The sequence below is a fragment of the Loxodonta africana genome, chromosome 7 (assembly GCF_030014295.1).
Source record: "Loxodonta africana isolate mLoxAfr1 chromosome 7, mLoxAfr1.hap2, whole genome shotgun sequence".
NCBI lineage: Eukaryota > Metazoa > Chordata > Mammalia > Proboscidea > Elephantidae > Loxodonta > Loxodonta africana.
This window is the reverse complement of record NC_087348.1, coordinates 6,320,875-6,434,773: the sequence shown is the minus strand read 5'-3', so window position 1 is coordinate 6,434,773 and position 113,899 is coordinate 6,320,875. Positions and strand designations below refer to the sequence as shown.

General features: G+C 47.9%; 1 protein-coding gene across 1 annotated transcript; it reads right to left on the bottom strand.

The window, feature by feature from the left end:
• Positions 1-2,638: 2,638 nt before the first annotated feature.
• CPT1A (carnitine palmitoyltransferase 1A) lies at positions 2,639-89,463 on the bottom strand. Its single transcript, XM_064287629.1, has 19 exons — positions 89,376-89,463; positions 55,827-55,980; positions 51,662-51,801; positions 44,901-45,072; positions 42,453-42,554; positions 39,868-40,005; positions 36,680-36,757; positions 35,062-35,169; positions 32,746-32,833; positions 30,128-30,323; positions 28,617-28,805; positions 25,920-26,025; positions 21,812-21,928; positions 19,200-19,364; positions 11,050-11,184; positions 8,516-8,668; positions 7,325-7,438; positions 6,577-6,669; positions 2,639-4,872 (listed from the first exon to the last, which is right to left on the bottom strand). Exons 2-19 carry the CDS (start codon positions 55,965-55,967, stop codon positions 4,786-4,788), a joined length of 2,322 nt encoding a protein of 773 aa, XP_064143699.1. The 5' UTR covers positions 55,968-55,980; positions 89,376-89,463; the 3' UTR covers positions 2,639-4,785.
• Positions 89,464-113,899: the final 24,436 nt, after the last annotated feature.

Sequence of the window (113,899 nt, the reverse complement as noted above, 5' to 3'; positions counted from 1 at the left end):
TTAATAGGTTTTGAGTTCTGCTCCTGACCCCTCTCCAGTTCCATGGGGACTCTGTTGTGTTCTCTGTCAGGGCGGTCACTGGCGGCAGCCGGGCACCATCTAGTTCTTCCGGTCTCAGGCTGATGGAGTCTCTGGTGTACGTGGCACTTTTGTCTCTTGGACTCATATTTTCTTCATCTTTGTTTTTCTTCATTCTCCCTTTCTCCAAGTGGGCTGGGAACAAACTGATGTCTTAGACGGCCGCTCGAAAGCTTCTAAGACCCCAGACACCACTCACCAAGGTGGGCTGCAGAACATTTTCTTCATAAACTTTGTTAGGCCAATTGGACCTAGATGTCCCCCAAAACCATGGTCCCCAGACCCCAGCCCCAGCTCCTCTCCCTCGATAAAATGTATTTTTTCTGCATTTGAGCTGCTCAGGAAAGGGCAGAGAAGAGTCTGCACCTGTTCCATCTTCTGTAGGTAAGGCTGCCAGAAGTTAGCTTTTCCCCTAATTATATAATACGTAAATTTTCCCACTAGAATACTGCAGATGAAGCTGAAGCTCCCTTGAGCACGGTTCCCAGCCACACTGCCTTTCAAACAGGGGATCACTAAGTTTGTCGTGGATCTTTTTAGCCCCTCCCCCATGTATTTACACGGATATGTATGTATTCAAACCAAACAAAACCCATTGCCCTGGAGTCGATTCCGGACGTCATAGGTCAGAGTAGAACTGCCCCAGAGAGTCTCCGGGGCTGTATATCTTTACAGAAGCAGACTGCCACATCTCTCCTGCAGAGCCGCTGATGGATTTGAACTGCTGATCTTTGGGTTAGCAGCCGAGTGCTTAACCTCTGTGCCACCGGGACTCTTCTACGTATTTATAAAAAAAAAAAACCTGTTGCCGTGGAGTCGGTTCCTACTCACAGCAACCCTACAGGCCAGAGCAGAACTGCCCATAGGGTCTCTAAGACTGTAAATCTTTACGCAAGCAGACTGCCACGTCTTTCTCCCGTGGAGGGGCTGGTGGGTTCAAGCTACGGACTTCTCAGCCAGCAGCTGAGCACTGTGCCACCAGGGCTCCTTGAAACAGGGCTTAAAAAAAAACATGCAGTAAAAAAAAAAAACTGTCTCCACCGAGGTGACTCTGACTCATGGCGATCCCATGTGTGTCAGTAGAATCGTGCGCCATAGGGTTTTCAATGGCTGATTTTTGGGAAGTAGATGGCCAGGACTTTCTTCTAAGGTGCCTCTGGCTGGACTCAAACTGCCAACCTTTTGTTAGCAGCTGAGCACGATAACTGTACTATTCAGGGACTCCCTGGCATACAGTAGGTGCTCAATAAACTGTTGAGAAAATTGAAAATTCATGCATTCACTTAATAGATATGTATTGAGCACCTACTTACTATGTGCCAGGCACTGTTCTGGACATTAGGACAAGGGAATAGATGAATAAATGAATGTAAAGTGAAAAATCAGTGGGCCCAACTTACACACTGCCTGTCTCCATCTAATGATGTCTCCATCAAATCCAGCAATATCTGCTCTGCCTGCTCGGGGCTTTTTTTGGCGTATCTTCATCTCCCACCTTTGTCCCAGGTGCCTGAGCCTGTTACAGTGGTCCTTGCTTTATCATCTCCTTGTTGTCGCAGGCTGCTGTCGAGTCTGTCCTGACTCGTGATGACCCCAGGCACGACGAAACCAAACACTATCCCCACGGTTACATTAGCTGATTTTTGGAGGTAGATTGCCAGGCCTTTCTTCCTAGTCCATCTTAGTGTGGAAGCTCTGCTGACACCTGTTCAGCATCTGTTGGGGGAATGGTCTACCTCTGTGTCTCCCACCCAGGCAGCCTAAGTAAAAGCCTTGGGCCCAGAACATTCTCTGATAAGGAGTCTGGGAATTGGGCTGGTAATTAGGCTCTCCTTAGTTCCTTATCTTAATCAGAGAAGCCTTCCACCTGTTCTGGGCACACAGTATCTTTCTCTGTTTTTTGCACACGCACAGGCATCACACAGCACCTGGCCCGCCCCACCTTTATATCTGTTCGCGGCAGGGACGGAATAGCGTCTCTCGTGCTATGGCAACAGAGGGGGAACCTGCCAGATTGTAAGAACCAGCCTCGAGGGGTGGACTGAAGGGGAAACAGGCTTTGCTAGGCTGAACACGAGTGCCATCATGTGATCTGTTAGTTCACTACCGTTTGCTGAGTTATTCTTATGTAAACCCCTGGCCTGTAGCCACTATAATCCACCACCACTATGAAACCTCTGCCCTCCCACTGTGGGGTGCAGAGATCTGCTTTGGTCCTGAAGCCGCCCAGGACTTGCCTTGTCTGAAGTCTCCCTAATAAAACTCCTTTGCTGCCATCCTGGAGTTGCTGCCTCTTTCTTCAGTCTCTCGGCCCCCTCCAATTTTGGAGGCAAATTTCAAGTTACTGGTCTGTGCCTGGACAGCATCACAGCAACACCCAAGCCTCCACCGACGGACAGGTGGAGGCGTGCCTGAGGTGCACTGGCTGGGAATCGAACCTCAGTCTCCTGCATGAAAGGCGAGAATTCTACCACTGAACCTCATATCGTTCTACCACTGAACCTCATATCATTCTACCACCTCATATCACCTCCTTAGTGTAACAAAACAGATGACCAGATACAGTTTAATAATTTTATTAATGATGACCTACATTCACTCTGTGCGTATCTAAGATTTACATCCTAAAGAGCATATTGTATGTACATACAGTGGGCAGTCCAAGATCGCAAATGCAACCCACAGCTCTGTAAGGGCTGTGATCTGTTCCAAATTAAATTAAATACATAACACTCTTCCCTTCCCCGCTCAACATGTACAATAAAAACTCAATCTTTCTTCTTTTAAGGAATATAAAATTGCATTGATAACTGCACTGATTAACCACAATGACATTCGAACATTTAAAACCTGAGAGACAAGCCCAAATATATTTGACGGCTAACATGTCCGCACTCGAATTCGTGCGTGAACCCTAGTGTAATACAGATTGGTCAGTGGTTTAGTGGAGAGTGCATGGTTTTAGGCTGCTCTCGTGGTGATTAGCGCTGGCCGGCTGTGGTGTTGGACTGGAAGCCACACTTGACCGGGGAGAGGGCCTTCCCGCCTCTAACCTCCTTAACTACACGCTGCGAACAATCGGGGCAGGGGGAGGGGGTTTGTTACTGTGGTTGGTATCGTTTTGTCTTCTGTTTTCATTTCTTCTTGTTTTTAGGAGGGGAAAAAAAATCTTTGGCCCATTTAGGTGGGATTTTTACATGACAAATAGGCAAATGAAATACGCATATGCTCTTTAGCAAGTGCCTTCGTCCACTCCGATAGTTCAGCCCTCGTGTTTGTCATACTGGACAGCAGAACCCCTAAGGAGGGAAGCCCCACAAGAATAAAAGTGGTCAGAAAAATAAATACGCAATTAAAAAGGTGGACAGGCAAGCTTGTCATTGTGGCCCAGAGGCAGTGGGAATTTCATCGCATGATACTTTATTTTTACATCAAGTACTGAAGAAGATTCAGTGCATAATTGTTTCTTGGTCAAATGTGACTCTCTCTGAAGAAAGCACTCCCATCAAAACGACAGGCTGTGTGGAGACCTAGCACCCGTGACCTGCAGCAGTTCTATCTGCCACCAAGATGACCTGGCGGATGGTTCCCATCGCCCCCAGAATGGGTCTTCTTTCTCTGCAGGTGGGATTAAAGAATCCTCCTGGCCCTTTCTCAGGTTCTGCTCCTTTCTTGGTAGTAAATCTTGTGCTCTCCTCTGTTGGGGTAAGCTAAAGTAACCCTGAGGCATGTATTATGTTCTATTCTTCGGTGAACTCCCCAGACACATACTATTTGACCGTTTTGTCCCTTGCTCCCCAGCTCAGTCACACACCACTTAGCTCCTTTTTTGCTTCGTTATGAGAGGAAGGCATTTCAGTTAGGGGAATCCAGCACAGCTGCCTTCATAAGGGAAGTCTCCTTTGTATGGATAGGGGGCAACCACAGGAAAAAGTGTATTTAGGGTTATCTGTACTCAGTTCAACTGAGAGGGGAGTAATACACCCACAATTCCACAAATAAATCCTTCAGTCTCCCTTGCATTTAGGGCCTTTCGTGATTAAGGCACTGAGTTTTGAAGACATACAAGGTCAGTGAAGCTACAGACATGACCACTACCTTCCTTAAAATAAGAGAGGCAAACACAGACTACCAAACTAGACAATGACAGAGCTACCCGCAGTGACAATAATCTGTTTCCAAAAGCATAGCACGTTTAGCTAATGTATTATATGAGTGTTACCTGTGACTGTTAACACCTCCGACTTGGACAACCCCTTTTCTTTTAACAAAACAAACGCTGGCATTGCTCTGGTAAAGTTAAATGCCCTTCAGGCCCAGGTATTCAGTCACCACTGAGGAGGAAGGCTGTTTCCACTTCCAGGAGATGTGAAGTCATAGCCCCACTAATCCCTCAATGAGCTCAGCAACGTTCCAATCCCTTAATAAACACGAGCTGGTGCCAAGATTTTAGGGGGACCTTACCAAATGGTCACAGAGTGACCCGGGAGTAGTATGAAGATATACCCGGAAGTAGTAGGGTTATATTTCACAAGACGGAGGCTACTATTCTAGAAAAACAAAAAGACCAAATCTTTGCTGGAAGGAAAACTTCTGAATTTTTTTTAAGAGTAATTTTTCACCCTGAACTACCCTCAGGATTAATACCTATTTTTCATTTGGTTTTTATGAAAAGAGTTCTCTTCCTTTTGGAGTGGCTCTCTGGAATTATTTTTTGGAATTACAACTGAACCCAAACAGAGTGATGATGTCCACCATGGCTTGTTTCAGGTGCTTCCCAAAGCGATGAGAGTCCTTGAATTTAAAAAACAGAAAACACAACCATGAAAGTGTGGAAGTGCCCACATCTCAAGCCTCTTCAATTTTAACCCAATTCAAAGACTTGAAATTCCTCTTTTTTGCCAATTCTCTACTCACTGGCCCAATCACCAGCTTACACAGTCAGTCTGGGGGAATGTGCAGGTGACATACAGCAGTCTGTGTGTTGGCGGGGTGTGTTTTTTAATCTGACGCCTCCCCTGAGGCCACTGCTTTACAGAGAGCACAGTCAGAAGCCGATGAATCCCAGTTCTCCCGTCACCAGTGAACCTGTGGTACTGTTTGCCAGGCTGCGTACACCGTGGAAAGGGGAAGACAGGCAAGGATAAGTGTACCATGTTCTGAGGAAGACATCTGTCCCACCCACAAAAGGACTCTGCAGATCTCTGATGTCACCTGTGGATATTTCTCAGCATGTACAGATCCCTGTGAGTCGCATGTGTATATTTCTCAGCATGTACAGATCCCTGTGAGTCGCATGTGGATATTTCTCAGCATGTACAGATCCCTGTGAGTCACATGTGTATATTTCTTAGTGTGTGCAGATCCCTGTGAGTCGCATGTGTATATTTCTTAACATGTGCAGATCCCTGTGAGTTACGTGTGTATATTTCTCAGCATGTACAGATCGCTGTGAGTCGCATGTGGATATTTCTCAGCACGTACAGATCCCTGTGAGTCGCATGTGGATATTTCTCAGCACGTACAGATCCCTGTGAGTCGCATGTGTATATTTCTCAGCATGTACAGATCCCTGTGAGTCGCATGTGGATATTTCTCAGCATGTACAGATCCCTGTGAGTCGCATGTGGATATTTCTCAGCATGTACAGATCCCTGTGAGTCGCATGTGTATATTTCTTAGTGTGTGCAGATTCCTGTGCAGTCACGTGTGTATATTTCTTAACATGTGCAGATCCCTGTAAGTTACCTGTGTATATTTCTTAGCATGTGAAGATCCCTGTGAGTCACATGTACATATTTCTTTGCGTATGCTCGCTATTCTTAGTCTACTCTTTAAGGGTTATGGAAAGTCTGAAAGTTATAGAAGCAGTCTGTCACTTAAGATTTGAAACTACTGATATCAGCACAGATAAAAAACATTTTAAATCAAATATGATGTATTTCTTTAAAGCTAGGCTCAGAGAATTTGAAATTTATTTATCTGAAAATTTTCAAACCAAGAAAAAGTAAATGATGAAGTTGAAATTTTACGTCCAATGAAGGATGTCCTCCCCTTGGCCCCGCTTTAGAGAAGGGAACTTCCTGTCCTCACAGTCCCCTTGGCCCCACTTTAGAAGAAGGAACTTCCTGTCCTCACGGTCCCCTTGGCCCCGCTTTAGAGAAGGTAACTATCTGTCCTCATGGTCCCCTTGGCCCCACTTTAGAAGAAGGAACTTCCTGTCCTCACAGCCCCCTTGGCCCCTCTTTAGAGAAGGGAACTTCCTGTCCTCAGGGTCCCCTTGGCCCCACTTTAGGGAAGGGAACTTCCTGTCCTCAGGGTCCCCTTGGTTCTACCTTAGAGAAGGGAACTTCCTGTCCTCAGGGTCCCCTTGGTTTTACCTTAGAGAAGGGAACTTCCTGTCCTCAGGGTCACCTCGGCCCCACTTTAGGGAAGGGAACTTCCTGTCCTCAGGGTCCCCTTGGTCCCACCTCATAGAAGGGAGCTTCCTGTACTCACGGTCTCAGGGCTGGAGAACTTGGAAGAGATGTGGAAGTTGATGAGCTTCTCCCCCACCAGGATGTACGACACGCCGTAACCATCGTCAGCGACCTGCAGAACAAGAGGCTTACGGGGTGCTGGGAAACGAGGCCATATGAAAAAGAGAATCTGAAACGTTTTAAATCCACCCCACGTCTGTCAGTTGGTCATACCATGGTGGTTTAAGTGTTGACATAGTGCTGGAAGCTCTGCCACTGCTATTTCAAATACCAGCAGGGTCACCTGGGGTGGACAGGTTTCAGTGGAGCTTCCAGACTAAGACAGACTGGGAAGAGAGGCCTGGTGATCGACTTCCGAAAATTAGCCAGTGAAAACCCTATGGATCACAACAGAATACTGTCCAATAGAATGCTGGAAGACGAGCCCTCTAGGTTAGAAGGCACTCAAAATACACAGTGGTCATAACAATGGACTCAAACACGCCAACGATTGTGAAGATGGCACAGGACTGGCACAGGACCACCTTGTTCTGTTATATATGGGGTCACCATAAGTTGTAGCTGACGCGACGGCAACTAACAACATTTAAATACAAGGCTGCCTTTGACATCGCTGTTAGTAATCAGCTGGAATCCTTCAGGGCAGGCCACCTGTAATGTCGTGAGGAGCACTCGCAAATGAGATGGGTCTGAGATGGCGGAGATGGGCGGGCGCTATGTCCCTGGAACTGGCGGCTTGGTGTATGCGGACACCCCGCTCCACTTACCGGACCAAAGCCCCCTCCGCTGGACACGTATTCTGGATTCCTTTCCAGGTCAAACAGCTCAACCTGCTGTTGAGGGGTCTGGCTGGTGGACAACCTCCAAGGCTCAGATAAGACCTTTTGAGTAAAACAAAGACAGCTGAATCAGGAAACGTCCCAATGACACTCCCTAATCCCACGCTCTGCCGTCACTGCAGAGCCCTGGTGGGAAGACATAAGAAGTTGGCTCCGTCTTCTGACTGTTTTAGACTTCCACCAGCTCAAGGCAGTGTATCTGCAGAGAGGGCACAAAGCAGGTGATGTCACCTGGATGGGACGCGGCCAATGCCAGCTAACAACATCTCAGGCAGAAAAAGTGGCAGGTCCATCAAATAAGATTTAGATGGGGGCAGTGGTGTGCTGGAGCCGACTCATGCCAGTGCCCACGAGCCAACTGGTATATTACCAGAAATGCTTCAAGCCAGTGGTTAAACATAGCCATTCAAGAAAAATTAAATTTTATAAACTTACAATTAAATTATATTTAAAACATGGACGATAAACGCTCAGAACTCATCCCTTCGTGGTTATTTTGGTCCATTTCACTATTATCTATGCTCTCGAGGTTACTTATGTTTATTAAGTCAGTAGGATGAGGTAGTGGTGGCTCAGTGGTAGAATTCTCGCCTCCCATGCGGGAGACCCAGGTTCGATTCCCGGCCAGGGCGCCTCGTGTCCAGCCACCACCCGTCTGTCAGTGGAGGCTGGTGTGTTGCCACGACGCTGAACAGGTTTCGGCAGAGCTTCCAGACGAAGGCGGATGAGGCAGAGAGGCCTGGCAATCTACTTCCAAAGAAATCAGCCAGTAAACACTCTGTGGAGCATAGTTCTACTCAGACACCCACAGGGTAGCTGGGAGTCGAAACTGACTCAGTGGCAATGGGTAGTAGTAGCAGTTGGATGTTGTGGTGTTTGGGTGCCGTCAAGTCGGCCACCGACTCACAGAGACTCCACGTGTGACGGAGTAGAACTTCCCCAAAGGGTTTTCTTGGCTGTGATCTTTATGGGGGCAGATTGCCAGGCCTTTCTTCCATGGAGCTGCTGGGTAGGTTCAAGCCACCAACCTTTTGGTTAGCAGCATAGTGCTTAACCGTTGTGCCACCAGGGCTCCTTAGTAGGAGTTCAGCCAGCAAACTGACTGAAGAAGTGACTTACTTCCTTAAGAAAAGGGGAGTCGACGGCCAGGTACTTGGACACCACATAGAGGCAGAAGAGGTGGCGATCGATGCCAGAGCCTGTCATCGCCAGGCGGTACAGCAGCTGATGCTTCTCAGAGGCCATCCTGAATAACCTGAGCCGATGTTCGACCTAAGTCACAGAGAACAGGAGTGATACGCAGGGGGCATTTCAGGTTGTATGGGGCAGGTCTGAGCCTCAAAATGAACAGCAACGGGCCTCTTCCTCAGCATGGTCACTAGCCCGGGGGCCCTCTGGTGGGATGCACCCAACACCCACCGAGGAGCCCCACTGACCACCTGCCCCTTCCTCAGACTTGTGCCACGAGTGGGGGTGGTCCGAGGCCACGGAGGGGCAGCTTGTTGGAAGCACGTTTGCTGTACCCTCTGCGCAGCCCATGCAGTGTTATCTCACCGTTCACGCAAACGAGCTCACTCAAAAGGCTCAGGGGCTCACAGTTGAACAAGGATTAAAACCAGCTGCCGTCAGGTCGATTCTGACTCATGGCAACCCCGTGGGTGTCAGAGTAGAACTGTGCTCCATAGGGTTTTTTTTTTTCTCAATAATATTTCACTGTGTTTTTGGTGAAAGTTTACAGAGCAAATTAGGTTCCCATGTAACAATTACTACACAAATTGTTCAGTGACACTGGTTATGTTTTTCACAACATGTCAACACTCTCATTCCTTCCTTCTGGCTATTTCTCTTCCAGTCATCTGGTCTCCCTGTTGTCTCTCCCTTTCATCTTTGCTTTAGCGTCACTGTTGACCATTTGGTCTCCTACAGATGGCTCTCCATAGCGTTTTCAAGACTGATAATTGGAAGTAGATTGCCAGGCCTTCCTACTGAGGTGCTTCTCTATGGCTTCAAACCCCCAGCCTTTTGGTTAGTGACTGAGTGCTAACCAAAAGGAGCCCAGGGACTCCTTCAGGAGGTTTTATGAGCCTCACACCTCACTGACTGAAAATGGAGTTGGGTCCCCCTCAGTGACCCACAATGTCACCATGGGCTGTAAATTACCTTTCAAAGGGGTCTGGCTACCAACTCAATTCAAATGGCCCTTCTGGGCCTCTACATCTGACCCCAAAAGACAGCTTCGGGCTGTTTTCAGCTCTGCTAAGTGAGCCAGTAGACCAGGGAAACACAGTGCCGTTTAAGCAGAGGCCTGCTGAGCCTGTGACCCACCCATTCGAGACCTGATCTTCAGGTCTGTTTTGTCTTTTCAAAGAACCGAGTGACATCGCTGGCACAAGTTTCCTTCCATAACCCCATTTGCTTATTGACATCACCAAGGTTTCTTACAGTTTTCATCATACACATGAGTAACCCAGATAGAATCTGCAGGGGACACTGTCTCATTCTAACAGTAAGTGACACTCTTCCATGGATACATGGACTCATGAAAAGAAAACCCAGCGGCACCACAAAGTTCGTGTTCTGCATCCCAGTGAAGTGAGTAGGATCTGTGGTCTTAAAAGCTTGCTAGCGGTCAACTAAGATACAACTATTGGTCTCTACTTGTCAGGAGCAAAAGACAAAGAAGGAAACCAAAGTCTCAGAAAAGAAACTAGTCTACAGGGCGGACAGCCTCCATGAGCCACGGTCTCATCTGCACTGAAACCAGGAGAACTAGATGGTGCCCAGCTACCACTATCAACCATTCTCATCAGGGCTACAACAGACGGACCCTGACAGAACAGGAGAAAGATGCGGACTAGAGCTCAGATTCTTAAAAAAGTCCAGACGAACTGGACCAGCGGAGACTAGAAGAGTCCTGTAGACTACTGCCCTGAGATACTCTTTAGACCTTGAATCGAAACTATCCCCCGAGGTCACCTTTTAGCTAACTAACAGATTGGCACACAAAATAAAGGGTATTACCCATGAGTACAGCGCTCCATTAAAAACCATCTGTATGAGACCAAATGGTCGACGCTGCCTCTTAAGCAAAGGTGACGAGATAACAGGGCAGGGAAACTAGAGCACTGGAAATGGAACCACTAGAAGGCAATTAAAGAGAACGCTGACACATTGTGAAAAAGGTAACTTAATGTCACTGAACAATTTGTACAGAAATCGTCAAATGGGAACGTCATTTGTTGTGTAAACTTTCACCGAAAACAATAGAATACTATTTTTTTTTTTTTAAAAAAAAGAAAAGAAAACCCAAGTCATGAGCTTTTGAGAAGGCTACAGAGCACAGTTGCACTGGTTGCCATGACTCGGGGTTGACTTGACAGCAGCTAGCTTTTTATGCTAACGTCAAGACCACTGAAGTCTAATCTGATTTGTAGAAGTTACAGTCAGACAGCGAAGGACATAACAATCTCTTGGTACATGCCTGCTCGTTGGAAAGCCCCCTTTCTGGTCCCTGGGAAGAGGTGGAACACAGAGAAAGCTGGTCACGGCATCAGGGTAGAAAGTGTGAGTCTGACTGGAGGCGAGAAGATGGGACGTTGGTGCTGAGACTCCTTCCTGGGAAGCATGTGGCACCCCGGCTTGCGCACACTCACCGTCTGGCCTGGGTCCATCATGGCCAGCACAAAGTTGCAGGACTCTGCGGTACAGGAGCGTACGGTCTCTGTCCTGCCCTCGCGGAAGAGCCGTGTCATGGAGGCTTCGTATGTCAGGCAGAATTTGCCCATGTCCTAGGAAAGGAAGAGCACTTTAATACGAGGCCAGGTGGATCCACAGAACCCAGAGCTCAAGATGCCATAGGTCAAGGTCAGCAAGGAGAAGCCAACGCTGCCATCGGCGTCAGGTTTAGTCATTGTCAGAGTTTTTACACACAGTTACATGGCAGGCAGACAGAGATGTCGTTAGCTTTGGGAAGGGCTCGGGCAGGGAGTGAGGAGTCCAGTTTCTGGGGAACCCAGGCTTCCGTTTCAAGATGCACCTGATGCCATCACACAGCCTCCTGGGCATCACATACCTCGACTACATTCCCTTCATGCTAGCCTAACAGAAGAAATGAACAAATGGGTGTCAGAAGTAGCAACTGAAATGCTCCTTCAAAGCCAGCAGGTGTGTTTCTGGTTGAAAGGGAGAAGATGAACATTGGCCCCGAGACTCCTTCATAGAAAGCACTGTGCTGTCCTGGCTCATGGTGACCAGGTTCAGGTGGACCGGAAAGGACAGGCAGCAGTGGGTGGGCCCAGTTTACTCCCGACCAAACACTTCTTTGGGTGTTGGGGTGGGCCCTGGTGACCTGGCTCATCTCCAGGGGATGTCCTGCACAGCTGGTGCTGCTCATCAATCCAGGGGAGGGTGAACTTCAGGGGCGATTCGGCTGGCCCAGTGTATACTCGCTTGTGTGCGGGCTGCCCGCAGTGTGGACCGTGGAACTGCCCACAGCTCGTACCAGGCCAGACAGGACTAGGATCAGCTGTGACTGGGAAAGACCAGGGCTCTGCTGCAGGCTGCAAGACACACTAACCCATGCGCACTGTGATCCAGTGCTGCCTTCTGGGGAGAGGAGCACCCCAAAGACAGAGGGGAGCAGCCCAGACAAGGGATCCCTGGAACAAGACAGTATTAAACACCAGGACACGAAACGAGGGCATCAGCCAAGAAAGGAGGTATTTAATGACAACAGAGCACTCCAAGCCAAAGCAGCACTATGGAAGGGGGCCCTGGGCTGAGCTCCGGGATGCCCCCAAGCCGGGGGCCTCGCAGGAATCTCTCCCTCCGCCCATGGACCAGCTCACGCTTGCACAACTTTCCCGCTCACTGTACAGGGAGAGGCGGAGAGGGTGAGGAAACGAGCAGATGGTTTTGCTTGTCTCCAGCCTGTGGTTTTCTACACTGAAGGCTTCCATAGCACCCTCTTGGTCAACATAAAACACCACGAACTTACAACAGCCTTCCTTTAAGACCTCAGTTACCAAAACCCTCCTGGGTGGAGACCAAGAGGAGCTCCCTTTCTACGTTCTACCCTTCGAGAACGTCTCCTGACTACACGGGTTCTCAGGGAGGCTCATTATGAAGAAGTGGGAGGAGGAGCAGGAGACACAGGCAGAAAGTACAACTTTGGTATTTCAGTCATTAATAAGGGTTAACGTGGAATAGACGGTGCCACGGTTTATTTGAAATCAACTCTCCAATGCCAAACTTGAATTGTATTAAGTTGTCAAACAACCATGCATTATACTCACACTTTTGAAAAACGATCATCTAAAAACCTTTTGGCAAATGCCCTGGATGTTAGTGCAAGAGCCCCCACTCAAGCTCAGAGCCCACCACAGAGTCAAGACCACTTAACCTGCTGCGACCAGCCATCGGGAGGAAGGGCGGCCGCTGACATCGCCAAGGCAGCACCAGACTCTAGGGGCAGGATCAAACACAAAGTTGGCAAAGACACTGACACTTGGGGCGTGAGATACAAACCCATGACACCCTAGGGCTGCTACCACGTGCCTGGCTGCTTAGGGTGGCGGGACCTGGGGATCGTCCACCTCTAGTTTCCAAATGAAAAATAAATATGACCCCAAAGCAGAAAGCAAGTCAGTGTTGATTTGAACTGGAACCGCTCCATAGGGTTTTCTTGGTTGTAATCTTTACAGAAGGAGCCCTGGTGGCACGGTGGTTAAGAGCTCGGCTGCCAACAAAAGGTTGGCAGTTTGAATCCACTAGCCACTCCTTGGAAATCCTATGAGGCAGTTCTATTCTGTCCTATAGGGTTGCTATGAGTTGAAATTGACTCAACGGCAACGGGTTTAGGTTTTTTTGGAATCTTTATAGAAGCAGATCACCATGGTCTTTCTTCCATGGTGCCATGGGTTAATTGTGTCCCCCAAAATATGTGTATCAATATGGCTAGGCCATCATTCCCAGTATTGTGTGATTGTCCACCATTTTGTCATCTGATGTGACTTTCCTATGTGTAGTAAAGCTCTCTCTATGATGTCGATGAGATGGGATCAGTGGCAGTTATGTTAACGAGGCAGGACTCAATCTATAAGATTGGATTGTGTCTTGAGCCAATCTCTTTTGAGACATAAAAGACAGAAGGGAGCAGAGAGATATGGGGACCTTATACCACCAAGAAAGCAGCACCAGGAGCAGAGGGAGTCCTTTAGACCCAGGGTCCCTGTACCAAGAAGCTCCTAGACCAGAGGAAGATTGATGACAAGGACCTTCCTCCACAGCAACAGAGAAAGAAAGCCTTCCCCTGGAGCTGATGCCCTGAATTTGAACTTCTAGCCCAATAAACTTGTTTGTTGAAGCCATCCACTTGTGGTATTTCTGTTATAGCGGCACTAGATAACTGAGACACACAGTACCACGGGGTGGGTTCAAGCTGCCAATTTTTCCGTTAGTACTTGTGTGCAGATCATCTGCACCAGCCAGGGGCCTGCACCCATACTACAGCGCCCTGATTACTATAGTTTTCTATTTCTGTCTTTTAGGCTTCCAAAGAGCAAGTCTCCACCTCACTCTGCTCCCAGCTCCACTTTAATACTTTTCTTTTTCAGAACGATATCGGTTCTTTTTTAGCATCAACCCTTCCAGATGAACTTTAAAACCAATTGGTAAACTAACTTCTGGACCTTTGACTATGTTCAAATTAAATGTGTAAACTAGGAGCCTTTGTCTTCCTCTACGATGCTGAGCCTTTTTATCCAAAATCACAGCCTTTCTTAGAATCTTCCACGTTCCTTGGGCTGGCTTCTGAGCTTTCCTTCACAAAGATCCTGTCTGCTTTATGAATGTATGCCTGGAGAGCTCAGATTTTTGTTGCTAGTCTCCATTGTATTTTCTACTTGGATATTGTTCACAAGAAAGGTATTGGTCTTCGTACGATCCTGCAACTGAGAGCAATCCTGTAACCTGAGCGTGCGTCTGACTTGTAAAATCCCTCCCTCCGGGTCCATCTTCCAAGCAGACGTACAGATGTTCCTCTTGGCCAATTACCCTGTCAGGCTACACCAGCTGCACTTAGGCAAAAGCGTTCTAGAACACCGGGGCACCCGGAGGCTCCGCATCGCCTTCTAAGAGGACTGTCCCACATTTTAACCTTTAAGCAATAAGCTGACTACTGACAAATTTTCACCTTTAAGCAATAAGCTGACTACTGACAAATTTTCACCTTTAAGCAAGAAGCTGACTACTGACAAATGACAGTGGTTATCATGCTAGGGAAAAAGCCCCTATTACCAGGGCCCTTTAGTAAGAGTTGCCATCAGGGATGGATGTTAAATTTTAAATGCCTTTTTGGTATCTCCTAAGATGACCGTCTGGTTTCTTCTCTGACATAAAAACATGATTTAATACAGTACAGGATTTACTATTGCTAAACCGCCCTCCTGTCTCTCATATAGCTGTTCTCAGTGATCACTCTTTTCCTATAAACTGTAGGTTCTCGTTACTAAGACAGCGAAACCTATGAGAGTCAGAACTGACAAGACTGCCTTGCTTTTCCGGGTCTCGCAAGTTTTCCGCCTTTAACAGGGTGTAGTGACCATGGCTCTCTATTAGTGGAGAAGAGTTGCGTTTTCTTTTTCTGGCAGGTTTCCACATTACCCAGGTTCCGGCTCTCGCAGGTTTTGCTGTATTTTATTTAAGGTTTTTGCTCTTTTATAAGCAAAACGGGTCTACAGCTGCCTTTTTTGTTTTTTAATTCTGTTAACGTCTAGGTAACAAACCATTTGTCATTTCAGCATTCTTCACGTGTACAAGTCAATGACATTAGTTAGGTTATCACGGTTGTTCGACCACTCTCCATTTTCAAATTTTCTCATCACCCTTAACAAAAGCTCAGTGCCCCCTAAGTGGTGAGCCCCCTTTTCCCATCCCTCTCTCCCACCTGCGGTGTCTTAGTCACCTAGTGCTACTATAACAGAAATACCACAAGTGGGTGGCTTTAACAAAGAGGAGCTTATTCTCTCCCAGTCCAGTAGGCTACAAGTCCAAATTCAGGCTGTCGGCTCCAGGGGAAGGCTTTCTCTCTCTGTCGGCTCTGGAGGAAGGTCCTTGTGATGCATCAGTCCTCCCTGGGTCTGGGAGCATCTCAGCGCAGGAACCCCAGGTCCGAAGGACGGACTCTGCTCCTGGCACTGCTTTCTTGGTGGTATGAGGTTCCCAACTCTCTCCTTACTTCCCTTTCCTTCTATCTCTTGAGAGATAAAAGGTGGTGCAGGCCACACCCCAGGGAAACTCCCTTTATACTGGATCAGGGACATGACCTGGTAAAGCTGTTACAATCCCACCCTAATCCTCTTTAACACAAAATTACAATCACAAAATGGAGGAGAGCTACAGAATACTGGGAATCATCGCCTAACCAAGTGAATACACACATTTTGGGGGGGGACATAATTCAATCCATGACACCTGGTAACCACAAACAAACTTTGGTCTCTATATACTTGCCTATACTGAATATTCCATACAAGTGAGATCATATAATATTTGTCCCTTTCTCCCTTATTTCCCTCAGCATGATGTTTTCCAGGTTCATCCATGTGGCGGCATGTGTCAGGACTTCATTTCTCTTTACGGCTGGTAATATTCCCTTGTATGGATGGCCCACATTTTGTTTATCCACTCCTCTGCTGATGAACAGTTAGGCTGTTTCCAGATGGTTTTCTTTTTTTGTCTGTAGCATAATGGCTGAAGACATGGGTTCTAGAGCTAGCCTGCCTAGTAAACCTCAGCCTCGCCTCTGACTAGCTGTAGATCACGGGCAAGATAATTGCCCTCCTCGTGTGTGAAGTGGAGACAAAGACCGGCCCTCCTCAGGGGTGTCCTGTGGGGAAACCGGTTCCCTGTAAACACTCAGCCTTGTGCCCGCCAAGTTCATCTACCAAGTTCATCATCATCCTCAGGGTGACGCCAGTTCTGTGGCGGGAATCGCCACCTTCCTTCCTTCCCGTAGTCCCCAAAGCCGTAAGGTCTTCAAAGCCTAAACATACCCTTTTCAGAATTACTATCCGAATTGAATGAAATAATTCAGCCTAGCTTAGTATCTGGCACAGTAACGCTGCGAAGACCGGAACCTGTGTAAGGTGGAAACCTGTCATAGAAGGAAAACTCGAGTACTTCCCACTAAAACAAGCAACGGAAAAGTGGTAAGACTGTACCCTGTCAAAGGCGGAAAACTTGCAAGACCTGGAAAGGCAAGGCAATCCTGTTGAGTCCCGGCTCTCACAGGTTTCACTGTGTATAAGTGCTCAATAAATGACACCCAAAAAACCCAATAAATGACAGCCATGATTATTGTTGTTGGCACAAAAAATGTGTTTTTGTTGAAGATGTGCTCCGCATTCCTGAATAAATGACTGCGTTTTGAAACAGGCATAAAGCCTGACCTGACCCAGACCAGGTGCTTTGTAGGGGCTGGTTTTCTGGCAGCTTTTCCCTTTCACCCATGGCTACCGTCTTCTCCAGCCTTCCACCTTTTCTGAGTTAATTTGTGTTGCCACAGGAAAAATAATTTCATCGGGATTTTCAAATGTATTGCTAGGGCACACGGCATTCTTTTAGTAAAAATCTTCTCTGTATCCAAGGCCTCATCTCCCTTCACAGTCCTAACGCTGCTTATTTATGTGCACGAGTTTGCTTGGCGATTTTTAAAATCAAGGTTATTCATTCTAAACTCCAACCCCTCAACTCCGTTACACCCTTTAGTCGTTTGATCGATCAGCGATGGACGACGAAGGTGAAGGCTCTCACAACACTGTGCTTCCGTCTAAATGCTTCATGCGTTTCAGGGATCATGCTATTTGCCAAAGTAAAGCTTTGTGACTGTTACGATCCTTATTAAGAACTGTACTATCATTTACTTTAAAGAGAATTTTGGTCCACTGGTTCTAGCTTACAGGTGGTTTCTGATCGACTGCTAACTCAAAGCTTGGCAGTTCAAACCCACCCAGCGGTGCGGCAGAAGAAAGGCCTGGAGAACTGTTTCCATAGGGTTACAGCCAAAACCCTAGGGAGCGCAGTTCCACTCTATAACACATGGGGTCGCCCTAAGCCTGAGTCGGCTTGACAATGGGTTTGGTTTTTCAGTTTCTCGTGGCTCTAGCTTATTTGGTATCAATGTTGCCACTTTTCCCTGAAGTCTTCTTAAAACCGAACAATAGTTCAGCCTATAAAAAAGGTCTGCTTTGGGCATCATGCTCTTTAAAGAACTATCTACGTGGAATCAACCCGACAACAGCAACTCGAAAGATTAGATAGGAACATTAGGGAGGGCAGTGAGCTTAAGTTAACGGGGAGGAACAGCTCAGAAAAGGAGGGTGAGAAGGGCTGTGCAACTTGAAGACTGTAATCAATGTCACTGAATAATACACGCAGGAACTGTCGAATTGGCCTATGTTTTGCTGTGTATATTCTCAATGACAACAACAAAAGAAAAGAAAAAATATGTATACGTCACTTTTACTTCTCTGCATTTGTTCATTGTCTGGACTTCCGTGATGGAGCGAGGACAGCTGACAGGTGCAGCCTCCAGGGCCGCCACGGGGCTTCACCTCGGCCACAGTCTAGTGTCACCTGGGCAGGTCACCTCACCTCTCTGCACCTCAGTTTCCTCCCCTGTGAGATGGGGCTAATAGCAGGGCCTCCCCAATGGGGGATGGTGAGCAGTGGTCTATGTACAGCACTTAGACCAGTCCCTGGTACAGAGCAAAACACAAAAGTGCAGCCACTGTGACCGCAGGTGCTCTGCCCGCTGTACGTGTGAGATGCGTGAGCTTGAAATCAAAGTGTTTAATTAAAAGCGTGGGGCATCCCGGAGCACTGCCACAGTGACTCCTGCTGCCCCGTGGAGAGACTCCCTCTGGGTGAACTGTGCTCCCTGATGGGCAGGGAGCCCTGCTTCCGGGCTACATCCTCTGACAGGGCTGCCATCTGCAAACCCCAGGTGAGGAAGAAGAGGACATGCTGTGTGCACACCCGGGGCTCATCCGCCCAGAACACCCCATGGTAGCAGGCCAGGTCCTCATTTATGGAAGAGCAGAGGCTGCTATGGACTGAATTGAGTTCCCCAAAAATATGTGCTGGGGGTGCGGTCCCATTTGGAAATAGGGTTTCTTTGTTCTATGAGCCCATTGGTGTAGGATGGGTCCTAAACCCAATCACTTCTGAGTCATGAAAAGAGCAGATGAGACGCAGAGGTACACACACGGGGGAAGACAGGAGGTGCTGCGTGAGGATCGTCTATAAAGCCAGGGAACCAAGGAACGCCCAGGAAGTAGCTTCTGACGAGGAAGGAATCAACATGGCCGAGACCCTGATTTGGACTTGAAGCCTCCAGAGCTGTGAGAAGATAAACTTCAGTTCTTTAAAGCCATCCCCCTGTGGTATTTCTGTTACAGCAGCACTAGGCAGCTAAGACAGACACGTTAGGCATTTGCCCTGAGTGCTCCTACTTTACCAAATGCTAGGTCTTGGAGCTTATTTCAGGGTTTCACTCTCCTCCGGAGGCACAATGGGGTCTCACATTGCTCGAGTTTCCCAGGTCCTCCCTCTGATCTCTGTGTAATAACACAGGAAACTACTACTGCCCGAAGGGGACTCCGTGGACCTCCGTCCTGCCTGCAGAGACCCCCACAGTGGGCACTGAATACCCAGGAGGCTGTGCTTTCCGCACCAGCGGCCCCCGTCCCCGGGCCAGGTCTCGGGTGTGTGCTCAGGCACAGGCCCAGGCTTGCACACTTACCTTGTAATGAGCCAGCTGGAGGGCCAGCTGGACGAAGGCATCCGGGCTCGTCCGGCACTTCTTGATCAAGGCTTTCCCAAAAGTGGTGAACGGGAAAGAGTGAAAATCCACGTCATCGGCCAGAAGGTTTGCGGTGCTCAGGGATGTCTCTATCACCTCTTGACACTTCAGAAAAAGAAGAGAACGGTTTTCCTCAGTGATGTACGCCCAGCAGTAAAGCAGAAACTAGTTCTCAGTGAGGCTGTGAAGCTGTTACTTGGGAATGTTTACATCACGTTTTCCTGGTGGTTCTTTCCAGAAAGGTTCTCCAGGGGCCTCAGTAAGGTACGAGTGCGGCACTCCCGAGATGTGGTGGGGGCAGGTGGTCCCAAATGGTAAGAACGCAGCTAGACTGGGGCCTTCTAGCTCCCACTGGGAACCTGTTATGGGTTGAATTGTGGTCCCCCCAAAATATGTGTTATAAATCCTACTAGTGGTGACAATTCCATTTGGGAGCAGGGTTTTCTTCATTACGTTAATGAGGCACCGTTAGCGTAGGGTGAGTTTTCAGTCAGTCTGTCCGGAGACAGAAGAGCACAGAGTGAGCAAGCAGCAACGCTGCACTGTTGAGGGATGGCAGATGCCACACCCCGTGATGATCACTAGAGAACCAGAAAACAGGAGGTGAAAAGAGAAGGACCTTCCCTCAGAGCTGAGAGGGAGCGAGCCTTTGTAGCCTCCTAAGCTGTGAGAACCTAAATTTCTGCTCTTTACCGCCACCACGTGTGTATCTGTGCTACAGTGGCCCTAGAGAACTAAGACCCCGAAGGGCATTTCCAGGAGTCTGCAGCTGACAATCAAGGAGCCCATTTTAAAAACCGAACAGTAAGTGACTTGGTTGGCCACCAGGGCCCTGAGCCCAGGTGCTTTTGCAGAGGTTCCCCTCTCTGCAGAGCACATGCCACCTGGGGGCCCCAGGACCAGCAGGCGCAGGCTGAGGAGAGGGCAGCACAAGCTAGGATATCCTACAGCCTGGAAAAGCACTCCTTGGGCCCAGGAATTCTTGCTCAGATTAGATGAGACAGGATTTGGCATTTCCAAGCCTAAAATTCCTTCCTATGAGGGCTCCTACCAAAGGGTTCCACCTGAAGAATCTTTACAGGAACAAAAATTATTTTATGTTGTAGAAATTACAAATTAGTGATTTAAAGTACTTCAACTCTAAACCAGGTGATTATGTTTGGCTTTGTTTAGTTTTTCCTTTTGAACACTTTATAGATGTCTAGCTAAGTTTGGGAAACCCTGGTGGTGTAGTGGTTAAGAGCTATAGCTGCTAACCAAAAAGTCAGCGGTTCGACTCCACCAGGCAGTCCTTGGAAACTCTATGGGGCAGTTCTGCTCTGTCCTATGGGGTCGTTATGAGTCTGAATTGACTCGACGGCAACAGGTTTGGGCTTTTTTGGATTTAGCTAAGTTGGAGGAGTCCCTGGGTGGCACAAACAGTTGAGCACTCAGCTGCTAACTGAAAGGTTGGCATTCGAACCCACTCGCAGGTGCCTCAGAAGAAAGGCTTGACAACCTACATCCGAAAATCAGCAAGTGAAAACCCTTTGGAGTACAATTCTACTCTGACATACGTGGGGTCGCCATGAGTCAGAACCGACTTGATGACGACTGGCTTTTCGTTTGTTTGTTTTTTAGCTAAGTTTGAGCTAGAACTCTCACCGATAAACTTAGCCAAAAGCTTAAGACAGAACAAAAAATACCTACTGAGACTCCCAACAGAGACTAACAGGAGCTCTAGCAGCTCGCGGCCCTGGTAAAAATTCCCCAGGTGAACAAATTCCAGCCTCAAAGGTTTTCAACTGAGCTCCTTGACACACAGGAAGCTCTGATGGAATGTGTCGTGAGAGTTTAAATTCATTTTCCGCCCAGGAAAATCCTCACAACTGGACCAGGAAGCCACACCGTGAGAAAAGACTGAAGTTGTCAAGGATTCCAATTTACTTGGATCCACAATCAACACCCATGGAACCAACAGTCAAGAAGGCAAAAGACGCACTGCACTGGGCAAATCTGCTGCAAAAAAAAAACCTCTTTAAGTGATAAAAAGCAAAGATGTCGCTTTAAGGACTAAGGTGTGCCTGACCCAAGCCATGGTGTTTCCAATCACCTTGTATGCACGCGAAAGTTGGACGATGAATAAGGAAGACTGAAGAAGGATTGACGCCTTTGAATTATGATGTTGGCAAAGAATATTGAATATGCTATGTACTTTCAAAAGAATGAACAAATCTGTCTTGAAAGAAGTACAGCCAGAATGCTCCTCAGAAGTGAGGACGGCAAGACTTTGTCTCCCATACTTTGGACATGTTATCAGGAGGGATCAGTCCCTGGAGAAGGACATCACGCTTGGTAAAGCAGAGGGTCAGCGAAGAAGAGGAAGACCTCGATGAGATGGATTGACACGGTGGCTGCAACAATGGGCTAAACATAGACACGATTGTGAGGACGAGGCAGGACTGGGCAGTGTTTTGTTCTGTTGTACATGGGGTCACTAAGAGTCGGAACTGATTCAATGGCACCTAACAACCACCATCCGGGAAACAGTGGCTGCTCGCCCTTGGACTCACCTCCTCTGGGATCTCCCACTGCAGCCTGGTGGGGTACGGGATGTTCGGGTTGATGTCCCCCTTACAGTGCCCGTCCTCGGCGTAGCCCAGCTGGAAGCTGTCGGTGGCTAAGACACTCTGTCAAACAGAAGACACACAGTAAATGCAGGGAAGGTTATTATCGTTAATAAAATGCATCTGACCTCCAGAAGTAGACAGATCCTCCTTCTTTACAGGGATATCAGAAAGACTTAACAGTCGCTACTAATTTATTGCTTACAGTTGGCTTAGCACCTTATACCGTTCTCACAGCCACCTGGAATCCTTGGGTTGTGCAAACGGTAACTGTGCTTGGCTGCTAATCAAAAGGTTGGAAGTTCAAGCCCAGCCAGAGGCACCTTGGAAAAAAGCCCTGGTGATCTGCTTCCAGTAAACCAACCACTGAAAACCCTACGGAGCACAGTCCTACTCACACACGGGGTCGCTGTGAGTCAGGATTGACTCAATAGCAGCTGTTTTTTGTTTCTGGTATTTTGCTTCACAGCCCCCTAATAAGGTAGGTCTTCTGTCCATTTTAGAGGTGAGAAAAATGAGCCTGGAGGGGTCCAACATGGACCCTTGCGTAAGATCACACGGTGGGTCAGGAGCAGAGCCAGGATTTGAGCTGAGCGTCCAATGGGAACGCACAACATGAGGTCCCACTGAGCCCACCAAGGCGCCCGCCCCATGCCGAGACCTTGGGCAGCCGGGCTGACATCTAGCCATAGGTGGTAACTGTTACTCCCATCTTTATAAATGAGAAAACTGTGCCTCAGAGAGGGGACAGCACTTGTTAAGTCCACACTCCTCAGTGAGCAGGGCTCGAGCACAGGTGTGATAGCTCTCACCATGAGTAACTAGGCCAGTTCATGCAACACGCATTTCCAGAGCACCTTATGTGGTCAGCAGCCCTTCCAGCACCAGTGAGAGCAGTGAACAAAACAGACAAGAATCCTGCCCTTCCTCAAAGAGCGGAACAGAGAATCACCACATGACCCAGCAATTCCGCTCCTCGGTGTGCCCCCAGGAGAACTGAAAACAGGTGTTTATGGAAAAACGTGCACACAGATGTTGACAGCAGCACTGTTCATAATAGCCAGAACATGCAACAACCCCGATGTCCATCCATGGACGAACGGATAAACACAATGTGGTGTTCACATACAGTGGAATATGGTCCAGCCATACAAGGAACGAAGTTCTGATACACGCTACAGCACGGATGAACCTTGAAGACGTTATGCGGAGTGAAACGACACAATCACAAAAGGGTAAATGCTGCATGATTCCACTTATGTGAGGGATCTAGAATCGACAAATCCACAAAGAGTAGACTCGAGGTTACCAGGGGCTGAGGAGTGAGGAGAACGGGAAGCGGCTGCTATCGGTCACAGGGTTTCCTTTGAGGGTGATGAAAACATTCTGGAATTAGTCATGAGGTTGCACAAAGTTCCACTGCTATCCAGTACAGCCAGAGGGCTCCTTGGAAGCCAAAATGGCGAGACTTCGTCTCATGTACTTTGGACATGTTATCAGGAGGGACCAGTCCCCAGAGAAGGACATCATGCTTGGTAAAGGGTCAGTGAAAGAGAGCAACACCCGTAGCGAGATGAATTAATACAGTGGCTGCAACAATGGCCTCAAACACAGAAACAATTGTGAGGACAGCACAGGACCAGGCAGTGTTTTGTTCTGTTGTGCATAGGCTCACTGTGAGTCAGAACCGACTCAACAGCAACTAACAACAACGAGGTCGCACAACTTTGTGAGTACACTAAAAACCATGGAATTGTACACTTAAAAAAAAAAAAAGATTTTAGAAAGAGGATCTTTGTCCTCGTTGAGCTGAATTTCCAGCGGGGAAGGCCGACAAGACACCAACACAGTACGATGTTGCCAGATGCGGGGGGGAGAAGGGGGCGCCAGGCTCGGGGAGTAGAATGGGGGCCACTTACACGCGCTCGGGTTTGTACACGCCAGAGCGAGTGAAGGAGCAAGCCGTGCTTCAGCCTGCACTGCACTGCACCAGAGCCCCGGACAGACCCGCACACATCAACCCCAGAAACACACCGAGGGCAAGCCGGGTTCCGCCTTGATGCGATCTGGTTTTTAACCGGTATTGCACTCTTGCACCAGACCCTGTGTGAATTTGGCACTGCGCCTCCACAACAAGACACTGGGTCAGTTCCCATCAACGTCCAGGGTGCTGTGCTCCCAACCAGCACTCCCTGGAGTCACAGCCCACTCTGTCAGCTGGGCAGTGACAGTTAAGCACCACTTCTAACTGGCCACCCTCATCTACAACGAAATCCTTTATCCTTACCTTATCCAGAAACCAAAAAAACCAAACCTGTTGCTATCGAGTTGATTCCAACTCCTAGCAACCCTACAGGACAGAGTAGAAGTGCTCCATAGGGTTTCCAAGGAGCGGCTGGTGGATTCGAACTGCCGACCTTTTGGTTAGCAGCAGTAAGCACACTGTAGCTCTTGACCACCATGTCATCAGGGCTCCAGAGTACTTAAAAACAAAGGGCTGACTTGTAGTTTCCAGTAGGTGTCTCCACCCTGCTGTCATCCAGGCTGTCTGACTCAGACTCTCCCCTTTTCCAAAGAACAGCTCTTGTGCACTTGTTATTCAGAAAGTCCCTGGAGTAGAAAATAACCCAAAGAAACCAAACCAAACCCTTTGCCAGCCGGTTGATTCCAATTCATAGCAACTCTACAGGACACAGTAGAGCCACCCTCATAGGGTTCCCAAGGAGCGGCTGGTGGATTCAAAATGCCAACCATCTGGTGAACGGCCAAGCTCTTAACCACTGCGCCACCAGGGCTCCAGGGAATAACAGGCCTGGGCTATTACTGTGTTCAAGGAGATGTCATGTGCGCCCTGTGGCCATGCCCAGAGGCTGCAAAGGTGGTTTAATCTTTGCTGGGTTTTCAGGTGAAAGGCTCTCTGAGTTTTTTTTTTTTTTTTTTTGGCTTTAGCCAACAGCTTTGGCAGTGGTTAAGAGCCTTTGACCCTGGGCTGCTTTTATCACATATTAATGTCTCAGGGCCACACTGGTATCTTAAAGGTGGTAGCATGCTGCTTCTTCCTTTTTATCCTCTTCCCGACATAGAAAACTTCCTGTGGCTGGAGAGGATGGTTAGGTTTTTGCCACGACCCCAACTGGAGGTAGGACGATCAAGAGTGCTAGAGGAAGTACAACTGGAGCTCCCAGCTGAGTCCTGGGAAAGAGTGCGGGGCGAGGCTCACTTCCTGAGGAAGTGGGGTCAAGCTGAGTCCTAAAGAAAGAGGCACCAGCAGCCAAGGGAAGATGGGGAGAAGACTTCCGGGCAGAGGAACAAGCAGCTGCCGAGGCCCTGAGGGAGAATGTTCTAGACTTTTTGATCACGGCCACAATAGCTGGATCCTGATCAAAAGGGAGGAAAATGTGGAACAGAACATCAAATCCTTAAAGAGTCCACACTTACCGACCTACCGAGACTGGAGGAACCCATGAAACTATTGCCCTGAGATAGTCTTTAAACTTTGATCCAAAACTATCCCTTGAAGTCATCTTTAGACTAAGACAATGGGGAAAAGGAAGCCTATGAGAACTCTCTACACTCTCGGCTCATTTTTTCTGTAAACCTAAAACCACTCAAAAAATAAAGTATATTCTTAAAAAAGAGAGAGAAAGGCAAAACGAGGTGGTAAAAGATCTGCTGTATTTTTGTAAAACAGGATTTTAATACACTTGCTTCCATTTGGCCTAAATGTGGTAGCTAGGAAAAATGAGGGAATAGACAATAAGTAAGAGATCGTTTATTTCAGGATAGGATAGGTGATTCTGCCCTGGAATCACCGAGCTTCCGTTATGTCTGTCCTGAAGGAGATGGCATTAACGGTGGTGCTCTGGGGGGAACCCAGGGTGTATGAAGCGAGGCAGTAACGCTGGTGATTTGCGGATTTAATTTCACACGCAGTCCTAACACATGTTAAACGTTCATATTTTATAATCAGACAAATACCACAAAATTCAATTCAGTCCGCCATTTGGATTCACAAAAGCAATTTTCCATTCCAGCTAGTGTGTCGAGAACTCACCTCCCAAAGGTGGCCTACGATGGGGGCGTCCGCCCAGGAGTGCTCTGCATTCATGCCAATTTTGCCGTTTTTGAAGACAATAAACGTGAACGACTTGTCAAACCACCTACGTGAAACAGATATGTTTATGGAACTCAAACGCTTTAAAAAGACAAAAATGAACAAAAACATTGTACTTGTCTTACTCTGAATGAGCTACTCTTCTCTGTCCCCACTTTAACAGTTAAGGTGCCTGGTGGTGCAAACAGCCAAGTACTCAGCTATTAGTCAAAAAGTTGGTGGTTCGAACCCACTTGGTAGCACTATGGAAGAAAGACCTCGTGACCTACTTCCATAAAGATTATAGTAAAAAAAAAAAAAAACCCTATGGAGCAGTTCTACCGACTCTGTAGCATCTGGGTCACCATGAGTCGGAATCAACAGCGACGGGCTGGGTTTTTCTCCTAACGGCCAGAGATGTAACTAAATATCTGCAAAGTGGTAATAAAAGTACAACTAGGACTCTAAGCCATTTGTTTCTTCCTGTCCCAGATGCCAAGGTACGCACCTATGACCTGGAGAACAGGACATACTATCACACTTTGAAAGGCTGCACGAGGTGAAGGGAGGGAGAGCAAGGAGTCGGTACCTGCGCCCCCACCCCGCAGCTCTGTGAATCCTCACCCTCCAGGTGAGGAGGAGGAGGCCCCAGAGGGGGAGTGGCTTTGCAGCAGTCACGTGACCAGTGTTGGCTGACATCGGGTCTAACTGCAAACTCAGGCCTCTCCACCACCTTCTCCCACCCAGCTCCAGGTAACCCGTAGCCACTAGTCCTCACGAGCGTCCCCAAAAGACAACGGCAGCGCACAGAGGAGAGAAGAACCTCACGCTTGCTGCTTAAGCAGTGTGTGTGGGGGGGGGTTGTGAGTGTGTGTGCACGCGTGAGTGTATGAAAGCATGTGTGCACGTGTGTGTATGTATGTAAGTTTATGAGTGTGTATGTGTGCATGCATGAGTGTCAATGTATGAAAGCGTGTGTGCACGTGTGTGTGAGTGTATGTATGAGTGTGAGTGACAGTCTTGGTGCAGAGAAGAAAATTAAAAGTTATATTTTTATACTAGCCTTAAAACTATCACATTTTTATTACCACATGTGAAATTTCTTTCAAGCTTACAGGCAAGCTAATCTCTTTCAAAAGACAAGGATCACCCTTAATCACTGCTGCTGAGAATGGAAAAAGGTACAGCCACTGTGTAAAACACTTTGGCAGTTCTTAAAAAGCTGAACACAGAACTACCACAGGACCCAGCAATCCCAGCTCCAGGTTCACAGCCGGAAGAAGCAAAGGCAGGGACACAAACAGAAACCTGTACGCCAGCGCTCACTGCCGCACTGTTCATAATAGCCAAAGGGTGGCAACAACCGAAATACCCATCAACGGGTGAACGGATAAGCACAACGGGGCCATCCAGACAACGGAATACTACTGAGCCATAAAGAGAATGAGGTCCTGATGCATGCCACAACGTGGATAATTAAAAACATTACGCAGAGCAAAACACGCCAGCTACAAAAGGACAAATACAGACAGTCCCCGGGTTAGTAACGTCTGACTTATGGACAACTCGTACTTAAGAAGGGACTGCTTTACCAATGTCATACAACAGTGTGTGGATTAACTGACGAGAAACTAATTTGTTCTGTAAACCTTCATCTAAAGCACAATTAAAAAAAAGAGAGAGAAGAAGGAAAAAAAAAAAAAGGGCGGACAGCCTTAAAGCCTACTACATTAAAAATGTGAGTTAAATACATTCAGTGGCTCATGATAGTGAACACATACACTACTTTGTGACACTCATGGAAACATTACTACGTTAGGTAGTTTGCAAGTATTTCTTAAGTGTTTTATATGCCTCTCATTGCCATCGAGGCAATTCCAACTCATAGCGACCCTATAAGACAGAGTAGAAACTGGCCCACAGGGTTTCCAAGGCTGTAAATCTTTATGGAAGCAGGCTGCCACATCTTTCTCCCATGGAGCGCCTGATGGGTTCAAACAGCCAACCTTTTGGTTAGCAGCGGAGTACTTTAACCACTGCACCACCAGGACTCCTTTTATATGCATAACCCATTGCCATCGAGTCGATTCCAACTCACAGCGACCCTACAGGACAGAGTAGAACTGGCCCATAGGGTTTCCAAGGAGCACCTAGTAGATTCGAACTCCTGACCTTTTGGTTAGCAGCCATCGCTCTTAACCACTACAGCATAAAACCCAATGCCATCGAGTCAATTCTGACTCATAGCGACCCTATATGCGTAGTAAGGTAAAACATGTACTATATACTAAAACAAACGCTTAACTGACGCTAAATAAAAACTGTTCTGACTTACCTACAAATTCCATTTAAAGACAGACTTAGGGACGGTTCATAACTCAGGTATTATCTGTACTATCTGATCTCACTTACATGGAATAAGCAAACATACAGAGGATTCTGAGTGGTTACCAAGGGTGGGAGGGGAAGAGGGAGCGTTGCTCAGGGGGCAGGGAGTTTATGTGAATGGTGGTGCAATGATCTGGAAAGTACAGTGAGAATGGCTTCACAACTTGAACGTTGTCAATGTCACTGAATTATACACCTGAGAATTGCTGAGATGGCATGTTTTGTTTTGTATGTTTTCACCATAATTAAAAAAAAAAGGCAAGGACCCACCTGTCGAAACATTTGCCATGCAGCAGGGACTTGGCGTAGCTGTCCATCGACATGTCGGGGTCTTCCTTCTTGTATCCTTGCTCAGTTTCATCCAGTGTCACAAAGAAGGCCGCCTTCTCCACGGCATCGAGAGACTGTTTATTTTTCCCACGTGCAAAGTACGTTTGGCGGCACTTGGCCCAGGGCACCCTGCGGGTAGGACGAGACACAGTCCAACACGCGGCAGTGGATGTACAGGGAGCTCTTGAGGAGTTCCTTTCAAACCCTTTGGTTACCATTGGCCTAACGGTACGCCAGCCACTTTTTATGCCTCTGGTCCTCTGGGGTAAGGCGTTACTCCCGTTCTAATGCATTTACCACCAAGGTGGGTCCCTTCTGAAATGTGTGAAGCTCAGGAGACCGGATTGGAGCCTCATCGTTGTGTCATTGTGTATGTTGTGGCTGTTTAGCTTCGTAAACTTTTGTAAACGTTTGCCTTTTTGTCCTTTATTTATGTGAGATAAGGCTTGTGAGCATAATTATGGCTCTCCTGGGTGACAGGGAGCCCTGATGGGTTTGTTTTGGTTTTTCTGTGTCGTATTTGGAAAACCAGAGGCTCCCCATGTAACCTAATGGGAAAGCGCCAGCAATAACTTACCTACCTAGTCCGCAGCGGCATACTGTCATGCCACAAATCAATGGCGCCAAGGTGCCACGCACCTCGTCGGCGGACTTCATTGCCAGATCCATATTTCTCAAAATCCACATTAACCCACCCAAAACCCAGTGCCATCGAGTCGATTCCGACTCATAGCGACGCTATATCCACATTACCAACCAAAAATTTAAACACTCAATTAGTAAGCATGCATTCCAATACTGAAAACACATGCCATCAAAAAAAATTTTTTTTTTTTAATACAATAAGAAATTGGTAATGAAAAGGTTAAGGAGCACAACAGACTCGTGGAGATCTACTTCCAAAAAGTCAGCCGTTGAAAACCCTACGGCGCACAGTTCTACTCTGTCATCACACATGGGGTCTCCATGAGTCGGAATCAACTCACCGGCAACTGGGAAAAAAAGTTACCTGGATACATATCTGCCTGGAAAAGGTAACCCACTGTGTTCTGAGTGCCCGTCACAGGACCAAAAGCAGTGAGGGCTGCAGCCCCACACCAGGTGTTACCGCAGGCCACTGATACCAGCAGCCACCCTCCAAACAGACCACTGGGTCCAGAAGGGAACTGTAAAGAGCTTCCCAACACCAAAAATCCCACTGCCGTAAAGTCAGCTCCGACTCATGGCGACCCCGTGTGTTACACAGCAGAGCTGCTTCATAGGGTTTTCTGGGCTGTAGTATTTATGGAAGCAGATTGCCAGGTCTTTCTTCTGTGGTGCTGCTGGGTGGGTTCAAACCACCAACCTTTAGGCCGAGAGCCGAGTGTAGAGCGTGTGCACCACCCAGGTACTTTAAAGAGCTCACAAAAACTCTATCAAAGGGTGCAGCTGCCACAAGAGGGGCTGCCCACCTCTCTCCTGCAGTGAGGGCCGCCAGCTTGGCTTCTCCCGCCTGGGGCTCAGACGGGTCGTCCAGAATCTTCTGTATCTGCTGCTCGATTTCCCGGGGCTTCAGCAGCCGGCCGTCATGGTAGAGCCAGACCTTGAAGTAGCGCCCTCTGTGGTACACGACAATGTGCTTGCTGTCTTTTAGGTGCTGGATGGTATCTGAAGCCACGGCACCGATCACAGAGACAAAAATCAGTACCACCAGTAAGAACAACTTTAAAATACTTACATTTCCAACTTTTAGAATGGCATTTAATTTCTGCATTACTCTAATCAGTTTAAAGAGTTCCTTTTCCAAGAGTCCGCAAAGGAGCAAGTATGGACCGATACAGCGGCTGCAACAAGGAGCTCAAACACAGCGACAATTGTGAGAATGGCGCGGGACCGGACAACGTCTCGTCCTGTTATATGTAAGGTCACTAGGAGTCAGGGCCGACTCAACAACAACTAACAACAACACAGAAGAGGAGTTGAGAGCTTTGGAATCAGACAGCCCCGGCTTCTAAGTTCAGCTCTGCCACTCACTGGACGCACGATCTTGGGGGCAAATTACTTAACCTCTCCAAGCCTTAATTTTCTCATCCATAAAACGAAGGTAATACTGGCTCCCTGGTGTGGTTGTGAAGAACTAAAAGACAATACCCACGGAGCATTCATTCATATACAGCAAACACTCCGAACACGTGTTTATTTTTTACTAAGTAATTTACAATAGGGCAACTAGGAAAATGTTAGAACAAAAACCAAACCAAACCCATTGCCGTCGAGTCGATTCCAACTCAGAGCAACCCTATAGGACAGAGTAGAACAGCCCCATAGCGTTTCCGAGGAGCGCCTGGTGAATTCGAACTGCTGACTTTTTGGTTAGCAGCCATAGCACTTAACCACTCCACCACCAGAGTTTCCATAACGTTCTTAGAAGGGAGTCGGAGATTGCCAAAACAAAGAACCCGTCAACAGGAAAACACACCCCAGAGAGAAACGTAAAAAAGCTTAAGCATAGCAGGAACATGGTGAAGTAAGTTCAACGAACAGAGATTTATCAAGTCGTCCCAAGGACTGCTGGGAGCGGGGCACACAGTCACAGCTGGCAGGAGACACCAGGCTTGCTTAGTGGGGAAGGCAGCTAAAGGCACGATTAGAAATACCACGAGCGTTACAAGTGTAAGAGGCTAAGAATCCATGAGGCAACGGGAACCAGCATAGCCTGGACATACCAGAGAGGAAGTCCTGGCCCACCCAAGGAAGTGATGGTTCAGGAAGGAATTGGCTGGATAAAGCACAAAACAAACAAACAAAAACCGAAACCCACTGTCATAGAGTTGATTCTGACTCAGAAGGGCCCTAGAGGACAGAGTAGAACTGCCCTATAGAGTGTCCGAGGCTGTCGTCTTTACGGAAGCAGGCTGCCACATCTTGCTCCCGAAGAGTGGCTGGTAGGCTTGAACCCCGACCTTTCAGTTATCTCAGCCAAGCGCTTTAACCACCGTGCCACCAGAGCTCCTCACACATGGAACATGAGTGGAAAAGAAGCCACCAACTAGGGGGACTCTGAAGAAGTGGCAATGGGTGATTATTAAAATGACCATCTTAAAGGGAAAAGGGTGCATTTACAGAAAGCGTCAGAGCAGGCAAATCTGCAGACAGAAATAGCTTCTGCGTTGCCTGGAGCTGGGTGGGAGGGGGTGACTGCCAATGGGCGGGGTTTCTTTTTGGGGTGATGACATTCTTCTAAGAGGGACTGTGGTGACGTTTACACAACCCTGTAAATACACTAAAAACCATCGGACCGTACACTTTAACTAGGCGAGCCCTAAGGGGTGTAAATTACATCTCAATAAAATTGCTAAAAAAAAAAAAAAAAGCAGCAATGAAAGTGGCTAGAATGGCCTGCCATGAAGGTCTTGAATTCAAGTGGGCCAGGTCCCTTGCCCCCCTCCCCATGGGAGGGTCAGCTGCATTACAGGCCACAGACAGGATGCCCTAGGTCCTGGTGTGCCTGGGATGGTCCTACTTGGTGCGCGTCATCCTCTTTCATTCCCAAGTGCCCTGGTTTGAACAATCAATTTCGTGGCCATTCTGCAAAGAAGGACTCCTGTGTCCCAGGCCAGGAGACTGGTACCTGAACAGCTAGACCATGGGTCAGGTATCTGAGTTCATTCCACAATCTACCCTGCCCTTGACCAGAGCAAACTGCCCCTGGAGAACCCCAAGGAAGGAATACAAACATTTCTAAGGCAGCCTTCAACCGAAGAGAAACGCAAGTCAGGAAATATGTCGCCTGTCTGGGCGTAATGAACAGAAAGAAGTCTCGGCAGGAGGAAGGTCACTCCTACGCTGAGGCAGGGTCAGCATTCAGAGGTGTGGTCTCTGCTCTCCTGTGACGTTTCACTGCTCTGAGCACAAGGGCAGGACGTGCTGACTAGGGTGGGAGCCTGGAGTAGCCCCACTCACCTTTCTCCTCCCCCGGGATCCACCCCATTCACCTGTCTCCTCCTCCGAGGTCCACCCCCTCACCTGTCTCCTCCCCCAGGATGTGCCCAACTCACCTGTCTCCTTCCCTGGGATCCACCCCACTCACCTGTCTCCTCCCCTGGGATCCGGCAAGTGTTGAACAGCCTCTCCCACTGGGCAGAGCAGAGTGGAATGGTGGACCCCAAAAGACAAAGCTGTAAGAAAAATGTGTTTCAATCGAAAAATAATTCCATTGGGCAGGGAAGTAGCAAACTGATGTCACGCGCCAAATGCTGGGCTTGTTTTCTGGCTTGGCTTCATCTTTTCCAAACTCGGGACACAGAGCTGTCCTGGGGACATGCTTAACTGTGTCAGGCACCTCATCCGAAATCAGACGTCCTATTTTTTTACTCCATTACTTGTAAACTGACACTCAGCCCGCAGGAAGGTGTGAGGAAGAAATGTCTTGTTTCTCAGGAGGGACTCACAAACAATATCACTTTCTTTGCAAAACACATCAGGGGTTTCTTCAAAAGGCAAATTACAGAGCTGAAATACGGCACAGGTGTGGGCATTAGAAGACACAAGGAGAGTTAAATCTCTAAACAGTGATGCCAGGTGGACGAGGCCAGACTGCAAAACAGTACAAGCTGCATGTTTCTATTGATTTACACCACTGGGAAGTGCCAACTACTCCTCAGGGACCGAAGCGGATCGGGGCTGCCTGAGTGGGCCTGGGGGGCCCGACAGAGGTGGGAGGCGGAAATGACGGAGGGGCCCAGGGGACGCCTGGGGGTGATGGACGTGTCCACTGACCTGACTGAGGTGGTAATGTCCTGGGTATGTGTGTGCGTGTGTGTATGTATCTGCCAGAGTTCATCAGACTGCATCCGTTAAACATAGTGTGTCACTTACACCTCAATACGGCTTTGTTTAAAAAAACGTTTTCAAAAGCAGTTTCTTTACACTATGGATTGAATAGTGTCCCCCAGGAAGACATGTTGACGCCCTACCCCCAGGACCTGTGCAGGTGACATTGTTTAGAAAGCCTTTGCAGATGTAATCAGTGAAGCTGAGGTCACGCTGGAGTAGGGGGAGTCCTCATCCCATCTGGGTGGTGTCCTTATCAGATATGCGAAGAGACAGAGACACACACGGGGGCACAGGCCAAGCGAGGACAGAGGCACAGGCGGAAGTGATGCTGCAGCCAAGGATCACCTGGAGCCACCAGCAGGCAGGAGGGAGACAGGGAGGGACCCTCCCCTAGAGCTTCCAGAAGGAATCAACATGGCTGATACCCTGGTCTGGGATTCCCAGCCTCCAGAACCGTGAGAGAATCAATCCCTGTCGTTAAGCCCCTTACTTGGTGGTCCTGTCTCGGGGTGCCCCAGGACGCCCACACTGTCTACGAATGGGCTTGGCGGTCCTGTCTCGGGCCACACCAGGACACCTACACTGTCTACGTACGGGCTTGACGGTCCTGTCTCGGGCTGCCCCAGGACGCCCACACTGTCTGTGTACTGGCTTGGTGGTCCTGTCTCGGGCTGCCCCAGGACGCCCACACTGTCTACCTACGGGCTTGGTGGTCCTGTCTCGGGCTGCCCCGGGATGCCCACACTGTCTATGTACTGGCTTGGTGGTCCTGTCTTGGGCTGCCCCAGGATGCCCACACTGTCTACGTACAGGCTTGGTGGTCCTGTCTCAGGCCGCCCCAGGACGCCCACACTGTCTACCTACGGGCTCGTTGGTCCTGTCTCAGGCCGTCCCAGGCCGTCCACCCACACTGTCTACCTACGGGCTTGGTGGTCCTGTCTCAGACTGCCCCAGGACGCCCACACTGTCTACCTACGGGCTTGGTGGTCCTGTCTCGGGCTGCCACAGGATGCCCACACTGTCTACCTACGGGCTTGGTGGTCCTGTCTCAGGCTGCCCCAGGACGCCCACACAGTCTATGTAGGGGCTTGGTGGTCCTGTCTCGGGCTGCCCCAGGACGCCCACACTGTCTACCTACGGACTTGGTGGTCCTGTATCAGGCCGCCCCAGGACGCCCACACTGCCTGTGTAGGGGCTTGGCGGTCCTGTCTCGGGCTGCCCCAGGATGCCCACACTGTCTACCTACGGGCTTGGTGGTCCTGTCTCGGGCTGCCCCAGGACGCCCACACTGTCTATGTAGGGGCTTGGTGGTCCTGTCTCGGGCTGCCACAGGATGCCCACACTGTCTACCTACGGACTTGGTGGTCCTGTCTCAGGCTGCCCCAGGACGCCCACACTGTCTATATAGGGGCTTGGCGGTCCTGTCTCGGGCTGCCCCAGGATGCCCACACTGTCTACCTACGGGCTTGGTGGTCCTGTCTCAGGCCACCCCAGGACGCCCACACTGTCTATGTAGGGGCTTGGCGGTCCTGTCTCGGGCTGCCCCAGGACGCCCACACCATGTACGTACAGGTTTGAGCTCCTCCCGGTCGAGCTTGCGTCTGTAGAGCAGGATGGCATGGATGGCGTTGCCCGCCCTGGCCGCCTGGATGTGCGTCGGCAGGATGTACAGTAAGTCCTGGAAAAGGGGGACCGTGAGGGCAGAGACAACGTCAGCAGGCAAAGAGCAGTTACCTTCAGCACATTGTTAGACTAACAAATGAATACATCGGAAGTCCGAGGACAAACGGGATATTGGCAGAGGCTGGAATACCTCCCCACAAAACACTCCCTAATCGCAAAGGCGGAAGGAGAAACTATAGTAAGAAGCCTGGCCAACGCCACCTTAACCCAGTGCTCAGAGTAAACACCAGCCAGGGGACAACTCGGACTTCTGTCACCTGACAGGATGCCGTGAGGACACAGGGTCTCTTCTGGGACGTTCCTGTAAAGACTACGTCCCCTGAATCCAGTCCTGAGGGCACTGCAGACAAACCCAAACTGAGAAACGCATAACAAAACGACTGTCTTGTCATCTTCTAAGGTGTCATCAAAGTTTAGGGAAGGCTGAGGAACAATCTCTCTGCCCAGGGAGGCTGCAGACGTGACAATCTCTGCCCAGGGAGGCTGCAGACGTGACGCTCAGCTTCCTGACTTGGAAGTGGGTGCTCTTGCTGTAAAGGTTGTTACTGGGACAACCAGGACCGTGAGTGGGGTTCCAGGGTGGGGTGGCTGTGACGTATCTGCGTAAACTTCCAGATTATGTGGGACAGCCTCCTTTTACCAGGAGGAGATATACAGGAAAGAATTCCAGGAGAAAGGGCATCAGATACCCCACTTACTCTCAAATGGCTCGTGAATAAAAAAGTTCTATGTACTACACTTGCAATTTTCCCACAAGTCCAAGACTGTTTCAAAAGGGGAAAAAAAGGAAAAAGAAAGTTTTAAAAGAGAAAAAAAAAAAAAAGCTAACTACAAGCAGAGAGAAATATGGAAATGAAGAACAGAAGGAAAGGAAAAGAGGAGGTATTTCACGTGCCAGGCATCAGCAGTGGCCTGGAACCCAGGTCGAGGAGTCCTCCAACAAAAGAATGGTCTGTGCTTTCCAAACAGGTTCACGCTTCCAAAGGCAAAGGAAGACCAAAGAAACATGAAAACTAAACACACCAAGCAGCCCTCCACAGGGTCTTGGGGTAGAGGGGGAAACACTCTGCATGTCGTTGGGGGACAAACTCTTGGCCAACCCACTGTCCCTAAGCTCCTGGGGGAAACAGGAAATGGCCCCTAAAGCCAGGGCCTTTGACTGTCAAGTTACACTTTCAAATCACGAAAGCAAGCACACACAGAGCAAGGAATTCGGTTTGCCGTGAGCATGTTTTTTCAATCCAAATTTCTCACAGCACTCAGTGCCCTTGAGCTGTTACCCAAACACCAAAGGGAGCTACATGGCTCCTTGGCAGGAAAGCAGGTCCCTGGACTCCGCTGTAGGAGTGTGAAGCCTTGGACCCTGGAAGCAGGACTAAGAGGTGCACAGGCCACACCGAGAGTTCCAGGCAGCTGGCTGGGCTGTGAAGACTCTGCTGCTGCAGGACAGACACCTGGTCGCCCAGGTCTGCGTGAGGCCATCCTGCCTGGACTGGAGGACTCACCATGGCATAGTAGTTGCTGTTGACCATTAGTGGTCCCCGTCCTCGGAGGTAGATGTACTCTTCCCACCAGTCACTCACCTGTGGGGCAGAGAGGAGAGACAGCGACAGGCTGAACAGGCGCAACCACGGCAGGATGGCAGGGCAGGCTGCTTGGGGACAGGCATGCAGGGCTTCCTATCAGAGGTCCTAGGAGGTCCCTGGATGGCCCAAACAGTTTGCACTTGGCTAGTAACCAAAAGGTTGGAGGTTTGAACCTGCCTAGTGGCGCCACAGAAGAAAAGCCTGGCGATCTGGTTCCGTACAAATTAAATCCTATGGAGCAGTTCTACGGTGCAGCACAGGGTCTCCCAAGTCACGAATCAACAACAGAGGTGCTGGGCTCACCGCAATGTCTAACGGGCCACTCCAGAAGACGGCCGCTCAAGAAAGTGGGGGACGTGGAGTTTTGCAGTCAAGACACAGAAGGCGGATTGCTTTCATTTTACAGATGGTTAAAGAAAAAAGGCCCAACAGAAAATAAGCGACCCATGTTTTACCACTAATTTTCTTTTGGATTGGCATGGTCGCTGCAAGAATGGGCTCAGATATACCAACAGTTGTGAGGATGGCATAGGACTGGGCAGGGTTTCGTTCCGTTGGACACAGGTATCCACGAATCAGAGCCAACTCAATGGCAACTAACAAAGACACATTTCCTTTACAACCAACTTGATTTTATAACCAATTTCAAAATGTCCCCACTGCTTGCCCTCCTCTTCCTGGGCCTCCCTGAAGTGGCCACTGTGTCACGTCCCATCCGTCACCTTTCTGAGCCAGGTGCTGACCCCAGGAGCCCACATGTCTTGTCTTCACCTTCCAGGACCCAGGTGGCCAGCACCTTCCTCCCACCAAACCCACCAGTATCTTCTCTCTTCCCAGCCTCCCTGATCAGGGAACGCTTTTCTAAACCTTTCGTTGACACACATATACACAGAGAAGGGGGCACGGACAAAAGCAGAGGTGGGGGGCATGATGATGTCTATACACTCTGTACTCCTGCGTAGCCAGCCCCAGAGTGTCCCACGCTCCTTCCCATCACGCCACCCACCATGCTCCCCACTCCCCACACCATTTGAGTTCTGTTGGGCCACTGTCAGCCCCCCGTCTTCCTTGCTAGCTGCTCCTCCATGCCTGGACCACCTTCTCTGTTTTGTCATTGAGCGTCTCCCCGTCCCCTCCAGGCACAGGGGAGCTCAGCGGGCTCACAGGCAGACTGAACTGCCAGGACATTCACTCGAAGGTGACCTTGGAAAGACTCTTGGGACACGTTCCAGCCCCACAGACACAGCCGAGGAATCTGCCCGATCCCACAGCCACCAGTGGTGTCCTGGACCCTGGCCAGCAAGCTCAAGGACGATGCCCTGGGATGCAAAAGGGACCAGGCGACAGGAGAGGGAGGAGCAACTTGGAAAAGGAAGGTGGGAACAGTTGCACAACTCAAACAACATAACCAGTGTCACTAAATTGTACATGTAGAAACTTCAATGGGTGTATGTTCGGCTGTGAGTATTCTGAACAACAACAAAAATAAATTACTTTTAAAAAATCATTAGACAAGATGAAGTTCCTGGGCTAGAAGACAAAGGACCGTGGACTCAGGGGACGTCTACGTCAGTTGGCACAACATAATTCATAAAGACAGTGTTCTGCATCCTGGGGGTCTTAAAAGCTTTCGAGCAGCCTCTAAGACAAAACTACTGGTCTCTTACTACCTGGATCAAAGGAGAATTTAGAAAGCCGAAGACTCAAGGGATCATACGAACCACGGCCTACAGGACCCCAAGACCAGAAGAACTAGATGGTGCCTGGCTACCACTGCCGACTGCTCCGACTGGGATCACAATAAAGGCTCCCGGGCTGAGCAGGAGAAAAACTGCAGAGCAAAAAATCAAATTCACAAAAAAGACCAGGCCTTCTGGTCTGACAGAGAATGGAAGAACCCCTGAGACTATGGCCCTAAGACCCTTCTGAACTGGAATGAAGCCGTTCCTGGAGACCCCTTCAGCCAAACAACAGACAAGCCCATAAGATAAACAATAACACCCAAGAGAAACATACTCCTTAGAAAAATTAATCGTAGGAGATCAAATGCCCAAAAGCAAAGACGGGAAGGCAGGAAGAGCTAGAAAATCAGGACAAAAGCAAACGGGGAACCCAGGGTGCTGACAAATTGTAGCGAATGAAACCAAGGTCACGAAACACTTTTTGTACAAACTAACAAATGGGAAGCTAAGACGCTTTGTAAACTTTGACCTAATTCACAATTAAAAAAAAAAATTTTTTTTTTGTTCTGCTTTTAAAAAAAGAAATGATTAGAAGAGCAGAAGGTCTTCCTTGGGGGAAAAAAAGGAGGTTTCAATAACCAAATTATTTCTTACACAAACAGAAGAAAAAGTAAAACGAAAGGGAATGAGATCTCAAGTCTTTCCAGAAATTTGTCTAATAAATTACAAATAAGAAAAATATTCTTTTTTCCAGGTGATTAAAAAAGGACATTTTAAAACAATGAAAAGAAAAAAAAAAAAAAGGAGGCGAGCCAGCGGCTGGGGCAGCTCATTCATTATGACTGCAGGAGAAATGTCTCAAAGCAAGGTTCCCATGAAAAGACCAGGGGTCCCCCCGCCCCCCCAGTGTGAAACAGCATCACGCCTGGTGTTGGATGCCAGTTCTCCTAGCCCGGTACCCTCTGTGCAAAGGAAAACCACCAATGGACCTGCATGGCGGTCCCGCATGGCTACCCCTCGGCTTGCAGGCTGAAATCCCTGCTGGCGCTGTTGTTAGCTGCCATCGAGCCCATTCCAACTCATGGCGACCCCGTGTTTCAGAGTAGAATCGCTCCATACGGTTTTCAAGGCTGTGAGCTTTCAGAAGAAGATTGCCAGACCTGTCTTCCTAGGCACCTCTGGGTGGATTTGAGTCGTCCACCTTCCAGCTAGTAGTCGAGCACTTAGCCATTAAATCGCCACTGTGACTGTACATACGAATACCCCTCTGGACACAGGGTGAAATCGTCAGTCTAAATGCACACTGGACCTGACGTGCGTGCAGCCTTGCGTCATCTAAACCGTCAGGTCAGCTCTGTGTTCCTGGCCCCCAGATTCAGATTTTCAAACACATCATCAAGAGAAACAGCGTGTGTGCGCACTTACGTAATTTGTAGCCCACCAGGATTTTAGCTTCAAGTACCACTGCAATTTTGGTCCAAGGTTGATGGCAAAATCCTGCGCCAGCTCTGTCATCCGTCTGAAGTCCTCCTCCTTCATGAGGGGCCTCACTGACTCCAGATACTGGAGTTAAGGGAAGAAAAAGCAAAGTTAACACACAGGGATCAAAGCCTACACTGTCTTACCCGTGCCCTAGAGAAAACACAGCCGAATGGAAAGACATAACACCCTCCCCAAGCTGGTTCTGTTGCTCCTTAGGCAAGTTAGCTAACTCCAACGCTACATGCTGTTTTAGGCTCAGAATAAACAGTTCAACTTCTTTATCCTTTACTGGCATGAAAGCTCCCCAAATCCTGCGTCCCCACACAATCATCAAAGTACGTTCCACCGCGTCAGATCGACATTTGGTTAACGAGAAAATTTCTACAGTGTCTTCTATCCGTGATGTGACCTTTAACCTGTCCTTCGCTAAGCTGCAATGGCCTGGGATGGTGGCGAGGAGGGGAGGTGCGCCGTGCCAAGGGCAGTGCTGTGAGGGGCGTCGGCCAGGTGTTCAGGGTGGCGGGACGGGAAGGAGGAGTGAGACGGGTGGAGACAGGGATGTCATGCGGCCAGGCCGAGGCTAGGTCTCCTGGTTCAGGGTTTTCGTCTCCATCCCCTTCAAGCACGTGGGTGTAAAAGCGTATGTTTCAGCTCACATGCCTGGCATTTTTAAAAGTACGCCCCAAAGCTTCTGAAATGTGCAAAGCAAAAACTTACAGAAAGTAACACTACAGCTAACCCCTGCTTGGTGTCGTTAATCCAACAAGCCAGTTGCTACCGTTGTAAGCTGCCGTCGAGTCAGTCCCCGACTCATGGTGACCTCACGCACAATGAAATGAAATACTTGGTCCTGTGGATTGGACCATCGTGAGCTATAGGGTTTTCACTGGCTGAGTTTTAGAAGTCGATCTCCAGGCCTTTCCTCCTGGTCCATCTCAGTCTGGAAGCTCAGCTGAAGCCAGTTCAGCACCCCAGCAACACGCAAGCCTCCCTGCTCCACTGACAGGTGGGTGGTGACTGTACATGAGATGCGTTGGCTGGGAGTCAGCACGGGTCTCCTGCGTGGACGGTGAACATTCTACCAGTGCACCACCAATGCCCCCAGATAAGTTAGTATCTGCTGTGAAAACTGCTTTGGGCCAGCAGTGATCACTCGAGCCCTCCTTGAGTGTTTAAAGACAGAATCTCATCCCCTAAGACAGATTAGTTGTTACATATCTTAAGATTTATTTGACGTAAAATATATGCTAGTGAGACTGCAAACCACGCTCGGAAGGAGCTGACGTCAAACAGATGTGAAGGAACTTGCTGACGTCACCTGGGAGTGAAGGACCAAGCCTGCGGAGTTTCTTGGTCAGAGTTTAAAGATGGGCTGCAGAATGTAGAGAAATTTGAAGCCTTGTGTATTGCTAACGGAAATAGAAAATGGCGCAGCCACTTTGGTAAACCGTCTGGTGATGCATCAAAAAGTTAAACACGGAATTACCAAATGAACCAGCAATTCTGCTCCTATGTGTATACCCGAAAGACTTGAAAGCAGGTAGGTGAACAAAACTTGTACACAGATGTTCACAGCAGCGTTATTCACAACAGTGAAAAGGTGGAAACAATCCAAGTGCCCACCAACAGAAGAATGGATAAACAAAACGTGGCCCCTCCACACCAAGAGGTACTACTCAGCCACAGAAAGGAATGGAGCTCTGACACCTGCTACGACATGAATGAGCCTTGAAAACATGACGTTGAGGGAAAGAAGCCAGACACAAAAGACCACTATTGTATGATTCCATCCACATAAAATGTCCAGAACAGGCAAATCCATAGACAGCAGATTAGTGGTTACCCGTTATTGCTTAAGGGGTATGGGGCTTTCATTTGGGGTGATGGAAAGTTCTAGAAATATACAACAGTGATAGTTGCATGACATTGCGAATGTACTTAATGCCACTGAACCGTGTGCTCTTTAAAGTGGCTAAATGGTCAATTTTATGTTACATGTGTTTTACCACAATAAAAAAAAATACATATGTATGTATATATACGGGGCTGCTCCCTCCCTCGTGGGGTGATCTTCAGGATTAAAGCAGAGAGGGTGACTGCAGCTAATGTCACGACTGCTCTCGCAGGCAATCCACCATCTGCCCCGCACCCTGCCACTGGGGAGCCTGCTTTAAAATGGGTGGGGGCTTGTCAAAGACCATTTTCCTGAGACAGGCTGGGGGCCGACCATCTCCACACACCCAGCTGTGCCAGGGTCAGCGAGGGACACTCAAAAGCTCTCTGATGCCCCTCCCCATCCAGACCCCAAACCTCCGTCAAGCAGGCGCATTTTTAAAACACCTGGGATGCGGTGCTACAGCAGGAGACAGAGGGTTTTATGTGACAGCCCTACAAGGTACTGCTGAGAGTTAACACAGCCCAACAGCGGCCAGTGAATGCAGTCAGAGTTAAGACGTTAGCTTGTGCGTCAAAAAGACAACCAGCACACACACAGCAGGCCATAGGGTGCGAGGCGGAGCCACACTCACCCTGTCCACGGTGTCTTTCACAGCCGGAACAGGAAGGCGTGGCAGTGAGGTCTGGAAGCTATACAACATGGGCTTTCGGCCTGAAAAAATCTTCACCATACCCTTAAGGAAAAAAAAAGTTACATTAAAAAAAACAAGACCATATTAAAGATCAGAAGCCACTTCTCAGCTGTATACAACTCGCTGATTATTCACAGATTTTCTGTGGCGATTTCTTTCTCCTCCGGCCCATTTCTGCCCCCACACTCACAGGTCCCAGCAAACCACACGTAGCCCCCAAATAAGAACCACGTTGAATAAAAGCCTGTGTCTAAGAAAAGCTTGGAATGGAGCCGGCCCAGCATGGTTTACTGGCCCGGCCCCTCCTGGCATCTGTGGTATCCCAGTATGGCTGCACCTGTGCACATGAGTAAGTCTCGCCTATGTCTTCGAGCCCTTGGCTTCGGCGACTGGCTTGAGGCTCATGGGTAGAATCCAAGCTGAGGAGCCTGGACCTCGTGCCATCCTCGTAGGAGGCCATGTTGTCCTTTCACTCATTGTTGGGCCTAGTGGAGATCACAAACTTGCCTATTCTTACTGTTTCAGCTGGAATGATCCAAACGTGGTGTAATAGCTGGTCATCTCATGCTGACCAGACTGCAGGGAAAGTTCTAGAGCTCATGCTGGAGGGAGGCAGAGAAATAGCATCAATGACACTTGGACCTGAGGAGCATTGGGACTCAACCTACAGTAGCGTGGAGGCCACCTGAGGGAAGATTACGTAACGTCTGTGTAAAGTGTGAGAACCACCCCTGAGTGTCTTCTTGCTGGGGGCCACCTGAGGGAACGTCACATAACATCTGTGTAAAGTCTGGGTGCCACCTCTGAGTGGCTTCTCGCTGGAGGCCGCCTGAGAGAATGTCATGTGACATCTATGTAAAGTGTAGGAGCTGCCTCTGAGTGTCTTCTTGCTAGAGGCCACCTAAGGGAACGCACGTAACGTGCATGTAAAGTGTAGGAGCCACCCCTGAGTGTCTTCTCACTGTACAATTTGGTTTCTTTGGAAAACTTTCAGCCAAGCAATAAGTACTTTGGAACAGGGAAGCCTGGTGTCAGGGGTATGCAGGGGACATGGGCACTGGCCACTGGGCTCCCTCTGAGTCCCCCAAAGGTTTTCAGCTGCTGAGGATAGCAGGCCCAGCTGCAGGCGCACCACCCCCTGGTGATGGTGAGCTGCTCAGGAGGCCCCGCCTCAGGCCACAGCTCACCAAACTACTAGGAGTTTGTTTCACTTATAAAACCATGAAATATCCCAATGAAAGCAAAGGCTTTAAAGGAAAATCTTCAGTTATGACCCATTGAGTCAATTCTGACTCATAGCAATCCTATGGGACAAAGTAGACTGGCACATTTCTCTCCTGCCGAGTGCTGGAGGGTTCAAACCCCCCACCTTTCGGTTAGCAGCTGAGAGCTTAACCACTGTGACACTAGGGCTCCTTCTAAGTATGACCAGTTTCATTCAAATTCATCCAGGCCATTTAACAAGGGCCTGTGAGGGACTGTGAGTTAACGCAGTCCAGTGTTTCTTTACAAGAACTTAAATTATTCACAGAAGACAGCCTTCATGGCTACTGGAAGTTGACTTTTGAGGCTCCTAGCATCACCGATGCTCCTTCTTCGCCTCCCCTCACCGTGAGCTCTAGAACTTTCCTTGTGTTTGTTAAGCATGAGATGACCAATTATTATACCAAGTTTAGAAGTTTACAAGGTAATGGGGCCTGAATAACTTGATGAAGGCTCAGGTGACGATACAAACTGGGCGACAGCACATGGTGAGGCCAGACACCGGTTCACAGGCCTGCGGAGCTTACAGGAGCCCGTGCACCAAAGACAGAGGCCCCACAAGTTCAGAAACGGCTTCTACCTTGATGGTTTGTTTCCAGAAAACTTGAGCTCATGAAAAGTTTTACACAATGGAAGTTGGATAAACATTCATGCACATGACAAAGTAATTCGCTTTGAGCAAGTGACACTCAGGCTAGGGACAAGGGCAGCTTCAGAGCACACTGGAAACGAACCACGAAACCATGGGCATCCCAGTCAGGTGGATCAGCTGAGGGAGATTTCTGAACACCTGGTTCCATGTTAGTCAGAAAAGCTACAAAGCAGTAATGGCTTTTGTGTTATGAGGAGTGTGACAAAGAAGTAGCACTTTTATTTTATGGACGACCTGAACTGCAAACCCAGACGACGTAGATATTAAATGCTCAACACCCTCTAGCACCATTAAAGGAAAAACACTCTCGGGCCCAAATGTAGGCATCATGGTATATCAAGCCCCTCCAGGAAGTAAGGACAACACGCAGGTCCCAAGCCAAGCATCAAAGGGGCAAAAGTTCCACAAGATTCCTTGTTTCAAGAGTAAAAAACATCGATACAAGCGCCACACCGAGCAGGAAGTGGGATTACCATCCAGATCTTGGTCGTGCGGCTCATCTTGCCATGCTCATTAAACATCCACCCGTGGTAGGAGAGCAGCACCTTCAGGGAGTAACGCATGGTGATAATGAGTGCCACCCACAGGCCGGTGCCAAAAAGGATGCCGCTGACGATGTTCTTCGTCTGGTCCGACATGTAGCCGCTGCCGAAGCAAAGCAAAACAATGCATTAGTGTGGAAAAAAGATGGTGTGGGTTGCAACTGACCAAGACCTGTGCTGATAGGCTGAACCACCCCTCCCCATCTGTCAGTGTGTCACACCGTGGTGGCTTTCATGTGGCTGTGATGCCAGAAGCCATGCCACCACTATTTCAAATACCAGCAGGATCACCCACGGTGGACAGGTTTCAGCAGAGCTTCCAGACTAAGACTAGGAAGAAAGGTCTGGCAACCAACTTCCAAAAACCAGGCATTAAAAACCCTATGGATCACAACAGAAGATTGTACAATATAGTGCTGGAAGGCGAGCCCCCTAAGTTGGAAGGCACTAAAAATACACAGTGGCTGAAACTCTGGACTGTCACGTCAACTATCGTGAAGATGAAGCAGGACCAGGCAGTGTTTTGTTCTGTTGCACGGGGGGTAGACGTGAGTCAGAGCCGACTCGACTGCAACAAATAACAACAAAAAGATGGAGCAGCCCCTGTTCACCAAAAGAAAGAACATATAACCCCAAGTGGGAGTCAGGCCGTGTCAAACAGAGAAAGCTCATGTGAACCCACCTCTCTAAGAGGTTACAGGCAATTTTCTTCCCACCTCAAAATCAACCAGTTCCATCTGCTTTGGAGGTCTATAAAGCCAACGAAGGATAATGCACGTAATCAGAAAAAAGAAACATCTTTCTCCAGAGACTGGAGCCCTGGTGGCACAGTGGTTAAGAGCTTGGCTGCTAAGCAAAAGGTCGGCAGTTCGAATCTACCAGGCACTCCTTGGAAACCCTATGGGGCAGCTCTGCTCTGTTCTATAGGGTCGCTATGAGTTGGAACTGACTCCACGGCAGTGGGTTTCCTCCAGAGGCTAGGGATGATGACAGAGGGAACGCTGTGAGACTGCTAGCTTGTACCACACCCCCATGATGAAAACTACACCCCAAAACAATGCGTACCTCCGGGACTGGGGGCTTTCACCAGTTTGTCCCTGCTCTTTATGTTTTGTTTTGTTTCCTCTCAAACACACCTTTGGATTTTACAATCACTCATAAGAAATTCAAAATCATTTGGCACAAATCACTTAATCAATAGAGCTAGTTTTTACATGATTAACATAATCAATGTCATTGACTTGTACATGAAAAAATACTGAATTGGCAAAAAAAAAAAATTCTCCCAACACTGGGAAAAGAAAAAAAAAAAGGAGCTTGTGTTTAGTTGAGGTAGGAATGGTGGAACTGTTTATCACGGATAAATGAAGAAGTTGCTCATATCCATAATCATTTAAATAATAAACAAAGAAAGTGGTTTCAGTTGCGATGGGAAATTAAATATTTTATGGTAAATGTGGACCTTAACAATGAGAAGAAATGCAGCTATTCATACATCTTTGTGGTTCTGATTTCAGTTTTAGTTGTCTTAGAAACTGGAAAATATTTTTAAAATAATAAATAGCTAAGGGTGCTTCAAATTATTAAAACAGCCAACACCTAAACTAAAAAACGTATATCCAATATTCATAAACCACCAATTTTATAATACATAGAAATAAACATCTTCCAGGTAAAATACTTTGGTTTCAAAACTATTATCTTCCTATAACTTGCCAAATCTTCCCTTAAAATTTAACTATAGTCTCTACTTTAAACCCGATGTTGTTTTCTAATAACCTAATCTATAAGCAAACTTACCCATATGTACCCGTTGCCATCGAGTTGATTTTGACTCATAGAGACCCTATAGGACAGAGTAGAATTGCCCCATAGGGTTCCCAAGGAGTGCCTGGTGGATTCGAACTGCTGACCTTATGGTTAGCAGCCGTAGTTCTTAACCACTACGCCACAAGGGCTTCCTAAGCCAACTCAGACTTACGAATTTAAGAAGCTGTTTTCTGGATAGTGTACACTTTAGATTTCTAAGTACTACATCAGTGAAGGGGAAAGACATACACACATACTGAATTCTCAAAAATCAAAGAGCATTTTAGCATAAACAAATGACACGTTCAGGATTTTTTAACACATATATGTACATATGTTGTTGTTGTTAGGTCTTATTGAGTCAATTTCAACTCACATTGACCCCACGTGACAGAGCAGAACTGCCCCATAGGGTTTTCTAGGCTGTAATCTTTACAAGAGCAAATTGCCAGGTCTTTCTCGTGTGGATGGATGTGTATATACGTAAATATACAATATACATTACATATAGACACACACGTATATACATACATCCATATATACACACAACACACATATGTACATGTATAGACACACACATACATAACACACATATGTACATGTATACACACACATACATACTATACACATACATGCGCTTCCATAAAGAGCTTCGGCAAACACTTTCATTTAAATTCACAGTCCATAGCAGGCTGCTGCGGATGGACAGACAAGACACAAACCCCCTCGGCCACATCTGGCTGCCTGGCTTCTGGAAGCTGTTACCTGGGATGTCAGAGACCCTTCTCAGGAAGATTGTCCCAGAACAGCCTGGAAGCTGGAAGTCGCTGGCCCAGTTTACCACAATAGGTTTAGAGGGACAAAGAAACAAATCTTCTAAAGACCCAGATTACAAACGGCTTTAAATAGCTAACACTTCTAAATATAATCCAACGTGAAAAGGCAACCCATGCTAGAGAGAAACTGAAAATCTGTATCGAACTCACAACAGCCTGCAGAGCACACAGGACCAACACAATGGGTGCCCACAGGTGAGCCCTGTCCACAGGTGAGCGGACCATGACCCATCAGTAACCGGAGGAGAGAGGCATGGGCCCCAGAGTGTCCTAGGTCTGTCAGCTGCTTTCCGAGTGATGAGAGTGACAGAGTCCCTTCCACAGCTTCCCCAGTCTCCAGCCAGACTATGGAATCCGGCAGGCGTCCAAGCCCAGGCACGCTTCCATAAAAATGACAGGCAATTTTCATTCTGTCCCCTGCAGATGCTAATAAAGGCATGAGCCAGGGTTTGTTACCCAACTGGCGATTACAAGTCCCTCAGCTGGGCACTAAGTCCCTTCCTGAGTCTCCAGGGGCTCCATGAATAAGGAACAGCGTGTGGAGAACGCCTCTGCAGACCCTTCTGCAAAATGAGGGTCAGGAGTTAGGGGCATGTATTAACATCGTCGGAGCCCTGGGGGCGCACGGTCAAGAGCTCGGCTGCTAACCGAAAAGGTGGGCCATTCTGTCCTATGGGGTCACTATGAGTCGGAATTGATTCAACGGGAACAGGTTTGGGTTTTTTTGGTTAACACTGTCTGGATGAAGTGCACTCATACGAATATTCACATCACTAAGTCAAATCCAGTTAATCTTTTATTTAAAGTCATCAGAAAGAAATTCTGTGAGTCAGTTTTAACATAGATCACATTTTACTAATTTATTTTCCTATTGCTTTTTGACCAAATGACATGTAAACCCAAACAACCAACAGGGCTCAATGACAAAGGTCCGGAACTCCATTTTTGACTTGGTCACAATCCCGGCATTGAGAACACAGGCTCAGGAAGTGTGTGGACACACCCTGGGTCCCATTATGTTATGTCTCTCACATGTCTGACTTCACCTTCCAGACACAACTCCAGCCTGAACAACAACCTCCCACTACGAAACACGGACTTGGGGGAGTATTATTTCTCTAGTCAGAGTCCTGGTGGCAGAGTGGTTAAGAGCTCAGACTGCTAACCAAAAGGCTGGCAGCCACTCCTTGGAAACCTTATGGGGCAGTTCTACTCTGTCCTGTAGGGTTGCCATGAGTTGGAATTGCTCAACGGCAGTGGGTATTTCTCTAGTCATAGACCTAGGAGTACCGCTGACACAAATGGTTACGCACTCAACTAACCAAAAGATTGGTGGGTTGAACCCACCTAGAGGTGTCTCGGAAGAAAGGCCCGGCAATCTGCTTCCGAGAAACTTGAAAACCCCATGGAGCAGTTCTCCACTCTGCACAGTTGGGGTTGCCAGGAGTCGGAATGAACTCAACAGCAACTAGCAACAGAACAACAGTCACAGACCTAAAATGTCTGCAAATGGAAGCAAGCAAAACAGCAGAAGGATCAGGTGTCCGGCACCAGCTATCTGCGGACGCTTCAAAGATACTGTAGTGCTTTCAAACGAGAAAATAAAAACGCATATTCAAGTGCAAGGATCACAGGTGCAAACAAGGTAACAGCCCTGTGTTCCATTGTCCAGTTGCTCAATAATCAACACAGCAGTGGTGTTTGTCTCGCGGGAAGGTTCTCTGAAAAGAGACTTAGAGTCGGTCCTCCGTATCTGCGGCTCTGCATCCACAGATTCAACCAACTATGGACAGAAAATGCTTAAGAAAAAAAAAGCAAAGTTCCAAAAAGCAAAACTTGAATTTGCTGTACGCCGAGCTCTATGCTGAATCCACGTGAATGAAGTGGTGTGCAAGCATCCCCTGCTGTAGCCTCCCGCCATTTCACAGACCCTCAGCCTCTCTCCAGCACTCACTGTTCGAGCATTGTTTGCCCTGTGTCTCATCGGTTTGCTATTTGTGTTGCACACCCTTTGTTTCTGGGGAAAAATGGCTACTAGAAAGCAATGAAGTGGTCAAAGCAATCCCTCAAAGGCTAAGTGTGAAGGGGCTGAGGGGCAGCAGAGGAAGGAGTTTCAAGCTAGTAAGGGGTGGCTGGCTAGCTCTGGAAAGCGCTGAAGCCTCAAGAACTTCAAGATCACGGGAGAGCCGCATCGGCTGAGGCCCAAGCCACAGCAGGCTTCCTAGAAGAGCTCAAGAAACTCATAGAAGAGAAAAGCTGCTTTCCAGAGCAAGTCTTCAATGGTGATGAAACAACTATTTACATAGCATCTATGTTGTATTTGGTATTATAAGTAATCTAAAAATTAATAAAGCTTCAGGGAGGATGTGTGTAGGTTATACGCAAATACTACATCATTTCACATAAAGGACTTGAGCATCCATGGATTTTGGTACCTGTGGGCGGTTCTGGAACCACCAGATACTGAGGGATGACTGTACTGAAGAAAGCAATAATTTTGGCATTGAATAGATTCCCATTTCTTCTTTCCGCGATCTTGGGCAAGAAATGAATCTCCCTGAACACCTCCTGACGGATACAATAGAGATGCCTACGCAAGGTAACCTCTTATGTCTACGTGAGGTCATCTGACACGCCTATGCGAGGTCACTGGGCCTGAGCACTGACCTACAGGAGATCCTGGATCAGAGTCAGGGACATCTGAGAGCTCATGGAATAAAGGACATTGGAGGTGTTCAGCCAATGTTGACTGAACAAACACTCAGCGTGCCCTTTATTTTTTTTTATTATTTTTTTCACCCTCCTCTTCTAAGTTGTTCCTCCTTCATTAACATAAACTCACTGCCCCCTAAAGTTCCTATCTAATCTTTCAAGTTGCTGTTGTCAATTTGATCTCACATAAATAGTTGTTAAAAAAGCACAATGCTCAAGACAGACCTTTAGCTAAATTATTGTTTGGTTTTAAGATATCAGGGAATATTTTGATTTAAGCTTTAAAGAATATCTCAGGGCAATAGTTTCAGGGGTTCATCCAGCCTCCAGAGCTCCAGAAAGTCTGGAGTCCATGAGAATTAGAAATTCTGTTTTACATTGTCCCCCTTTTGATCAAGATTTTTCTATGGAATCTTTTCTCAAAATGTTCAGTAATGATAGCCAGGCACCATCCAGTTCTGGTCTCATGGCCTAGCATACCCTTTAGAACAATCCAGCACACCTGCATGAGACCCATGGACCAGGAGCTTCTTAGAGAAAAATATCTACCTAGATGCACTTCCAGGGAGCCCCTGGGTATCACAAATGGTTAGGTGCTTGACTACTAGCTGAAAGTCGGCAATTAGAACCTACCCTGAGGCTCCCTGGAAGACAGGCCCACCGATCTCCTTCTGAAAGGTCACAGCCTTGAAAGTCCTATGGAGCAGTTCTACTCTGTACACACGAGGTCGCCAGCAGTTGGAATCGACTCAGTGGCAGCCAACAACATGCACAGCTTAAACCTGGATTCCTGCCCTGAGTTTAGAGTCTAAGGGAGTAAAATTCAATAACAAGAGCACCTCTGGGCCAAATCTCCTGGCAAAAAGAGAGCTTGCTTTCAAACTCCTAGAAAAGTCTAAAATTTCAAGAGGAGAGAATGACAGGGATTCCCTTGGAGGGGGGGGGTCTCTAAACCACTGAGAGGGATCTAAGGGTCTGGGTTCACCCCAGAGCGCCCCACAGCAATCTGTTCACAGGGGCACAGCTGGAACTCTAGAATGGACTCAGAAACAACCATGCTGGGAACTAACTCCCTGGGCAGAAATTTCTTTGGCAACCCCGCTGGCCAGGCTAGATGCTCCTGGGGTTTCAGAGAGAGGGAGCACAACTCCTGGGGGACCTTAACAGCAGTCCAGAAAACAGGAAGCAAGCCTACATGGGGACAGCCAGCAAAAGCTTCCAGTGAGTCTGGAACAGCAGGTGTCCACAGGCACGACATTTGAGAAGACAGACAGACACTGGCAACGAAGCCTCGATCACTTCTAGGATCATCTGTGATGCCACAGGATGACTTACGTCGTGTCGAGGGTCCGGTTGATTTTTGCGATGATTCCCAGTGAGGGGTCGATCTTGGCGTACATGGTTGACATTACGCCTACCACCACGATAAGCCAGCTTGAGGGACTGGCTGGGTAAACGCCCGTGATGATTCCATTCTGAAAACAAGCACAAGCCATAAGCAACGCCCTTTGCATAGACATACACGTTAAATCAGATGCCCCCAGTCACGGGGACCTCCCAGCTAACTCCAGAGCTTGAGAATCTTGGTGAGGTGCCAGGCAATGGGGGGAAGATGGTTTGAGGCACATGGTTTGCAACACACTGCCACTAGCTGGAAATGTTACCTCCACTGTTCCAACTTTCTCCCAACTTCTTCCTTTCCTCCCAAACACCTCCCAAACACCTCCCGAAAGTCTCTCAAAGGCTGATCCCAGGACTTGAGAATCACCTGCGGCACTAGTTTAGCATACAAGTTCCTGGGCTCTACCCAGACTGACTCCCAACACCCACCGGCTGAGGATGGGCCACCAAGCCATCTAGTCTTCCCCTAGTCTGCTCTGGTCTAGGGTGCCTGTGACTCCAGCTTCAAAGTCATCCCCTCACTTCTCCTTGGTCAAGATGCCTGCTTGACCTCAAAGTATTTAAAGGAGAAACTCCTACAATGTCAATAATTTGCTGTAAAACACTCCAAAAAAACCCCAAACCTGTTGCTGTTGAATCGATTCTGACTCATAGTGACCCTACAGGACAGAGTAGAACTGCCCCATAGGGTTTCCAAGGTGTGGCTGGTGGATTTGAACTGCTGACCTTTTGGTTAGCAGCCAAGCTCCTAACCGCTGTGCCACCAGGGCTCCAAAACCCCAACACCAGTCCCAGTGCCCTTCAGTCGATTCCGACTCATAGCGACCCTATAGGACAAACTAGAACTGCCCCACAGAGTTTCCAAGGAGCACCTGGTGGTATCGAACTGACAACCCTTTGGTTAGCAGCCATAGCACTTAACCACTACGCCACCAGGGTTTCCCAAACAGTCCCCTTTAAATGCTCCAGCCCCCCCCCCCCACTCCCCGCAAAAGAAAGGTGAGAAGAAGGGATCCATGAAACAAGATGATTGGTGAAGTGTTGAAGATCAACGCTGGGAGGTTAACAGAGAGAGTTGCTAATCTATTCTCTTCACATTTGTGTATGTTTGAAAATTTCCAATTCGAAAAAAAAAAAAAAATTCTTGCTTACCAAAGCCATCATGATAAGATACTGATGAGAACAAGACAATGGATTTTAAAAACTATCAAGGCCCCTTTTATCTGAATTCCCTTAGAAGATACTCACATCCCTAAATTTAGCCCTATTGGATCTCCAATTATTGGAAGATGTAGGAGAAAGAGACTTTACACAAAGGGGGTCTTTTCACATTCTCTGAAGTAAAAAATTTTTTCAACCCTCTCATGAGCAGCGGGACATACAGGGCCCACCTACAACTTCCACCTCTCAGGTTTATTGGTAAGCTACCATACCACTGCCAGTAGGTGCTGCCGGCAGGTGGGGACCTGTATAACGGTTTGACATGGAAGAAACAGGCGTGTGTCACAAATTACTGTTTCTACAGTGTATGGTGTGAGGTGTTGTATCCTGAAGGCGCAACTGTGCCAAACTTTTGTCTCTTTTGCTTTTGTTCAGTGAGCTAAGCCTTGTAAGTATATTTTCTGTTCCTCTGCATTATTCAGAAGTTGAGTTTCTTGAGAGTTCCCGTGAATATCACACTTTTAGGCACCATACATTATACGCACGGGTCCAGGGATGCAGAAGGTGATACAGAGCCCACAGGGATATATCTGTCCCACATAATCCTACCCCCAGTGTTCGGAGGGACAACTGTGTCCCACATAATCCTACTGGAGTCCAGAGGGAAATGTGTGTCCCACATAACCCTACCCCCAGAGTCCAGAGGGACAACTGTGTCCCACATAATCCTATCCCTAGAGTCCAGAGGGACATGTGTGTCCCACATAACCCTACCCCCCAAGTCCAGAGGGACAACTGTGTCCCACATAATCCTATCACCAGAGTCCAGAGGGACATGTGTCCCACATAATCCTACCCCCCGAGTCCAGAGGGACATGTGTGCCTATATAATATGTATCAAAATCCATATTTCATAACAAAATTTCAGAAATGCTCCTTGATTCAGCATCCATTAATGAAAACATGTGGTATCAACAACAAAAAAATTTTTTTAATTAATTCATACAAAAAACGGTTAAAAAATAAATGAATTAGAATTAAATAAAAATAAATAAATGAAGGGTGGGAAGCAGGAGAGAGAGGGGAGTTTTGCAGTTAAACAGTCCCCTGTTCTCGTGATGCTCCCAGTCCTTTCTGAAGCACACCAAGGCCCTGGTGTCGGAAGCAGCTCCGGCGGCCCTCACTGATCCCTCCCCTCTGCGCGTCCCGGGTCTCGCCTAGTAAACCACCTGCTATGCGTGCTCACGTACTTTCACATCTGGCCTGCTCAGCTATACTATAAAAACCAGAAGAGCTGCTGTTGAGTTGACTCTGACTCCTGGCGACCCCAAGTGTGTCAGAGTAGAACTACACTCCACAGGCTTTTCAATGGTTGTGACTTTTCAGAAATAGATCACCAGGCCTTTCTTCCAAGGTGCCTCTTGATGAACTCAAACTGCCAACCTTCTGGTTCACAGTTGAGCACTTCCCCGTTTTTGTTACCCAAGGCCTCCTAGGTGTTAAAGGAAACCAAAAAACCATACCGGCTGCCATCAAGTCAATTCCAACTCATGGTGCTTCCACAGGGTTTTCTTGGCTGTGATCTTTATGGAAGCAGATCGCCAGGTCTTTCTTTCACAGTGCTGCCACCGGCTGGGTTTGAACCTCCAACCTTTAGGTCAGCAGTTGAGCACTTGACTGTCTGAGCTACCCAGAGACTCCTAACTGTACTTTAAGGTCTTTAAAATCAGAACAATATTTTCACTGGGTTGAATATGATGGAGAGGCCTCTGCACCCGCACTTCCATTTTCTTAGATTTGAAGGTAAAAGGGCCAGTCCTCAGCCAAATCCTCAAGCTGATGGAGCTTAGCTTTGCCTCCCTGGTTTTTCCCCAGTAGGTGGTGCCCTCCTCCACTGCTGGAGGATAACGCCAAGGGCTGAGGGGACGGGGTGTGACTCCGTCATTTACATGGGGCCAAGGACCCACTGCTGAGCCCAGGACACTCCTGCCAGGCTGGGGCTCGCCCACCTTCTCACCCATGTCACGTGGCCCGCTCCTCCAGCTCCCCCAAACCCTCTCTGTGCTACCCTCTGAGAAGGAAGATGGAAACCCCAGACTCTGAACAGCAGCTGCCCTGGGGGTGGCCAACACACTCACTTCTGTCTTGCTGTTCTTTCATCTCCTCTAAATTTTCTAAACACGCATTCACTGCTTCTGTGATTTTAAAAAGTGAATTAAAAACAAAAGAATAAAATGTAAACGACTCTTGTACTTAAAAGGGTGAATTTCCCACTTTTTCGGGCAAGCCGAACAGAAAACAGGTGAAGTTAACTGTATGTGAATTTTCATGGACATTTTTTTGATGCTGGAATTATTTTATTGGCGAGATATTTATTAAATAAAATCATTTATGTTTACAAAGTTGGAAAAAAATCCTTTTTTCCACTAGGTATAACAGATCCCTGACTCAGAGCAGGAGATGTGGATTCTAGACTTCCCACTCACCCTCTCCGAGCCTCAGTTTCCTCACCGATCTGCCCTGCTGACCTTACAGGACTCCTTCAAGAATTCAGCAAGCCAATATATGCGGAAGTGGTTCAAAAACTAGGTACCACAGAGATATAAACTATGTGCTAGTTATAACTCTGAAATGCTTATATTTCGACAGCACCTAGAAAACTATTGCTTAGATATTAAAGTGAATGTTATTAAAAGAAAGAAAAAAGCTGCCGGCGAATCAGCTCTAACTCATGACGACCCCGTGTGTATGAGTAGAACTGTGCTCTCTGGGGTTTTCAATGGCCGATCTTTTGGAAGTAGATCGCCAGGCCGTTCTTCCGAGGCACCTATGGGTAGACTCAAACCTCTAACCTTTCAGTTAGCAGCCGAGCACATTAACCAATGGCACCACCCAGGGACTACGAATATCACACAAACTTAAATGAAGAACTGCAAACCTTGAATCTGATGAACTTCTTTTTCCAGGAATGAAGTCCAGAGAGATAGATTTGTTTAAGGGCCTCATGGCTCAGCTGGAGGTCGATCCCGTCTGGGGTGACGGTGAACTGAAAGGCCACGGCTTGGTGAGCTTCTGCCATCGTGAATGGTCACCTGGAGAGGAAAGGAAGAAGACTGTAGAAAATCCCCTACACGGAAATTTAGTTGGCTAAGTGTTTCCTCTCCATTTAACAGACGTAATATTTTTCATGAACACATCCAATTCAGAGCCACCATACCTTACACCCTAGTCCCCCATCCAAGGAGCCCCGGTGGCGCAGTGTTAAGCACTCGGGTGCTAATCGAAAGGTCAGCGATGCCAAGCCACCAGCTGCTCCACGGAAGGAAGAGGTAACAGTCAGCTTCCATAAAGATTAACCAAAGCAAACCCATTGCCCATGCATCAATCCTGACTCATAGCAACCCCACAGGACTCAGTAGAATTGCCCCACAGGGTTTCCAAGGCTGTAAATCTTTATGGAAGCAGACTGCCACATCTTTCTCACAGCCTTGGAAACCCTATGGGGCAGTTCTACTCTGTCCTAGAGGGTTGTTATGAGTCAGAATTGACTTGACGGCAAAGGCTTTGTTTTCGTTTTGTGGTTTATCCCCTGATCGGCACTGTATCAACAATTGCTGCCTTTTGCCTAGAGACCCTGGATGATCAACAGAGGCTGGGGACCCTAAGCCCCTCGTCCGGCCTTCAGGCCCAAGCCTGTGGATCCCTCACCCCCACTGTGGCCTCCAGACCCCAGGAGCAGGGATCCCCCACCTCCTAGACCACAGGCAATGGGATTCCCCCAGCCCAGGCCCTAGCCATTCCAGGGAACTGTACCTCCAGGCCAAGAGCTCAGTCCGTACCCAGCTTGCTATGGAAGCCAGTGGCTGTTCAGCAATTTAGTCTGCAAAGGCCTATCTACCTCCTCTAGCTCACCAGCCCCGAGGCTGGCCTAGAAGAAACCCCACAGGTCCTCACACAAGTCCACAGTGGCCCTGACCCCTGACCTTCAGGTAGGAACGCTGGGCCTAACACCCAACGCCTTCACCTGCCGAGCCTGTGGCTGCTGTTCTGAGGAGCTATTTTAAGCTACAGATACCACCATGAGGGACTTCATTAAAATAAGACAGGCCGAGTCCTCAAGAGCGGGTGTTCTGAGGTCGGGTCTGGGTGTTCCTCCTCAGAGTCTCTGATTGAAACAAAACTGCCTCCAACATTCAAAGGACTGAACAGTTACCAGGGTATTTTACCTCACCTCTGGGCACAGCCCTTCCCGGGCTCGCTTCCCTGCCAGCAAAAGAAAACACACTTCGTTTCAACCGCTTTGGAGACCTACGATCTATTCTGTCTCCCCTCACAGTCTGCCCTCACAGTCCTTCCAACACCCCACCCACCATAGTCACCTCACCCTCTTCCACACGCAGTCGTCCTCTCCCCCCAGAGCTGGCTCCTCTCCCCTCTGAGGGTTGTGCTATATTGCTATCTCTGTCTACACTGTTTTGACGCAAAGTACTAAATGGATGTTGTTGTTGTTGTTGTTGTGTGGTGCCATTGAGTTGATTTTCGACTCATAGTGACCCCATGTGACAGAGCAGAACTGCTCCATAGGGTTTCCTTGGCCGTGATCTTTACAGGAGCAGGTCACCAGGTCTTTCTTCCACAAAGCCTCTGGGTGGGGTTGATCTGCTGACCTTTCAGTTAGTGGCTGAGTGCTTAACCACTGTGCCACCCGGGTTCCTTCATATATTTACCACACAGACACACACACACAAATATACACACACAAAAAAAAGAAGCCTACTCTGCACTGAGTATGGGGCAAGGAAGCAGACCGGGAAGAAGCTGGGCCACGTGCCAGCAGAGTGCGGACGGGGCCTGGCCCGGAGTGGGGACGCTGGGGAGGGGAGGCTGACCGGTGGAAACATGTTTCAGAGGCACCTGGGTGGGCTTGCTGAGGAAACGGACGCTTGGACTTCGAGCTTGAAGATGCCCGTGGTGGCCGAGAATTCACATATGGATAACCTCCTACTTTTGAAATGTCACCAGAGGAACCTAGTGCTGAGAAGAGGCTGGGGTGGGTGACGCGTCTGAGGAGAGGCTGGGGTGGGTGACGCGTCTGAGGAGAGGCTGGGGTGGGTGACACGTCTGAGGAGAGGCTGGGGTGGGTGACGCGTCTGAGAGGCTGGGGTGGGTGACGCGTCTGAGGAGAGGCTGGGGTGGGTGACGCGTCTGAGGAGAGGCTGGGGTGGGTGATACATCTGAGGAGAGGCTGGGGTGAGTGACGCGTCTTGAGGACAGGCTGGGGTGAGTGACGCGTCTTGAGGACAGGCTGGGGTGGGTGACGCGTCTTGAGGACAGGCTGGGGTGGGTGACGCGTCTTGAGGACAGGCTGGGGTGGGTGACGTGTCTTGAGGAAAGGCTGGGGTGGGTGACGAAAAGAGGAAGTCGGCACAACTGCATCCCATCCCACGTAGCCTTAACCATGGAGTCAACTCCAACTCGCAGTCACCCCACATGTGTCCGAGTAGAACTGGGCTCCACAGGGTTTTCGATAGCAGATTTTTCAGAAGCAGACCACCAGGCGTTTTTTCTGAGCTATATAACTGTGGCCTAGAGCAATCTGTAAAACACTCCACAGCATTTACAAATTATTTAGTGGCACTGGGTAAACATCCGTTGCCTGGTCAATGTTGAAGAAACGGACTCCATTTTAGAAAGCAGTCACAGTTGTAGACAAATGCGTCCCACAGTTGGGTTTATAATGTTGGAGAGGGCATTGAAGCAAACAGCCTCGAATCCATTTCTCGGAAAGATACCCAAGTGGTTTGAAGATCTCCCCAGAGTCTCCAGGTTACCTCCTCACCATCCCTCCCAAAGCCTTCTGCATCCACATTGACCAAGTGGCCGAGGCAGGTGTTACCGAGTTAACTCCGCACAGTGCGCACCACATCACGGCAAATAAAACTACGGGACAGGTTACTGTTTAAATAATTACCAGATCTTTCCCGGGCTTTATACAGAACACAAAGGGACTGCTAATGCCAGCAGATTAATACAGTGTTTGTAGCCGATTCTATCAGAAGGTACGTATCCGATGCTGCCGAGGAATCCAACCTCTTCTCAGGAGAATGAGATAGGCTGGCAAGAGGTACGACTTCCTTTCCAGGACGAACACACTCTGGCCAGAACTATCTTAATTTAACTTGGGATTTGCTTATTTTGATGGACTCAAAGCAACCTTGAATCCTAAATGCCCCTAAAATGGACACGTTGTTTTTCCAGTTTTGCAGCAGCCAAGACGCGCTGCCTGGAGCAACCTCCCCTCTCCCCTCTCTTCGAGCCCTGAGCAGGAATTGGTGAGCCCGACAACATGGGCTAGAGAAGCCCTATGCAAATCTATTGGGAGTAAATCCCACCCTTGATCCTGATGCCTGAAAACCTGGCTACTGCTTGCCTCATGTGGCCATCCAGGAAATGCAGACCAGAACTCCGATGAGATACCCCGTCACATCCACTAGCGTGGCTGGAATCAGAAAGATAAGAACAAGGTATGACAAGGATCTGGAGAGACTGGAACCCTCATCCATTGCTGGGGGGAATGTAAAACGGTGCAGCTGCTGTGGAAAACGGTTTGGCAGCTCCCCAAAAGATTAAACCAAAAACCAAACCCATTGCTGTCGAGTCTACCCTGACTCATAGCAACCCTATAGGACAGAGGAGAACTGCCCCATAGGGTTTCCAAGGACCACCTGGTGGATTCGAACTGCCGACCTTTCGGTTAGCAACCGTAGCTCTTAACCACTACGCCACCAGGGCTTCTCCTCAAAAGGTTAGACATAGGATTACCACATGACCCAGCAATTCCATTCGTAGGTACAGATGCAAGAGAAGTGAAAACATAACATCCGCACAAAAATAGGTACGCGAATGTTCACAACAGCGTTGTTCTTAATTGCTCGAAAGAGGAAACAACCCAAATGTCCGTCAACACACGAATGGATAAATAAAATGAGGTCTATCCATGCGGGAAAATATTACGCGGCCGTAGAAAGGAATGGAGTCCTGATACACGCTCCTACACGGATGAACCTTGATGAAAGAAGCCAGATACAAAAGATGACACAGGACGTGATTCCACGTACATGAAACATCCAGAAGAGGCAAATCTAGAGAGACAGAAAGTCGATTAGTTGGGGCAGAGGTATTGGGAGGGATGGATAAAGGGTGCAGGGTTGCTTTAGGGAGTGATGAAAATGTTCAAAAATTGACAGAGGTGATGGCGGTACAGCTCTGTGAATACATTGAAAACCATTAAATCGTACGCTCGAAATGGGCAGACTGTATGCGTAGTGTGTAGAGCTCAATAAAGATTTTATCAAAACACTGCCTCATTACCTTGAGTGCTATCTATTTTTATGTACTGGGAGGTGTGGAAATTCCTGGCAGTAAACAATGTGGCCTTTGGTCCTGGTTCCTAAGAGTCAATGAGTGGGTGGGTGGGGGCTGGTTATTACCCCCACACCTAAAGCCAATGAGGGGGGGATTTATTATCCAGCTCATGTTTGGCACCAGAGGTGCACGATCTCCACCTCCCTGAACTGGTTTGACACCACGTGTCCCTAAACTTTCTCAATGATGTAATGGGGGGGTAGGCAGTGGGCTGTGTGGACGAATTTTTCCTCCCTTCACCCCATTCACTAGGTGTTTGCTGATGACATTAAGGAATTACTGCTAAGTAATTATGGTACTCGTGAAGAATATTGAATACACCATGGACTGCCAAAAGAACAAACAAACCCGCCTTGGACGAAGTACAACCAGAATGCTCCTTAGAAGTGAGGATGGCGAGACTTTGTCTCACGTACTTTGGACATGTTGTCAAGGGGGATCAGCCCCTGGAGAAGGACATCATGCTTGGTAACATGGAGGGCCAGTGAAAAAGGGCAAGGCCTTCAACCAGGTGGATTGACCCAGTGGCTGCAACAATGGGCTGAGGCATAACAATTGTGAGGATGGCACAGGACTGGGCAGTGTTTCGTTCTGTTGTACACGGGGTCGCTATAATCAGAACTGACTTGATGGCACCTAATAACAACAACAACAACAATTTTCAAATGAGGGGCCCTAGTGGCGCAGTGGTTAAGTGGTTGGTGATTCGAACGAACCCACCAGTAGCTCAGCCTGGTGATCTGCTCCTGAAAAAGATTACAGCCTAGAAAACCCTATGGGGCAGTTCTACACACGTGGGGTCGCCATGAGTTGAAATCGACTCCAGAGCAACAAGTTTGTTCGTTTGTTTTTCAAGATGTGATATGGTATTACGGTTATTTTCTAGAAAGTCCCTATCTTTTAGCAATATAAACTGAAACACATATGATAAAACAAGCATTTTATCATGTCTGGGACTTGCTTCCAAATTATTTGGGGCGGGATACTAGATAAAGGCACAGAACGGTAATGGGCACGAATCCGTAAAGCTGGCTGAGGGCCAGGTGGGGTCCCTAATGCCAGTCTCTCTTCTTTTGTGTATGTTTGAAAACTTCTATAATAGTTTCTTAAAATGTGTTAAAATCAAATAAAATGCATCCGCTGAAGCTGGGGCTAAATCTCTCACATTTAGAGAGCACTTTTCAAAGCCCTGGTGGCGCAGTGGCTAAGAGCTACAGCTGCTAACCAAAAGGTCAGCAGTTCGGATCCACCAGATGCTCCTTGGAAACCCTATGAGGCGGTTCTAGTCTGTCCTATAGGGTCACCATGAGCTGGAATTGGCTTGACAGCAACGGGTTTGGTGTTTTTCTGTTTTTGTTGTTTCAAAGTTCAAGGAGCCCTAGTGGTACAGTGGTTATGCACTCGGCTGCTAAGCGGAAGGTCGGCAGTTTGAACCCACCAGCAGCTCCGCAGGAGAAAGACCTGGTCATCTGCATCCGTAAAGATTACAGCCAAGAAAACCCTCTGCGGCAGTTGTACACACATGGGGTCACTATGAGTGGGAATCCACTCATTGGCACCTAACAAGAGCATACCTGTGCAATCCCTTTTGGGACCCAGGGATTTAATGATTTTTTATCAGTGTAAGGTGTGTTATGCTAATGAGGCCATTTATCAGTGTAGGGTGTGTCCTAATCACTTCTGAGTTATCAAAAGAGCAACACAAAGGGTGGGGCCCCGGAAAGACGCCAGGTAAAGGTGGCCAAGGAACTTAGGAACACCAAGGCTACAGAGGCCGAAGGAGGCAAGGACCTTCCCCCAGAACCAACAGACAGAGAGACCCTTCCCCTAGAGCTGGCACCCTGAATTTGCACTTCTAATCACTTGAACTGTGAGAAAATGAATTTGTTTGTTAGACCCATACACTTGTAGCATTTCTGTTACAGCAGCATTAGTGCCGTAAACACGATTGTTTTCTGTTTGAAATCAGGAGATACCGCACACACATACAGAAAAGCAGAGAGCGCCCTCTTGAAATGAACAGATAGGGACATTTTGCCACAGTGACTTCAGAACGCGCCCCCCCCCCTTTTAAAGAAATGAAACATCAGCTACAGCCTCTGCCATGGATTGAATTGTGTCCCCCCAAAATAAGTGTCAACTTGGCTAGGCCATGATTCTCAGTGTTGTGTGGTTGTCCTCCACTTTGTGATTTGATTATCCTACATTTTGAGATGTGCTGAAAATCCTAGCTTCTCTACCTGTGGTTATGGTCCCATTTGGGAGTGAGCTGTCCATTACGATGATGAGGATTCATACTCAGTAAAGTAGAGGGTCAGTGAAAAAGAGGAAGACCCACAATGAGATGGACTGACACAGTGGCTGCAACAGTGGGCTCAAACACAGCAACTCTTGCGAGGATGGCACAGGACCGGGCAGTGTCACCTAACAGTATCAGTGAAGATTAGGGCGGGGTGCAACACCCTTACTCAGATCATAGCCCTGATCCATGTAAGGGGAATTTCCCTGGGGTGTGGCCTGCATTACCTTTTACCTTACAAGAGATAAAAGGAGAGAGAAGCCAGCAGAAAGGGAGGGACCTACTACCACCAAGAAAGAAGAGCCAGGAGCAGAGCACATCCTTCGGATCCAGGATCTCTGCACCAAGAACCTCCTAGACCCAGGGGAAGAGTGACGCCAAGACACATGGAGATCTCCAGGGAATGTCAGGCCCTCAGATGCTGAAAGGAGACAAGGACCTTCCCCCAGAGCTGACAGAGAGAGAAGGCCTTCCCCTAGAGCTGGCACCCTGAATTCAGACTTCTAGGCTCCTAAACTCTGAGGGGAGCTATGGTGGCACAGTGGTTAAGGACCTGGCTGCTAACCAAGAGGTCAGCAGTTCAAATCCACCAGCTGGTCCTTGACAACTCCATGGTGCAGTTCTACTCTGTCCTGTGGGCTTGCTATGAGTCGGAGTCAACTCAATGGCAACAGGTTTAGTTTTTGGCTAAACCATGAGAGCATAAATTTCTGTTTGTTAAAGCCACTCACTTGTGGTATTTCTGTCATAGCAGCACTTGGAAACTGAGGCGGTCTCCATAGCCCTTTCTCTTCTCTCCCATTCCCAGAGGTAAAGACTACCCTGAATTTCGAACTTATCTTTCTCATCTGTGTTTGAGTCTCTAAAAAGTATATGCTATTGTGTGTGTTACGTTTATGCAGACGCTATCATACCATATACGTCTTTCTGCAACTTGCTTTCTGTCCACGCTATACTCTGGATGCACACCCATGCTGATCCACGCACTCTCACCCTTTCACTTCGGCACCCCACTGCCAAGAGACTCCGCCATTTGGCTGTTTGTGACCGTCTGAGAGTTTTGTTTTCAGTATCGTAGACAAGGAGATGGAGAGTGACCCGTAAGGGTTAGAGCAGTATTTTTTATCAAGGGTGGGAGTCCAGGCTGAGCCCTCCCCCCCAGGAAGTGTCCCTCCTCCTAGTCTCCCCTCTCCCTGATCCAGTTCCTTGGCAATGTGGTCAGCATGCCTACTACGCCCTCGTGGAACCCAGCCTCCTGGCTCTGCTTCCCAGGGCCCTGGCTGTGTCCCCAGGTTTCCCAAGGCCAATTTCCCAGAGGGGCCTGAGCAAGCTGGCATGGAACCTCGGGGCCGGTCTCACCTTCTGCCTTGCATGGAGCAGGTGCTCAAGCTTGGTGACACCTCCTTTCATTGCTTCCTTCCAAGGGGCTGGGCCAGTGGCTGGTGGCCACCACATCCACGCTGGCTAGGGAAGTCCTGACACAGTGACAACTGTGCCACTCTGCCCACCTTATGGTCCCTCCCCTTCCGTGTGCCAAGAATATGCCACTTCCAGCACAGCGAATATAACTAAAGTCACTGAACTTGCTCTTGGGTGCCATCGAGTCGATTCTGACTCACAGCGGCCCTACGGGACAGAGTAGAACTGCCCCATAGGGTTTCCGAGGCTGCCATCTTCACAGAAGCAGACAGCCACATCTCTCTCCCACAGAGCAGCGGGTGGGTTCCAAGTGCCGACCTTTTGGTTAGCAACTGAGTGCTTAACCACTGCGCCACCAGGGCTCCTTACTGGCAGCACAGGGAACATAATGAATGTCACTGAGCTTGTTGTTGGGTGCCGTTATGTTGATTTTGACTCATAGCAACCCCGTGTGACGAACTGCCCATAGGGTTTCCAAGGCTCTCGTTTTTAAGGAAGCAGATGGAGACATCTTTCTCCTGGGAAGCCACCGGCGGGACTGAACAGCCAACAGCTGAGCGCTTAACCACGGTGCCACCAGGGCTCCTTGTCTAGACACGTAAAACATGTTGAAATGGCGAATGTTTTGTTCTGTATACTTTAACTACAAAATTAAAAAAAAAAAAAAAAGAAGTGCCACTTCTGCACCACAGCATGGCGGGGCAGAAAGGCCTCCCCAGGCTCTCCTGTCCCACAGATGGGGGCAGGCACCCCGAGTGAGGCACATGGCCACTCCTGCCTGCATTGTCTCCAATTCTCCCTTCCTGGCTCAGTCCTGGCTTCCCAGGGACACCGCCCCAGCCAGCTGGACACTGTTGTCACATCTCTTTGTTGGTGGCTGGAAACCCCCCCAGCAGCACAGCCCTGTCAGGAAGAGCCGGGGGCGGCTGGCTGCACTCTGGCTGGCAGGCAGGCTCACGTCTGGATCCTGGCCACCCACACCCAAGCCCCTCTCCATCCCATCCATCTCCAGGGCTGCAGGGGGTCAGCCAGGGGCACACAGACCGTGAGTTCAGAGGGGCGGGTGCCCCTGCCCAGACCACCTGGGCCGCGGAGGCTCTGCTGGCCTCAGCTTACTTATACAATTGCCGAACCCTTAAGGGACCTATTCCGGCCCACTTTCGGTTACTTCTTCCTCCTGGATGAGGTCGCCAGGCTAACCCAGCTCTCTCTGTTGCTGCCACCACCCCTCCACCGGCCCCTGAGGGGGGCCACCTGCTCCTCTTCCAGCCTGACCTCGCCCCGCTGGCTCCCACCCATGAGCCACGCCCTTGGCTTAACTACAACCTGTAGGCCCTCATTCCAAAGACCTCAAATAGAAATTAATCTCCTTGTCTTTCCCACACACCTGCACCCTCCCTCCCCAGGGTACCACTGCCCCCCACCCCTGGCCCCAGCATTGATGTAACCAGAGCCCTCTTTCCTCCCACCCCATGCAAATCCAGCCGACAAAGCCTGCTGGGCCTCCTACTTCCCTTTCCATGGCCCCCACCAAATCCCAGTGCATTTCACTTCCCCTGGATTGTAACTGCAGCTCCTGGATTCACCTTTCTTCCAGCTCTTCCTCCTCCACCCCACACCTCCATACACAAACCTCCGAAGAGACTTGCTCAACTACTCTGTCAGCCCTGTCACCCCCAGGCTGTGCCTATCTATTTCTAGCTGCTCTCATCTGGGGTTTACTTCCATCCCCAGGTCTCCTGAGACCATCAGGCCAGAGTGCAGAGAGGTGGGCCCCCAGGGGACAGTTTACACAGCCCGCCCCCTAGGATCCCGGCTACAGGGCAAGGGCACACCTGCTTCCCAGTTCTCAAATGGCTAGAGGGGAGGTCCAAAAATCCCACTGCTGTTGAGTCGATTCTGACTTCAGGCGACCTGTGTACAGAGTAGAACTGCTTCATAGAGTTTTCTTGGCTGTAATCTTTATGGAAGGAGCCCTGGTGGCACAGTGGTTAAGTGCATGGCTGCTAACCGAAAGGTCAATGGTTCAAACCCACCTAGTGGCTTCAGGGCAGAAAGACCTGGAGGTCTGCTCCTGTAAAGATGACAGCCTACAAAACCCTATGGGCCAGTTCTACTCTGTCACATGGGGTCGCTATGAGTCCAAATCAACTCCACAACAACAATCTTTATGAAAGCAGATTGCCAGGTCTTTCTTCCGTGGTGCCGACGGGTGGGTTCAAACTGCCAACCTTTAGGTTGGCAGCCAATTGCAAACGGTTTGCACTACCCAGGGGCCTCAAAGGGGAGAACACAACACTGGAAAGAAGATCAGAAAAAAAGGGGGAGAAAAATCAAAAAGAGAAATGAGAACAGAGAATACAGGTGGAAGAAGCCCGAGCTTAACCTCTCTCTTTCCGTCCCTTGTCGTTCCTGGGAATCCTCACTGAGCAATGAATGCATGCCTTGGGGCTAGAAGTTGGAAGCAGATGGACAGGGGAGCATACTCTCCACCGTGGAAACAGGTTTGGCTGGGCTCCAGAATAATGGTCCTGGGGCCTGTTCCTCATGGAAGGTCATTTCTTGCTGTGCAGCCCTGAGACCAGCTCAGCAGTAAACCAGAGGCGGCTACTCGTGGCAGCCACCCCCGGCTGCCAGGGAGACATCAGAAAGGTACTCGGCACACGAAGACAAAAAGCCCTGTCTGTCCAAGTAGTCCTGGCGTGGTTGTGTTTACTTTCGTGGAAAGTAACAAAATCGTGTCTCCAAAGCTGGTGTGGAGGCACAGCCCTGCTTGAGCCTCTGAATGGACTCGAGCTGGCCTGGCTGAGCCTGGTAGAGGCGCCCACCGAGAGCCCTGCCCATCGGTGAGCTTGTACAGACCCCCTCAGTGCACCCAGGGGCCCACCACTTCCCAGGCTAAGCTGGAGACCTGGTGACACGTTGCTGCGCTGGTGCCACTTCAGAAATTACAAGGTCTATTAAAGAAGACAGAAGCCCGGTGGTGCGGTGGTTAAAGCGCTCGACTGCAAAAAAAAAAAAAAAGGTCAGCGTTTAGAACCCATCAGCCACTCTGCAGGAGAAAGACGTGGCGCTCTGCCACCGCAAAGATGACAGGCTTAAAAACCTTATGGAGCAGTTCTCTGCCCCACAGGGTCACTATGGGATGGCCATGGGTATTAAAGGAGACTCTCACAGAGGTTTGCAGTAGGGCCTTTAAGCAGCTTAAGCTAATCTCCACTTGGTCCAGAATAAGACGAGTTGAGAACAACGACCTGTTTATTACAATTTTTAACAACCATGTGTGCTTGCCAACACCTACTCACAGCTCTGAAGCCTCACACTTTTCTTCACACCTTGCTTAAAGCTCATGGAGTCCCTAGGTGGCGCAGACGGTTAAGTGCTCCAGTACTAACTGAAAGGCTGGCGATTCGAACCAACCCAGAGGCACCTTGGAAGAAAGGCCTGGCGATCTTCTGGAAAAATCAGCCGTGGAAAGCCCTCTGGAGCACAGTCTACTCTGTAATACGTGGGGAATGAATCGGAAGCGAGTCCACAGCAATGGGAACCGGAGCTTAAAGCTCGTCTTCCAGGTGCCTGCTCGGCCCGAGCCCACGTTCCCAAAGCCCAAGAATCTACAACTTGCATTTGGTAACTCCACCTGTGTCTGCGTCTGCTGGCAAATCGCCCTTATTATAAGTTCTTTAATCTCCCAGAGTAAACTCTGAGCCTCTCAAGAACAGAAATCCTTGCTTAAGTCCCTCAAGCAAATCGTGGGCACCCCAAGACGGTTCTTTAACAGCGAATGTCAAATTAACCATCTGGGGAAAAAAAAAGAGACATCTCATTCAACGTTGGTAAGATCACCTTAATTTTAATAACTTTACCCAGTGCCCCCCATGAGGATAAAAATAATCAAAATCATCGCCTCTGACACCAACTGTAAGGATATATCAAAACCTCACTTTTCGGATCTCTGCCACTTCCTTCCTGCCCCCAGCTGCACACGTGGCACCTCCTCCCCCAGCCACCCAGAGTGAGGGCAGAGGTCACGAGGGAAAGGGCACTGTCCTCCAGACTGCCAGGTCGGACCAAGACAGATGCCAGCTGCAAACTTGGGGGTCCCCACAATACCCTCACTTCTGACCTGCTGGCTGTAACTCAGGGGTTCCCTCCACCCCTCAGGATATCAGCTGCAAGCTCAGGGGTCCCCATGACACCATCAATTTTGACCTGCTGGCTGCAGATTTGAGGTTTCCTCTACCTCTCAGGGCATCAGCTGTAAGCTCAGGGGTCCCCATGACACCCTTACTTCGGACCTGCTGACTGCAAATTCAGGGGTTCCCTCTACATTCTCAGGATATTGGCCGTAAGTTCAGGGGTCCCTACAACACCCTCACTTCGGACCTGCTGGCTGCAGATTTGTGGTTCCCTCTACCCCTCAGGACATCAGCTGTAAGCTCAGGGGTCCCCACAACACCCTCACTTCGGACCCACTGGCTGCAGATTCCAGGTTTTCCCACTAACCCTCAAGGATACCAGCTGTAGGCTAGGAGGTCCCCAGGGCCCCCTTCCTTCTGACATGCTGGCTCCCACGACTCCTGTGGGTTCAATACTTTGGGGGAACAACTCACAGAAAGCATGGTATTTAGGATTAGAGCTTTATTACAGCACAGAGGATACAAATGCAAAGACGCAAGGGGAGGGTTCCCAACGCAGAGCTTCCGAGTCCCTGAAGCTGCTTCCCCACCCCCACCCCACACATTGATGCCTCACCAACCAGCAAGCCCCTGGAGCCTCCGTGTCGAGAACCTGTACTGGGGCCTCGGTAGCCATCCTGATTGATTGGATCAGCCCGCCCCCAACCCTGAGGTCACTGATATCATGGGGTGTGGACTTTCTGGCCTGGCCAGCCCCTACCTAAACCCTCAGATGTGGCCAGGAGGCCTCTTCAAAGACCCTTGATCACAAACGAAATTTCGAAGTTTTTAGGTTCTCTCAGGAACCAAGGACAAAGACCAAATTCTTTGGGTAAAGTTAATGTGAACCCCACAAACAATCCTGGGCCAACAAACTGTTCTGTGCTCTGCTTTTCAAACGAGTCCCTTTTGGCCTCTTTCCCCACAATCAATTCCTTTTAAACAAAAACCCTTCACCTGGGGGTCAGTGGCCTGGAGGTCCTAAAACTGGCCGCTGTGACCAAGAAGGCTGTCCAGAGAGAAGTCCTGTCCCTCAAGGGGAAGCCCTGGTCAGCTCACAGGGACGCTAGCCACAAACCTGCAAGTCGACTGTGGACTTCAAGACAGTTGTCTTTACAACAACAGAATAGAAATACGTCAGTAAAGTCTGTGTCGTCAGAAGTCTTGCAATGCTGCCTTGCAGTCAACAAATGCTGGAAACAGGCAGACAGGTAGACAGGTAGATTAAAAAAAAAAAAAAACGCTGTTGTCTGAGTTGATTCCAGCTCACTGCAGCCCTATGTGTTACAGAGTAGAACTACCCCATAGGGTTTTCTTGGCTGAAATCTATGGAAGCAGAACACCAGGTCTTTCTCCCACAGAGCCAGTAGGTAGGTTCAAGCCACCAACTTTTAGGTTAGTAATTGTTGTTGTTAGCTGCTACTGAGTTGGTTCCAACTCGTGGCAATTCTATGTGTTACACAGTAGAACCACCCTGTAGGGTTTTCTGTAATCTTTAGAGAAGCATATTGCCAGACCATTCTTCCGTGGTGCCGAGCACGAACTGTTTTCACTATCCAGGGGATAGACAGGTATGGGACAGGTCATTTTTGTGCTTTTAATGATGAAGACATAGAATATTTCTTTTACCAAACTCCTTGGCATATGCTGAACAAAGAGATCTGTCTTTTCCTGCATGGGCTCATTTAACTCCCAGGAGAACCCTATGGAACGGCGACTGTTGCTGTCCCCATTCGCTAATGAGAAAACTGAGTCTGATTCCCAGGCTGCAATCAGCAGAGCTGGGGATCAGACCCAGATCCGTCTCCAAAACTCATGCCCCTCTCTACCCAGGCTAAGTGCTCGGTACTCCATAAGAAGTTCCACTTAAAATTCCTGCAGTTACAACGTGGATATAAAATCAGGTCACTCTGTTGTTACCAAAACGATATGACTGCAACCAGCAATAAAACTACACAAACTACAAACCCGGCTGGTGCCAAATCTAAAATCGTTCATATGCCCTGCTCAGGTCTTCCCGCTAGAACTGCACAATTCACACGAGAACAGTGTCTGCCTTCTATTAAAATCCAGCTGACAGCTGCCCGCCCTACCTCGAGGTAAACAACTGTTTGAAGTCCTTTGAGGAAAGGTTAGTGACAGGCTACCTGAGCATGGATACTGGGCAGGTCTCAGGCCACACAGCCTGCGTTCCTCATCAGGGCGGTCTCTGCTCTCCTATACAGGGAAGAAGTCACAGGGCTGGGCTGACATGTGTTGCCCCCACCTCTGGAAACACAGCGGGTAGAGTCCTTATCTTATAATCTACAACAGTCTTCCTTCCGGGATAACCAACGCCCGTGCCTGCCCGCCTGCCTGCCTGCCCGCCGCCGGCCTGTGAGTTATTGGCTAGGCCAAGCAAGTTTCACCTTCAGGACTGGCTCCAACGTGGGGAAGCCACAGTCACGTCACCCATGACTTCCAAGGTGACACTCCAGGTGACAGCTTCACACCTACCCAGAGTACTTCAAGGAAAGCGACAGGAAGGTTCTGGAAGGCCGTCACCAGCCCAGGGGTTTCCTCCAAACCAGCGTATGCAACGAGGGGCCTTCTTTCATTTTTTTTAATTGTGGTAAAGATAGATATATATACCTTTTAAAGATATATACACAGTAAAAGGTGTAAGGCAAAAACCTGTCAGAGAAGGAAAACTCATATATTTTCCACTAATACACAGTGATAGAAAAGTGGTAAGACTGTACCCTGTCAAAGGCGAGACCCAGAAAAACCAAGCAGTCCTGTCAAGTTCCGGCTCTCACAGGTTTCCCTGTATAAAAAAACATTTGCCAATTCAACCACGTTTACCTGTAAAATTCCGGGACATTGATTACGTTCACCACATTGTACAGCCATCACCACTATCCATTTCCAAGGTATTCCACCACCATTAACAGAAACTCAGTGCCCCCTAAGCAGTGACTCCTCTTCCCCCTCCCTGCCACCCCTGGAAACCACTAACGAACTCTGGCCTCTGTCATTGAATTGTGTCCCCCCAAAATATCTGTTAACTCCGCTGGGTCTTGATGCCCAGTGTTGCATAACTGCCTACCATTTTGTCATCCGATGTGATTTCGCTATGTATTGATGAGATGGATAAGCGGCAGTTATATTGATGAGTTCTATGACATCAGATAGTGTCTGAAGCCAATCTCTCTTGAAATATAAAAGAGATGCGAGCAGAGAGACATGGGGACGTCATACCACCAAGAAAGCCGCAATGGGAGCAGAGTGCATCCTTTAGACCCGGGGTTCCGGTGTGGAGAAGTGCCTAGCCCAGGGGAAGATTGATGACAAGGACCTTCCTCCAGAGCTAATAGAAAAAGCCTTCCCCTGGAGCTGATGCCCTGAATTTGGACTGCTAGCCTACTAGACTGTGAGAGAATAAACTTCTGTTTGTTGAAGCCATCCACTGTGGTATTTCTGTTATAGCAGCACGAGGTGACTAAGACAGCCACTATGAATTCATCTATTCTAGCTACTTCTAGAAATGGGATCATACAACATTTAACCTTTTGATATGAACACGCATTTCACTAAAGAAGATATTCAGGTGGCTAACAGATACATGAGAAAATGCTCTCGATCATTAGCCATTAGAGAAATGCAAATTAAAACTACAATGAGATTCCATCTCACTCCAGCAAGGCTGGCATTAATCCAAAAACACAAAATAATAAATGTTGGAGAGGCTGCGGAGAGATTGGAACTCTTATACACTGCTGGTGGGAATGTAAAATGGTACAACCACTTTGGAAATCTATCTGGCATTTCCTTAAAAAGTTAGAAATAGAATTCCCATACGACCCAGAAATCCCACTCCTCGGAATATACCCTAGAGAAACAAGAGCCTTCACACGAACAGATATATGCACACCCATGTTTATTGCAGCTCTGTTTACAATAGCAAAAAGCTGGAAGCAACCAAGGTGTCCATCAACGGATGAATGGTTAAATAAATTGTGGTATATTCACACAATGGAATACTACACATCAATAAAGAACAATGATGAATCTGTGAAACATTTCATAACGTGGAGGAATCTGGAAGGCATTATGCTGAGGGAAATTAGTCAGAGGCAAAAGGACAAATATTGTATAAGACCACTATTATAAGATCTTGAGAGATAATATAAACTGAGAAGAACACATACTTCTGTGGTTACGAGGAGGGGAGGGAGGGAGGGTGGGAGAGGAGTATTTACTGATTAGATAGTAGGTAAGAACTACTTTAGGTGAAGGGAAGGACAACACTCAATACAGGGAAGGTCAACACTCAATACAGGGAAGGTCAGCTCAAATGGACTGGACCAAAAGCAAAGAAGGTTCCTGAATAAACTGAATGCTTCGAAGGTCAGCGGAACAAGGGCAGGGGTTTGGGGACTATGGTTTCAGGGGACATCTAAGTCAATTGGCAAAATAAATTCTGTTAAGAAAACATTCTGCATCCCACTTTGAGGTACGGCATCTGGGGTCTTAAGTGCTAACAAGAGGCCATCAAATATGCATCAATGAGTCTCAACCCACCTGGATCAAAGGAGAATGAAGAACACCAAGGTCACAAGGTAATTATGAGCCCAAGAGACAGAAAGGGCCACATGAACTGGAGACTTACATCATCCTGAGACCAGAAGAACTAGATGGTGCCCGGCCACAACCAATGACTGCCCTGACAGGGAGCACAACAGAGAACCCCTGAGGGAGCAGGAGAGCAGTGGGATGCAGACCCCAAATTCTCATAAAAAGACCAGGCTTAATGGTCTGAGTAAGACTAGAAGAATCCCAGCAGTCATGGTCCCCAAACCTTCTGTTGGTCCAGGACAGGAACCATTCCCAAAGACAACTCATCAGACATGGAAGGGACTGGACAATGGGTTGGAGAGAGATGCTGATGAAGAGTGAGCTACTTGCATCAGGTAGAAACTTCAGACTATGCTGGCATCTCCTGTCTGGAGGGGAGATAGGAGGGTAGAGAGGGTTAGAAACTGGCAGAACGGTCACAAAAGGAGAGACTGGAAGGAGGGAGCAGGCTGACTCATTAGGGGGAGAGTAAATGGGAGTATGTAATAAGGTGTATATAAGCTTATATGTGACAGACTGACTTGATTTGTAAACTTTCACTTAAAGCACATAAAAATTATTTAAAAAAAAAATTTAACCTTTTGTGACTGACTTATTTCACTCAGCGTAATGTTTTCAAGGTCCATCCACGTTGTAGGTGAGGTTTCTTCTTGTTCTTCAGAATAAGTAGCAAGTATTCCCACTGTGATATCCACGGTTGAGGTGAAAAGTTACAAGCAGGGAAAAGTTAGCAATAACGGGAAGAAAAAAAAAATGGCTCCTCTCCAGCCAATGTGTGTGGAGACCCATTCTCTTCATATGCCATGAACTACTTCATCATGTGCTCTTACGCTCTTTAAGTAAATACGTACACGAACAAATACAAACGTTATTTTCCTAACATGGTCGGAAAGGAGCCCTGGTGGCACAGTGGTTAAGTGCTCGGTGCTAACCAAAATGTCAGTGGTTCAAACCCACCAAACACTCCATGGGAGAAAGATGTGGCAGTCTGCTTCCATAAAGATCATAGCTTTGAAAACCCTCTGGAGCAGTTCTACTCTGTCCTATAGGGTCGCTATAAGTCAGATTGACTCAACACCAAGGGGTCTGGTGTTTGTTTTTTTTCTAACCTCATTGGAAACACCTTAAAAGCAAGCATGTGAGCCTCAAAATCCATTTAATGTTTTTCGGGGGGTGTCATACAAAAGAACGGTGCAGGAACTTTCATTTATTAAAGATTTTATCTTGAAGTTCCAACTGAGCACTCAGTATCTGCAGTATTTGAATTGAACCACAGTTTAATTTCTTGCAGTGAAACATATCACAATAAACCATTCACACATATGGGGTAAGTACGATGGACCAGATCAGGTTATCCGGGAAATCCTGAATCATTATACTTTTTTCTACAACTCTCAAAAACAACACAACTTCCACCTCCCAAGGTCCTGTAAAAATAAAGCAAACTCACTGGGATTTCTCATAACCTGCTGGGACAGCTTTCCAACTGTTCTCCTATGTAGTTACCCAATTTCTGCAGCTTATCTAACTGCTATTCTGAAAAAAGGACCGAGAATCCTACCATTTTGGAGCATCAAAGAGCTTGGGGATGAGACACTGCTTGATAAATGCCATTTAGCGCTCCATATCAAGGACCACACAGAAGATGGCTCACTAGGTAGAGGCTACCTCGGATCCCTCTTGCAACAAAGACTCGGAAAAACAAGTGAATCGATCACATACATGACAATCTACGAACCCTGACTATCAAACACAGATCTGAAGAGTTGACCTGAGTGACAGACTGAGAACGAACAACCACGGGGAAGCGGCGACTGTTTTCGGAGCCTGGAGCCAGCGTCCCAGTCAGGAAACCTTGGCGCCGGGCTTTGGACTGGGCGCAGGAGAGCTGAGCATGGCATCCTGAGAGGGCGCAAACATGGGGTGCAGCCCTAGCCCCTTGAACTGATGTCGGGGGAAGCCCATCCAGTGCACGCAGGCAGCACAGCGACGCGGCTGACAGGAGGAGAAGTCCCCGGGAGGCAGCGACTGGTTTTGGAGCCGGGAGTACAGCGTTCCAGCCGGGGAACCTTGGCGCCGTGCTTTGGACTGGGCACAGGGGAGCTGAGCACGGCATCCTGAGAGGGAACAAACATGGGGCGCAGCCTTAGCTCCCAGAATTGACCTCGGGGGAAGCCCAGCCAGTGCATGCAGGCAGCGCAGCGACGTGGCTGACAGGAGGAGAAGTCACCGGGAGGCAGCGACTGGTTATGGAGCCAGGAGTGCTGTGTCCCAGCCGGGGAACCTTGGCGCTGGGCTTTGGACTGGGAGCGGAGGAACTAACCACGGCTTCTGAGACAGTGCAAGCACGGGATGCGGGCCTGACCCTCGGGGGCAATCTCTACGCAGCCAGCGCACACAGTCGACGTGCCCCTTGGGAATCTCAGAAAAACAGTCATCCCAAGCGAGATAAGTAACTTTGTCTATATTCTGGGGTGCTACTCTCTCCTATTTATCTGAACCCTCCCCTCCCCTTCCTAGGTGGCTTCATTAACATTGGAATTTCCTGAGCCAGAAAGTGAACTGCGCTGCAGTTTTTCTTTCTTTTTAGTCTTTTCCTAACCCATTCTCCTGGCCTGAGAGAAGCAGCTACAAAAAACCCAGGGACCAAAAATCCTTGCCTAATTGGACTAAAAACACAGAACCAGCTCCAGCCAAGCATATGTGATCCACAGTCTTGGGCTTTCATCCCTACAGGGAACAAGGTGGCTATTATAATGCAAAGACATTTGTGATAGGGATCTGACTGTAATTGTTTTAGCTGATTACTGGAAATACAAGTTTCCCAGGTCTGATATCTCTGTGTATTCAACAGAGCCCTCACTGACCCACAACAGGGAACTGAGGGCTGAAGCTCCCCCCAGACCACCTAGCCTCCTGCCTTAGGGGTCTAAGGAGGGTGACACCTACCAATCTGTAGAGGTACTTGCATTGGGGGCCTAAGGTACAGCTGCAGAGCCCACCCACCAAGGTGCTTTAGGAATAGAGACACACCTACCTCACTGGCACTAGGGAGAAGCCTGTCAGCATCCTGCCCCCCCGCCCCGGAGTGTGACCCCCTGCTGCTACTAGAATCGGGTGCACACAACTATCACCACTACTCCTCTAGGTGGATAGGTGTTAGGGTGCATCACACACTTGATGACCCAAAATCAGATTCTACTCAAGAATAGTGAATGGACTCAGGCTTATATATCTGGTAACAGCCCAAACCAGCTGGTAATAGGACATAAGTGAGTCAAGGGCTACAACAATCAAGACAGCGCAATCTAGTAGCCCATCTACATATATTGAAAGAAAACAAAACAAGATAAGACTCAGTGAGCAAATATAGAATAAATCACTACAATATCTTAGAGATGGCTCGGAGACAGCAGTCGATATCAAACCACATAAAGAGGCAAACCATGACTGCTTCTACAACCCCCCAGACTAAAGAATCAAAATCTTTCCTAAATGAAGATACAATCCTGGAATTGCCAGATACAGAATATAAAAAACTAATTTACAGAATGCTTCAAGACATCAGGGATGACCTCAGAAATGAAGTAAGGCAATCTACAGAAAAAGCCAAGGAACACACTGATAAAACAGTTGAAGAACTCAAAAAGATTATTCAAGAACATGGTGGAAAAATTAATAAGCTGAAAGAATCCATAGAGAGACAGCATTCAGAAATCCAGAAGGTTAACAATAAAATTACAGAATTAGACAACGCAATAGGAAGTCAGAGGAGCAGACTTGAGCAATTAGAATGCAGAGTGGGAGATCTGGAGGACCAGGGAATTGACACCAATATAGCTGAAAAAAAATCAGATAAAAGAATTTAAAAAAAATGAAGAAACCCTAAGAATCACGTGGGACTCTATCAAGAAGAATAACTTGCGTGTGATTGGAGTCCCAGAACAGGGAGGGACATCAGAAAACACACAGAGAATAGTTGAAGAGCTGTTGGCAGAAAACTTCCCTGACATCGTGAAAGACGAAAGGATATCTATCCAAGATGCTCATCGAACCCCATTTAAGATTGATCCAAAAAGAAAATCACCAAGACATATTCTCCTCAAACTTGCCAAAACCAAAGATAAAGAGAAAATTTTAAAAGCAGCCAGGAATAAAAGAAAGGTCTCCTACAAAGGAGAATCAATAAGAATAAGTTCAGACTACTCAGCGGGAACCATGCAGGCAAGAAAGCAATGGGATGACATATACAAGGCACTGAAGGAGAAAAACTGCCAGCCAAGGATCATATAACCAGCAAAACTCTCTCTGAAATATGAAGGCAAAATTAAGACGTTTACAGATAAACACAAGTTTAGAGAATTTGCAAAAACCAAACCAAAGCTACAAGAAATACTAAAGGAAATTGTTTGGTCAGAAAACCAATAATATCAGACACCAGCACAACACAAGGTCACAGAACAGAGCATCCTGATATCAACTCAAATAGGGAAATCACAAAAACAAATTAAGATTAATTAAAAAAAAAAAAAAACGCTCAAAACAGGGAATCATTGAAGTCAATATGTAAAAGATCACAATAATCAAAAAGAGGGACTAAATACAGGTGGCATAGAACTGCCATATGGAGAGGGATACAAGGAGATATAGGACAATACAAGTTAGGGTTTTACTTAGAAAAGCAGGGGTAAATATTAAGGTAACCACAAAGAGGTATAACAACTCCATAACTCGAAATAAAAACCAAGAAAAACATTACGACTCAGCAAGCATAAAGTCAAATACTATGAAAATGAGGAACACACAATTTACAAAGAAAAACGTCTCAGTACAAAAAAGTAAGTGGAAAAATGAAATTGTCAACAACACACATAAAAAGGCATCAAGATGACAGCACTAAACACTTATTTATCTATAATTACGCTGAATGTAAATGGACTCAATGCACCAATAAAGAGACAGAGAGTCTCGGACTGGATAAAGAAACACGATCCGTCTATATGCTGCCTACAAGAGACACACCTTAGAGACACAAACAAACTAAAACTCAAAGAATGGAAAAAAATATATCAAGCAAACAATAAGCAAAAAAGAAGAGGAGTAGCAATATTAATTTCTGACAAAATAGACTTTAAAGTTAAATCCACCACAAAGGATAAAGAAGGACACTACATAATGATAAAAGGGACAATTGCCCAGGAAGATATAACCATATTAAATATTTATGCACCCAATGGCAGGGCTGCAAGATACACAAAACAAACTTTAATAGAACTGAAAAGTGAGATAGACACCTCCACAATTATAGTAGAAGACTTCAACACACCACTTTTGGAGAAGGACAGGACATCCAGTAAGAAGCTGAACAGAGACGCGGAAGACCTAATTGTTACAATCAACCAACTTGACCTCATAGACTTATACAGAACACCCCACCCAACTGCTGCAAAGTATACTTTTTTTTCTAGCGCACATGGAACATTCTCTAGAATAGACCACATATTAGGTCATAAAACAAACCTTTGCAGAATCCAAAACATCGAAATATTACAAAGCATCTTCTCAGACCACAAGGCAATAAAACTAGAAATCAATAACAGAAAAACTAGGGAAAAGAAATCAAATACTTGGAAACTGAACAATACCCTCCTGAAAAAAGACTGGGTTATAGAAGACATCAAGGAGGGAATAAGGAAATTCATGGAATGCAACAAGAATGAAAATACTTCCTATCAAAACCTCTGGGACACAGCAAAAGCAGTGCTCAGAGGCCAATTTATATCGACAAATGCACACATACAAAAAGAAGAAAGAGCCAAAAGCAGAGAACTGTCCCTACAACTTCAACAAATAGAAAGTTAGCAACAAAAGAATCCATCAGGCACCAGAAGAAAACAAATAATAAAAATTAGAGCTGAACTAAATGAATTAGAGAACAGAAAAACAATTGAAAGAATTAACAAAGCCAAAAGCTGGCTCTTTCAAAAACTTAACAAAATTGATACACCATTGGCCAGACTGACTAAAGAAATACAGGAAAGGAAACAAATAACCTGAATAAGAAACGAGATGGGTCACATCACAACAGACCCAACTGAAATTAAAAGAATCATACCTGATTTTTATGAAAAATTGTACTCCAACAAATTTGCAAACCTAGAAGAAATGGATGAATTCCTAGAAAAGCACTACCTACCTAAACGAACACAATCAGAAGTAGAACAACTAAATAGACCCATAACAAAAAAAGAGATTGAAATGGTAATCAAAACACTCCCAACAAAAAAAAGCCCTGGCCCGGACGGCTTCACTGCAGAGTTCTACCAAACTTTCAGAGAAGAGTTAACACCACTACTACTAAAGGTATTTCAAAGCATAGAAAAAGACGGAATACTGCCTAACTCATTCTATGAAGCCACCCTATCCCTCATTCCAAAACCAAGTAAAGATATCACAAACAAAGAAAATTACAGACCTATATCCCTCAAGAATATAGATGCAAAAATCCTCAACAAAATTCTAGCCAACAGAATTCAACAACACATCAAAAAAAATCATCCACCACGACCAAGTGGGATTTATACCAGGTATGCAAGGCTGGTTTAATATCAGAAAAACCATCAATGTAATCCACCATATAAATAAAACAAAAGACAAAAACCACATGATCTTATCAATTGATGCAGAAAAGGCATTTGACAAAGTCCAACACCCATTCATGATAAAAACTCTTACCAAAACAGAAATTGAAGTAAAATTCCTCAACATAATAAAGGGCATCTATACAAAGCCAACAGCCAACATCACTCTAAATGGAGAGAGCCTGAAAGCATTTCCCTTGAGAACAGGAACCAGACAAGGATGCCCTTTATCACCGCTCTTATTCAACATTGTGCTAGAGGTCCTAGCCAGAGCAATTAGGCTAGACAAAGAAAGAAAGGGCATCCGGATTGGGAAGGAGGAAGTAAAATTATCTCTATTTGCAGATGACATGATCTTATACACAGAAAACCCTAAGGAATCCTCCAGAAAACTACTGAAACTAATAGAAGCGTTTGGCAGACTCTCAGGTTATAAGATAAACATACAAAAATCACTTGGATTCCTCTACATCAACAAAAAGAACATCGAAGAGGAAATAACCAAATCAATACCATTCACAGTAGCCCCCAAGAAGATAAAATACTTAGGAATAAATCTTACCAAAGATGTAAAAGACCTGTATAAAGAAAACTACAAAGTACTACTACAAGAAACTAAAAGGGACCTACTTAAGTGGAAAAACATACCTCGCTCATGGATAGGAAGATTTAACATAGTAAAAATGTCTATTCTACCAAAAGCCATCTATACATACAATGCACTTCCGATCCAAATTCCAATGACATTTTTTAATGTGATGGAGAAACACATCACCAACTTCATATGGAAGGGAAAGAAGCCTCGGATAAGCAAAGCATTACTGAAAAAGAAGAAGAAAGTGGGAGGCCTCACTCTACCTGGTTTTAGAATCTATTCTACAGCCACAGTAGTCAAAACAGCCTGGTATTGGTACAACAGGCACACAGACCAATGGAACAGAATTGAGAACCCAGATATAAATCCATCCACATATGAGCAGCTGATATTTGACAAAGGCCCAGTGACAGTTAATTGGGGGAAAGATAGTCTTTTTAACAAATGGTGCTGGCACAACTGGATATCCATTTGCAAAAAAATGGAACAGGACCAATATCTCACGCCATGCACAAAAACTAACTCCAAGTGGATCAAAGACCTAAACATAGAGACTAAAACGATAAAGATCATGGAAGAAAAAATAGGGACAACTTTAGCAGCCCTAATACAAGGCATAAACAGAATATAAAACATTACCTAAAATGACAAAGAGAAACCAGATAACTGGGAGCTCCTAAAAATCAAACACCTATGCTCATCTAAAGACTTCGCCAAAAGAGTAAAAAGACCACCTACAGACTGGGAAAGAATTTTCAGCTGTGACATCTCCGACCAGCGCCTGATCTCTAAAATCTATATGATTCTGTTAAAACTCAACCACAAAAAGACAGACAACCCAATCAAGAAGTGGGCAAAGGATATGAACACGCACTTCACTAAAGAAGATATTCGGGCAGCTAACAGATACATGAGAAAATGCTCTCGATCATTAGCCATTAGAGAAATGCAAATTAAAACTACGATGAGATTCCATCTCACTCCAACAAAAAAAAAAAAAGGCTGGCGTTAATCCAAAAAACACAAAATAATAAATGTTGGAGAGGCTGCGGAGAGATTGGAACTCTTATACACTGCTGGTGGGAATGTAAAATGGTACAACCACTTTGGAAATCTATCTGGCGTTTTCTTAAAAAGTTAGAAATAGAACTACCATACAACCCAGAAATCCCACTCCTCGGAATATACCCTAGAGAAATTAGAGCCTTCACACGAACAGATATATGCACACCCATGTTTATTGCAGCTCTGTTTACAATAGCAAAAAGCTGGAAGCCACCAAGGTGTCCATCAACGGATGAGTGGATAAATAAATTATGGTATATTCACACAATGGAGTACTACGCATCAGTAAAGAACAGTGACGAATCTGTGAAACATTTTGTAACATGGAGGAATCTGGAAGGCATTATGCTGAGGGAAATTAGTCAGAGGCGAAAGGACAAATATTGTATAAGACCACTATTATAAGATCTTGAGAGATAATATAAACTGAGAAGAACACATACTTCTGTGGTTACGAGGAGGGGAAGGAGGGAGGGTGGGAGAGGGTTATTTAGTGATTAGTTAGCAGATAATAACTACTTTAGGTGAAGGGAAGGACAACACTCAATACAGGGAAGGTCAGCTCAAATGGACTGGACCAAAAGCAAAGCAGTTTCCGGGATAAACTGAATGCTTCAAAGGTCAGCGGAGCAAGGGCAGGGGTCTGGGGACTATGGCTTCGGGGGACATCTAAGTCAATTGGCAAAATAATTCTATTATGAAAGCATTCTGCATCCCACTTTGAAATGTGGCATCTGGGGTCTTAAATGCTAACAAGCTGCCATCTAAGATGCATCAATTGGTCTCAACCCACCTGGATCAAAGGAGAATGAAGAACACCAAGGTCACACGATAACTATGAGCCCAAGAGACAGAAAGGGCCACATGAACTAGAGACTTACATCATTCTGAGACCAGAAGAACTAGATGGTGCCCGGCCACAACCGATGAGTGCCCTGACAGGCAGCACAACAGAGAACCCCTGAGGGAGCAGGAGAGCAGTGGGATGCAGACCCCAAATTCTCATAAAAAGACCAGACTTAATGGTCTGACTGAGACTAGAGGAATCCCAGCGGTCATGGTCCCCAAACCTTCTGTTGGCCCAGGACAGGAACCATTCCCGAAGACAACTCATCAGACATGGAAGGGACTGGACAATGGGTTGGAGAGAGATGCTGATGAGGAGTGAGTTACTTGTATCAGGTGGACACTTGAGACTGTGTTGGCATCTCCTGTCTGGAGGGGAGATAGGAGGGTAGAGAGGGTTAGAAACTGGCAAAATTGTCAAGAAAGGAGAGACTGGAAGGGCTGACTCATTAGGGGGAGAGTAAGTGGGAGTATGGAGTAAGGTGTATATAAGCTTATATGTGACAGACTGAGTTGATTTGTAAACGTTCACTTAAATCTCAATAAAAATTATTAAAAAAGAAAGCAAGAAAGAAAGAACCACACAATCCAAATATCCACCAGCCGATGAATGGACAAATAAAGTGTGGTATAGCCATACAATGGAATATTGCTCAGCAATAAAAAGGAGTCAAGTATTGATACATGCTACAACATGGACGAACCTTGAAAACATTATACTAAGTGAAAGAAGCCAGTCACAAAAGACCACAGATTCTATGATCCCACTTATTTGAAATGTCCAGAATAGGCAAATCCATAGAGACAGAAAGTAGATTAGTGGTTGCCCAGGCCTGCGCGGTTGGAGAGGAAATGGGGAGTGACTGCTAACAGGTAAGGGGCTTCATCTTGGGGTGACGAAAATGTTTTAAAATTGATTGTACTGATGGTTGCACAAGGTCATGAATATACTAAAGGCCATCGAACGGTACACTTTAAATGGGTGGATCGTATGATATGTGAAGACTCTGTTAAAATACAAACAAAAAAGAACAATTAAAACACTCAAACGCTCAAAAAATAAATAAATAAAGCAAACTCAAATTTCAGCCACGGAGAGCCCCACCTCAACAAGTAATGGTTAACCAGAGAAATACAGCCTTAGCAAGACAAAGAATGGGGGGAAAGGGCACCAAGGAGCAGACTTTTCTAAAGAAAACACCAAAAGTATAGAGAGGTCTCAGGATTCTGGACTATTTGTTCAGATGCTTTTCTCTGGGTGTGCCCAGAAGGGGCTGGTGGCTTCTTTCCAACCCTGTGGGCCCTGTCCCAGCCTTAGGAATATCAGCACAACCACAGGAGCACAGACTGCTGGGAAGAGGCCTGTATCCGCTCAAACACGATCCCAGAATGCTCTTCATACCCGTATGCTGTTCCCACCAAACCAAAAACTCTAACCCCAGTGCCGTCCACTCTAATCCGACTCACAGCAACCCCATTTGTGTCGCAGTAGAAATGAGTGCCATCACGGCCTAGAAGACCACACGGGCCAGTTCTACTCCGTCACACGAGGTTACTAGGAGTTGAAATCAACTCGAGGGTACCGAACAGCAACGATCTTTACAGAAGCAGATCGCTAGGCGTTTCTTCAGTGGAGCTTCTGGGTGGGTACAAACTGCCAACCTTTAGGTTAGCCCTCGAGAGCAAACGGTTCACACCACCAGGGCTGCCTAAGGACATTCCCAAAAACACGGGAGCGCTGTGCCTCTATTCACCGTGCATGTTCTTTTTTTTTTTCTTTTTAAATTGTGCTTTAAGTCAAAGTTTATAATTCAAGCCAGTTTCTCATGCAAAAACTTATACCCACGTTGTTATGTGACGCTAATTACTCTCCTTACAATGTGACAGCACACTTCTCCTCTCTATCCTGTATCTCCCGTGTCCATTCAACCAGCTCCTGTCCCCCCGCCTTCTCATCTCACCTCCAGACAGGAGCTGCCCACAGTCTCATGTGTCTATTTGAGCTAAGACGTACGCTCCTCACTAGTATCATTTTATGTCTTATAGTCCAGTCTAATCTTTGTATAAAGAGTTGGCTTCGAGAATGGAACCCTGAAACCATGGTCCCCAGACCCCCGCCACTGCTACTCTGTCCCTGGAAGTGTTTGGTTGTGCTAAGGAAACTTCTCAGCTTGTGGTTTAGTCCAGAGATGCTGAGTTCTCCTTCACCTAAGATAATTCTTGTCTACTATTTTTTTTTTATCTAGTTAGTGAATAACCCTCTCCTTCCCTCCCTCGTAACCATCAAAGAATGTTTTCTTCTGTGTTTAAACCTTTTCTTGAGTTCTTATAATAGTGGTCTCATACAATATTTGTCCTTTTGCGACTAACTTCACTCAGCATAATGCCTTCCAGATTCCTCAATGTTATGTTTCACAGATTCATCGCTGTTCTTTATTGTTGTGTAGTGTCCCATTATGTGAATACACCATAATTTGCTTATCCATTCATCCACTGATGGGCACCTAGGTTGTTTCCACCTTTCTGCTGTTGTGAACAGTGCCCCATACATGTTCTTGACCTTCACATCCAGAAGCATAACTAAAATTGTCAAACCACACTTTCCAGTTCGGGGCCTGAGGAAGCATAGTCGTATCCTTAAAACCCACCTGCAGCCAAAAGACTGTTTGCTAGAACCTGAGTTTATTTCAAGGAGTCCTGGTGGTGCAGTGGTTAAGTGCTCGGCCTGGAAGAAGGATCAAGTACAAGCTCTGCAGAACAGACTTGTGAGGAGGAGCCCAACGGGGAGATGGGAGGGGCCCTTCCATGAACCCCAAGTGAACTAACTGAACTAACCCTGCCCCAAGGGATCCTCTATCATGCTAGGAGGTTGCAGCAATCCAAGGGAGAAACGGTGCCTAAAACATTCTGTCATTCATTCAACAAACACTTGCACGTCTGCTCTGCGTCACAGGGATGGAAAAACCAAACCAAACCCATTGCCGTCGAGTCAATTCCAAATCATAGCGACCCTAAAGGACAGAGTGGAACTGCCTCACAAGAGTTTCCAAAGGGCAGCTGGTGAATGCGAACAGCAGACTTTTTTATTAGCAGCCTCAGCTCTTAATCACTGCGCCACCAGGGATGGAAAGGAAGGCAAATTTAAAAAGTGATTCTGGGGGCAGAAGTAGGAGGACTTAGCCCAGATTGCATATGGCGACTGAGGGGATGGGGGGAGCTCCAGACTGATGCTCACCTTCGTGGGATGGGTGGTGAACCGCAGTGCCACAACCAAGCATGGGAGATGTGGAAGTTCCCTTTCCTTTTTACCTTAAGAACATGGTGTCCTTGGATCAGTGGATAATGCCAAGGTTGAAGGGCAGTACACAGCCCGCTTCCCAACCCTCATGGTGGCCATGACCCTACTGTACACACCAGAGAGGCACACCTTACAGTTTGCACAATTTCTTCCAGTTATTAACTTCCCCAAACATTCCTGGGCATAAGAACAAGCCACAGAAAAGCAGGGCAAAGGTGACTGTACATTCCTGGCAACTGAGGTTCTCCGTCACATTACCCAAATAGGTCAGGCAGACACCGCCCAGGGCCAGCCCTAGACCCAATGTCTACCTGATACTTGCACAGGGTAAAAGTTGAAGTTCATAAAAGGCAGCAAAATATTAAACACCAAAACACGGAAAATAGTCCTTCCTTTTTTTGCGCTCAGCCATAGACTTTTCAAAGACTCCTTCTGCAGCCTAGGCTATTTCTGGAGTCATCAGAGAAAGTGTCAACAGCGGCCAACACTATTATGTGTTCCCGTTTGCACCTTTTTAACTTTGTGCCAAGTGCGCTGCTTTCATTTATTTTTTTAAATCTTAGTTAAAACAGAAAAACTCAAGATGTGCATAAACCATGCTAAGCAGAAGCAGCCCTCTTCCAAGTAACAGCTAAAGAGCGTCTCGTTGCTGTTCTTAGGTGCCCTGGAGTCCGTATCCACTCATACCAACACTGTGTAGAACAGAAGGAAACACTGCCCGGTCCTGCACCATCGTCACAATCGTTGTTATGCCTGAGCTCATTGTTGCAGCCACTGACCCTCTCCTTTACCAAGCGTGATGTCCTTCTCCAGGGACTGGTTCCTCCTAATAACATGCCTGAAGTACAAGATGCAGTCTCGCCCTCCTCGCTTCTAAGGTGCATTCTGGCTGTCCTTCTCCCAAGGCAGATTTCTAAGGCAGAATGTCTCACACACACTTTAAAATTACCGTCTGGCACACTTTTATTCTTAAAGCACCAATTCACGCGGAATTCAGGCTCCAGCTTCCACCGGCGCTGGAAGTCTGGCCTGCCAAATAACAACCGTGCACAGTGACTAAACATTTTCTCCAACAAAAGTAAAAAGCGTAAACGATCAAAGTGCAGAGGCAGCCCGGGCTGCGCCCCGTTTCCGCCTCCAGCAGCCTTCAGGGCGAGGGCTGCACCGTCCTTGGAAGGGCACCGCTGCCAACCGCAGCTTCCGCAGTCCCTCCCCCGCGTCACGTGACGGCGGAGAAAAGTAGGGGAAAGGTTACCGGGAGCCCCGCCCCCGGCTGCGCGTCCTGGCGCTCAGATCCTGTTCCCCGCGCCGAACCGGAGAACCGCTTCTGCAGAAAGCTCGCCAGCACCCCAGCGACTGCGGGCGCGACGCAAAACAGCCCTCCGCAGGGGCAAGGCCAGTTCTGCGACGCCTAACTTTGGGGCAATTAAGATTTTTGTGCTCCTGTTGATAGATACTGTATAGAACCAGCTAGTAACTAACTTTGGCACCGCTCCCAACATGCGCCAAAAGAACGCCCCAGAGCGTTCTACTGCGAAGCTCCAACCATGCTCCCAAGTAAAAATTAACGGTGCTTTTATGAATGGAGAAGCGAGGCCAGAGTTGGGCAATCCCAGGCTCTGGCCCCAGGACTCTCCTCCGAGGCCCCGGGCACTTGACTGCTGGGTGACCACTGGTCAGTCGCCAGGGCCAAGCGCAGCAGACGCGGAAAGGGATGCTAATTTCATTTCCTTCCCTTCTCAGAGTAGGCGACTCGTTTTTTAGTGCACATTTCAAAAGTTATTCTGGCCTGTGCGGGATGTCAACTAGCCTGATGCCAACCTCTACCACTTTGATACAAAGTATGCGCCCTCCTGAAGTAGGCCCTGCTTTCTTTTTGATTCAAACAGCTGTTAAAATGGAGTCCCACACATTTGTGGGTGTACCTAAAACGCTGAGTCGTGTACTTTAAGGGGGTGAATTGTATGGTTTGTGAATTATATCTGAGTATAAGCTGCTAAATAAACACAACCCCCCAAAATGGAGTTCAGTGTGCCAGGGTCAAATCCAGCAATCCTTCATTGCAGGAAGCCAGTCACTTACATGAGAAAAAGAGCCTAGACTAGTACAGAGGCAAAAACCAACCAGAAGCACCAACATACCAGAGACTCAAAACCGATCCAAAGGCACACCACACATGGTTCCCAAGATCAGCTCCCAACTAGTCACCTGCTGCCCTGCCACCATATGAATGACCAGACAAATGATTGTCATATTCGAAACTACACAACTACTCTGCAAGAGTCACCTGAAATAATTTGGAACGGAGTGATGCTTGCTGGCAAAAATACAAGACCAGTGGGGTTCAGCCATTTTTTATTCTTTTGGTTTGTGGCTGAGAAGGAAATAAACATGCTTGAATATGTGGGATGACCAGAAATTGAGGCCTGTGGAAGAAAACCGTGTAACAAAAGACACTTTTCAAAAGGTTAAACGGATTTTGATTTTACTCGGGAACTTACCAAGTTACCAGTTTCCCACTAAAACCTACTCTTGGGTATTTTACTGCATGGAGCACAGAGGAGAGGAAAGCCTACCCGAGTTGGGAAGATTAAGCTTGTCCTGTATTTAACCTAGCGATTACTTGGGATGCTTAACTCTTTAGGATCCCGTTGGGACAGTGGTTTAAGCACCTGGCTGCTAACTAAAGGTCATCGATTGGACTCACCAATAGCAAGGCAGGAAAAAGATGTGGCAGCTTGCTTCCCTAAAGATTGCAGCCTTGGAAATCCTATGGGGAAAAACAATAACAACAAAAACAAACCCAGTCCATTCTATAGGACAGAGCAGAACCGCCCCATAGGGTTTCCAAGGAGCTCCAGGTGGATTAGAACAGCTGACCTTTTGTTTAGCAGCCGTAGCTCTCAACCACCATGCCACCAGGGTTGCCAACCCTATGGGACAATCGGACTTAAGAGTAGGATCAGCCCCCATCTGTTTCCTTGGGTTCTGAGGACAGCCAACTACACATTTACATTATAAAGACCCTGATCCATGGCCTTTCCTAGCTGAGCCGGTTCCGATTAGAGAGGGACTGATGGTGGATGGTCGATCGGGGCAGCATCGTCCGGTTCCCACGCAGCAAGTTCCTGAGGCCCTGGTCACGTGACGCCCCCCTCCCGGCCGCCAGGCCCTGGGCAGGCCAGCGACATCCACCTGCCCTGACCCACCTACCTCGACCAGCGCCGCACCGGGAAGAGCGGAGGGGCGCCCGCCAGCAGGGACCCCAGCTGCCGCCCCCACCACCTTCTCGACGGGCGCTGGACCACGCCGGGAGTCCCCGCGCCAAGGGCGTGTCCCCACGGCTGCACTGCGGGGGCAGCGCGGGGAGAGAGCCGGCAGCGCCCAGCCAAGTTCCTGGCCGAGCATCCCGCCCGCTGCGCAGAGACCCGCCCGCCAGCTGACCGACCCCGGGCGGACCCCAGACCCAGTGCTTTCCGGGACAAGGGCGGACCCCAGACCCAATCCTCTCCGGGACAAGGGCGGACCCCAGACCCAATCCTCTCCGGGACAAGGGCGGACCCCAGACCCAATGCTTTCCGGGACAAGGGCGGACCCCAGACCCAATCCTCTCCGGGACAAGGGCGGACCCCAGACCCAATCCTCTCCGGGACAAGGGCGGACCCCAGACCCAGTCCTCTCCGGGACAAGGGCGGACCCCAGACCCAATCCTCTCCGGGACAAGGGCGGACCCCAGACCCAATCCTCTCCGGGACAAGGGCGGACCCCAGACCCAATGCTTTCCGGGACAAGGGCGGACCCCAGACCCAGTCCTCTCCGGGACAAGGGCGGACCCCAGACCCAATGCTCTCCGGGACCAGCGCGGACCCCAGACCCAATCCTCTCCGGGACAAGGAGTGGGGTGGGTAGGGGCGCCGGCGGCTCCAGGGGCCCGGCTCCAAGGCGCCCCGCCAAGTCCCGGAGCCGAGAATCCCTCCCGCTGCCGCACGGGCCGGCCCGCAGGCTGAGACCCCGGGCGGACCCCGACCCACTCTGCGGCAGGGGATGGAAGGGAGCCCCGGCCGGGTCTAGGCCCTGCGCGCCCCGCCGTCCCCCCGGCCTCACCGAGTCACAGCCCAGGCGCAGCTGCGGCGGCGGCGGCGACGGGAGCAGCAGCAGCAGCAGCGGCAGCAGCGAAGTGAGAAGCCGGCGGGCGGGCGCTGGGAGGCCGAGCGCACCAACGCCGGCGCCACGATTGGCTCAGGGCGCGGCCACCGCGCGGGCGGCGGGCCGGGGCGGGCCGGGGCCCTGGGAGGGGCGGGGCCAGGCCTGGGCGCACTGGGCGGCTGGGGCGCTCGGCGGCCGGAGGCGGGGCCTCCGCCTGGGGCGGGGCTGGGGCGGGGCCGGAGCTTGGGCCCTGGAGGGGCGGGGCCTCCTGGAGGGCGGGGCCGGAGCGGGACCACCTGGAGGGGCGGGGCCTGGGAGGGCCAGGCAATGGTAGGCACGTCTCTGGGGTGGAAACAGGCCCTTAAAGGTGCTCACAACCTCCGCCTCTGCCACGAAGGAGCTCTGAGTGAGATCTTGCACCCTGTGAGCCTCAGTTTCTTCATCTGTAAAATGGGCCAACTAAAAGCGCTTAGCTCCGTGCGTGACTCCTGTCCCCATCTGTAGATGGTACTATGTAGTTTAATCTGCACATAACCCTGTGGGTTGATGCTGTTTATCCCCCACCCCTTTTTAGGGCACAGTTAAAGTGTTCTGGAATGCCCATTCTTTGCAAAGTTACTCATAATTTGTTATGATCCACACAGCCAAACGTCTTTGCATAATCAATAAAACACAGGAAACATGTTTCTGGAATTCTCTATTTTCAACCGAGATCCACCGGACATCAGCAGTAGTATCCCTCGTTTCTTGTCCCCTTCTGAATCCAGCTTTAATTTCTGGCCGTTCCCTGTAGATGTACTGCTGCAATGGTTTCTGAATTATCTTCAGCAAAATTTTCTTTGCATGGGATTTTAATGATATTGTTTGATAATTTGTGCCTTTTGTTGATTCACCTTTCTTTGGAATGGGCACGAATATAGGTCTCTTCCCGTAGGTTGGCCAGGTAGCTGTCTTCCAAATGTCTTGGCACAGATGAGTGAGTGCTTTCAGCACGGCACCTGTTTGTTGAAACGTCTCACTCAGTTGGTATTCTGTCAATTCCCGAAGCCTTTGTTTTTCATCAATGCCTTCAGTGCAGCTTGGACTTCTTCCTTGAGAACCTATCGGTTCTTGATCATATGCTACCTCCTGAAATGGATGAATGTCGACCAATTATTTTTAGTACGCTGCCTTTGTATTCCATCTTCTTTTGATGCCTCCTGCAATGTTCAATATTTTGCCCATAAACCGCAAAAAAAAAAAAAAAAAAAAACACTTTGCCGTCAAGTTGATTCTGATTCAGACCTACCCTATAAGACAGTAGAACTGCCCCATAGGGTATCACAGAATCCTTCAAGGCTTGTTTTTTTTTTTTTTTTTTTTTCAGCTTGAGAAACGCCAAGCATGTTATTCCCTTTTGGTTTTCTAACTCCAGGTCTTTGCACATTTCACTGTAATACTTTACTTTGAAAAAGAAGACCCTTAACAAGGTGGGTTGACACAGTGGCTGCGACAACAGGCTCAAACACAGCAACGATTGTGAGGATGGCGCAGGACCAGTGGTGTTCTGTTTTGTTGTACATAGGGCCGCTACGAGTTGGAACCGAGCGGACAGCACCTGACAACAACCTTTTTACAGATGAGCAGTCCCGGCGGCGAAAAATCACTACCTTGGCCAAGGTCACACAGCTAGAAAGTGGTGGATGCAACACTGGGCCGGGTCTGACTCAGAGCCCACTGCCCCAAATCAGGACCGTAGCCTGCGGAGTGACAGCTGTTGCAATTGGGAGGCAGCCAGCCTCAGGGGCTAAAAGCTGACTGGAATCCCGGGTGGCCTCTCTGACCTCCCTCCTCACCCAGCTAGGACAAAAATACCTTCCTGTAAGGGCTTTTGTGAAATTTAGTAAAATTGTAACCGAATGCCACTTGGCTTCTTTTTTTTTTTTTTTAATAATTTTTATTGTGCTTTAAGTGAAAGTTTACAAATCAAGTCAGTCTCTCACATATAAACTTATATACACCTTACTACATACTCTAACTTACTCTCCCCCAATGAGTCAGCCCACTTCCTCCCTCCAGTCTCTCCTTTCGTGACCCTTTTGTCTGTTTCTAACCCCCCTACCCTCCCATCTTCCCTCTAGACAGGAGATGCCAACATAGTCTCAAGTGTCCACCTGATACAAGTAACTCACTCCTCATCAGCATCTCTCTCCAACCCATTGTCCAGTCCAATCCAAGTCTGAGGAGTTGTCTTCGGGAATGGTTCCTGTCCTGGGCCAATAGAAGGTTTGGGGACCATGACCGCCGGGATTCTTCTAGTCTTAGTCAGACCATTAAGTCTGGTCTTTTTATGAGAATTTGGGGTCTGGATCCCACTGCTCTCCTGCTCCTTCAGGGGTTCTCTGTTGTGCTCCCTGTCAGGGCAATCATGGGTTGTGGCCGGGCACCATCTAGTTCTTCTGGCCTAAGGATGAAGTAGTCTCTAGTTCATGTGGCCCTTTCTGTCTCTTGGGCTCTTAATTACCTTGTGACCTTGGTGTTCTTCATTCTTCTTTGATCCAGGTGGGTTGAGACTCATTGATGCATATTTGATGGCCTCTTGTTAGCATTTAAGACTCCAGATGCCACACCTCAAAGTGGGATGCAGAATGTTTTCTTAACAGAATTTATTTTGCCAATTGACTTAGATGTCCCCTGAAGCCATAGTCCCCAAACCCCTGCCCTTGCTCCGCTGACCTTCAAAGCATTCAGTTTATTCAGGAACCTTCTTTGCTTTTGGTCCAGTCCATTTGAGCTGACCTTCCCTGTATTGAGTGTTGTCCTTCCCTTCACCTAAAGTAGTACTTATCTACTAACTAATCAGTAAATAACCTTCTCCCACCCTCCTTCCCTCCCCCCTCTCGTAACCACAGAAGAATGTGTTTTTCTCAGTTTATAGTATTTCTCAAGATCTTATAATTGTGGTCTTATACAATATTTGTCCTTTTGCCTCTGACTAATTTCCCTCAGCATAATGCCTTCCAGATTCCTCCATGTTATGAAATGTTTCACAGATTCATCATTGTTCTTTATCAATGTGTAGTATTCCATTGTGTGAATATACCATAATTTATTTATCCATTCATCCGTTGATGGACACTTTGGTTGCTTCCAGCTTTTTGCTATTGTAAACAGTGTTGCAGTGAACATGGGTGTGCATATACCTGTTCATGTAAAGGCTCTTATTTCTCTAAGATATATTCCGAGGAGTGGGATTTCTGGGTTGTATGGTATTTCTATTTCTAACTTTTTAAGAAAACGCCAGATAGATTTCCAAAGTGGTTGTACCATTTTACATTCCCACCAGCAGTGTATAAGAGTTCCAGTCTCTCCACAGCCTCTCCAACATTTACTATTTTGTGTTTTTTGGATTAATGCCAGCCTTGTTGGAGTGAGATGGAATCTCATCATAGTTTTAATTTGCATTTCTCTAATGGCTAACGATCGGCCACTCAGGTTCTTGTCCTGTCTTATTAGCCAACTGAAATAAGATGGACACGGATTGCAATGGAAACAGAAATTGGCAAGTTTATTGTCTGCGCATACAAGGAGCGCATGGGGTCTAGTGTCCTTAAGGCCATGTGCTTCCTGACTAAGGGGGCTGGGGAGCTTTTTGTTTCCAATGGCATCAGAGGGTTGGGTTTGGTACCCGGAATTTTCAGCCTTTAGCCCTCCCATGCCTGTATTTGGGGTTGGGGAGGGGGGTCAGCTGAAGGATATGATTTCAATCTGTGCCTGCTTCAAGGTGTAACTAGGGCTAGTCAGTGGACGAGCCACTACCTGCTGCGACTTCCAGCTCAGAACAAGCTTGTGGTTGGAGAGACAAAGAGGGGGGAAGAGGTGTTGATTGGGGTTTTCGATATGGCTGAGCAGCCTGTTTCAAAATAAGTCCACTCTCAAGGAGGTGGATTGACACAGAGGCTGCAACAGTGAGCTCAAGCATAGCAAGGATTTTAGGGGTGGCACAGGACCGGGCAGTGTTTTGTTCTGTTGTGCATGGGGTCGCTATGAGTTGCAACCGACTTGAGGGCACCTAACAAACAAACAAAAGTGTTCCTGCGCCGGGTGGGTGCGAGGAAAGGGCAGTTCTGGAGTGACTCGGAGCCCCTTGTGCCGGTCACTGAGCCCAGGGAAAGGCCTGCAGTGGGAACACCTGCTGCCCCCAGGGGTCCAGGCCAAGGGCCTTGCAGTGCAGACGCGGGGTGGCGGGGGGTTCCGGAGCACAGCAGGCAATGCGGGATGGAGGAGGGGTCTTCACGCTTCCCCCGGGGCAAGCCGCCCCCTCCGATCTTTGCACAAAGCTCCCCAGGCTCCAGCTGGCAGCCCTGCATAGACAGGTGCTCCATAAATACGCTAGTTCAATGAGCAAGGGCCCAGCTCTCCTAAAAGCCCCTGGCTCGCTCTGGGTATGAGAGCCCCACGCTTGCTTCTGTCTCTATTTTCTCTCTGTGTTGTTTGGTCTTTACCGCAATAGGGTGTAGAAGAGAAAACGAAAGTTCTCCCTTGATCTTCACCGCCCCCCCCCGCCCCAGTCGCCCACTTACAGTTGGTGCATAGTCTCTAGGCTAGCTGTTGTAAGTACAGTCACAGGCTATGTGCTGCTCATGACACTGTTGTCATTTATTTGACTTCTGTGGTGGGCACAGCTCTCTGTCCAGGCACACAGCTGGCAGCCCTCTTGTCACCGCCCTGTGCGGTAAGGCATTTAACTGATGGGCTGATCGATTTCACTGACCTCCGACGGACGTTCCCCCCAAAGCCAAACCAAATCTGCTGAAGATGAGTCAATTCAGACTCATAGGGACCCCATAGGACAGGGTAGAACTGTCCCATAGGGTTTCCAAGGCTGTAATCTTAAGGGAAGCAGACTGCCACATCTTTCGCAGGTGGAGTGGCTGGTGGGTCCATACTGCCAACCTTACGATTAGCAGAGGAGCGCTTAACCACTGCGCCACCAGGATCCCTATCCTGATAGACATTGGGGTCCCCAATTTTCACCTTCGCAGATATAAATAAAGCTGTATTGGCCATGGACATGTTTTTGAAGGTCTGTTTCTCTCTAACAAACCCCTGAAGTGAAGCCACCAGGCAAAGGGCGGGATAGGTGACATGTGGGTGACATTTGGTTGTCTCTTGCTGACTGCCCCTCAGGAAAAGCTTACTAATGCCCACTGGCTCGGGGCGTGTCCCCAGGAATTCTGTAGCATTGAGCACACGGATTCTTCTCGCCTTTTCCAGCTCTAAAAAAACTGGGGAGGTGGGAGCCTTACTTTAATTTGCATTTCTTTAAGGTTAGCAGTTGGGGATTTGGTCCCTCCCTGCTGGCCTTTAAGTGCTCGGCTGCTCATCCAAATATTGGCGGGTTCAGGTCCGCACAGATGCACCTGAGAAGAAAGGCCCGGGCACCTACTTCCAAAAATGAGCCACCGAAATTCCTATGGAGCTGTTCTACTCTGACACATGGGGTCGCCATGAGTAGGAATCTACTGGAAACTCACTGATTTTGGCTGGCCTTTCCCTGGCCACCTGATCCCAGGCGCCGACCCCAGCTAAGTTCACACCTCAAAAGGCATGAGGCGGAGCCAGAGACCACCTGCCACCCAGCAGCTGCAGCGCACCTGCCCTGGCCTCTCCCCACACGTGGGCCTTCCCCTCCTGCCTGCCGCCAAAGCTGGGTCTTCACAGTCACCTCGGAGGCCCTTCCTTCCTCTCCTCGGAACCGGGCGTCTGCAGGCCCAGCTCCGAAGTCGCTTGCTTCCTCGCTTATTCTGTGCCCTGTCGCCTGCCGGCTGGGATACACCTAGGCCACATCTCTGCCTGGGCCCTGCGGCCTTGACCGTGTGCCCCTTCCTGCGTGCCGCCTCTGCCACCTGCCGGCGGTGCAGGGACAGGGACAGGGACGGGGACGGGGGCAGGAGCAGCCCCTCTCAGCCCAGCCGCTCGCGCCCTAGGCGCGCCGGAGCGCCCGCTCACCTGTGTCCCGGTGACTTGGCCCACGGTAGCGGTAATGAGCCCAAGCCCGCCGGCGACACCAGCAATTGGAGACTCCTTCCCTCCTGCGGGCCAAGCTGCGGCTCTGCTCCCTGGACTGCAGCTTCCCGGGCGGCCCAGTGGCGACTATTTCCAAAAACCAGGTCCCTGGGGAGTTGCAGGCAGCTGCCTGAGTGCTCTCTGGCCAAAAATATCCCCTCGTCGGCCTATGAATCTAGAATAACCTTTCTCAAGCTCTGTTTTTGCAAATTCTTCTCCACTTTGAATCAAATACTGTAGCAGCTCCCTGCAGTGGTGGAAAGAAAACTTTTTTTTTTTTTTTAAGCCTGTAATTTTTTTGCTTGATATATTTTTTTCCATCCTTTGAGTTTTAGTTTGTGTCTCTAAGCCTAAGGTGTGTCTCTTGTAGGCAGCATATAGATGGATCATGTTTTTTAATCCATTCTGCCACTCTCTGTCTCTTTATTGGTGCATTTAGTCCATTTACATTCTGCATAATTACGGATAGGTATGAATTTAGTGCTATCATTTTGATGTCTTTTTTTGTGTGTTGTTGACAGTTTCTTTTTCCCACTTAATTTTTTGTGCTGAGCAGTTTATCTTTACATATTGTCTTTTCCTCTTATTCATTTTTGTTGATTTTATTTCTGCTGAGTCTCTATCTTTTTCTTGTATTTTATTTTGATGAGTAGGATAGTTAGTCTCCTTTGTGGTTACCTCGATATTTACCCCTATTTTTCTAAGTTTAAACCTAACTTTTATTTCTTTATACCGCTTTGTCTTCCTCTCCATTTGAAAGATCTGTGACTACATTTCTTAGTCCCTCTTTCTTGTTTTAATGTTGTCTTCTTTTACATAGTAACATTGTTGTTTCCCCATTTTGAGCATTTTTTTAATCTTGATTTATTTTTGTGATTTCCCTGTCTGGGCTGACATCTGATTGCTCTGTGCAGTGTTCTAGTTTTGGGTTAATACCTGATATTATTAATTTTCTAACCAAAGAACTCCCTTTAGTATTTCTTGTAATTTTAGTTTGGTTTTTACGAATTCTCTAAGCTTCTGTTTATCTGGAAATGTCCTAATTTCACCTTCATATTTGAGAGACAGTTTTGCTGGATATACGATTCTTGGTTGGCAATTTTTTCCCTTCAGTGCTTTATATAAGTCATCCCATTGCCTTCTTGCCTGCATGGTTTCTGCTGAGTAGTCTGAGCTTATTCTTATTGACTCTCCTTTGTAGGTGACTTTTTGTTTATCCCTAGCTGCTCTTAAAATTCTCTCTTTATCTTTGGTTTTGGTAAGTTTGATTATAATATGTCTTGGTGACTTTCTTTTTAAAGTCTACCTCATGTGGAGTTCAATGAGCATCTTGGATAGGTATCTTCTCATCTTTCACTATATCAGAGAAGTTTTCTGCCCACAAATCTTCAGCAATTCTCTCTGTATTTTCTATTATGCCTCCCTGTTCTGGTACTCCAATCACTCATAGGTTATTTCTCTTGATAGAGTCCCACATGATTCTTAAGGTTTCTGCATTTTTTTTTAATTCTTTTATCTGATTTTTCTTCAAATATATTGGTGCCAAGTGGTTTATCTTCAAGCTCTCCAATTTTGCCTTCCACTTGCTCAATTCTGCCCCTCTGACTTTCTATCGAGTTGTCTAATTCTGTAATTTTATTGTTAATCTTCTGAATTTCTGATTGCTGCCTTTCTATGTTTTCTTGCAGCTTATTAAATTTTTCGTTATGTTCTTGAATAGCCTTTTTAATTTCTTCAGCTCTTTTATCTGTGTGTTCCTTGGCTCATGCTGCATATTCCCTGATCTCCTTCCTGATATCCTCAAGGGTTCTGTATATTAATCTTTTGTATTCTGCATCTGGTAATTCCAGGAAGGCACATTCATACAGGAGATTCCTTGATTTTTTGTTTTGAGAATTCGTTAAAGCGATCATGGCTGTTTCTGTACGTGATTTGATAATGACTGTTGTCTCTGAGCCAGCTATAAGTTATTGTATTAATTTATTTTATGTTTGCTTACTGTATCCTAGCTTCTTGCTTTGTTTTATTTTGATATGTCCAAATGGGTTGCTTGAGTGAGCTACCTTGATTATTTTCATCTTTGAAGCTCTGACTTCCTGTCACCAGATGGTTAGAGCTGTTATCAGGCAGATAAGCCTAGGAGTCTATTCACTTTTCTTGTATGGATTCAGCTCAGGTATCCAGGTAACTGGTTATCAAGTGTGTGGTACAGGCTCTGTCCTACAGTCTTAAAGGCGCAGGAGTGATTGGTGTATGTACCGGTATCTGATTGCAGCAGGGGGGTCATGCTCTGAACAAGGGAGAGGGCTGAGAATCAACCCCCAAGTATCTCTGAGGAAAGTGTGTCTCTCTTCCCTAGAGCATACAGGTGGGTCGGTTCTGCAGATGGACCATGGGCACTCAATGTTTTTGGTTGTAAGGACTGGGAGGTACCAGTTATCCTTGGACCCCTGTCGTGGGTGGCTGGGTGACCTGAATGGAGCCACCAGTTCTTGGGGCCCTGATGTGGGTAGGTAAGGACCCTGTTTAGTAGGCAAAGTGGTGTCAATCATCAAACACCCACCTCTCTACCTCACAGCTGAAACAGTTGCACTCTGCCAACAAGGACCTATTCTTATGAAATAGGCCCACACATCTCCATGCAGGGAGGAAGGGTATTCCAAGTCCACGGACCATTTATGCCTGGACAGGAGCCGCTTCTATCTGGAGCTCCGCAGCTTAGTGGAGCTGACAAATTATCTTTTCCCTGCAATTGCAAATTTATTCCTTCTCCAAGGCCAAGAGGATGGCTCCAGGTGCTCAACAGGGCCTATCTCAGGCCCAGGGAATTCAACAGCCACTGAAGCCAGCTTGGGGGCAGAGAGCTGGTAAAATACATGCAAGTACTTAGCTTTTGCCAAGAGTGCCAATCTTCTCTGGTTCCAGCGGTGTGAGTAGGCTGTGTGGCTGGCTGCTTCTCCCTGAGGAAACTGCAGCCAAATGCTAGTACCAGCCTGCCTCGCAGCTGTTCCCGGGAATGATACCTGAGGGATCCCGGGGATTGAGGTCTGGTAACTCCTCTCTGCTTCTGAACCGTCGCTTCCTCCCACTGCCGCTCAGCCCATTTTCTAACTTTGCCTTTGACGTTCAGGGCTCTAGCTTGTCATAAATATAATCACTCCGCTTGTTTTTTTGGGTCTTTGTTGTAAGACGAATCACCGGAACCTTCTGGATATTTTGCCATCTTGGCCCCGCCTCCAAAGCATGTAATGTTTTTATCATCACTAAAGGATTTCTTTCTCTCTCTCTTTTTTTTTTACTCTTAAAAAAGACTTTTTATGGAAAATATCAAACATAAAAAAATTAACAAGACTAGTATGATAAAAGACCCCTAAAACCAAAACAAACCAAACCTGCTGTAGTCAAGTGGATTCTGACTCATAGCGATCCTATGGGACAGTTCTACTCTGGTCCCTGGGTGGCACAAATGGTTCCCACTGGTCTGCCAACCTACAGGTCGCAGGTTCTAACCCGCTCAGTGGCAACACAGAAAAAAGGTCTGGCGATCTGCTTCCATAAAGATTACAGCCAAGAAACCCAATGGAGCAGCTCTACTCTGTAACTCACGGGGTGGCCACGAGTCAGAGTTTATTGGAGGGCAATGGATTGGGCTTTTTTTTTATTTGTTTGTTTTTGTTTTCAGTATGATAAAGCCCTATATAACCGAAACTGAAGCTTCAACACTTATCAACGGCAGGGCCAATTTGTGTGGTCTCCACTCACTCCCCACTGATTATTTTAAATCAAGTCCCAAAACCCTATCGTTTTGTCCACAAACTCTTCAGTATGTATCTATAAAAGGTACGGTTTCATTTTTTAAAAACATAGCCACATCACCATTGCCACACCTAAATTAGATGAACAATTGTAATATATCTAAAACTCATTACGCTCGAGAGGGCCTGCCAGGAGCACAGCTGAGTCCGGCTCTGTCTCGCCAGCCTCACTTCTTGCTGGCAGCTCGCAGCAGGTTCACACCCAGAAGTGTGTGAGACTTTTGAAACTCAGCTCCCGGTGTCCCACGGGAAACCATGTCTTCGTCTCAGGGCTCTGTGCTTTCCTCCCTTCTCCAGAGCCTTGAGCCCCTCTGAACTTGAACCCTGAGCCCTGGCAGGTCCTGAGCAAATAAGCGCAGTTGCACATCAGGGTGACGATCATACTTGCTCAGTCAACATCACTGGAGTGCGGTGAGGACAAAACGAAGTAACACAGCTGAAAGCACAGCAAACACAGCGAGGGTGCACCCATGAAGGGCTGGCAATGGAATTATAGTCTTAATTCAACTGGCCTGCCCTGTGACCCAGGAGCCCTGGCGGCACAGTGGCTAAGAGCTTGGCTGCTAACCAAAAGGTCAGCAGTTCAAATCCAATGGGCACTCCTTGGAAACTCTATGGGACAGTTCTAGTCTGTCCAGTTAAGGTCGCTATGAATTGGAATCGACTTGATGGCAACAGGTTATGACGCTGGAGTCCCTGGGTGGCACAAACGATTAAATACTCAACTATTAGGCTGAGTGGTTAGAGGTTCAATTCTACCCAGTTCTGCCTCAGAAGAAAGGACTGGGGTTCTACCTCTGAAATATCACAGCCATTGAAAACCCTGTGGAGCAAGTTCTACCTTGACACCCTTGGGGTCACTATGAACTGGAATCGACTTGACAGCACCTGGTGGTTAACGTGTGCGTGGTGATGGTACCCGCCACCCCTCTGTCAGGGAGTCCTGCCGTGGGGGCTGAGTGTGGCTCTGATGCTGGAAGCTATGCCACCGCTATTTCGGATCCCAGCAGGTCACCCAAGGTGCACAGGTTTCAGTGGAGCATCCAGACTAAGACAGACTAGGAAGAAAGGCCTGGCAATCTGCCTCTGAAAAAGCAGCCACTGAAAACCCTACAGAGCGCAGTTCTACTCTGACACACGGGGGGTCACCAGGAATCGGAATCAACTCAACGACAGCTGGTTCGGTTTAGTGTTTGTGACCCCGTGGCCCTGTCGTCCTGCTCCTGGGCCTGTACCGAGGAGCAAAGACAGCACGTGTCCACACAAAGACTCGCTCCCAAAAGCTTATTGAAGCTTTATTCAAAGTGCCCAAACCCAGAAACAACGCAGATGCCCTTCGACAGTACAGTGGACGAATGAGTTGTGGTCTCTCCGTGTGACGGGATAATAAACAGCTATAAAAACAAGATCAAACTACAGACACAGCCGCCGCCTGTCTGTCAGTTGTTGAACTGTGGTGGCTTGTGTGATGCTGGAAGCGATGCCACCAGTATTTCAAATACCAGCAAGACCATCCATGGCGGACAGGTTTCAGAGGAACGTCCAGGCTAAGAAGACTAGGAGGAAAGGCCGGGTGATCTACGTCTAAAAATGAGCCAATGAAAACCTTATGGAGCACAACAGAGCATTGTCCAATTTGCTTGCTTTGGACACATCATCAGGAAGGCTCAATCACTGAAGGGGGCATCGCGTTTGGTGAAATAGTTGGCCAGCAAGGGTGAGGGAGACCCTCAGTGAGACTGTGCCAACAGCCGCAATGATGGACTCAGACATGCTCACCACCGTGAGAATGACGCAGGACTGGGCAGTGTTTGTCCCTGTTGTTCCTGAAGTGGCCATGAGTCAGAACCCACTTGATGGCACACACACACACACACACACACACAACAAAGCTGTTGAATCTCACAGATCTTACTTTAAGCAAGAGAAAGTCAGACACACAAAAACAGTATCAGTAACAAAACTAACAAAGTTGTTATTTTGTTGCAAAATAACAAAAGTTCAAGGACAGTAGTATAAGTTCAAGAACAAACAGAACTAACCAGCGTAATGGATGTTGACTGAGAAATGCAGGGGTAGGAGTGGAGGTCTGCACGCTTAGTATCACACACTTCAAGCTCTTTACCGTGTGTATGTTATGCCTCAGTTTTCAAAATGAAACTAAAAAGATTCGGAGGTGGGACATTGCCTGTTGACAGCAAGGCCCAAGGTGAGGCCATTAGGGTTGTTATGAAATGAAAGGAGATGAAGGCCGATCCCTGGGATCACCTGGGAGGACAGCAGCGGTGGGGAAGAAAGTAACACCTGTGGCCAGGTGCCAGGGCTCTGGCTGTTGCAGGTGGGCGCAGGGCGAGGCCAAAGACTCGAAGGTGGCAGGCTGAGGGTCTCTGGGTCCCCTCTTCTCTCCTCTTCTTCCTTCTACTGTTCTTCCTCCTCATCTTCCCTCCTCCAGCTCTGGACACCCCCCCAGGACAAGGCCTCCACTCCCCTGTTTCTGTACCTCTAGCCTCCTGCGCCCTGAGGGCCCATTAGGTAAGCAGAGGGTTGGGAGGGAGCCTGGAGTCAACTTGCCTGGCCACTGGTCCTGGATCTGCTTTCTGGCTGGCTGTGTGGGTGCTTCGTTCCCCCATCTGGGCCTCCATTGCCTCATTTAAAAAGCAGTTTTCCTTTTTAAAATATTTATTTACTTGGAGAAGCAATGATTCCAGTTCTTAGGAATGTGGCCTCCAGAGCCAGATGGGCTGGGTTTGAATCCTGCCTCTGCCACTCACCAGCTGAGTGATCCTACCCTCTCTGTGCCGCTTTGATTTCCTCATCTGTAAAATGGGGACAGTAACCGAAGCTGCCTTAAGGAGCTGTAATGAAGATTACATGGGTAACTAACAGATGGGTGCATGGCAGTCCCTGACCTACCAGAAAAACCAAACCAGTTGTCCTTGACTTGGCTCCAATGCATGGCGACCCCATGTGTGTCAGTGTAGAACTGGGCTCCCTAGGGTTTTCAAGGTCGTGATCTTTCAGAAGCAGATCACCAGGCCTTTCTTCCGAGGTGCCTCTGGGTACGTTTGGACAGTAAATGTTGTTATCAGGTGCCATCGAGTTGGCTCTGACTCACAGCAACCTTATGTACAACAGAACAAAACGTTGTCTGGTCCTGCGCCAGCCTCACAATTCTTGTTATGTTTGAGCCCACTGTTGCAGCCACTGTGTCAATTCATCTCGTTGAGGGTCTTCCTCAATGTTGAATAAGGGTGGTGATAAAGGGCATCCTTGTGTGATTCCCATTCTCAAGGGGAATGCTTTCAGGCTCTCTCCAATTAGGACGATGTTGACTGTTGACTTTGTAAAAATGCCCTTTATTATGTTGAGGAATTTTCCTTCTATTCCTGTTTTGCTGACAGTTTTTATCGTGAATGGGTGTTGGACTTCATCAAATGCCTTTTCTGCATCAGTTGATAAGATTGTGTGGTTCTTGTCTTTTGTTTTATTTATGTAATGGATTATATTGATTGTTTTTCTAATGTTAAACCATCCCTGCATTGTTGTTGTTGTTAGTGCCCTCGAGTAGGTTCTGACTCATAGCGACCCTCTGCACAACAGAAGGAAACACTGCCCGGTCCTGCGCCATCCTTACAATCGTTGTTATGCTTGAGCTCATTGTCGCAGCCACTGTGTCAATCCACCTCATTGAGGGTCTTCCTCTTTTCCACTGACCCTGTACTCTGCCAAGCATGATGTCCTTCTCCAGGGACTGATCCCTCCCGACAACATGTCCAAAGTATGTCAGATGCAGTCTCACCATCCTTGCCTCTAAGGAGCATTCTGATTGTACTTCTCCCAAGACAGATTTGTTCGCTCTTTTGGCAGTCCATGGTATATTCAATATTCTTCGCGAACACCACAATTCAAAGGCGTCAACTCTTCTTCGGTCTTCCTTATTCATTGTCCAGCTTTCACATGCATATGATGGGATTGAAAATACCATGGCTTGAGTCAGGCGCCCCTTAGACGTCAAGGTGATATCTTTGCTTTTCAACACTCTGAAGAGGTCCTTTGCAGCAGATTTACTCAATGCAATGTGACGTTTGATTTCTTGACCACTGGTTCAATGGCTGTTAATTGTGGATCCAAGTAAAATGAAATCCTTGACAACTTCAATCTTTTCTCCATTTATCATGATGCTGCTCATTGGTCCAGTTGTGAGGATTTTTGTTTTCTTTATGTTGAGGTGCAATCCATACTGAAGGCTATGGTCTTTGATCTTCATTAGTAAGTGGTTTAAGTCCTTTTCATTTTCAGCAAGCAAGATTGTATCATCTGCATAATGCAGGTTGTTAACGAGCCTTCCTGCAGTCCTGATGCCCCTTTCTTCATATAGTCCAGCTTCTCGGATTATTTTGTGGTTATCGCTACATACCTGGTATGAATCCCAGTTGGTCACGGTGAATTACTTTTTTGATATGTTGTTAAATTCTATTGGCTAGAATTTTGTTGAGGATTTTTTCGTCTAAGTTCGTGAGGGATATTGGTCTGTAATTTTTTTTTTGGTGTGGTGTCTTTACCTGGTTTTCATATCAAGGTTATGCTGGCTTCATAGAATGAGTTTGGGCGTATTCCATTCTTTTCTATGCTGTGAAGTACCTAAGTAGTGGTGTTAACTCTTCTCTGAAAGTTTGGTAGAATTCTCCAGTGAAGCCGCCAAGGCTGGGGCTTGTTTTTGTTGGGAGTTTTTAAATTACCTTTTCGATCTCTTCTTTTGTTATAGGTTTATTTAGTTGTTCTACCTCTGTTTGTTTTAGTTTATGTAGATAGTGTGTTTCTAGAAATTTGTCCATTTCCTGTAGGTTTTCCGATTTGCTAGAGTAAAATTTTTCATAGTATTCTGTTACGATTCTTTTAATTTCAGTTGGGTCTTTTGTGATATCGCCCATCTCATTTCTTATTCGAGTTATTTGCTTCTTCTCCTGTTTTTCTTTTGTCAGTTTGGCCAATGATTTATCGATTTTGTTAATTTGGTCTTGTTAACTCTTTCAATTGTTTTCCTATTCTCTATTTAACAATTCTTTCTGTCATCCTGTCCTGTTTTGGTACTCCAATCAGTTGTAGGTTATTTCTCTGGATAGAGTCCCATGTAATTCTTAGGGTTTCTTCAGTTTTTAGAATTCTTTTATTGGGTTTTTCCTCAAATAAGTTGGTGTCTAGTGCTTTATCTTTGATCTCACTAATTCTGACTTCCATTGCCTCAGTTCTGTGCCTAAGACTTTCCACTGAGTTGTCTAACTCTGAAATTTTATTGTTAATCTTCTGGATTTCTGTTTGCTATCTCTCTGTGGATTCTTGCAGCCTGTTAAGTTTGTCATTGTGTTCTTCTATAATCTTATGTTCCTCTGTTGCTTTGTCTGTGTGTTCCTTGGCTTGTTCTGCGTTTTGCCTGATCTCCTTCCTGATCTCTTGAAGAGTTCTGTATATTAGTCTTTTGTATTCTACCTCCAGTAATTCCAGGAAAGATTTCTTGATTCTTTTTTTGGGAGCTTGCTGAACCCATCATTTTCTGCCTCTTTATATTATTTGATATTGACTGTGTTGTCTCTGAGCCATCAACAAGTTATTATATTTATTTGTTTTATGTTTGTTTACTGTGTCCTAGCTTCTTATTTTGTTTTGATATGCCCTAATAGTCTGGTCGAGTGAGTTAGTTTGATTACTGGTGCCTCTGAAGCTCTAACGTCCTGTCACCAGGTGGTTATATTTGTTACTAGGTATGTGAGCCCAGGAGTCTGTTTACTTTTCTTGTATGGATTCAGCTCAGGAGTCCAGAGGGTCAGTCAGCAAGTGTGTGGAGCAGACTCTTACCTACAGTCCTGGATGGGCAGGGCTGATTGGAGTGGGCACAGGTATCTGGCTGCAGTATGGGGTCATGCACTGAGCAAGGCAGGTAGCTGACAACCACCCCGAGTGTCTATGAGGAAAGCGTGTCCCTGTTCCATAGAGTGCTTAGGTGGGTTGGTTTTGCAGCTGGACTATGGGTATCCAGTGCTATTGGCTGTAAGGACTGGAGGCACCACTTACCCTTCGACCCTTGTTGTGGGTGGCTTTTTTTTTTTTAGGTGGTCTGGGTGGAGCCACCAGTCCTCAGGCCCTGATGTGGGTAGGTGAAGACCCTGCTTAATAGGCAGAAAAAAAAAACATTGCCGTTGAGTCAATTCCGACTCATAGAGACCCTATAGGACAGAGTAGAATTGCCCCATAGAGTTTTCAAGGAGTGTCTGATACAATTGAACTGCCGACCTTTTGGTTAGCCGCCATAGCTTAATAGTCAGAGGAATATAAAATATCATGAACCTATCTCTCCACCATGTAGCTGAAACAGTTCAAATTAGACTTCAGGTATGTACCCTGTTGAAATGTGTTAATGAGGGCCTACTGTTGTTGAAATGGGCACACAGGTCTATGCAGGGGTGAAAGGCATTCAAAGTCTGTGGACCCCTATGCCAGTGCCCAGGCAAAGGAGCTGTTTCTACCCTGAGTTCTCGGCTTAGGGGAGCAGACAGATTATTTTTTCCCTGTTTGTTAATCTGTTCCCTCTCCAAGGCCAGGAGATGGCTCAGGGTGTATGATAGGTCCTGCTTCTGGTCCAGGGGACGCAGCAATCTCTGGAGCCAGCTCAGACCCAGTGCAGAGTGGGAAGGGGCCAGGAAAGTGGGAGAGAGGTTTTTGCCGAAGGGGTGTTTTTTGATCCATGCAGTAGGTTAGACACCTGCACTTATCTTTTGTGTATTGAGGGCCTATTTTTGCTGATACTGGAGGCGTGAGTAGACCTCTGTTTTGCTGCTCGGTCTCTCTCGATGTGGAAAATGCACCCTGAACACGGACGCTTGCCTCACCGAGAACCCCAGCCAACCCTGGCCTGCAGGGTGCCAGTTCCTGGTAGGTCAGGTCCGGCAAATCCTTGCTGCTTCTGACCGTCTCTCCCTCCCCCTGCTGCTCAGTCTGATTCCTCAATTTTGCCTTTGATGTTCAGGGCTGCTAGATTGTGGTATATAATCGACTCACTTGTTCTTTTGGGTTTTTGTTGTAAGAGGGACCACAGGAAGTGTCTGACTACTGTGCCATCCTGGCCCCACCTCTGGGCTATGTTTCTTAACTTCTCTGAGCTTCAGTCTCCTCATTTGGGGCTAAGAAAACCTACCTTCTAGGATTATGGTGAGAATTACATGGGATTATCTTTGGGATTAGATCCAACAAACCACATAAAGCACTGGGCACAGTTCCTGGCCTGTATTGAGCAAGCAGTGAAAAGTTTCCAGCTTTTGGCAACTATGACTAGTCAGCAGTTTGAATCCACCACCTTCTAGGAAACCCTATGGGAGCAGTTCTACTCTGTCGTATAGTGTCATTATGAATTGGAGACCACTCGATGGCGACAGGTTTGTTTGTTTTAGTAAAGAAAGTCTGCCTTGAGCATTGTGTTCTTTTAAGAACTACCTGTATTAGATCAAACTGACAATAGCAACTCGAAAGGTTAGATAGGAAGCGTTGGGGGCAGTGAGTTTATATTAATAGGGGAGGAACAACTCAGAAAAGGAGGGCGAGAATGGCTGCACAACTGGAAGAATGTAATTAATGTCGCTGAATTGTACACGTAGAAATTGTTGAATTGGTGTATGTTCTGCTGTGCCTGTTCCCAACAACAACAAAAAATAAAGTAAATTATATGAAAAAAGAGAAATGAAGTCCTGATGCATGCCACAACATGGAAGAACTTTGGAAACATTACGCTGAGTGGAATAAGTCAGATACAAAAGGAGAAATATTATATGATCTCACTTATATGAAATATCTAGAATAGGCAAATGCATAACCAAACCAACCAAACCCAGTGCCGTTGAGTTGATTCTGACTCATAGCGACCCTATAGGACAGAGTAGAACTGCCCCATAGAGTTTCCGAGGAGCGCCTGGTGGATTCAAACTGCTGACCCTTTGGTTAGCAGCCGTAGCACTTAACCACTACGCCACCAGGGTTTCCAAATGCATAGAGGACCAAAATTGATTAGTGGTTACCAGGGGCTGGGGGTGGGGGAGAGGGAAGGGGATTACATAAACAAATAAACATTAAATAAATAAATAGCGAAACGGTTAGCCACAGAAGAGAATACGTTTGCTATCTGTAGATAACCAACTAGTACAAAATATTAAAAAATTGAAATTATTTTAGAAAACTCTCCAATAAACTAATAAAATAATAATGCTATAAACATAAAGATAAAAGAGAACCCAGGCTGCCTATGTTCCCTGGAGGCGCCTTTGTTCTTTCTTTCTCCTTGTCGAAGGAGCTGGGGTGACAAAAACACCCACCTTGGGAACCAGGCCAACGATGAGAGGCCTCCATGTGCCAGACATAATTGAACGGTTCTCGCCTTCCACATGGGCTCCTTATCAAAGCTCAGGGCGGATATCATCCTTAGCAGGTTGTCTCTCATAAAGATCTCCGAGGGACAAAGATTGTTCCACCAAGGGCTCATTTTTGAGTAAAATTACTTCGCGTCAGTGCCTGCTGTGAGGCCAGCACACCAAGAGGAAATGGTGAGAGGAAGAAGCAGCCCCTGACCTGGACAGATGGACAAAGGATACACATAGTGCAAGACCACCGGTGCCTCCATTCCAGGTGAATGGTGGCTTGGAGCCAAGAAGGTCCAAGAAGGTGCTTGAGGGGCCGTGACATTGGAAAGAGCTGACATTTGTTGAGACCCTACTACATGCTAGGCAGTGGGTGAAGCATGTTACATGTGTGTAATGGATTGAGTTGCGTCCCCCAAAAATGTGTGTCAACTTGGCTAGGCCATGATTCCCAGTATTGTGTGTTGTCCTCCATTTTGTGACGTTGTAAATCCTAACCTCTATATGTTAACGAGGTAGGATCAGTGTGGGGTGTATCCTGAGTCACGGCCTTACAAGAGTCACACCTTTTATCTTACAAGAGATAAAAGGAGAGAGAAATGAGCAGAGAGGAAGATCTCACAACGGCTAAGAAAGAAAAGCCAGGAGCAGAGCGCATCCTTTGGACCTGGGGTGCCTGTGCTGAGAATCTCCCATACTTGGGGGAAGACTGCTGCCAAGACATGTGGAGAGCTCCAAAGAACACTGGGCCCACAGATGCTGAAAGGAGACAAGGACCTTCCAGAGCTGACAAAGAGAGAAAGCCTTTCCCTAGAGCTGGCTCCCTGAATTCGAACTTCTAGCCTCCTGGTCTGTGAAAGAACATATTCTCTGTTTTAAAGCCACCCACCTGTGGTATTTCTGTTATAGCAGCACTAGATAACCGAGACCCATGTGTTAACTTATCTAAGCTTGTAATAGCCCTGTGACGTAGGCACTGTGGTTTTTTACACAATTTACACACAGAGAGACTGAATCTCAGGGGTTAAGTCACTTGCTCAAGGTCAAACACATACACACAAAAACCAGCCGCCAGAGACCCCATGTGGGCAGAGTAGAACTGCTCCATAGGGTTTCCAAGGCTGTGACCTTTCAAAAGTAGCTTACCAAGTGTTTCTTCCAAGGTGATCCTGGGTGGGTTTGAACCACCAACCTTCCCGCTCGTAGTTGAGTGCTTAACAGTCTGCGCCACCTGGGGACTCCATCCACGGCCAAGGCCACAGAGCCAGTTGAGTGACAGGACTGAGCGTCAGATCCAGGCAGCCTTCAGAACAGCAAGTCTCACCCCTGGCCACACCTTGGAATCATCTGGTAGATTCGTCGGGATAGGCTACGCTGCGCTACCGTAACAAACAAACCGGAAGTATCAGGGGCTTACCCAGGAAGGTTTTATTTCTTGCTCACAAAAATCCTGGTGCAGATGAGGCAACCCTTCATAACTTGTAGCTATGATACTTGGGACTTGTGGGTTCCTGGTCACCATGGCCAGGGAAGAGGGCTAGATAAAGGCCAGGGATGTTTTTAAGGGTGGGTCTCGGTGGGGTTTATATCATTTCTACTACTTTCTTCGGCCAGAATGGAGTCATATGGCCTCAACCCAGCAGCAAGCTGTCATGGATTGAATTGTGTTCCCCCCAAAATGTGTATCAAGTTGGCTAGGCTGTGATTCCCAGCGTTGTGTGGTTGTCCTCCATTTTGTGATCTGAGGTACTTATCCTATGTGTTGGAAATCCTAACCTCTATGATGTTAATGAGGCAGGATTAGAGGCAGTTATGTTAATGCGGCAGGACTCAATCTACAGGATTAGGTTGCATGTTGAGTCAATCTCTTTTGAGATATAAAAGAGAGGATGGAGCAGAAAGGAGAGGGTCCTCACGCCAACGAGAAAGTAACTCCAAGAGCAGAGTGCATGCTTTGGACCTGGGATGCCTGTACCGAGAAGCTCCTGGACCAGAGGAAGATTGATGACGAGGACCTTTCCCCAGAACTGACACATACAGAAAGCCTTCCCCTGAAGCTGGCACCCCGAATTTGGACTTCTGTGCTCCTGGATGGTGAAAGAATAAACGTTTCTGTTTGTTAAAGCCACCCACTTCCGGTATATCTGTTATAGCAGCACCAGAGAACTAAGACACCAGGGGAAGAGCCAGTGTAGCAAGCGGGTGACACAGCCTCCACCACACAGAAAACAAACACAAAAATCCTACTGCTGCTGAGTGGATTCCGGCTCATGGCAATTCCAAGTGTGCAGAGTAGAACTGCGCCCCACAGGGTCTGCAAGGCTGTGACCTTCCAAAAGCTGATTACCATGCCTTTCTTCCAACATGCCTCTGGATGAGTTTGAACCTCCAACTTTCTGATTAGCAGTTGAGCACGTAACCACTTAATTATTCACACCACCCAGGGACTCCTTCCACCATACACAGGAACTTTAAAAATACCACTACTGGGGCCGCCCCAGAAATTCTGATTTGCTTGGTCTGGGGTGGGACCCGGGCCCTTGCTGGTATTTTAATTTTTTTGAGTTCCCCAGGTGATTCTAACATCAGTGGCCAGGGTTGAGGAACTCAGTGGCCGAGCCTACTGGCTTAACCCAGGAGGCAGGAAAGCCTTCTTGGGGCTGAAGCTTTTGGATAAATTAGGAACTGGGTGAATTTCTACAGACCCCTGAATCATCAACAGCAAAGGCTGTGTCAGCCGGGTGAGGGTGAACCCCACTTCTACTGTGGACTCCCTCTGTGACCCTGAGCATGCGTCATGTGCCTCAGCTTTCTGATCTGTGAACTGGGGACACTGATGGGGCCCATTTCGCAGGGGTGTGGGGGACATGCACAGGGCTCAGAGTGGTGAAGCCCTTACACCGTGGATGTGCAGGTTGAGCCCTGCCACCATCACTGTGGTGGCGAATTGCTAAAGCGTGCAGCACTATGGCTTGCTGACATAATCATCCGGAAAGTCCTCTTTTCACAGGACGACCTCAGACACGATGCAGACACTCGGAGACTCATGAAGACGGGACTTGTCTGCCCTTATATAAAGGTAGACTCTACTGAATTGTAAGACCCCTGCCTTGAAATTGGAACTGGCGTTTCAATGCAGCGGGTATGTCTTCCTCAAGAAAATCTCTGACAGAATCAAAGAGGACGGAAGTGTTCTCCAGAGGGGCCAGTCTCCGGCTGAGTTTGGAAGCCAAGTGTCTCTCACAGTCGCCCCTCTCTGCCCTCGCCAGGGGCGGACCGCGCCTGCTGTCCCCGCATGTCCTGGTGCTCAGCGTGATGACAGGAATCTCTGAGGCTTGGGATGGCCTTCCTCCCAGGAATGTTGGAACTGGTCCCAAAGTGCCAGGACATCCAACTATATGCCGTTCACAAGAGGTGCACTTTAGATCCAAAGATGTGCATAGGCTGAAAGTGGAGGCATGGAACAAAATCTTCCATGATACATTAACCCGTTCCCGTCGAGTCGATTCTGACTCACAGCGACCCTATGGGACAGAGCCCCATAGGGTTTTCAAGGAGCGGCTGGTGGATTTTGGTTAGCATTGAGCTCTTAACTACTGCACCACCAGGGCTCCATGATACATACTGGAATATTATTCAGCCAAAAAAAAAAAAGAGAAGTACTGATCCATGTTACAACATGGATGAACCTCGAAAACATGGTGCTGAGTGAAATAGGCCAAACACAAATGGACAAAGGCTGTGTGATCCCACTTCCGTATCTAGAATAGGAAGATGCATAGAGACAAAGGTGATTAGGGTCGCTGTGGCTCAGAGCCGACTCTGCAGCAACACGTTTGGTTTTTTTCTTTTTTGGTTACAAGGGTTTGGGGCAGGAGGGAATGGGCGTTATTGCTGAAGGGGGACTGGGTTTCTGTTTGGGGTGATGAATGAGTTTTGGAAATGTCTAGTGGTGACGGTAGCACAACACGGCGAATGAAATTAACGTCACAGAATTGTACACTTGAAAATGGTTCTGTGGCAAGCTTTTCTTTGTATGTATTTCACCACAATAAAATCAAAGTCAGGGTTAGAACAAAACCCCAGCTGGTTACCCTGCAGGGTGGGGCCGCAGCTGGAATTCCAGGGGGAGCAGAGGCAGAGATGGTGCAAGACTTGGAGAAGAGTGTCTGAGCACTGAGGGGCGGACAGTGGGACCAGAAAGAAGTCTCCTTCTGCTGCGATTGCCCAGTGCTGGAGCAGGGCTTCCCCTCCGAGAGCCTCTCCTGTGGAGTGGATTCCAACCTATAGTGACCCTACAGGATGGAGGAGAACTGCCCCTCACGGTTTCCGGGGAGTGGCTGGTGGATTCGAACTGCTGGACTTTTGGTTAGCAGCCGAGCTTTCACCCACCGCGCCACCAGGGCTCCTTCCCTTTGGCCGTACTCCATCCTACTAGGATGACCCTCGCTGGCGGTGCCAGGCGGGCTGCTCTAGACCTTTGTCAGCTAGTGGAATCACACCGCTGCCTCTGCTGCTTCACAGGTGTGTCAGATGGCAGATGCTCAGTGATTTGCCTACAGGCACACCTGGGCAGGTGGAGGAGGTGGACTTCAAGTGCACAGTGCCATGGAAAGCCCTTGGGTTCCACCTGGGCCACACCCGTCCCGTCTGTCCCCTTTCACACTCTCTTCGGTTGCCCTGCCCCTGGGGGCTTGGCCGAGAGTTCTTGGGTGGCAGTGGCTGCCTCGGGCTGTCCCCGAGCCTGTGGAGCATGTGCTCTAGGGGGCAGATCAAGGTCAAGGTGGGTGCCGGCTGGGAGGCAGGGCGGTCAGGTGCTTGGGGTCCCCTCAGAGGCACAGCAAGGAGTCTGGGTCGAGCCCAGGGGCCTAATGGAGCAGCAGTGTTCCTGGGACAAAGGGGACAGAGAAATTTTCCCAGCTAACCATCAGCCAGTGGGATGAGCAGCAGCGTTGCCTTTACGGGGCCAGGAGCAGCTGGGTGTGACGCACAATGAAGGTCTAAGATCACCTGTCCATAGCACATCTGCAGTCACAGAACCCTTCAAGGCAACATTCATGCCGTGTGAAGGTACTGCTGTGTAAGGACATCGCCTTTGCTTTTTTTAGTCAAGTCATGAGTCTCATAAGGAGCCCTGGTAGTGCAATGGTTAAGTGCTTGGCTGCTAACCGAAAGGTCTGCGGTTCGAACCTGCCAGCCACTCTACAGGAGAAAGATGTGGCAGTCTGCTTCCATAGAGATTACAGCCTTGGAAACCATATGGGGCAGTTCTACTCTGTCCTAGAGGGTTGCTACGAGTTGGAACTGACTAGACGGCAATGAGTTTGGTTTCGGTTAATGCGTCTCATATGCACGCAAAAGCCGGACAACGAATAAAGAAGACTAAAGACGCCTTTGAGTTATGGTGTTGATGAAGAATACCGAATATACTGCGGACCGTCAGAAGAACGAACGTATCTGTCTTGGAAGAAGTACAGCCAGAAGGCTCCTTAGAAGCAAGGACGGTGAGACTTCGTCTTTGGATGCGTCATCAGGAGGGACCAGTCCCTGGAGGATGCCATGCCTGGTAAAGGAGAGGGTCAGTGGAAACGAGGAAGACCCTCAGTGAGACGGACTGACGCTGTGCTGTAATGATGGGCTGAAACATAGCAACGCCTGTGAGGATGGCGCAGGACCGGGCAGTGTTTCGTTCTGTCGTATGTGGGGTCACAATGAGTTGGAACTGACTAAATGAAGCTTAACAACGTGTCTTGTTAACCTAGTCCAATTTTTTTTTAATTAACTTTTATTGAGTTTCAAGTGAACGTTTACAAATCAAGTCAGACTGTCACATATAAGTTTATATACACCTTACTCCGTACTCCCACTTACTCTCCCCCTAATGAGTCAGCCCTTCCAGTCTCTACTTTCGTGACAATTTTGTCAGTTTCTAACCTTCTCTACCCTCCCATCCCCCCTCCAGACAGGAGGTGCCAACACAGTCTCAAGTGTCCACCTGATACAAGTAGCTCACTCTTCATCAGCATCTTTCTCCTACCCACTGTCCAGTCCCTTCCATGTCTGATGAGTTGTCTTCGGGAATGGTTCCTGTCCTGGGCCAACAGAAGGTTTGGGGACCATGACCGCCGGGATTCCTCTAGTCTCAGTCAGACCATTAAGTCTGGTCTTTTTGTGAGAATTTGGGGTCTGCATCCCACTGATCTCCTGCTCCCTCAGGGGT

Bases quoted from the DNA above. Each gene is read 5' to 3' on its own strand.
- CPT1A (XM_064287629.1), bottom strand. From the start codon at position 55,967: ATGGCAGAAGCTCACCAAGCCGTGGCCTTTCAGTTCACCGTCACCCCA. The intron at 45,073-51,661 runs GTAAGTCATCCT...TTGCTTCGGCAG, and splicing joins AACCGGACCCTCGACACGAC to CGGCTACATGTCGGACCAGA. The intron at 35,170-36,679 runs GTGAGTCCTCCA...CCCCTTTTCCAG, and splicing joins ACAGCAACTACTATGCCATG to GACTTACTGTACATCCTGCC.